Below are 144,179 nucleotides of genomic sequence, written 5' to 3'. Positions count from 1 at the left end.
CTTTATGTCATCTGCAAATTTAGAAATGATGCCCCCTATACCAAAGTCAAGGTCACTAATATATATCAAAAAAATCAGTGGCCCGAATACCGTCCCCTGGAAGACACCACTGTATACTTCCCTCCAGTGTGATAAACAGCCATTCAACACTACTCTCGCTTTCTGTCTTAGTTTCATATCCACGTTGCCACTGCCTCATTAATCCCATGATCTTCAATTTTGCTAACAAGTCTATTATGTGGCAATTTATCAAATGCCTTCTGCAAGTCCATATCTACAATATCCCTCTTATTTCATTAATGAACTCAAATCAAGTTTGTCAGACACGATTTGCCTTTAACAAATCCATGTTGTCTGCGGAGTATGGCGGAGAGACACTATTGGCATGAGTGCATGACCTCATCTCTCTCATTTTGGCTAGAGTAGACTGGCAAACTATACTAAAAGTGTTGATGGTGTATAAGCAATGGCAAGCATTTTAAAATCACATGGATGAACTTCAGCAAATATACATCCCTGTCTGGAGTAAAAATAAAACTGGGAAGGTGGCTCAACCATGGTTAACAGGAAATTAAGGATAGTGTTAAAGCCAAGGAAGAGGCATATAAATTGGCTAGAAAAAGCAACAAACCTGAGGACTGGGAGAAATTTAGAAATCAACAGAGGAGGACTAAGGGTTTAATTAAGAGGGGGAAAATAGAGTACAAGAGGAAGCTTGCAGGGAATATAAAAACTGACTGCAAAAGCTTCTATAAATATGTGAAGAGAAAAAGATTAGTAAAGACAAATGTAGGTCCCTTGCAGTCGGATTCAGGTGAAATTATAATGGGGAACAAAGAAATGGCAGACCAATTGAACCAATACTTCGGTTCTGTCTTCACTAAGGAAGATACAAATAACCTTCCAAAGATACTAGGGGACAGTGGGTCTAGGAGAAGGAGGAACTGAAGGATATCCTTATTAGGTGGGAAATTGTGTTAAGGAAATTGATGGGATTGAAGGCCAATAAATCGCAGGGGCCTGATAGTCTGCATCCCAGAGTGCTCAAGGAAGTGGCCCTAGAAATATCGACTGGATCAGTTCCCATGGACTGGAGGGTAGCTAATGTAACACCACTTTTTTAAAAAGGAGGGAGAGAGAAAACGGGTAATTATAGACCAGTTAGCCTGACATCAGTAGTGGGGAAAATGTTGGAATCGATCATGAAGGACGAAATAGCAGCGCATTTGGAAAACGGTGACAGGATCAGATCAAGTCAGCATGGATTTATGAAAGGGAAATCATGCTTGACTAATCTTCTGGAATTTTTTGAGGATGTAACTAGCAGAGTGGACAAGGGCGAACCAGTGGATGTGGTGTATTTGGACTTTCAAAAGGCTTTTGACAAGGTCCCGCACAAGAGATTGTTGTGCAAAATCAAACACATGGTATTGGGGGTAATATACTGACGTGGATAGGGAACTGGTTGGCAGACAGGAAGCAGAGAGTCGAGATAAACTGATCCTTTTCAGAATGGCAGGCAGTGACTAGTGGAGTGCCGCAGGGCTCAGTGCTGGGACCCCAGCTCTTTATTCCTTCATCCAAATCGTTAATGTATATTGTAGAGTGTAATATCTCCAAGTTTGCAGATGACACTAAACTGGGTGGCGGAATGAGCTGTGAGGAGGATGTTAAGAGGCTGCAGGGTGATTTGGACAGTTAGGTGAGTGGGCAAATGCATGGCAGATGCAGTATAATGTGGATAAATGTGAGGTTATCCATTTTGGGGGCAAAAACACGAAGGCAGAATATTATCTGAATGGTGGCAGACTAGGAAAAGGGGAGGTGCAACGAGACCTGGGTGTCATGGTTCATCAGTCACTGAAAGTGAGCACGCAGGTACAGCAGGCGGTAAAGAAGGCAAATGGTATGTTGGCCTTCATAGCTAGGGGATTTGAGTATAGGAGCAGGGAGGTCTTAATGCAGTTATACAGGGCCTTAGTGAGGCCTCACCTGGAATATTGTGTTCAGTTTTGGTCTCCTAGTCTAAGGAAGGACGTTCTTGCTATTGAGGGAGTGCAGCGAAGGTTCACCAGACTGATTCCAGGGATGGCTGGGCTGTCATATGAGGAGAGACTGGATCAACTGGGCCTTTATTCACTGGAGTTTAGAAGGATGAGAGGGGATCTCGTGGAAACATATAAGATTCTGACAGGACTGGACAGGTTAGATGTGGGAAGAATGTTCCCGATGTTGGGGAAGTCCAGAACCAGGGGACATAGTCGAAGGATAAGGGGTAGGCCATTTAGGACTGAGATGAGGAGAAACTTCTTCACAGAGAGTTGTTAACCTGTGGAATTCCCTGCCGCAGAGAGTTGTTGATGTCAGTTTACTAGATATATTCAAGAGGGAGTTAGATATGGCTCCTACGGTTAAGGAGATCACGGGGTATGGAGAGAAAGCAGGAAAGGGGTACTGAAGGAATGATCAGCCATGATCTTATTGAATGGCGGTGCAGGCTCGAAGGGCCGAATGGCCTACTCCTGCACCTATTTTTCTATGTTTCTATGTTTCTATGTTTCATCTGGAAGGAGGAGAGCATGCCTGGAGATCTCAGATGCAGTAATCGTGACCATCTTTAAAAAGGGGGATAAGTCCGACTGCGGCAACTACAGAGGAATCTCCCTGTTGTCGGCCACTAGGAAAGTCATCGGTAGAATCCTCCTCAACCGTCTTCTCCCCGAGGCTGAGGAGTTCCTCCCAGAGTTACAATGCGGATTCCGTCCACTACGGGGTACAACAGATATGATCTTTACGGCGTGACAATGGCAAGAGAAATTCAGGGAATAACACCAACCCTTGTACGTAGCCTTCTTTGACCTTACAAAGGCCTTTGACACTGTTAACCGAGGGACTATGGAGCGTCTTCCTCTGTTTCAGCTGCCCCCAAAAGTTTGTTGCCATCCTCCGCCTGCTCCACGACGACATGGAAGCCGTGATCCTGACCAACGGATCCACCACAGACCCAATCCACATCCGGAACAGGGTCAAGCAGGGCTGCATCATCGCGCTAACCCTCTTCTCAATCTTCCTCGCTGCAATGCTCCACCTCACACTCAGCAAGCTCCCCGCTGGAGTGGAAATAAACTACAGAACCAATGGGAACCTGTTCAACATTTGTCACCTCCAGACTAGATCCAAGACAGTCCCATCCTCTGTCGTCGAACTACAGTACGCGGACAACTCTTGCATCTGCGCACATTCAGAGGCTGAACTCCAAGCCATCGTCAACGTATTCACCGAGGGTCTGAAGCATAGGCCTTACACTAAACATCCATAAGAAAAAGGTCCTCCACCAACCTGACCCCGCCACACAGCACTGCCCGCCCCCCCATCAAGATCCACAGCTTGGCCTTTGACAACGTGGACCATACCTCAGGAGCCTACTATCAGCAAGGGCAGACATCGATGACTAGGTCCAACACCGCCTCCAGTGCGCCAGCGCAGCCTTCAGTCACCTGAGGAAGAGAGTGTTCGAAGATCAGGACCTCAAATCTGGCACCAAGCTTATGGTCTACAGGGCTGTAGTGATGCCCACCCTCCTGTATGGCTCAGAGACGTGGACCATATACAGTAGACACCTCAAATCGCTGGAAAAATACCACCGATGTCTCCGCAAGGTCCTGCAAATTATCTGGGAGGATAGGCTCACCAACATCAGTGTTCTCGCTCAGGCCAGCATCAAAGCACTGACCACACTCGACCAGCTCCACTGGGCGGGCCACATTGTGCGCATGCCTAACACAAGACTCCCAAAGCAGGCGCTCTACTTGGAATTCCTACATGGCAAGCGAGCCCCAGGTGGGCAGAGGAAACGTTTCAAGGACACCCTCAAAGCCTCTTTGATAAAGTGCAACATCCCCAACGACACCTGGGAGCCCCTGGCCAAAGACCGCCCTAAGTGGAGGAAGACCATCCGGGAGGGCACTAAGCACCTCGAGTCTCGTCGCCAAAAGCATGCAGAAAACAAGCGCAGACAGTGGAAGGAGCGTGCGGCAAACCAGACTCCCCACTCACCCTTTCCTTCAACCACTGTCTGTCCCACCTGTGATAGAGACTGTAATTCCCGTATTGGACTGTTCAGTCACCTGAGAACGCACTTTTAAGAGTGGAAGCAAGTCTTCGATTTTGAGGGGCTGCCTATGATGATGTTGTCTGCCATTTATTGTTCTTCCAAGTGACAATTAATTTTGTCCCGGATTATGGTCTTGAGTTGTCCATTAGTAAAGATGTAAAAACAAAAGGATTTGGGCGTGATGTTTGATTCTTCATTGAAGCTAATATTAACCAAGCTAATTATATACTGGGTTATATCTCCAGGGCGTGTAAGCAGAAGCAAGTTATTCTGGATAATGTTCCCTGTAAACTGCGTTTTGTTCTGCGCAGTCAGTTTCTTTTAGTGTGCAGTCCCTTTAAATTTCTGCGCATGCGCGATATTCGCAATGGAAAAGCCGGTGAGCGGCCCAGGTGGGACCTTTCCCATTTCTGCGTGGCTGCTGAGAGGGAACATTGCTGGTGAGGTTGTGTGGTTCCGAGTAGAGTGACTGGAATGATTCAGGGTCTTCCAGAACTAACTTTTAATCTAGATCTAGGTTTATAAAATGTTCTGAAGAATGGATAATGCAGATACAACCAAATTGTTCAACCTAGTCTGTGATCTGAGAAATAAAGAGCCCAAGTATAAAAAAGCAAGCTGCAGGCAATACTTGAGACTAGAAGAGAGCACAAGAGCCGTGGATATATGATAAAAGTTCCAAATTCCAAACTGGCTGCCTGTAAACTTGGCTGGGCAGATCCGACTAAGCTTAATTCCTGTCTCTCTGTTTACAAAGCCTCTCCTGCTTTGTTTCCCTCCCTCATCCCCCATCTTTCCTCTCCAGTCTCCTCCTTCCTTCCCTAATTCAATCAATCATCTTCCTGTTGCTTTGACGATCCCATGTCCACCACCTGCTCTGACCTGGGCATCTTCTGCCACATCCACGACAACCCACACCTGTGTCTCCGAGATGCATCAATCCACTTTTCCACACACCGTCAACTATGCTTTTTCAACTCCTTTCACTTTCTCCTCCACACCTCCCCAGTAAGTCTCTGGCTGCTCCACCCTTCCATTTCGCCCAGGCCCAACTCTACCGTCCTGCTGCAGGGCTGTTGCTATACTATTCAAAGCCCTGTTAGGCCTTCAAGTCCTGCATAAGTGAAAGTATTAAGCTGTAGGATTATGTCAAGAACTGAAGCCATGTTATTCAGCTCTCAGCAGTACCTGTGCATATAGTAATTAAACTTGGGTGGTAGCAGTCGCAACTGGAACCTTATGCATTCAAGCCTCATTCCAGGACTTGAGTATGTGACCCAGGCTAACACTTCAGCGCTGTGCAAAGAATGACATGGAAATTATGCAATGAAAACAGGCAATTCAGTGTAAAATCAAGGAAAATCCAAAGATGTTTTATAAATATATTAAGAATTAAGATTAACTAAAGAAAAAATAGGGCCTATTGGAGACCAAAAAGGTAATCTGTGTGTGGAGGCAGAAGAAGTGGGTATGGTTCTTATTGACTACTTTTGCATCTGTTTTCACAAAAGAGAGGGGCGATGCAGACGTTGCAGTCAGGGTGGAGGAGTATGAAATATTAGATGAAATAAACATAGTAGTATTAAGGGATTTAAGCATCTTTGAAAGTGGATAAATCCCCTGGCCCAGATGGAATGTATCCCAGGCTATTAAGAGAGGCAATAGCAGAGGCTCTGACCATTATTTTCCAATCCTCTCTGGCTACAGGTGTGCTACCAGAGGACTGGAGCACTGCTAACATTGTACTGTCGTTTAAAAAGGGAGAAAAGGATAGACCGAGTAATTACAGGCCAGTCAGCCTACCTCTGTGGTGGGAAAATTATTGGAAAAAATTCTGAGGGTCAGGATAAATCTTCAGTTAGAAAGACACAGATTAATCAAGGACATTCAGCACGGATTTGTTAAGGGAAGGTCGTGTCTGACTAACTTGATTGAATTTTTTGAGGAGGTAATGAGGAGGGTCGATGAGGGTAGTGCGTTTGATGTAGTTTATATGGATTTTAGCAAGACTTTTGATAAGGTCCACATGCACTCTGGTCACAAAAGTAATAGCCCATAGGATCCAGGGCAAAGTGGCAAGTTGGATCCAAAGTTGGCAGAGGCAGGAAGCAAAGGGTAATGGTTGTTGGGTGTTTTTGTGACTAGAAGGCTGTTTCCATTGGGGTCCCGCAGGGCTCAGTACTGGGTCCCTTGCTTTTTGAGGTATGTAATCAATGATTTAGACTTGAATGTAGGGTTTTGACTTAAAAAGTTTGCGGATGCTACAAAAATTGGCTGTGTGGTTGATGTAATGTATGCACCTGTGAGTATGCTCTCAGGTTTGTAAAGCTGTTGAGGTGAAAGGGCTGTGTTTGGCAAGGTGACCAGGGTCAGCGACCTGCTCGGCGCCGGAGGAGCGGGCTCGATGGCGCCGGAGGAGCGGGCTCGATGGCGCCGGAGGAGCGGGCTCGATGGCGCCGGAGGAGCGGGCTCGATGGTGCCGGAGGAGCTGGCACGGCACCTATCCTGGGCCGACGTCCAACACGCAGCCAATGCCATCGAGTGCTTAAAAACAGCACTCAGCCCTAGCTCTTAGGTATGTCGAGGAGGCTCAAACATGTAGTGCGATCCCCTCCAAACTGACCCCCATCCGAATGGAATTCCTCATCGGCGCCAAGCCCCGAAACCTCCCTCGGGAACCGGCGCCTCACAACTTGAGCCTCCTCCGGGATGTCCCCTCCGTGCTTTTCAGTTCTGCGCGGAGGGGAGCAGTACGGGCTGCTCTTGCACCCTCTCCGCCTTGCCATCCTCGTCTGCTGTCCGGACACGCCATGGCGCACCATCTTGCCGTCTGAAGGAGGCGGGGGTCCCCAATAAAGTACTCTCTATGCAGGAGTCCTCCCTTTATTTATTGGGGACTTGGCCTGGAGAGTGTTGCAGTCCTGTGCAATAAGTTTTTAAGTCGGTTCACGGGCTCCCAGGCCACCTGTAATTTCCGCGGTCTAGAGGAATCCGTGTGCGAGGTTGCAGCCCCTATTCCATTATTTGAAAGGGCTGCTCCTCAAATTCCGGTTACACTTCAGTCCCCCGCTCCTGATCTTTGGGCACCCTGTGCGGAGGGGAACGGGCAGGTTGCAAGGCCTCCTCGTAGGACTGCTCCTGGGCATGGCCAAGGGGGCCATCAGTCGGTCCAGGCAGCGGGCGGTCGAGGGGGTCATTCAGCCCGACAGCCTGCCTCTCTTCCACAGTTACATCCGAGCCAGGGTGTCCTTGGAGATGGAGCACACAGTGTCCGCTGGTACGCTCGCGGCCTTCCGTGAGAGGTGGGCGCCGGAGGGACTGGAGTGCATCATCACCCCCGGCAACCAAATTTTAATTTGAACCACGTGATGTCTAAAGTTTAATTAGTTTAAGTTTGTCGGGTTTAGTGCACACCTCCCCCCCCCCCCCCCCCCCCCCCCCACCTTTAATCAGGGGGCACTTGATTTAACGATTTTTTGGTTTTCAGGTGCAAGTAAAATAGCTGTAGAGCTGTTGAGTTGTGAGTGGCTTAGCCAGTCACGTGATGTTCATGACTCGAATAAAACTCCAGCCAGTTGGATTCGGGGAATCCACGCTGAGGCAGGTGGTTGTGAGCCCAGTGGATGAACTGGTAATGTGTAGTGTAATTGTTAAACCTTTGCTAATAAACCATCTAGTTCTTAATAGCAATGTGTTGCTATGAATTCTTAAGCAAAGAACACACGAAGTAAATACATTACAATTGATAATTAAGAAGAAAGCTGTAGACTGCAGGAAGACATCAATGAACTGGTCAGGTGGAAGAACAGTGGCAAGTGGAATTCAATCCTGAGAAGTGTAGGTTATGCATTTGGGGAGGGCTAGCAAGGCAATGCACAATAAATGGTAAGACATTGAAGTGCAGAGGAACAAAGGAACCTTGGCGTGCATGTCCACAAATCCCTGAAGGTAGCAGGACAGGTAGATAAGGTGGTTAAGAAGGCATACGGAATACTTGCCTTTATTAGCCGAAGCATACAACATAAGAGCAGGGAGGTTATGCTTGAACTGTATAAAACATTATAGTTAGGCCACAGCTAGAGTACTGTGTGCAGTTCTGCAGCACATTGCAAGAAAGATGTGATTGCATTAGAGAGGGTACAGAGGAAATTTACAAGGATGTTGCCTGGACTGGAGAACTTTAGAGGAAAGATTGGATAGGCTGGGGTTATTTTCTTTGGAAAAGAGGAGGCTGAGGGGAGACCTTTATTGAGGTGTATAAAATGATGAGGGGTCTAGATAGAGTGGACAGGAAGGACCTGTTTCCCTTAGCAGAGAGGTCAACAACCAGGGGGCATGGATTTAAAGTAACTGGTCGGAGGTTTTGAGGGGACATTTTTTCACACACAATGTGGTAGGGGTCTGGAACTCACTGCCTGAAAGGGTGGTAGAGGCAGAAACCCTTATCACATTTAAAAAGTACCTGGATATGCACTTAGTGTTGTAACCTACAAGGCTACGGACTGAGAGCTGGAAAATGGGATTCGGCTGCATAGCTCTTCAGCGGCACACACAGACATGATGGGCCGAATTGGCCCCCTTTCATGCTGTAAATTTCTATGATTTGAAGTGTTAAATATGTAAACCTGTAAATAGCTTGTTTAACCACCAGAGGGCTCATCCCCTGGAGTCCCTTGGGAGCACCTGTACATAAGGAGGCCTCACAGGCTTGAGAGGCACTCTGGAGACCTGTAATAAAGGACTACGGTCACACTTTACTTTGAGCTCACAGTATCTGGTCACAATCTTTATTCAATACATAACAACTGGTGACGAGATACAGATGATGAACCCCACCGCAATGATGCAGAGAAAAGTGGGCATCCTGTAGAAATTTTCGGAGGGAGATGATTGGGAAACCTTCGTGGAGTGACTCGACCAATACTTCGTGGCCAACGAGCTGGAAGGAGAAGCGGACGCTGCCTAACGAAGGGCGATCCTCCTCACCGGTTGCGGGGCACCAACACAGAAACAAAGAAAATAGGTGCAGGAGTAGGCCATTCGGCCCTTCGAGCCTGCACTGCCATTCAATAAGATCATGGCTGATCATTCACCTCAGTACCCTTTTCCTGCTTTCACTCCATACCCTGTGATCCCTTTAGCCGTAAGGGCCATATCTAATTCCCTCTTGAATATATCCAATGAACTGGAATCAACAACTCTCTGCGGTAGAGAATTCCACAGGTTAACAACTCTGAGTGAAGAAGTTTCTCCTCGTCTCAGTCCTAAATGGCTTACCCCTTATCCTGAGACTGTCCCCCCTGGTTCTAGACTTCCCCAACATTGGGAACATTCTTCCTGCATCTAACCTGTCCAGTCCCATCAGAATTTTGTATGTTTCTGAGAACCCCTCTCATTCTTCTAAACTCCAGTGAATAGAGGCCCAGTTGATCCAGTCTCTCCTCGTATGACAGCCCAACCATCCCTGGAATCAGTCTGGTGAACCTTCGCTGTACTCAATAGCAAGAATGTCCTTCCTCAGATTAGGAGACCAAAACTGAACACAATATTTCAAGTGAGGCCTCACCAAGGCCCTATACAACTGCAGTAAGACCTCCCTGCTCCTCTACTCAAATCCCCTAGCTATGAAGGCCAACATTTGCTACCTTCACTGCCTGCTGCACCTGCATGACAACTTTCAATAACATGACACCCAGGTTTCGTTGCACCTCCACTTTTCCTAATATGCCACCGTTCAGATAATATACTGCCTTCGTGTTTTTGCCCCCAAAGTGGATAACCTCACATTTATCGACATTCTACTGCATATGCCATGCATTTGCCCACTCACCTAACCTGTCCAATCACCCTACAGACTCTTAACATCCTCCTCACAGCTCACAGTGTCCCCCAGCTTAGTGTCATCTGAAAACTTGGAGATATTGCACTCAATTCCTTCATCTAAATCATTGGTGTATATTGTAAAGAGCTGGGGTCCCAGCACTGAGCCCTGCGGCACCCCAATAGTCACTGCCTGCCATTCTGAAAAGGACCCGTTTAGCTCGACTCGCTGCTTCCTGTCTGCCGACCAGTTCTCTATCCATGTCAGTACATTACCCCCAATACCATGTGCTTTAATTTTGCACAACAATCTCTTGTGTGGGACCTTGTCAAAAGCCTTTTGAAAGTCCAAATACACCACATCCACTGGTTCTCCCTTGTTCTCTCTACTAGTTACATCCTCAAAAAATTCTAGAAGATTTGTCAAGCATGATTTCCCTTTCATAAATCCATGCTGACTTGGACCGATTCTGCCACTGCTTTCCAAGTACGCTGCTTTTTAATCTTTAATAATCGATTCCAACATTTTCCCCACTATTGATGTCAGGCTAACCGGTCTCTAATTACCTGTTTTCTTTCTCCCTCCTTTTTTAACAGTGGTGTTACATTAGCTACCCTCCAGTCCATAGGAACTGATCCAGAGTCGATAGATTGTTGGAAAATGATCACCAATGCATCCATTATTTCTAGGGCCACTTCCTTAAGTACTCTGGGATGCAGACTATCAGGCCCCGGGGATTTATCGGCCTTCAATCCCATCAATTTCCCAAACACAATTTTCCACCTAATAAGGATTTCCTTCAGCTTCTCCTTCTCTCTAGACCCTAGTCCCCTAGTATTTCTGGAAGGTTATTTGTATCTTCCTTCGTGAAGACAGAACCAAAGTATTTGTTCAACTGGTCTGCCATTTCTTTGTTCCCCATTATAAATTCATTTGAATCTGACTGCAAGGACCTACGTTTGTCTTCACTAATCTTTTTCTCTTCACATATTTATAGAAGCTTTTGCAGTCAATTTTTATGTTCCCGGCAAGCTTTCCTTTCATACTCTATTTTCCCCCTCCTAATTAAACCCTTTGTCCTCCTCTGCTGAATTCTAAATTTCTCCCAGTCCTCAGGTTTGCTGCTTTTTCTGGCCAATTTATATGCCTCTTCCTTGGATTTAACACTATCCTTAATTTCCCTTGTTAGCCACGGTTGAGCCACCTTCCCCGTTTTATTTTTACTCCAGACAGGGATGTACAATTGTTGAAGTTCACCCATGTGATCTTTAAATGTTTGCCATTGCTTATCCACCGTCAACCCCTCAAGTATCATTCGCCAGTCTATTCTAGCCAATTCACATCTCATACCATCGAAGTTACCTTTCCTTAAGTTCAGGACCCTAGTCTCTGAATTAACTGTGTCACTCTCCATCTAAAAGAATTCTATCATATTATGGTCACTCTTCCCCAAGGGGCCTCGCACAACAAGATTGCAATTAGTCCTTACTCATTACACATCACCCAGTCTAGGATGGCCAGCCCTCTAGTTGGTTCCTCGACATATTGGTCTAGAAAACCATCCCTAATACACTCCAGCAAATTCTCTTCCACCGTATTGCTAACAGTTTGGTTAGCCCGATCTATATGTAGATTAAAGTCGCCCATGATAACTGCTGTACCTTTATTGCACGCATCCCTAATTTCTTGTTTGATGCTGTCCCCAACCTTACTACTACTATTTGGTGGTCTGTACACAACTCCCACTAGTGTTTTCTGCCCGTTGGTATTCCGCAGCTCCACCCATACAGATTCCACATTATCCAAGCTAATGTCCTTCCTTACTATTGCATTAATTTCCTCTTTAACGAGCAACACTACCCCACCTCCTTTTCCTTTCTGTCTATCCTTCCTGAATTTATGGCCTCATGAAAAATCTGTGAAACTCACAGAGAAGTCGTATGATGGTTTGTGCACACTGGTCCGGGGGCATCTAAACCCGAAGGAAAGCGTTCTGATGGCGAGGTACCGGTTCTACACGTACAAGAGTAGGCCAGGAAGTGGCAAGCTACGTCGCCGAGCTTAGACGCCTTGCACGATATTGCGAATTTGAAGGACATTGAAGCACATGCTCAGGGAGTTCTTTGTAGTTGGCATTGGCCATGAAGTAATACTTCACAAACTTTTGACTGTAGAGAGCTCAACCTTGAGTAAAGCCATAGCGATAGCCCAGGTGTTCATCGCCACCAGTGACAATAAATAAATCTCTCAGCACACGAGTGCTGCCACAAGTACTGTGAACAAAATAATGTTGTTTTCGAATCGTAATGTACAGGGCAGGCCTCACATGCCTGCAGCTGCACGTCTGCAGATGTCTCGGAGTCCACCATCAAGGGTGGTGAATGCAAGGCCATTAACGCCTTGTTGGTGCTGCGGGGGTGATCATCATTTCCATTCATGCAGCTTCAAAGGATACATTTGCAAGGGCTGTGGAACAATGGGACACCTCCAACATACGTGCAGGCGAACTGCTAATCCTGCAAACTGCCATGTTGCAGAGGAGGACAGATCCATGGTGGATCACGATGAACCAGAGCCTCAGACCGAGGAGGCAGAGGTATATGGGGTGCACACTTACCACAAAGTGTCCCCCGATAATGCTGAAGGTTGAATTAAATGGACTCCCGGTGTCAATGGAGCTGGACACAGGCACGAGCCAGTCCATTATGAGCAAAAAGACTTTCGATAAATTGTGGTGCAGTAAGGCCTCAAGGCCAGTCCTGACTCCCATTCGTACTAAACTGAGAACGTGCAAAAAGGAATTGATTCCCGTAATCGGCAGTGCTACTGTAAAGGTCTCCTACGATGGAGCGGTGGACAAGTTACCACTCTGGGTGGTACCGGGCGATGGCCCCATGCTGCTCGGCAGGAGCTGGCTGGGGAATATACGCTGGAACTGGGACGACGTCCGAGCGTCTTGTCCATCGACGACACTTCATGTGCCCAGGTCCTAAACAAGTTCCCCTCGCTGTTCGAACCAGGCATCGGGAAGTTCCAAGGAGAAAAAGTGCAGGTCCACCTGATTCTGGAGGCACGACCCATCCATCACAAGGCGAGAGCGGTACCGTACATGATGAGAGAGAAGGTGGAGATCGAGCTGGACAGGCAGCAACGAGAGGGCATCATTTCGCCGATCGAATTCAACAAGTGGGCCAGTCAGATTGTTCCAGTCTTCAAGGAAGACGCTACCGTTAGAATCTGTGGTGATTACAAAGTAACTATCAATCGTTTCTCCTTGCAGGATCAATAACTGCTACCAAAGGCAGATGACCTATTTGTGACGCTGGTGGGAGGAAAAACATTCACGAAGCTGGACTTGATCTCGGCCTACATGACGCAGGAGCTGGAGGAATCATCGAAGGGCCTCACCTGCATCAACACGCACAAAGGTCTCTTCATTTACAACAGATGCCCATTTGGGATTCGATCAGCCATGCAATATTCCAGAGGAACATGGAAAGCTTATTGAAGTCGGTCCCGCGCACCGTGGTCCTCCAGGATGACATCTTGGTTACAGGTCGGGACATCGTCGAGCATCTGGAAAAGCTGGAGGAGGTTCTTAGTCGGCTTAATCGCGTGGGGCTCACATTAAAACACTCGAAGTGCATTTTCCTGGTGCCTGAATTGGAGTTCCTGGGGAGAAGAATCGCGGTGGATGGCATCAGGCCCACCAATTCGAAAACAGAGGCACTCGAGAACGCACCACGACCACTGAACGTGATGGAGCTGCGGTCGTTTCTAGGACACCTGAACTACTTTGGTAACTTCTTACCAGGTCTTAGCACAGTGTTCGAACCACTGCACTCTTTACTGCGTAAAGGAGATGAGTGGGTATGGGGTAAAAGCCAAGAAAATGCCTTTGTAAAAGCTAGAAAACTGTTATCTCAAACAAATTGCTTGTGTTGTACGATCCATGTAAGCGTTTGGTACTAGCATGTGATGCGTCGTCAGACGGTGTCGGGTGTGTATTGCAACAAGCTAATGAATCTGGGAAATTGCAACCAGTTGCTTATGCATCCAGAAGTTTGTCTAAGGCTGGGAGGGCCTACAGCATGATCGAAAAAGAAGCGTTAGCGTGTGTTTATGGGGTAAAGAAAATGCATCAATATCTGGGCTCAAATTTGAATTGGAAACCAACCATAAGCCACTTATCCCTCTTTTCTGAAAGTAAGGGGATAAATACGAATGCATCGGCCCGCATCCAGAGATGGGCGCTCACGTTGTCCTCATACAACTACGCCATCCGCCATAGGCCAGGCACAGAAAACTGTGCCGATGCTCTCAGTAGGCTGCCATTGCCCACCACGGGTGGAAATGGCACAGCCGCAGATTTAATTATGGTAATGGAAGCATTTGAGAGTGAGCAATCACCTGTTACTGCCTGACAGATTAGAACCTGGATGAGCCAGGACCCCTTACCGTCCTTAGTAAAAAAAACTGTGTGCTCCACTGGAGTTGGTCCAGTGTCCCGTTAGAAATGCAGGAAGAAATAAAGCCATACCAGCAGCGCAAAGATGAAATGTCTATACAGGCAGACTGCCTTCTGTGGGGTAATCGGGTAGTGGTACCAAAAAAGGGCAGGGACACTTTCATCAGTGATCTCCACAGTACCCACCCAGGCATTGTAATGATGAAAGCGATAGCCAGATCCCACGTGTGGTGGTCTGGCATCGATGCGGACTTAGAGTCCTGCGTTCACAAATATAACACATGTTCACAGTTAAGCAATGCACCCAGGGAGGCGCCACTAAGTTTATGGTCTTGGCCCTCCAAACCGTGGTCTAGGGTCTATGTCAACTATGCAGACCTGTTCTTGGAAAAAATTTTCCTACTGGTTGTAGATGCCTACTCCAAATGGATTGAATGTGAGATAATGTCGGAAAGCATTTCTGCTGCCACCATTGAAAGCCTGCGGGCCATGTTTGCCACACATGGCCTGCCTGACGTCCTTGTGAGTGACAATGGGCCGTGCTTCACCAGTGCCGAGTTCAAAGAGCTCATGACCCGTAATGGGATCAAACATGACACATCTGCCCCGTTTAAACCAGCGTCCAATGGTCAGGCAGCGAGAGCAGTGCAACCAACCAAGCAGAGCTTGAAGAGGGTAACTGAAGGCTCACTGCAGACTCGCCTATCCCGAGTCCTGCTTAGTTACCGCACAAGACCCCACTCGCTCACTGGGGATCCCCCTGCTGAACTGCTCATGAAAGACAAGACTCTCGATAGTCCACCCTGATCTACACGAACAGGTAGAGAGCAGGCGGCTTCAACAGAATACTAATCATGATCGTGCAAATGTGTCACACGAACTCGAGATTAATGATCCTGTATTTGTGTTGAATTATGGACAAGGTTCAAGTGGCTTCCCAGCACTATCGTGGCCAAAGAGGGGAGATGGGTTTTTCTGGTCAAACTTTCAAATGGACTCACCTACAGGAAATACTTGGACCAAACCAAACTCAGATTCACGGACTATCCAGAGCAACCCACAATAGACTCTACCTTTTTTGACCCCCCAACACACACACCAGTGGCAACTGACCCAGCGGTTGACCACGAAGCAGAACCCATTACCCGCAGCAGCCCAGCAGGACTCACCACGCCAGGCAGCCCAGCAAGGCCAGCCGCACAGCAGCCCAGCGAGGGCCAACAAATGACTCACCAAAACCAGGATTTTTCACAGAGACGATCAACCAGGGAAAGGAAGGCCCCAGATCGACTCACATTGTAAATAGTTGCTCTATTGACTTTGGGTGGGGGGGGGGGGGAGTTGTTATATATGTAAACCTGTAAATACCATGTTTAATCACCAGAGGGCTCATCCCCTGGAGTCCCAAGGGATCCCACAATCCCTTGGGAGCACCTGTACATAAGGAGGCTCACAGGTTGGAGAGGTACTCTGGAGACCTGTAATAAAGGACTGCGGTCACATCTTACTTTGAGCTCACAGTATCTGGTGAGAATCTTTATTCAATACATAACACTAAGCAACAGTCTTAACCCTAATACTGGAATGTCAGCTAGGACTGAGTATCTCCTTAGTGCTGCACGTCAGAGATACGGTTCTGCAGTTAAGTTGTTAAACTGCCACCCCATCTCATTGTTCAGGTGGGTAGAAAAATCCCAAAGTACTATTTGATGAAGAGCAGTATCCCTGTTGGCTTTCCTCCCTCGGATAACATCACCAAAAGCAGATCACTGATAGATTGAGAGACCTTGCTGTGTGTAAAATGGCTGCAGCATTTTCCCTTATACCAACAAGGACTGCATTTCAAAAATGTTTTTTTTTAATTCAGTGGAGCGTCCTGATATGTAACCGCTTGTTCCTACTTTCTGTCTGACTTCCTAAGACTCTTTGCTGAGGCCAGACCAGGTGGTGTAGACCAAGGAAATGGTATTTTAAAGAAAACAAACGGTTAAGAGATAAATAAGATGCAAAGTCAGGTTGACGGTCTGGAGTTTTATTTAATTTACCCTTGAGTAATTGGAAAAAATCGAAATAACCTTTAATCAGGAAATTTGAACCATGATGGAGCAGATTGTACACTTCCATGAATTGTATGTTCCTTTTGTATTCCACACTTTGTGTGCAACATTTCATTATTTGATTCTGTAATAATGGTGTATAAATTTACAACTTTATTAGTTACTCAACCTCCACTAGTTCTGTTATAGTCAGTGGTGTGGAAGGGTTAAACCTCTTGTGTGAGGTTTAGTAATTAATACAGATCTGCTGCTAATGCCACTTAGGTTATATTTAGCACACCCAAGGAGACCCAGGTTCAGCTCATTCATTCATCTGCTGGCCTACATGAAAACCATTTATCAAATGCTAAACCTGAGGCTGTATTTGCATCCTTGATGAAGAAACAAATTGCTCCAAACGTAAAAATTCTGGACTCCATTCACCCTTTTTATGTCCTTCTGGAAAAAATAAAATAAAATTCTTGTCCAGAATTTTTTTAAAGATTTCCTTTCATTTTTAATATAGCACTTCCATCTTCTCAAAAGTATTTTTTCCCCAGAATGGAATGCGCTCAATAGTAATAATTACAGCTGGAAATCTCCCTTTGTGTTCCGATTTGATGTCCTTTTCACCTATTTCCTTTTTTCTATTTTGTTCCAGTCAGATCCATGGTATTTTACATTGTTTGTAATTGACTGATATTGGTATTTAACACGAGAGATGAAGAATATTTGCTATTAAAATACTGAAGTATTTTAGCTCAAATGGCCTTGTTGCTGAGTTGACTTCATTACAACTAAAACACTTGGGTTAAGTCCAATTGTTGTCTTCACTGCTGGAGTGGTTTTACCATGTCTTTACCATGGAGTAGGTGTACCACCTACTAGAGGGCTGGGTGTGTCGGCTTAGAACTGGATATGGAGGGGCTGAACTACACACACTTGCGAGTCTACCAGTGATGGTTATATATTAGTGGAAAGACAGTTGATAGCACAATGATAAATATAGATGAGGAAAGCCAGATGGAAAACTTGTAGTTCTCCCCCATTACTCTATCTGGCTCGAGGTTTTATCTCTCTTATTCTACCAATAGACTATTTCAAGTGTAGATCATTCTTTATGTGAAGTTCTTCCTGACAACAGGCTTAAGGTTGCCTTTCACCAGTGTAGTCCTATGCATCCTTGTCCTCCAACCATGCCTAATCTTGAAGTAGGGCTCTGGGTTTACTTTATTGTTTAATAATATATACTTCAATGAGGTTCCCACTCTTTGGGGTGTATTAATCTTGAATGAAGACCAGTTTTATTTCCTATTCTTTCCTCATGGCTCAGTCCTCTGACACTGGGGTATTAGTCTTGCGGCTCTTCTCTGCACTGCCTCCCGATCCTGAGTGTTTCTCTTGTTCTCCATGGCCAGAGCTGGGCACAGGACTCGAGATGTAGTCTGACTACAAAAAACATTGTTTGCGCATAGCTTCCTCTGATGTACACTACCGACTTATATACTTAAAGAAAACAGTAAGTCTACAAGTAGATAGTAGATGTTCTCACTCATACTGATTTAGCAAATTAAAAAAAAATCCCAGTCTCACTTTCTTTGGAAATAAAATTCTTGTGCTCCTCAGGATCCTGGATTTGGTGCAGAATTGATTCAATTCTCACTTTTCGATAGTGTTACTGTATCTTAACTTTGCAGGCCATGGCTCCGTTTACATAAGACTAATCACACAGTATGTTTTGTTTTTAACTCTTGAGACGTTAAACTCTTCGGATGAGACGTTAAACCATCTGCTCTCTCAGGTGGACGTAAAAGCTCCCATTGCATTATTTCGAAGAAGAGCAGGGGAGTTATCCCCGGTGTCCTGGCCAATATTTATCCCTCAATCAACATCGCTAAAAAACAGATAATCTCGTCATTATCACATTGCTGTTTGTGGGAGCTTGCTTGTGCGTAAATTGGCTGCCGCGTTTCCCACATTACAACAGTGACTACACTCCAAAAAGTACTTCATTGGCTGTAAAGTGCCTTGAGACATCCGGTGGTTGTGAAAGGAGCTCTATAAATGTAAGTCTGTCTTTCTTCATTGAGTAAATGAAACATTCATTATTGGTGATTAACTACAATAAAGGTAATTCCCTTTACCCTGCAGCGTTCTGGTGTGTGCAATTCAATCATCACTCCACAGCGACTAGTTTCTATAAGCATCTCCGTAAACGACATTGTTTGAAAATGTGGCAATAATATTAAGGAGCCACTCGAGTGATAGCTTAGAATGAACCTCTCCTGTAACAGTATTTGTTTCAGACACTGTTGTGTTATCTCCGCGGCAGCAGCAAGGTATGAACAAAGCTGAGCTGTGTGTGGTGCAAGAGTTGCTGGCTGTGTGAGTCATGTATTGCAGATGTGTCTGTCCCACAGAAATTGAGGTGTTGTGACAACGCAAGTGTAACTGTAAAGCAAGAGCAGGTCATGAGGTATAAGAAAGCTGGAGCACAGATATACCCCAACCAGAGCGATTCATTCTAAATACTGTGCCTGCAAACAATTGAAGGAGTTTGGTACCTGGGCATTAGACAAATGTCTTCACTGTCAAATATTTGAACACCTTGGTAGTGACCTTGTCAAATGCACAAGTGCAGTCTAGTGGAAGAGACTTTCAGAAACAACTCTCTCTACCTATAAAGGTTTGACAGAAGTGTTTCTGCTGCTCTCTTTTGAAGTATTCATTTGATTTCTGTTCCAACCAAAGCTGAGCCTGACTCCACCGGCTGAGTCCAAACTTTAACTCAAATGCTGAGAATGGTGACTGACGCGATAGCGCTGATGTGTAAATATATAAAAATAATTTGTGATTTGAGCTAGTTTCATTCTGAATGCAATTTTTGAGGTGGCTCTGCTCATCAAATTCATTCATGCGCTCATAGTCATTCCATTTAATACTTTCAAATATTGGCCAGGACACCGGGAGAGTTCCACTGCTCTTCGAATAGTGCAATAGTTACATCCACAAGAGAGGGCAGATTGGGCCTCGGTTTAACATCTCATTCTCAAGACACTTCCTCAGCAATGTTCCCCGTAATTTTTTTTTTGAGCCATGTGGTCCGATCAAAAGTCCGTGCGCATTTGCGGTTTCTTCAATGTAAAAGCCGTCTCACCTGCTGCACGGGACCCCGGGAGCACTGCCCGACCACACAGCTTAAAGGCAACATTGTTCCTCAGTACAGCGCTGAAGGGTCAACCTAGATTATGTGCTCAAGTCTCTGGAGTGGGCCTTGAACCCTCTGACTCAAGTGGGAGGGCTGCCCACTGAGCCACGGCTGACCCCATACACATTATAACCCGACACCATACAAGTTATAACCCATCTTTTCTCTTAGCGTTTGGATGGGTTGTACAATGCACATACGCTCGCCCTCCCAACACTGTTTGAAGGCCGCTTGATGCTTGTCCACTGGGATTTGGCTTTGCCTAAACTCTGGGCACAGCAGCACTGCAACTAAAGGAGAAAGTGAGTTTGTTGGCGAAACAACTCAATCATAGCACAAGAGATTGGAGGAGTCTAGAATAGCCTTGACTGGCATTCCCCACGGCAACATGTCTGAGCTAATCTCACAGCAGGAACTCATCCATTCAGTACCTGTATTTCCCAGTGAGGAATTACTGCCATCTCTCTCAGATTTCATTTTTTATTCTTTTTGCCCGAATAAGGATTAAGAAGGTTTAAAATTGAAACCTGAGATGTGTTTATAGAGGTGGGATTATTTCTGCAGTTAAGCTATCTCTGTGTTTAGTTCTGAAGATTCCATGTCCCTATGGGCCAGTGATTAGAATACAATGCCACAAGGTATTGAGGCAACTGCAGAATGTATTACATCCGAGGCCACTCTGAGATCAGGAATTTAAACATAAATCATTATCACTGCCTTGCAATGCTCTCCCACCCTCCACTCTTCCCCTCCCCCTCCCTCCTCTCCCCGTCCCCTCCTTCCTCCCCCCACTCTCCTCTCCTCTCCCCTTCCCCTCCCCCCACTCTCTCTCCCCTTCCCCTCCCCCAACTCTCTCTCCCCTTCCCCTCCTTCCCCTACCCTCCCCCCCCCACTCTCTCTCCCCTTCCCCTCCCCCCCACTCTCCTCTCCCCTTCCCCTCCTCTCCCCTTCCTCTCCTCTCCCCTTCCTCTCCTCCCCCCCTCACTCTCCTCTCCCCTTCCCCTCCCCCCCACTCTCCCCTTCCCGCCACACTCTCTCTTCCCCCCCCCCCCCACTCTCTCTCCCCTCCCCCCAATCTCTTTCCCTTTCCCCCCACCCCCCACTCTCTCTCTCCCCTCCCACCACCACCCAATCTCTCTCCCCACCCAATCTCTCTCCCCACCCCTCACCTGTGTGGCTGGGTTGTTCTGATGCAGATGTGCAGAGAAGATAAATATATTCAAAAAATGTTGCAACACAGAGCCCAGAATAATTGCTCCACCCCCTCGTCCATTGGTTGAAGAAACTGCGAGTGTGGGTATTGCAAATCCAAATCTGTGTGTTTTAACTCCATTGACGATCACCACCGAGTGTCAAGGTCTAAGCTAGTGGGGGTGAGTCAGGGAAGTGCGATCCTCCTCTTTTCTAGACACAGCAGTAAGGGGAAGCAAGTGATGCATCAATGACGTACAGTTCTTAGATGACATTTTCTTTGAATGCTCTTGAAGCTCTTTATCACCAAGGAACTGGTTGTCAGTGCTCTGAAAGGTGATCCCTTGAAGCTGGGAGCAGGTTTTAAATGCCTCACTCAGCTGCCAGTATTGTATCTCTAGCACATTAACCCATTCACTCCCACTGAAGCTAAAAAATGATTCCAGTCATTTCCTGTGTAGAATCAGACTGCTCTCATTCAGTGTACTGGGGTACAGGATCAACTGTCAAAGGAAATCTGCTAACTTCACTGACCTACCACACTGCCAGCTCCCCTCGTCCAGTCTTTGGTCCCTGCCACAAATGCGTTCTCTAGCCACCGACTCCATCCCTCTCCTAGCACCTGTCTGAGGCTGAACCAGACTGTTCGCAACCTAGGTGTCATATTTAATCCTTGGATTAGCTTCCGGCCACATAACTAAAACCGCCTATTTCCGCCTCTGTAACATGGCCCATCTCTGCCCCTGCTTCAGCTCATCTGCTGCTGAAACCCTCATCCATGCCTTTGTTACCTCTAGACTTGACTACTCCAACGCACTCCTGGCTGGCCTCCCACATTTCACCCTACGTAAACTTGAGGTCATCCAAAACTCGGCAGCCCGTGTTCTAACTTGCACCAAGTCCCGCTCACCCATCACCCCTGTGCTCGCTGACCTACATTGCCTCCTGATTAAGCAACACCTCAATTTCAAAATTCTCATCCTTGTTCACAAATCCCTCCATGGCCTCACCCCACCCCCCATCTCTGTAATCTCCTTCAGCCTCACAACCCCCACGAGATGTCTGCGCTCCTCAAATTCTGCCCTCTTGAGCTTCCATAATCACTCAACCATTGGTGGCAATGCCTTCAGCTGCCTGGGCCCCAAGCTTTGGAACTCCCTCCCTAAACCTCTCCGCCTCTCTTTCTTCCTTTAAGACACGCTTTAAGACCTACCTCTTTGACGCTTTTAGTCACCTGTCCTCATTTCTTCTTGTGCGGCTTGGTGTCAAAATGTATTTGTTTTGTCTTAAAATACTCCTGTGAAGTGCCTTGGGATGTTTTACTACGCTAAAGATGCTATAAAAATACAAGTTCTTGTTGTTACAGATTCAGACTGGTTGGTTGCACAGGAGATTTGTGACTGTTTATCTTCAACAGTTTGCTCACGCAGAGTACTGGATGTTAGCGACAAGGCGACTCATGGAGTGCAGCAAGAACAACTTGGCTCATTAGCCCCGAATTCAACCTGCGCACATGTACTGTGGAAAAGATAAATGGTGTTCTCCCAGTGTAGAATCGTCATTTGATGTCTGGAGCACGTCTGTCTATAAAATAATGTGTGGAAGGATAAACGATTCGGACTAGGAATGGGCCGGGTCGCTGGTCTGTGTTTGCTGGTCTCAGCCAGTGAATGGGTCAAGCCTGGCCTGCTGCTCCTGATCATCGGCCAGCCTCCTGTTCATTGTTCACATGGAGTCAGCAGCAGCAGTGTCAGTGCGGAGACCAGGACCGTCGGCCGGCCAACGAATGAGGCAGAAGCCGCGTTGCAGTTCACATCTTCCGGGTTGCATTTTTTTTTACTATCACAGAGGACGCTTGTGTAATTCACCGGACGTTCAATGGACATTTGGGTAAAGTGCCAGCGGAACTAACCCAAGCGGGGGACAACCTGATGAGGATGTGTGGCGAACCCTTCTGGCAAATGTTCTTGCCATATTATGCGAGATTTAGGTGTGCTCGTACCGGAAACACAAAGTTAGTGTGCAGGTACAGCAAGTAATTAGGAAGGCAACTGGCATGTTGGCCTTTATTGCAAGGCAGTTGGAGTACAAGAGTAAGGAAGTCTTCCTACAATTGTACAGGGCTTTGGTGAGACCACACCTAGAGTACTGTGCACAGTTTTGGCCTCCTTATCTGAGGAAGGATATATTTGTCTTCGAGGAGATGCAATGAAGGTTCACTAGATAGATCCCAGGGACGAGAGGGTTGTCCGATGAGGAGATATTGAATAGACTGGACCTATACACTCGAGTTTAGAAGAACGAGAGATGATCTCATTCAAACATGTAAGATTCTAAGGGGAATTGACAGGGTAGATGCTGAGAGGTTGTTTCCCCGGGCTGGAGAGTCTAGAACTAGGGGGCACAGTCTCAGGATAAGTGGTGGGCCATTTAAGACTGAGATGCGGAGGAATGTTTTCACTCTGAAGGTGTGAATCTTTGGAATTCTCTACCTGAAAGGGCTGTGGAGGCTGTCGTTGAGTATAGTCAAGCCTGAGATAGATCTTTGGACTCTAGGGATATGGGGATCGGGCGGGAAAGTGGAGCTGAGGTCGAAAATCAGATCAGCCATGATCTTATTGAATGGCGGAGCAGGCTCGAAGGGCCGTATGGCCTACTCCTGCTCCTAATTATGCTCTTCTGGTTCCCTCTTCCTCCCCTCCCCCCTCCTCCCCATTCCAAGTCCTGGAATTGTTCCTGATGACCCTCTAATTCTTTACCTTGGTTATGCCTCATCTGATCCTGTGCCAATCCTGTCAGTGATGGGCCAGAAAATAAAACTGTACAGAACAAATATGAAGAATGCAGAGCAATGATGTAACAAGTGACTTTACTGTGTGTTGTCACTGTAAAATAAAATGTCCATAATATGTTAACATTTAAATAGAGCAAAAATAACCATTTCTACAAAAAAAGTATTGAATCTGGTAGAATAATACTGCTCGTCATGTTATATACCAGCCGCTCGTCCTTTTAAAACCATGCTCATTGCAAACTCAACCAATTTCTCTTCCATCAAACTGGTACTTTGCAAAAATGCAGCCACTAGTGTTTTAGGCATCTAGGCAACAGATGATGTTAGATTATGCAGCAGAATTTGAACAGTCCAATTTGCAGTTACTTGCCACAATAGTTCCTAAATGTTCCCATGGGCTTTAGTGATGGAATTACTTCCTAGAATGTCTCTTTTTTTTCACCCCCCACCCCCCCCCTCCCCAAACGGATTATGAGCAACGTTCACTGGGATACGGTACAACACGTGTCAACTTGTACAGTCTCGTCATCATCACCTTTCAGGTACACGGAACTTATTAAAGTGGCACTTCCATTGGGTCGCCGTGTGGCGGCACGGTGTCATCCGAAGAGCATAGCGCTCCTGACGCACTTCGGGCAGGTGATCGACCTGGGCCTGGATTTTCTCCCCCGGCTGCCCATCCATTATGCGCACAGGGCCGCCAGCAGCAGTGTCAGTGCGGAGACCAGGGCCGTCCACAGGCCGAGGGCTGAGGTGGATGCCGCATTGCAGGTCCCATCTTCCGAGTCGCATTTGCCGCCTTCACAAAGGACGCCGATGTAACCTTTGGGGCAGATGCAGCGCTGGTTCTGGTGGCAGGCCCCGCCATTCTGACATATCAGAAGTTCGTTGTCACATATGTTAGCTGAGGGGATAGAATCATAGAGTGAAACAGCACAGAAGGGAAAGTCTTAAAATCTAAAAAGGAAACACTGGAATCTGAAATTTAAACAGCAAATGCTGGAATCTCTCGGCATTTCTGACCGACTCACTGTGTTTTACCAGCATTGTTTTAATAGGAGCAGGAGGAGGCCATTCAATCCCTCAAGCCCGTCCCACCATTCAATGAGATCATGGCTGATCTGCGACTTAACTCCATATCCCTTAATAACTTTGGTTAGCAAAAATCTATCAATCACAGATTTAAAATTAACAATTGATCTAGCTTCAATTGCCATTTGCGAAGAGAGTTCCAAACTTTCACCATCCTTTGTAGGTTTGCCTGAAAGGTCTGGCTCTAATATTTAGACGACAGACTCCCCAACCTACGGAAATAATTTCTCTCTATCTGTTCCCCTTACTATCTTGAAAATGTAACTCGTAGAGATCCAATGGGTAGCCGGGGTTCGCAGAACATTCTGTCTTCCCTGCCATCAACAAGATCCCATCCATGGTGTACTGGACATCACTTGCATCTAAAATTTGGCTGGACCTTTAACCAGGAGTTATTAGACTGCGTGGAGAGCTAACATCGCCGTTTTTGCACTACCCAGTCACTGAGTCTGCGGAGCTGATTTACACTGACTCCTTCAAGTTCTGCCTCTGAGTCAGAAGTTGGTTCAAGTCCCACTCCAGGGGCTTGAGCACATTATCTAGACTGGCACTCCAGTGTAATACTGATAGACCATCTTTCAGAGAGACATTTAACCGCGATCCCGTCTACCCTTTCAGGTGGACCTTAAAGAACCCATGGCATTATTGGAAGAAGAGCAGGGGAGTTCTCCCAGGGGTCCCAGACAATATTTATCTCTCGACCAACACTTACAACAAATGGTCTGGTCATTTTTTTGTGAGGCCTTACAGCCTTTCCTGCAATAGTGACTACACTTTATTGGCTGTGAAGCGCTTTGGTCGTGAAAGGCGCTCTAGAAATGCAGTCACTCGGTTCCTCTTTCTGAAGCCTATTTCCAAGACCTGTAATGGTCTGAAATCATGATGTTGGCCACAATATGAGACCAGAGTGTGGACCCAGGGGTGGAGGGCAGGTTCTTGCACAGTTGGGAGTCAGGTTGCTTATCTGAATTTGTGTTTCCACTGCAACTTTACGGAAAACTCCTTTATTGGCTTGTTAAAGTTACACATGTCCTTCCAAGGTCCTAAATACATTTTCTCCGACTTATTTTCTAAGTAATTTTCTTTGGGCATTTTTGACGGTGCAGATGCATCAGATTTATCAAGTTAATGTTAACTCTGTCTCTCTGCGCAGATGCTGCTCGAGTATTTGCAGCATTTTGTTTTTTATTTCCGATTCCAGCATCCGCAGTATATTGCTTTTGCATCAGATTAATTGGCCTGGGTAATTTCTACCCCCCTTCCCTGTTCCACAGCCCTTCTTCAACCCTCATTTCATTATTCACTGACTGGCCAATTACTCAAGCTCCTTGGCTTACCTCACCCTGGGACATTGTTGATGGCGCTTTCAGCATTCTGTCTCGGAATAGCCAGGGGTAAGCTAAACTCTTTACTATAATGAGATTAGCACTAATGGTCTGCTGTCATTCTTCCAGCTCGCTGGTAATGTCCGATATATACTTACGGAAACAGCCCTGTCTCCAATAGTATCCTGGCTTGCAATCCTCGCACTTGGGGCCAGCGGCTCCGTCTTTACACTCACAGTGCCCCGTCTCATTGCAGCGGTCGTGCTTGGACCCCAGTTGGTTACAGTTACATTCTGTAAAAAAATAAAGGCAACCATTTGACATTCTGGCGAGCAATGAGATAGCAGAACCTCTCCGTTCACCTTGTCCCTACATGCCTTGAGCCTAAATTTCACAAATCCTTCCCAGTACATTTTTTTAGTCTATTCTCTCTCTCTAAAGCAGTCCCTCGAAGTTGAGGATGACTTGCTTCCACACTAAATAGTTCTCAGGTGACTGATGAGATCAATGCGGGACCTACAGTCTCTGTCACAGGTGGGGCAGACGGTGGTTGGAGGGACGGGTGGGTGGGGTGCTTGGGTTGTCATGCGCTCCTTCCACTGTTTGCGCTTGGCTTCCGTGTGCTCCCGACAAAGAGACTCGAGGTGTTCGGTGCCTTCCCGGATGCTTCTCCTCCATTTTGAGCGATCTTGGGCCAGGGATTCCCAGGTGTCGGTGGGGATGTTACACTTTTTCAAGGAGGCTTTGAGGATGTCCTTGAAGCGCTTCCTCTGCCCACCTGGGACTTGCTTGCCATGTCTAAGCTCTGAGTAGAGCGGTTGTTTTGGGAGTCTAGTATCGGGCATGCGGACAATGTGGCCCGCCCACCGGAGCTGATCGAGCATGGTCAATGCTTCGATGCTGGGGGTGTTGGCCTGAGCGAGAACACTGACATTGGTGCGTCACAAACTGTTGCCAGTACATTTTTTTTTAGTCTATTACCATTCCGCGAGAGCCTTAGTACACATAGAGCAAGTCTGCTGTGGACTCCTGTGTTCCCAGCACAGTTCTTCACTAGTCTGTGGGAGAGATGGTCTGCCATCCAGCTCATTGTTTGCATCTTGCTGCTATTTTTGCACCCTCCTTTTATTGGCCATTTATCGCCTTGTGCCGTCTGACAGGAGAAGAAGCAGCAAGTCAAGGTCTAGTCCCTCTCCATCAGCCGTACAGAGACAGCCCAAACCCCATTCAACAGAGCGACAGGAAGCCTTGGGATTCCAGCTCTACAACCTTTTAGACAAAGTCAAATGAACGCACCACTCCAACACTTGGCATTAACTATTATAAATGATCAATACACCCTTTAATAAAGCATCTTTTGAAGGAGTAGCCAAGCACTGCATTGCTCACTCCCTACCAGCTGTGTGGGGATCAAGGTCCTGCCTATCGCTCCGAATGCCTGCAAAGGTGAAACCTGTTTTCTCAGCTGGAGCAATCTTGGGAGGATAATCAGATTACGGGCAGGAAAGGCTTTTCTTGCAAACTAAAGCACCGGTTGTGGAGGAATAGTGAAAGACTTTGTGACTCGGCTGAAGGTTAGTGACATGTGGGGATTGAACTAACAGTACCAATCTCAATTATGCATTACCCATAAGCAAAGAACTAAAGAACCCAGTGAGTCCCTAATGGCAGAGTCTCTGCAAGAATCCTGAAGGAATATTTTGCTGTGCGATTGGCCTGATTTAAGGGCATGTGATTTTTTAGAAGCTTCCCCTCTCTGTCTCTTTTCCCTCACCACCACTAAAAAAAAAATGGAACTGTGATGATGGCTTCAGGTGTCACTGAGCCAAGAAAGAGTTGGCCAAATAGGAATCCCAGGAATCTAATATTAAATAGTTCTCCCCTTAGCCAAATTTCAGTGGCATCTCCCGGAGAGGAGTCACTGGAAGGACCTAGTTGAAATCTCTTTTGTTTAAAGTTCGAAAGTGAAATGGAGATATTTAGTCTGGTTGGTAACCTGAGTTCTCCTTGGAGCAGAGAAGATTGAGAAGAGATTTGATAGAGGTGTTCAAAATCATGGGTCTAGACAGAGTAGAGAGAGAGAAACTGTTCCCATTAGGCAGAAGGGTCGAGAACCGGAGGACACAGATTGAAGGTGATCGGCAAAAGAACCAAAGGCGACGTAAGAAAAAACTTTTTTACGCGGCGAGTGGTTGGGATCTGGAATGCACGGCCTGAAAGGGCGGTGGAGGCAGACTCAATCTTGTCTTTCAAAAGGGAGTTGGATAAGTATCTGAAAGAAAAAAAATTGCAGGGCTACAGGGAAAGGGCGGGGGAGTGGGAGTAGCGGAGAGTCGGCATGGGCTCGACGGGCTGAATGGCTGCCTTCCGTGCTGTAACCATTCTATGAGAGCTGGCCTTTGTTAGAGTGAAACATTAAAATAAATCTGTACAACCTGCTTGGAGTTAAGGCTGCTCGTACTGACCAATACAGACATTCTCATCATCCAGTTCGGCTGAGGTGTTGCGGAAGTAGCCAAGTCGGCAGTGCTGGCAGTGCTGCCCCCTAGTGTTGTGTTTGCAGCTGACGCAAGTCACAATCTTGAGATAGTCGATGTAACTGCAGCGATTGGAGTGTCCGTAGCATTCACAATCTGGAGTGTAAGGGAGATGGGGAAAAATTCAGAGTGAGAAACCGGTCAACACAAACTTCAAAATAAAATTTCTTGAAGGGGAGGAAATGATTTCGGGAACAGTAGTGGCAAAATTTATTTTGCTCTTTTAAATTAAACTCAATATATAAATTCAGAACAATATTAATTTCTCAATTAGTAAACTTGCATGCTGTCTTTTAGATATTTGACAAAAAAAATTTCATCAATTTGTGAAAATGCATGAAAAGAAAAGATTGAAATAGAAGGAACAGAAAGATGAGAGAATTGATTCATGAATTTGAAGGAAAAAAAATAAAGTATAAATTTTTCCACAGTGTACTGCTTTAACCCCTTTTGGAATCAGTAAATGTTGAGGTTAAACTCCTACATAGTAAACACCACAATGAGGCTGTAAAAAATAACTTCTTTCACAACTGTAGTACAAAGGGACTTGGATATAAACTGGAATAAAGCAAGTTCAGGACCAATATCAGGAAGCACTGCCTCGAATGGTCTTCTAGATAGCACTGGAGATAAAACTTCGGAATCATTCAGATGGCAATTCCATGCTGTGATGGGGACACTGTCGTTGTCCGTGGATAGATGAGCTAGATTGTTGAGTTGGGACTGTGAGATGGCGGGAGAAGGAGATGGGAAGAAGACAAAATAAATACCTTTCATCAGTTGGGAAAGAGGGTTCTTCAGCATCCATCGAACCTGACTCAGTTAAAAAGTGATCTCTGCATCATTCCATCATATTCCACCGGTCTTTCGGGTGAGGCGTTAAACCGAGGCCCTGTCTGCCCTCTCAGCTGGACATGAAAGATTCCAGGGCACTATTTCAAAGAAGAGCAGGGGAGTTCTGCCTGGTGTCCTGGCCAATATTTATCCCTCAATCGATATCACTAAAACAGATGATCTGGTCATTATCACATTGCTGTTTGTGGGAGCTTGCTGTGCGCAAATTGGCTGCCGTGTTTCCCACATTACAACAGTGACTACACTCCAAAAAGTACTTCATTGGCTGTAAAATGCTTTGAGACGTCCGGTGGTTGTGAAAGACACTATATCTTTCTTTACATTGTCTTTGAGGAAAATGATCCAGAACCAGGTTTAGGATGGAATATGGCGCTAGGGGCAGGGGGTGAAGTACTTATTTTCAATTCCTCATTGAGTGTCTCTGTATGATCCATAACAAAAAAATCCACAACCAGAAGTTCCAACTCTCCCTTCTCTCGAAACTGCCACCGGCATTTTTTAATCTGCAGGCACTTATCTCGTTACTTGATGTACTGGTATATTGTGTATCAAACAAAATAAATGAAAGATTTCTGATGATCAAAAGCTCCTGTGGGCGGAATGTAGCCCGTTGTGTACTCTGGTTTATTGGTTAGCTTGCCAAATTCTGAGAAATTATCATTTTTATATATATTTATGGAATACTTTAAGCTCTCAAGCCTCACCTATATTCTTTAGATAATATTGTTACCGAGAGCCATCGTATAGCTCTACAGCCTGCCCAATAACAAAGGACACTCTAGCCTGAGGTGAGGTTCCCTGTTGGATTGGATTGTACACAGCTAAGCCTCAACCCATTCTATTGTTTTACAAAATTTAAATAAAATACTGGAAATAACTGGGGATGAAATAGTGAAAGTCCCAATGGATCCTTCCAGAGGTCAGCTCTTCAGGATGCAATAGGTAGAAATTGTTTTGTAATACTCCAAATCACGACGGAAGTGCAGGCAGTAACTCTGCAGGTACCAGGCTCACAACAAGTGCCATGTTCAACTGGCAGACCTCAGTTATACCACTGACTGCGTATCATCAGCCATAAAGGCGCACTGCACATGTGCACTGTGATAGATAGGCTATTTCTTAAAATAGAGTCCTGATTCAGAGAGAGGTTCATTTTGTCTTTCATAACTAGCACGAAACCATTGGAAGAAGTAAGAACATAAGAAATAGTAACAGGCCCCTTGAGCCTGCTCCGCCATTCAATAAGATCATCGCTGATCTGATCCTGGCCTCAACTCCACTTCCCTGCCCGCTCACCATAACCATTAACTCCCTTATTGTTCAAAAACCTGTCTATCTCCACCTTAAATATATTCAATGACCCAGCCTCCACAGCTCTCTGGGGCAGAGAATTTCAAAGATTCACGACCCTCTGAGAGAAGAAATTCCTCCTCATTTCCATTTTAAATAGGCGATCCCTTATTCTGAAACTATGCCCCCTAGTTCTAGATTCCCTCTAGTTCTAGATTCCCCACGAGGGGAAACATCCTCTCTGCATCTACCCTGACAAGCCCCCTCAGAATCTTATATGTTTCAGTAAGATCACCTCTCATTCTTCTAAACTCCAATGAGTATAAGCCCCACCTGCTCAACCTATCTTCATAAGACAACCCCTTCATCTCAGGAATCAACCTCATGAATCTTCTCTAAACTGCCTCCAATGCAAGTATATCCTTCCTTAAATAAGGAGCCAAAAATGTACGCAGTACTCTCGGTGTGGTCTCACCAACGCCCTGTACAGTTGTAGCAAGACTTCGCTACTTTTAGTAAGTTGGATTTCGCTTGGTATTTATTTGGTAAGTAAGAGACGGAACAGTTTACGCTGAAAAACTGAAGTCAGGTTTTGTGTCCAATTTCACCGCCATTGAGTCAATGTGTTGAACTGCTGTTCGAAAATAAACAAAATCTAAATGCAGAATAACTCTGAAACACTCTAAATGACATGATCTCAAACACGCATAGACTAGGCGTGCATCATCTATTTCAATTACTTTCCTACCTTTAAAGTTTCTCTGTTTTCCGCCTGGCTTTGACTTTGGCTGTGACTGAGGTGGCTTTGACAATTTTTCTGGTGCTTGGAAAAAGTTAAAAATTCCTTCCATTGATATTACCACATACAAGGTTTTAGCACAATCAGTGATGTGAATAAGCTGAGATATAAACGCAACATCAATCAACCAGCACTAAAGTGGAGCATGACTGATTGCTGTGGGAGCTGTTGAGAGTTGAAATTAGTGGCAATAACGAGAATTGTTTGAACTCGGTTGAATGGTACATCTAAGCTCATGGAAACCTTTAACGATATTAAATGGTCTTTATATAAGAACATAAGAAATAGGAGCAGGAACCTTCGAGCCTGCTCCGCCATTTAATAATCTTCTGATCTTCTGATCTACCTCAACTCCACCTTCCCGCACTATCCCCATAACCTTTGACTACCTTAATATCCAAAAATCTATCGATCTCTGTCTTGAATATACTCAGCGAATGAGCATCCACAGCCCTCTGGGACAGAGAATTCCAAAGATTCCCCCCCTCAGTGGGTATACGTGCAGCGTGATAGGGCATTGAAGCACACGGATCAGGAATGCCTGGTCGGGGGCTGACTTACCTGACCTCAGCCCAGGTAGCAATAGGGATGTTACAATTGGCCTCTGTCTCGCAAAGTCAGGAAGGCAAAAACAGACCAGGCCCGTGCTGCTCAGCGCTATCTAGCAACCCCTGCTCTGAACGCGCAAATCCCAGTGTCAGTTGCAGACTGAGTCGGCTTAGATCAGAGGTGTAACGGGCGTCTGGGAAATGTACAGAAGACCACCGGCAGAAGGCCCGCAGTGTGGGCTAGTGGGTCAAGGCCATAAGTGGATTTGTGACGACTTTTAATTCAATGCAGTGAGGGTTAGGGAGTCACTGGAGGTTGGTTGGCAAGGGGGTGGGGCGATGATAGGGGAGCAGAACTTAATGCTGGCCGAGATTTGGACAAGATGAAATTCATATAATGTGGAGCTTGGGAAACTGGCAAAGAAACCACAGAGAAGTCAAGCCTGAGGGTAACAAGGGCAGGTTAAGGGTTCCAGTGGGGTGAGATCTGGGCAGGGACAGGCATTGTTACAGTCACAAGAACTTGCATTTGCAGAATGTCTTTAATGCCCAAGGTACTTCACAAGCGGAAATTGACTGGGAAACAAACATCCAGCCGTCCAGGGAGACATTAGGAGGGGCACTGAAAAGGTGGGTTTGAGAAGGTGTTTAAATGAGAGAAGTGGGGAAGCAGAGGGGTTCGGGAAAGGGAATTCCAAAGAGTGGTACCAAGGCAGCTGGGGCCACAAGTGGCTTTTGTAGCTGAATCCATCACAACATTTATGAAGGAATAGATGAAATAGTGAAGGATCTGAGGGAAAAGCATGGAAATGGGATTTGGAGGTGATGGGGCAATCTTCAACGTCGTTGCCTGGGCAGTAATCTGATGACTCGCCTGTTGTAGGCAGGCCTTACTGAAATCAATGGGTTGACCAGTGGATGATCAGCTCCTCCAGGTTACTACTCCAGGCAGTGAAGCTGAAAATGACCTCCAATAGCTCCGATGTGCAACGTGTGCTGGCACAGACACAACGAGCTCAATGGCCTTCTCTTGTCCTCATTATTCTATAAATTTGCAGGGTTATGTGGAAAGAGCAGGGCGGTGAGACTAATTGGACAGCTCTTTCAAAGAATCGGCACAGACATGATCACCGGAATGGCTTCCTTCTGTGCCAGCCGTGTCTCCGTGGGTAACACTCTCGCCTCGGGGTCAGAAGGTTGTGGGTTCAAATCCCAGTCCAGTGACTCGAGCACAAAAATCGAGTCTGACACTCCAGTGCAGTGCTGAGGGAGTGCTGCACTGTCGGAGGTGCCGTCTTTCGGATGGGACGTTAAACCCCGCCTGCCCTCTCAGGCGGACGTAAAAGATCCCATGGAAGAGCAGGGGAGTTATCCCCGATTTCCTGGCCAGCATTTATCCCTAAAATCAACATCACTGAAAACAGATTATCTGGTCATTATCACGTTGCTGTTTGTGGGATCTTACTGTGCACAAATTGGCTGCCGCGTTTCCTACATTACAACAGTAACTAAACTTCAGAAGTACTTAATTGACTGTAAAGCGCTTTGGAATGTCCCATGGTCACGAAAGGCGCTATATAAATGCAAGTCTTTCTTCCTTTGTGCTGTAAGATTTCACGATTCTATGAAATGAACAATCTATTGAGGATAAGCAAACTGCTTAGATTTGAAACATTGTGCTAAATTATTCTTTTCTTCTGTACAAATGTTATTTTCTATTAAATAGCTCGACTTCACAATGTATTCTTGGCCTCTGAAGTGACCCAGATCTGAACAGTTTGCTAATTGGCTGCACCGCTTATCTTGGTGTAAAATACCTTTTGGCCTCTTGAATTGTCCTCCACTGGAGGGCGCTCCAGGCCCTGACTTTTGTTTGGGAATATCTGCACACATCAGAAACCAGGTTAGTGACAAGAAATTTTCCGAACTCTGACATTCCTTCCTTCCTAGAAAGGAGCTCCACTCAAGTGTACACCTGATAAATGTGTAGCAATGTTTCGCTGCAAATCGGCTTTCAAAGTCATTGATGTCTGCACATTGCTCCCTTTCATTCGCGTCTGTCGAAATCTGTGTTCAATGTATGTCAAGTCGGTGTTTTTGTGTCATTTCACCCTCTATACATATAACAGGTGGCGTGACCTTTTGCTGACCTTATCCTAGACAGTAGCTGTGATTTTCAATCTGTCCTGTGATCCCTCCCCCCAGAAAGAAGATAGACGAGAGACCTTTAATGTTTGAATTGTTTTGATGTAAATACGAGGAGTGTTGGAAACAAATTATTAGAATGGCAATCATATGTTGTGTTGGGAAAAAAAATATTTTGTGCATTTCGGAGACATGGCTAGATAAAAGTGATGGGACAGAGATTACAAGAGGTAGGTACTGCATCTAATTATCTGGGCCAGAGTGATGATCTGAACTAGATTTGATTGGGGGTGGGAGAGTTGGGTCAGTCAGTAATTTTCCAGATTTCCCCCCTCCCCCAAATTGTTTTTTTTAATCATTTTTTGTCGTTCTCATGAGATCACATGGTTTTGGGGATGGGGGGTGGGGGTGGAGAGTGTGTATATTGTGATACACAATTGTGTGAGACAGAGGGTCTTTTCCCGTCATAGAAAATAGGTGCAGGAGTAGGCCATTCAGCCCTTCGAGCCTGCACCACCTCTTCATTGTTCATATTCATAGCCAAAGGAGGAAAATCCAGTCTCCATCCCAAATCCATTCAGTTCTCCTTCCCCGCTTTCCGTGAGCATTTCCCGATTGTAGCGTGGAGGTGCATTCTCAGAGCTGAAAGCAGGAACATGGATTTCAAAAAGACAATGAACAGGGGGCAGATGAGGAGAACATTATTTAGCGCAGGGAGTGGATGTGATCTGGAACTCACTGCAGGGGAGTGGGACTAATTGGGAATTTCCTTCAAAGAGCCGGCACAGGCACGATGGGCCCCCTCCTGTACTGTGAGAGGGTCAGAAAATAAGACATGAATTTTACAATCTGGAGAAATGTTCCTTTGCAAAAAAAAACCAAACTTTTTAGAACCTTGACTTTGACGGTGGCATTTGAGAATCCAGATCCAGGATTTAACCAGATTACAACATTCTAGTTAATTCCCCAATGATTGTGAATGAATAAATGCCAATTATTTCTGTGTATTGCGCTGAGCATCCTTTGTTAAAATTTGTTAAATATATCTAGATCTTTTTTTATCCTTTGTAGGAAGGGGCCTGTGTTTGGCTAGCAGAAACCAGTCAGCACTGGCAGAGTTAGGCCACAGGTCCGCTTGTCCCCAGCCTCACCTTTCCAAAGGACATAGACCGGCTAAGTGAGTGGGCAAACATTTGGCAGATGGAGTATAATGTTGGAAAGTGTGAGGTCATGCACTTTGGCAGAAAAAAAATCAAAGAGCAAGTTATTATTTAAATGGAGAAAGATTGCAAAGTGCCGCAGTACAGCGAAACCTGGGGGTACTTGTGCATGAAACACAAAAGGATAGTGTGCAGGTACAGCAAGTGATCAGGAAGGCCAATGGTATCTTGGCCTTTATTGCAAAGGAGATGGAGTATAAAAGCAGGGAAGTCTTGCTACCGCTATATAAGGTATTGGTAAGGCCACACCTGGAATACTGCGTGCAGTTTTGGTTTCCATATTTACGAAAGGATATACTTGCTTTGGAGGCAGTTCAGAGAAGGTTCACTAGGTTGATTCCGGGAATGAGGGGGTTGACTTATGAGGAAAGGTTGAGTAGGTTGGGCCTATACTCATTGGAATTCAGAAGAAGGTGATCTTATCGAAACGTATAAGATTATGAGGGGGCTTGACAACGTGGATGCAGAGAGGATGTTTCCACTTGTGGGGGAGACTAGAACTAGAGGGCATGATCTTAGAATAAAGGGCCGCCCATTTAAAACTGAGATGAGGAGAAATGTCTTCTCTGAAGGTTGTAAATCTGTGGAATTCGCTGCCTCAGAGAGCTGTGGAAGCTGGGACATTGAATAAATTTAAGACAAAAATAGATAGTTTCTTAAACGAGAAGGGGATAAGGGGTTATGGGGAGCGGGCAGGGAAGTGGAGCTGAATCCATGATCAGATCAGCCATGATCTTATTGAATGGAGAAGCAGGCTCGAGGGGCCTTGTGGCTTACTCCTGTTCCTATTTCTTATGTTCTTATGATGTATATAATTGGTCGTCTCAACAGCTGTGTTTAATATCTGGCTGGCTGCGGCTTCTGGAGCTCATCCAGCTGAAATGCCAAAAGTCCCTGAGCTTGTGCTCATCTGTCTTACTGGGAATATAAAGCAGAGTGGGGTTTAAAAAATATATATTGTATGTAAGTAAATGAATCCACATGAGCTCACTGATGTTTCAATGAAGGACCCGATATTCCAGTCTTGAACTCGAATTGAGGGGGTGGAAGATGCCTGTGTGTGGATTTTTTTAATGTGGGGTGACCGTTGCACACCAGCCACCACACGGGCTTGACGGAGCTAGGTCTTTATCCAGTGGCTCCTGTTGAGTACAATCCCCAGATAAGTGCACGGCAAAGTATATCAAATCCTTTCTGTACTTGCAAGAGATGTTTAAAAAAGGCAATCTGAAATACAAACAAGAGGTCAGTCAGTATTTCAAGGTTAAGAGGGGAGTTGAGGAGAATTCTTTTTCACTCAGAGGGTGGTGGGGGTCTGGAACTCACTGCCTGAAAGGGTGTTAGAGACAGAAACTCGCATCGCATTTAAAAAGTACTTGGATATGCACTTGAAGTGCCGTAACCTCCAGGGCTACGGACCAGGAGCTGGAAAGTGGGATTAGTCCGAGGGCTCTTTTTTGGCCGGCATGGACGCGGTGGGCTGAGTGGCCACCTGCCGTCTGGTAAATTTCCATGATCCTATAACCCCAACAGGTTATCATAGGCGGTCCCTCGAACGAGGATGACTTGCTTCCACATGAGCTCACTGATGTTTCAATGAAGGACCCGATATTCCAGGTCCTGAACTCAAATTGAGGGGGTGGAAGATGCCTGTGCGTGGATTTTTTTAACGTGTGGTGACCGTTGCACACCAGCCACCACACGGGCTTGACAGAGCTAGGTCTTGGTCCAGTGGCAAGGATTAACCAAGACGACTGGAGACCAGCTGTGCTGCACAGACCTAGTGCGCACACATATCGCAGTGTGGGCTGGGCCCGTGCTGCCCCTGGGCCCTCGGCCCCTCCGACATCCACACGCTGAGCGCAGTTCCCCTTTCGCAGGAGCCTGTGAACATGGTCCACAGGGAACTGCAGTCCGGCCTGGAAGGAGCGAGACTTGATGTCCAGGATGGAATCCTTCATCAGAACTGAAGGGAAAGGTACAACATAATCAGATTCCGGGGAAGGATCTGCTCCCAATGTGTTTTGTCTTTATAGGTTGCTAGTGGGATTGAATCCATTCCTAGTGTTTTCTGTTTTGGTTTCAGATTTATAATGTTTGTGTTTAAAAAAAAAAATTCCAATGAACAAAACCAAGCTGGCTGATCAGTTTACTGTGGAATGTATCCTTGTAATAAAAATCATCATCACTCAAATGTACGAGAAGATCATAAATTTGTTTCAGGTACATAAATGTTTGGCAGAGAGGCTGATGTCTTTATTTACCCTGTAGGCAACACTCCATTTAATATTTAAGATGCAGCTTTTTAAAAATCCTGGATGCTCCCATTTACTTCAATGCAGGCCTGATCTGTTAAATGTATTAATGAGTGTAATTCTCCTTTTAAAATGCGTCGCTACACAGTCAGCTTGCAGAAAATAACCTGAGGAAGCATCCTCTGTCTTCACCTTTCCAAATGTTAATCTGTTGATTAGTTTATCAACATATATCAATTTAATACCTCATTATTCATGATGTACTAGATTTGAGCTGCGCTAAATGTCAGGAGTGCTTTAACCTGCATTGAATGGCCCTATTAGTAGTATAAGTATAAGCCCAATTTTTGTTTTGTTCTCTGCATTTTTGGCTCCAATTTCCTCTCCTTGTCTGCCTTTCCTTCAGCTATACTAGCTGCTCTCTGCTACCTTACCTGGGTGGCCCTTCCTCGACTTTGGACAACAGTGTAAAACGGGCGCTATCGGCTCAGCCGCCCTTTATTCACACCTCCCGATTTCCAGTTCCGTTTTTTTTTCATTTATTCATTCACGGGATATGGGCATCATTGGCACGGCCAGCATTTATCGCCCATCCCTAATTGCCCTTGAGAAGGAGCAACTGAGTGGTTCGCTGGGCCATTTCAGAGGGCAGTCAAGATTTAATCACATTGCTGTGGGTCTGGAGTCACATATAGGCCAGACCAGGTAAGGACGGCAGATTTCCCTCCCTAAAGGTAATTAGAGAATTAGATGGGTTTTTACGACAATCCGGTAGTTACTTGGTCACCATTACTGATACTAGCTTTTTATTCCAGATTTATTTATTGACAATTTAAATTCCTCAGCTGCCATGTTGGGGATTTGAACTCGTGTCTCTGCATTATGAGTCTAGGCCTCTGGATTACTGATCCAGTGATATAACCACTATGCCAATGTACCCTAATTCAGTTGACTTCAGTGAGCCATTTTACACTATCCCCCAAAGTCAAAATGACCCCCTTCATGTGTGAACCCAGACAGTGATCGGTAGTGGGCTGTTCACTGTGGAAGGTATCATAGCTGAGCCCAATCCACACTTTGCCCAATGTCAACATGCACTTAATGGATAGGAGCACTGGTGTAATGTATGCACCTGTGAGGATGCTCATAGGTTTGTAGAGCTGTTGAACTGTTCCTGGGCCCAGCCAAAGTGGCCATCAGCCGGTCCAGGCAGCGGGCGGTCGAGGGGGTCATTCAGCCTGACTGCCTGCCTCTCTTCCGTGCCTACATCCGGGCCAGGGTATCCCTAGAGATGGAGCACGCGGTGTCCACCGACACTTGTGGCCTTCTGCAAGAGGTGGGCACCGGAGGGACTGGAGTGCATCATCACCCCCGGCAACCAAATTTTAATTTGGTTTTAAATGTCTAAAGTTTAATTTGTTTAATTTGCCAGTTTTAGTGCCACCCCCCCCCCCACCTTTTAGCCAGGGGACACTTGTATAATTTGTGTTTCAGTGCCCTCAAAAAAACCACAAATAACCCCCCAAAAAGCAAGGGGGCATTTATTTGAAAATGTTTGGTGTGTTCCCCCCCTTTAATCAGGGGGCACTTGATTTAATTGTTTAATTGATTACAACTAAAATAGTTGTAGAGCTGTTGAACTGTTCCTGGGCCCGGTCAAAGTGGCCATTAACTAGTCCAGGCAACGGGCGGTCGAGGGGGTCGTTCAGCCCGACTGCCTGCCCCTCTTCCATTGTTACATTCGAGCCAGGGTGTCCCTGAAGATGGAGCACGCAGTGTCCACCGGTACGCTCACGGCCTTCCGCGAGAGGTGGGCACCGGAGGGACTGGAGTGCATCATTTCAAACGGGAACAGAATTTTAATTTGATTTGATTTGACAAAGGTTCCCTTTTATGTTCAATTGTTAAGGGGCCACTTAAATGAAAGTTTCTACCAAAATAGTTGTAGGGCTGTTAAGTGGGAGTGGCTTAGCTAGTCACGTGATGTTCACAAGACTCAATAAAACCCCAACCAGTTGGGGTCGGGGATCCACGAGTATCAAGTGGTTGTGAGCCTGGTGGATGAACTGGTAATGTGTAATGTGTAGTGTGATTGTTAAACCTTTGCTAATAAACCAACTAGTTCTTAGTAGCAATGTGTTGCTATGATTTCTTAAGCAAAGAACCCATGAAGCAAATACATTGCAACTGATATGCACCAAACATCGACATCTGTACCTGCATTGGGAGAGAGCAACACCAACGACATCTTGTATTTATATAGCACCTTTAACGTCGTAAAATGTCCCAAGGCGCTTCACAGGAGTGTTATAAGACAAAAAAAATTGTCTTAAGGTTTATTAGATGCTGAAATAATTTGTTTGAAAACAAGAGGATAGGGCAGTTGTTTGGTAAGTTAATTGCAGGCCTACACTGAAACAATATTTAGATTGTTGACAAAAGCCATTACTGCCGTGATCAATCCCCTTTTGCTTTTCTTGCGACGCAGTCTGTACTGTGCCAGGGTTACCATCCCATTTCTGTACATGATTGTTGTTTTACTCCTGGAAATAATTTTAATTTTAGCCTTCATACGAAATGTAATTATAATTTTAATTTAGTTGACAAAAATACAACACCGACTTTTTACATCTTAGTCAATTTAAACAAAGCTGCTTAATATTGTGACTCCTTGTATTCCAGGGCTAGTCGCGCCTGTTAAAATAATTTACAAATTAATTTACATATTTAATTAAAGATATTGCATAAACTTGTCTATTAGATTAAACAAGACCATCTTGAAAATGGCCGCTGCCTGCCCAATATTGCTTTGTGTATCGGGGATTAAAACACAGGATTAGTTCTGGTACCTACCTGAGGAGAATCATTGCTCATTATAAGAGACACCAGTGCTCCTACAAGACATTCATATTGTCAGCGGGGGCTGTAGCCAGGAAAGAGTCTGAGAGGCAATGGATTAATTTGTCAATGAGCCTGTCTCCAGGGACAACGTACAGCCTGTCCTGCATCCACTCCCTTCATTACTCATAGTGTAGGCCCTGACCTTCTCATGTTGCATATCAATGTTGATCATTCAACAAGCCAGAACTACTGTCTCCCTGGGTAGAACCCTGTACAGCAATTGGAGCAAGAGAGGGGGATTTTTTTCTCTCCCAATTATAGACAAGCTGTCTGAATAGACAAGAAATGAGCAAGATTGGTTTATAGAGGTAAATTTGTTTACTGAAGCGAAAGGGGGTGGGGGGCCTCTGAGGTTGTGTGAGTTTTGTTTCTGTATAATGTCTTCATGACCAGACAACCCTGAGCCTGTCGCGATTCCCTGTGGTAGTGTATAGAGTGTCTGTTCAGAATCAGGTCATTAGGTGGGATACTGTGCAGAAGAGAAACATTTCTCTAGGGGAGAGCGAGGCCTTTGGTGTGTTAAAATGTGTGTTCGCACTGTACCGGCTGAATACAAAGTGATTGGAAGTAATGGGAAGTCATGAGATTTATACCCAAAGGAGCAGTATAACATGGTCGGAAACTTGCTGAATGCTGTGATTTGCTGATTAAAACTGCTCACTTAAAGGAATTTCAAAAGGAAATGAATCCATTATTGCAAGTATATCTCCTGTTTCCATTCACTTAATAGGGACATCTGTTATCAGGTGCATTCTTGAGTGGATACGCCTCTACTTTTAGCAGCTACAGGTCTATTAGTGCTCAATGCTTTAGGGATCATTCTGGACTACAAATTAATATTGTGGTTCTGTACAGTAACTAGTGCTATTGTCACCGGTCAGTGCTAATCACTCGTGTTATATACTCACCCTTCTTGATTCCTTGTCTTGAGGTTGAGGCGCGTCCTCCTTGTGAGCAAGCAGGGAACCCATCATGTGTGTACAATTTGTCAGTTAGGAGTCAGATTGAAGACTCTATCAGTAAGATACTTTCATTCTACATGTTGAAGGGCGCTTTTGTTTTCACACTTGTTATCTCATCTTTGCAGCAATATAGTGTGTCCAATCCAGTAATTTACATTAAAGGGTTATGCTTTCTGCCAGTAATTCTACTCAATAACAACTTATACTAGCAGAGTTTCTGATACTATCTTGTCATACGATTGATTATAGCAAAGAAGTCCAATCAACTAATCTGTGGGTGAGTGATTGGGATGCATCTTTTTATTTGGATATGTTAAATGCAAATGGACTGCATTTTGTCAAGTTAATATGTTGCGAGGTACAAGTGTTACAGGAAGTGACCCTTACCACTAACCAGGACTTTTAGTAACTGGTACTGCCCCTGTAACCAACTTACCTGACAGCAAAGCTAATAGCTTGCACTTCCATTACATGGTTCACCCCAGCAATATTAATTGAATATAAGGGGTCAGAGGGCATGTTACAGGAATGTTTACGTGGTATGAAAGGGCCCACTTGTGCAACGCAGGCTAAGCTTAGTCTCGAGTGTGCATGTGTGTGTGTGTGTGTGTGTGCACGCTGATGGCGAACCGTGCAGTAAGCTGGCTCCCTGCTTGGGGTCAGCTCGTTTACAGAATTATTCTGGAGTTGCATTTGCTGCTTTGGCCTTCTGCAGAGAACGAGCCAAATGGGAGAGCCCCAAAGCGATGTTTCAGCTGAAATTTCAAGACAAGCGGCAACTTCAAGGTAGGTAACCATTTAGGAGGCAAAACATTCTCAGAACAGGTCCCAATGCATTTTAGCGATTCGGGTGAGGCTGATGGGGAGCGGGGGGGGGGGGGGGGGAATAGGAATGGCAGGGATAAAAAGATAAAGTGAAATGACAGGAGGCGGAGACACAGACATTGAGCCTTGTGGGGCAGTGATGGGACAATGTTGACTGATCTCCGCTAGGAGAGAGAGGAGTGTGGAGCTGTCCAATGAAGAATTGCAGCGATCCAGCCCGATCATCGTGCAGTGACTGCTGCTGGAATGTGTGCGGATTCACACTCCGGGTGTGGACAGAATTGGGCTCGGCATGGCCATGGTGGAATTGCCTACTGACACTCTCTGTCTGAGCTCCCACACAAAGATTGGACACTCAGCTGAGCTAAGGAGGACTGACGGCACCTGAGGAACCATATGCCATTTCAGGGAGGGGAGGGGAGAAATTGGTAAGAAAATAAATAGCAGTCAATGTAAAGTGAAGTGATCTACACCAGGAACCAGCTCCCCAGGAAGAGGTCCCTCCTAGGCCTTTACCTTAAGCGAACTCCTGCTTGACTGATCACTAATAACTACTGCTCTGGCTTTCACCCTCGATTAGTAGCGCTAACCAGAACTATCGACTCACCCTTCTTAACTTTTCGCTCAGCATTTGATACAGGCCCTTCAACAGGAGACATAAATAAGCACAATGTCTGAGGTTGGTTTAGATTGTACAATCTACTAACATTGCAAACTAATTTGCTTCAATTACTAGTGCTATAGATACAAGGTTGTGTTTATAGAGAATAACTAATGTTAAAGAGCGCAAAGTACCAGTAACTATGGAGAGAAGGAGTGGTCTGTATCAATGTAACTAGTGTTATATATGCAGACTATAGATATACTCTCTGTGTAGTCACTGTATAGTTGCATAAGATGGAAACTTGTTACCCGATGTACTATCAATAAGGTTTACACTGTGTATATACTATGCTGGCACCACTAGAGGGTGCAACTGGTGGAGACCGGGGTTTCCTGCCCCTGTGGCAGAGGCTGTCCACCAGAGGGCACTGCGGTGGGAGACCTGAGGGTCACCTGCATAGGTGTGCAGGGCCCAGTATAAAAGGCTGCCTGCCATGCTTGTGCCTCACTCTGGAGTTACGAATAAAGGACCAAGGTCACAACAGTTTGAATACAACACATTGCCTCGTGGAGTCATTCATAAGTACACTACAGACATAACAACTAGTGCTGAAGGAAGAGACTTATTCTGATGGTTTTGCTTTAATATCAGTTAATATCGAGATAATGGTGACCCCTACTCCCAGTCTGCGCTGGTAACTGCTATACTAGCTATTGGTCTATACTAATACAATTAATTGTTAGTTATTAGTTAACTAATTAGGTATTAATAACTAATGCTAAAGACTTACTGTTCTTGACTTCCTTATCAAGACGTGGAATGGTTTCTCCTTTTAATGAAGCATAAAAAAGGTAGATTGATGAGCAGAATACCTTGAGCAAAATGTAATTGTATAGTCTACCGCTGTTAATTTTCATGCTTGTTTATGCTGGTTGCTAGTTTTACAGGATGTAGATTGTACTGCTAACTAGAATTAGAGGAAATCTGCTTTACTATTTACTACTGGAGTTACACTGAGCACCACCTACAACTAACACTACAGGAAATGGATCAGTTGCAGGAGGTTGCACACTTTGATGAATACTGTTCCGGAAAATTGATCGGAGTAATGATAGTGATCAACTTTAGTGGGAAAAGATCAGTGGTGTTTCTGGTGCTTCTGTCCCGTGTCTAAAGCAGGAATGAGTGTGACGGGCCTTCTCCAGTGTGTCCCTGCTGGGTCATTACACTTCCACTGGCACTGGGCGTCATCCAGTACCCCTTGCTCCCACTCTCCCGCCCTTTCATATTCCTTGATTATTTCTCTCTTTCAACTGTTTATCCACTTTCCTTTATAAAGCTCTTTTGTGGGTTCCACTTCCACCATTGCCCCAGTAGGGCATTCCATGTCCCAACCAGTGGCTCAGCTGGTAGCACTTTCGCTCTGAGTCAGAAGGCTGTGGATTCAAGTCTCACTCCAGGACTTGAGCACAAAAACCTAGGCTGACACTCCAATGCAGTGCTGAGTCAGTGCTGCACTGTCGGAGGTGCCATCTTTCGGATGAGATGTTAAACCGAGGCCCTGTCAGGTGGATGTAAAAGATCCCATGGCACTATTTTGTAAAAGAGCAGGGGAGTTATCCCCAGTGTCCTGGCCAAAATTTATCCCTCAACTAATAACACAAAAGCAGATTATCTGGTCATTAACACGTTGCTGTTTGTAGGAGCTTGCTGTGCACAAATTGGCTGCCGCATTTCCCACATTACAACATAAGAACATAAGAAATAGGAACAGGAGTAGGCTATACGGCCCCTTGAGCCTGCTCCATCATTCAATAAGATCATGGCTGATCTGATCATGGACTCAGCTCCACTTCCCTGCACGCTCCCTATAACCCTTTACTCCTTTATCGCTCAAAAATCTGTCTATCTCTGCCTTAAATATATTCAATGACCCAGCCTCCACAGCTCTCTGGGGCAGAGAATTCCACAGATTTACAACCCTCTGAGAGAAGACAGTTCTCTTCATCTCCATTTTAAATGGGCGGCCCATTATTCTAAGACTGTGTCCCCTAGTTTTAGTTTCCCCTATGAGTGGAAATATCATCTCTGCATCCACTTTGTCGATCCCCCTCATTATCTTATAAGTTTCAATAAGATCACCTCTCATTCTTCTGAACTCCAATGAGTATACACCCAACCTATCCTCATTAGTCAACCCCCTCATCTCCAGAATCAACCAAGTGAACCTTCTCTGAACAGCCTCCAATGCAAGTATATTCTTCCTTAAATACGGAGACCAAAACTGTACGCAGTATTCTAGGTGTGGCCTCACCAATACCTTGTACAGTTGTAGCAGGACTTCTCTACTTTTATACTCTATCTCCCTTGCCATAAAGGCCAACATTCCATTTGCCTTCCTGATCACTTGCTGTACCTGCATACTAACTTTTTGTGTTTCATGCACAAGGACCTCCAGATCCCTCTGTACTGCAGCACTTTGCAATTTTTCTCTCTTTAAATTAAATTTGCTTTTCTATTTTTTCTGCCAAAGTGGATAACCTCACATTTTCCCACATTATGCTCCATCTGCCAAATTTTTGCCCACCCAGCCTGTCTATATCCATTTGCAGATGTTTTGTGTCCTCCTCACAATTTGCTTTTCCACCCATCTTTGTATCAGCAAACTTGGCTACATTATACTCGGTCCCTTCATCCAAGTCATTAATATAGATTACATAGAAACATAGAAAATATGTGCAGGAGCAGGCCATTCAGCCCTTCGAGCCTGTACCGCCATTCAATATGATCATGGCTGATCATGCAACCTTAGTACCTCACTCCTGCCTTCTCTCCATAACCCCTGATCCCTTTAGCCATAAGGGCCACATCTAACTCCCTTTTGAATATGTCCAATGAACTGGACTCAACAACTTTCTGTGGCAGAGAATTCCACAGGTTCACTAAATTTCAAAATGTACTTCATTGGCTGTAAAGCGCTTTGGAACGTCCGATGGTCATGAAAGGTGCTATATAAATGCAAGTCTTTCTTTCTAACAATATTCTCCTGACCTCTTGTTTTGTTTTTTTGGTATTGATCTTAAGTTTATGCCCTCTGGTCATCGACTCATCGACTCACCGACCAATGGAAATTCACCTCCTCAAATCCTCTCATGATTTTCATCATTCAGATCTCCTCGTAACCTTTGCCATTCTAATGAGAAGAACCCTGTTTCTCTAGTCTCCCTTCATAAAGTAAAGCTCCTCAGCCATGGTGTCACCTTAGTGACTTTCATCTCCATGGCTTTGACATCCTTCTTAAAGTAAGCTCGCCCAAAACTGACCCAATATTCTATCTACAGCCTAACCAATGATTTGTATCAGTTTAGCATTGTCTCTAGGCCCCCATTTATAAAACCTAGCATCGCGTATTTAAAAAAAAAATATAGCTTTATCAATTTATCCTCTCATTTTTAAGAGTTATGGACCTGAAACCATCAAATCTCTGCTTGTGTCCTTATAAAACTTTGCCATTCACTGTATGCTTCCTCTGGCTTATTTTTCCTTGTGAAATGTATCACCTCACAGTTCTCTCCAATAAGTTTCATCTGATGTCTGTCTGCCTAATCTATTAACCAATCTGTGTGCTCCTAAAGTCACTTAGTCCTCTTCACAGTTTACCACACTTCCATTTTTTAATACTATCTGCAAATTTTGATATTGTGCTTCAGGTTTATATATACTGAGAACAATGGTCCCAACACTGACCCCTTGTAACTCAAGTCTGAAAAACCTCCATTAACCACGATTCTCTGTTTTCTGTTCTTTATTGCATTCTCGCCTTTTCTGAACTATTTCTTGCGCTTTGTGAAAATACCAGAACAGTTTCATTGTTCCTGTACTTTCCCTGGTGTGTTTCCATTGTGGTGATGAAGCCGGGATAAATCTGCCGATGGTTTGAGACAGAAGCCCCTTGGTTCTGTTGCTCTGAGCCTGTACTAATACAGTTCAGGGAGGTACCACCACTAGCTGGAGGAACGATCAGTACTAGTTACTAGTTCTAGGTGAAAGGAGCTGCACACCATCATTAAAATTTTGGTTCTTTCGGCAGGCTTTGGGCATCAATCTGCATTAAGGAAAACAATTACTTAAGTATTTCTTCAAAAAAAAATCAATGTTATTGTTGGGCTCTTTGCCTAATGTCACTAGGACTGCCACTTTACATTCAAGATTACAATCGCTGCGCTATTCCATTTAGTATAGCACCGCAGTAATCTGGATATTTGTTAAAAATGTATAAAATCACTGGAGAATGAAAGTGTAACCATCCCAGTGATCTCATTCGATTATAAGGTCTCTAGTCTTGTTAACAGGAGATGGCTCCCTGACTTCTTTCTCAGGCATTGAGTTTGTAAACCACCAAGAGATGTGCGTTGGACAGCTGAGCTGGGCTCAAACTGACGCACCTTATCGAGCATTTAGCATGACTGCTGTTTTTGCAGACATTTTTACCAATAATCATTATTATGGGAAGCGATTCTCATCAATTACCAGAATTATAGGAGCTGACATCCACAGCCAACTCTGGCTGCGACAAATGATTAGCCTCAGAAAGTGATCCTTACCAATCACCATACCCAGTTCATATGTATGTCTCATTTAACCTACAGGCATCCACATTCCACATGGGAGGCAACATGCCCAAGGCTAATTCATTTTGGGTTTGAAAATCGTTACTTATTTTGAAATGGGTTTGCAATTTGCCTCGTTCCTTTTGGTCATAAATCTCACTGCTAACATTTTGCTGATTAATTCTCGCTCCACTGGTAACTTTTGGTACAATAAAGCAGAAGTGGTAAGTGCACATCATACTCTGGGCTGTAGTACTGTACGAGCTGATTTAAAGCCAGTCGTTAGCAGTAGGTATCAGTGTCTGTAAATCTCTTGTTTTCAGAATCTGCCTCCCCCTGACTGATTTTATAGCTGACGTTTCTTGTGTTTGGTGAGTGCGGAACTCATTCCTGTCCATTTATAAATTTGATTGCGAAATTGAAATGAGATATTTTGAAATTTAAAACCTTTCAATATTATAATTTGAACAAAGGGTTGAAAATGCCAACCTATTGGCATCTGCTTAAAAATAACTGCTGTATAATTCTATAGCGGGGGTGGGGGATTAATTGGATTGCTCTTTCGAAGAGCCGGCACAGACTCAATGGGCTGAATGGCCGCCTTCTGTGCTGCATGATTCTATGATGCCAACACAAGATGAACTGGCAGTTTTGGTGGTTAATTGTGGATTCTGCTTGTATTTGGAGCCCCTTCTGATTTCAATAGTACAATAATCCACTTGATATAAGCCGTGGAATCTCTGTTGGCATTTTCAGTTCAGTTTCATACTTCAACCATGTGGAGATAATGGATGAAAGCAGAGATTTAGTCAGACCTGTTGTACACAGAGATCTCTACACCAAGGCATCCGCGATGATCACTCACTAAAAACACAAGTGACACGCACTTAAACCATGGGGCAGGGGCACGTTCAGTGCTACAGTGCTCACTATCCTGGTTGTAAAGATGGAAAATGTGTAATAGCATTTGAATTTTGAAAGGGAAGAAGGGCATCTCTGGTGTTAGTAATCTCAAAGTAATAATCTCTGCCCAAAGAATCCATACTGAGCCCTGCTCTCTGATTTATCACTTTAATTATTTCGCTGACTATTTAAATCTTTACAACTCCAGCAGAGTGCCCCATTGCGGCCCCAGTTTGTACGTGAGCCTGGGCGACTGGGACAATGCCTGACCCTTGACCTCAATGATAAGATCTTTCTCTGGTTCTGCGGACCTTATCCTTTAAATGGATTTGATTGTATGGGTTATTGTTACCGATGTATTTTTCTTTAAATAAAATTGAAGAATCACAATTTCACTGGATATTACCTCCATGTTTTTGTAGCTGTAATGTATGCACCTGTGAGTATACTCAGTAGTTGTAGAACTGTTGAAACTGAAATAGTTGTAGAGCTGTTGAGTTGGGAGTGGCTTAGCCAGTCACGTGATGTTCACAAGACTCAATAAAACCCCAGCCAGTTGGGTCCAGGGGGTTCACAATGAGGCAGGTGGTTGTGAGCCTGGTGGATGAACTGGTAATGTGTAATGTGTAATGTGTAATGTGTAATGTGTAATGTGTAATGTGTAATGTGTAATGTGTAATGTGTAATGTGTAATGTGTAATGTGTAGTGTGATTGCTAAACCTTTTGCTAATAAACCAACTAGGTCTTAATAGCAATGTGTTGCTATGAATTCTTAAGCAAAGAACTCATGAAGCAAATACATTACAATTGCATAGTAGGTTATTGTTATCAATGTAGTTTTAAACGAGATTAAAGAATCACAGAGCGGACACAATTTCACTGGATTTTGCCTCCAGGTTTTTGTGACCATTTCTAAACGGCAGCCCTTAGCTCTCGTTCTAGTTTGTTGTGTAACTGATCTGCTGTCTGATGGAAAGCTAGTACTGTAGCAGATGATGGTACCTGACACTTTCTGCGGCTTCTGGGAGGCAGCAGCCAAGGGTGGAATCACCGCCTGTGACTTTTGGATGACTGTATGCGTATAAAAACAAAGGAAAAATTTAAGAACATAAGAATTAGGAGCAGGAGTAGGCCATAACGGCCCCTCGAGGCTGCTCCGCCATTCAATAAGATCACGGCTGATTTTCGACCTCAACTCCACTTTCCCGCCCGATCCCTATATCCCTCGATTCCCCTAAAGTCCAAAGATCTGTCTACATCAGCCTTGAATATACTCAACGACTCAGCATTCTAAGATTCACAACCCTCTGACTGAAGAAATTCCTCCTCATCTCGGTGTTAAATGCCAACCCCTTATCCTGAGTTGCACAGAATCACCTGGACGATACAGGCTGTGACCATAGTAACCGTTTTCTATCGAGGCACCCAGACTTCAATGTGCAATTTAATGGCTGCCCGATGTAGCTGCTTGTTTAAGCTCTGGCCTCCATGTCTCTGTGCTCCACCAGCTCGGTCTTGGCCTCGCACTCCGGAATGCTTTCCCTCAGCCATTGTACGTTGCTAAGCCTCTCCCCCCACTCCTTCAAACACTTCCTCAAAACTCTCCACTCCAGTCACCTCCCTTAACCCTGCTCTCACCACTGCTGTCTGTTATTATCTTTGTGAAGCTCTTTGGGAGGGGGTGTCGCTGTGTTTGTGGGGGGGGGGGGGGGGGATTGTGGCTGTGTTTGGGGTGGGGAGTCTCGCTGTGTATGGGAGGGGGGATGTCGTTGTGTTTTGGAGAGCTGTTGGTGTGTTTGGGAGGGTGTGGCTGCGTTTGGGAGAGGGCTGTGTTTGGGGGTGTGGCTGTGTTTTGGGGGGCTGTGTTTGGTGGGGGGTCGCTGTGTTAGGGGGCAGTGTGGCTGTGTTTGGGGGGGTTTTGTTTGGGGGGGCTGAGTTTTGGGCAGTCGCTGTGTTTGGGGGGCGTGTGGCTGTGTTTGGGGGGCGTGTGGCTGTGTTTGGGGGGGGTGTGGCTGTGTTTGGGGGTGTAGCTGTGTTTGGGGGTGTGGCTGTGTTTGGGGGGTGTGGCTGTGTTTGGGGGGGTCGCTGTGTTTGGGGGGCGTGTGGCTGTGTTTGGGGTGTGTGGCCGTGTTTGGGGGTGTGTGGCCGTGTTTGGGGGTGTGTGGCCATGTTTGGGGGGGGGTGTGGCTGTGTTTGGGGGTGTGTGGCTGTGTTTGGGGGATGTGGCTGTGTTTGGGGGGTGTGGCTGTGTTTGGGGGTGTGTGGCTGTGTTTGGGGGGTGTGTGGCTGTGTTTGGGGGGGTGTGGCTGTGGCTGTGTTTGGAGGGGTGTGGCTGTGTTTGGGGGGGTGTGGCTGTGTTTGGGGGGGTGTGGCTGTGTTTGGGGGGTGTGTGGCTGTGTTTGGGGGGTGTGTGGCTGTGTTTGGGGGGTGTGTGGCTGTGTTTGGGGGAGGTGTGGCTGTGTTTGGGGGAGGTGTGGCTGTGTTTGGGGGAGGTGTGGCTGTGTTTGGGGGTGTGTGGCTGTGTTTGGGGGTGTGTGGCTGTGTTTGGGGGGTGTGTGGCTGTGTTTGGGGGGTGTGTGGCTGTGTTTGGGGGGTGTGTGGTTGTGTTTGGGGGTGTGTGGCTGTGTTTGGGGTGTGTGTGGCTGTGTTTGGGGGGGTGTGGCTGTGTTTGGGGAGTGTGGCTGTGTTTGGGGAGTGTGGCTGTGTTTGGGGGGGTGTGGCTGTGTTTGGGGGGTGGCTGTGTTTGAGGGGGGGTTGTGTTTGGGGTCAATGTGGCTGTGTTTGGAGGTGGGGTTGTGTTTGGGGTCAATGTGGCTGTGTTTGGAGGTGGGGCTGTGTTTGGGGTCAATGTGGCTGTGTTTGGAGGTGGGGCTGTGTTTGAGGGGTGGCTGTGTTTTGGGGGGGGGGGGGCTGTGTTTGGGGTCAATGTGGCTGTGTTTGGAGGTGATGCTGTGTTTGGTGGGGGGGGGGGCGGGAGCTGTGTTTGGGGGGGGCTCTGTTTGAGGCGCTATACTGCAGCAAATTCTCGCTCTGCCGATTGTGCTGGGGTTGCTGGCTCAGGGCTGCACAGGGGGACAAGTGAGTCACAGACTCCCAGCTGATCACACATTTAGAACCAGCAGGTCCAGTCCACAACAACATTATTATCGTGGACAGTTCCAAATAATGGAAGCTACGATTAACAGGGAGTCATGGCAACTAATGCAAGAGCCTGATGCTTTTTTTTTTACTCTTCTCCCACTTCATGCTCAACCAGACCTCATGAAAAAAGAAAATGCTGCAAATCTGGAAATCCAAAGTACACAGCAGTGTCTCAAAGCGATTTGGGCCGAGACCTTCATTCGAATGAAGACAGCGACTCTGACAAAAGGTCTCCACTTGAAATAGTCATGTGTCTCTTCTGTTTTCGGATCTTGACAAACTTGTTGATGTATTTCCAGCATTTTCACTTTTTATTTAAGATTTGCAGCATTTTGCATCCTTTCTTTTTATATTGACGGAGAAAAGTAGGTTAATGATTCAGTTGGGTGGGACCCTTCATTACCATCATAAGAAGACTTGCTTCCACTCTAACAGTGAGTTCTCAGGTGACTGAACAGTCCAATATGGGAATTACAGTCTCTCACAGGTGGGTGAGTCCCACCTAAAACAATGAATGTTTCACTTCAATACCTTCACTCTGTCTTTCCAGCGGCTTCTGTTTTTATTCTTTGTAGTATTGTACAAATCTTTTCCTGACTGGCTGAGGAGGAAGCCACCATACCTTGCAACACAGTACGTGATGGATGGCAAATTCTGATAAAATTCACCACGGAAAAACATTCCACTACTCTTTCGATTTACAAAAATACCCACCTGTTTCCTCCCCTCCCTCCTGCTCTCCCCTCCACCAACCCCCCAGCTCCCCCCCAGCTCCCCCCTCCCTCTTGCTCTTCCCCTCCCCCTCCCTCTCGCTCTCCCCCTTCCTCTCCCTCTCGCTCTCCCCCTTCCTCTCCCTCTGCGCACTTCCCTTCCCCTCCCTCTCCCCCTCCCCTCTCCCTCCCCTCTCCCTCCCTCCCCCTCTCCCCTCTCCCTCCCTCCCGCTCTCCCCTTCCCCTCCCCCTCCCCCTCTGCTCTTTCCCTCCCCAACCTCCTCCCTCTCGCTCTCCACCTCCCTCTCCGCTCTTACCCTCCCGCTCCCTCTCCGCACTTCCCTTCCCCTCCCTCTCCCCCCCCTCCCAGCTCCCCCTCCCTCTCGCTCTCCCCCCCCCAGCTCCCCCTCCCTCTCGCTCTCCCCCCCCCCCCCAGCTCCCCCTCCCTCTCCCTCTCCGCACTTCCTCTCCCTCTCCGCACTTCCTCTCCCTCTCCGCACTTCCTCTCCCTCTCCCCCTCTCCTCTCCCTCCCGCTCCCTCCCGCTCTCCCCTCTCCCTCCCTCCCGCTCTCCCCTCTCCCTCCCTCCCTCCCCTCTCCCTCCCTCCCTCCCGCTCTCCCCTCTCCCTCCCTCCTGCTCTCCCCTCCCTCCCCCTCCCCCTCTGCTCTTTCCCTCCCCCGCCCCCTCCCTCTCCGCTCTTCCCCTCCCGCTCCCTCTCTGCACTTCCCTTCCCCTCCCTCTCCCTCCCCCCTCCCTCACCCATCCCCTCTCCCTCCCTCTCGCTCTTCCCCTCCCGCCCCTCCCTCTTGCTCTCTCCCTTCTGTCCTGTAGTCATCCACACCCTTAACTGGGTTATGGCTCCATGAGGGCAGGTCACCATCTTTGTACCTCGACCTTGTGACCCTTGGCAGTGCGTGGTGGCAGACTGTCCACCAGTGGAGTGTATCAGTGCCCAGCCGGGTCCTCTCCTGCACTCGGCACACCTCACGAATGGGGATCTCTGGATAATGTTCAGCGGCAGAGCCACGAATCTAAATTTCCTTCCCCCAAGCCCCATTGGGCTGTGACTGTTGGAGCGCCCCCTACTTGTTGTCCCCGCTGAGGTCAGCGCCCAATCATGACTTGGGGAGGGTCACTTGCTGTTTCAGATCACTCAGCGATCGCGGGTGGGAAAGCGAGCCAGTCCTGTAACTGCTACATCCTGTAACTCGGCAACCAAGTCTGATTGGAATTGTGGACGCGAGTAGAGCCATGGTCATGTGACTGTCACCCACCTGGAGCTCGTGCTGTGGGAGGCCGCAGAGGCGGGGCTGAAACTAATGAAAATAAATTAAAATATATTTTAACAAAATAAACACACGATGCAAATCAAGAACCTTCTCCAACGTCGACCCACCGGGTGCTGGGACCTGTCAAGTCAGAAGAATTACTTACACATATCCCCCCACTTCCCGCCTGCCTCACCCCCAAAACTCCCCCTCACCCCCAAACCACCCCCCCCTCACACCCACCATCCCCCGCTCCCAAACCACCCCCCCCTCACCCCCAAACCACCCCCCCTCACACCCACCATCCCCCGCTCCCAACCCCCCCCCCCTCACCCCCAAACCACCCCCCCTCACACCCACCATCCCCCGCTCCCAAACACCCCCCCCGCCTCACCCCCAAACCACCCCCCCATCACCCCCAAACCACCCCCACCACTCCCACCACTCCCAAACCCCCCCCCCCGCCTCACCCCCAAACCACCCCCCCCATCACCCCCAAACCAGCCCCCACCACTCCCACCACTCCCACCACTCCCACCACTCCCACCACTCCCACCACTCCCAAACCCCCCCCACCCCCGCCTCACCCCCAAACCCCCTTTTAAAACATTGATTTAGACTAAGAACTGTGGAAAAACTTTTTGTTTAGAAAACAGTGACAAATAAGCAGCATGCAGACTGGGGAACAAACTCGGTTTTTGTTATGTCGTTTTAAAAAAATAAAAATGTTTAAAATAAAAAAGCTAAAAAGCTGTTGACATTTTTTTTTAAATGATGTTTCAAAGTTTTAAATAAACAGAATAAGATGAAAATGGGAAAGAGAAAGGACAGAGGTGGAGGGTGCGTGTCTCTGGGTTGTACTTACTGCCGTACGCGGAACTAGCTGCCACACCTGAAAGGGAATCAGAGGAAGATGTTAAAGAGGCGCACACAGTGACGCCGCTCTCCACACAGGCGCTGTATTGTCCTCCGTCTGCCCATTTCCGCCCGCTCGCCCATATAAAATGGGGACCACGTGTTTCCATCAACAGAGGAGAATACAGGCCAGTCGGTCAACCACATTGCATCTTACACAGCAGAGTTCAGTTTTACACACATTAATAATGGGCACACATTCTGTTGACTTACAAAAAACTGTGTTGGTGCCTTTTAGAAGTCACCCCTGGAAGAAAGAAAGATTTGCATTTCTATAGCGCCTTTCATGACCACCAGACGTCTCAAAGCGCTTTGCAGCCAATGAAGTACTTTTTCAAATGTAGTCACTGTTGTAATGTAGGAAACGAGGCAGCCAACTTGCACACAGCAAGCTCCCACAAACAGCAATGTGATCATGACCAGATAATCTGTTTATGTTATGTTGAGGGATAAATATTGGCCAGGACACTGAGGGTAACTCCCCTGCTCTTCTTTAAAATAGTGTCATGGGATCTTTTACATCCAGCTGAGAGTTTAACATCTCATCCGAAAGACAGAACCTCTGACAGTGCAGCACTCCCTCAGCACTGCACTGGAGTGTAAGCCTAGATTTATGTGCTCAAGTTCCTTGGAGTGGGACTTGAACCCACAACCTTCTGACTTAGAGCTGAGTGTGTTACCCACTGAGTCACAGCTGACACATAGAGGAGTTAGGACAGTTAGAGGAGTGATATTCTACCCTAGATATAGGGAGAGAAATTGATGCCCGTTTTCCCAATCTTGCCCTCTCGCCCGATTGGCGCCTGCATTACCGGCACTGCCATTTTGGTAAAGGTGGCTTTGCTGGCATGCTGGGTAGCCCCCTCCTAAAACAAGCATTGGGTCTCCCTACATGTGTAAATAAGGGACCTGATACCCTGCAGAAATTGTTTTGGATTCTGGTTTAAGCAGCGGCCGCCACCATTTAAATTTCTAGCAAATTTTATTTTAAAATCATTCCTGTGCAGACAGGAGGGTCAGGAGTGTACCCAGACTCCACGACAGGTGCTGCCAAGAAATGTTAATGAGGCCCCCCGGGGACCAATTTTGGGGCTGCAGCTCGGACCTCCTGGTTGGGGCCCGCACGCTGTCGGCACACCGCTGGTTATGGACCCGAGAATAGGCCTTAACCAATTTCCATCCCATAGTCTCCCACTGCTTGGGCATCGCTACTGGTCCATATTTTCACCTTGCACGTCTGAGGCCAGAGGCTGGCATATTACGCTGCTTTTCATTCAGTATTTGAGATATTAAGTGTCATTCTTACTGATATAAGCCACTTAAATGCTGCAAAAAAGGCACCTAAAGGGTGAAACAATCCTGAGCCTCCAGCTTAGCTTTTGATGGAAGAAAAACCCACCGTGTTTGCTCCTCCAGTAACTCTGCAAGTTTGTTCAGTGAGATGTGGAGAACATCCACGGCTTAAGAACATAAGAATTAGGAGCAGCAGTAGGCCATTCGGCCCCTCGAGCCTGCTCCGCCATTCAATAAGATCATGGCTGATCTTCTACTTCAACACCACTTTCCTGCACTGTCCCTGTATCAATTGATTCCCTTAATATCCAAAAATCTATCAATCTCTGCCTTGAATATACTCTGAGTCCTAAATGGCCGACCCCTTATTCTGCAACTGTGACTCCTGGTTCTAGACTCCCCAACCAGAGGAAACATCCTCCCTGCATCTACCCTGTCGAGCCCTGTAAAAATGTTGTATGTTTCAAAGAGATAATCTCTCATTCTTCTAAACTCTAAGGAATATAGGCCTTGTCTACTGAATCTCTCCTCATAGGACAATCCCCCCGTCCCAGGAATCAGTCTGGTAAACCTTCATTGCACTCCCTCTATGGCAAGTATATGCTTCCTTAAGCAAGGAGACCAAAACTACATGATACTCCAGGTGTGGTCTCACCAGGGCCCTATAGAATTGCAGGAAGACATCTTTACTCTTGTTAAGTGTACATGTTATTAGGTGAGATCAGGATCAGCTCTGATATCCCCAGCTTACTGAGACTTGGTCCAGGTTTGCACATGAAAGCAGCTGATTGGATGAAGTGCAGGAGGGCAACTGGTGGAACTGTAGCCCAGCCAAGGGGCGAACCCATTGAGAGTATTGAGGAAATTGGTGACCAGTGAAAAAACAGGTGGGTGAGTTTTTGCAGTGACAGTTGGTGTGGCCAGATCATCTCAATGTTGCTGAAAACACCAAACCCATTCAGCCTGCTCCACTCACAATGGGGGCCGCCCAGCCAGCCGACTGCAGAGTGCTATTGAGGAGACTCCTTATCAGGTTGCAGCACAGAGCCAAGGGGTCTTGTGTTCCCAACTGGAGGAGAGTGTGCTCCATAGAAGGGGCTGCACAAGACGGAAATTACATATCGAAAATTGTGGCATTGGCAAAGTGTGGTGGAGTTCGGCTGCACTCGGTACAAACTGAAACTGGTGTGAGGCTGCCTCCTGGCTGGGACCTCATCGGTTCGGTACACCCAACGTACCCCCGAGCTATACTGCCGCTATTGCACTGGTGTGCACCCTGTCATGTCTGTATATGCTGTTTGTAGCCACCAGATGGCGTCATTGTTGGAGGCCACTGAGCAGCAGCACATGGTGCTGCTCAGGTATAAAAGGCCGGCCATTTTGAGAGTCAGGCACTTTGGGCCGAAATAAACGAGAGCCAAGGTTGTACCTTGCTTAGTTAAACAGTAAACTCAGTTTGAACCTTTATTACATACATAACACACCCAGAAACTGTTCCCTGGTGGGAAATTCAGGAAAAACCTCTTTTCCCCAGAGAGTGGTAAGAATATGTAACTCACTACCACTGGTTGAAGCGAGTAGAATAGATGCATTTACGGGGAGGCTGGATAAGTGTGTGAGGGAGAAGGGAATAGAGGGTCGTGCTGATGGAGTGTCTGGAACTAGGGGGGGGTCACAGTCTCAGGATAAGGGGAAGGCCATTTAAGACAGACATGAGGAGGAATTTCTTCACTCAGAGGGTTATGAATCTTTGGAATTCTCTGCCCCAGAGGGCTGTGGATGCTGAGTCTCTGAATATATTCAAGGCCGAAACTGCCCCTTTCGTTAAGGACTCTCAACACTGGAAAGTGGCAGCCATGCTGCGGAGTGCAATGGCCGCTGGCGTCTCGTGCAATGGTCGCCGTTATCAAAAGTCTGCTCCCGTTTTATCCTGCCGGTGACCCGCCCCCTCCCACCCGCTCGCTCCGCTGCTGCCGATCCATCCTAAGTGTGTCATCATAGTGCGCACTGCCGATCTATGCCCTCCACCCGACAGCGAAATTCCGCGGTGAAAATCTTCGGCCCGCCCGCCGGGTCCAGTGAGGCTGCGGCCTTCTGCAACGGCGGTCCGGCTTCCCTTAAAGGGGAGCACCTACTGCCGCTGCAGCCATGTTTTTTTTTTGTCGGTCAACTACCACGTCAGGCAGACAGTTATGCCCTCGGGTTTCGGCCGGGCCGCCGACAGGCAGCCAGGCACCCCCTCTTGGATGCCAGGCCACTGGCCCGGCCGAAACCCTCCCTTGGTGGCCCAGTGGACCGAAGTTTTAAGATCGCGCAGGCTCTCCCCTTTAAGTGAAGGAGAGAGCCGCGGTGACGCGTTGCCGTGATTACGTCATCGCGGTGGCCACTCCGCTTCGCCCCCTAACCTCCGCCCCTCGGGTGTTGCCACCGCTGCATAACCTCCCCCGTTAAGAGCGACTTCCGGATCTGAATAAAAAAAAACCCAACCAAAAGCCGAATGTCGCTCAAGAGGCAACCTCAACCACCGCAGCGGTAAAAACCATTGAAACCGGGTGCGTGCGCCCCGTTTTGGCCGGGGGGGGGGGGCAATTTCGGCCCCTAGTCTAGGGGGGAATCGAGGGATATGGGGATCGGGCGGGAAAGTGGAGTTGAGGTCGATGATCAGCCGTGATCTTATTGAATGGCGGAGCAGGCTCGAGGGGCCGTAGGGCCTATTCCTGCTCCTACGTGCTTATAAGTAAAGACTGGAGGAGGCTGAAGTGGAGCATAAATGCCGGCATGGACTGGTTGGGATGAATGTGCTGTTTCTGTGATATATGTTCGATGTCATTCTCTTGGCGCCTGCCTCTCTGCCCACTCTGAACTCTGCATATCTGACCTGGGAAATAAAGGGAGCTTCATAGATCTTAACAGCTTGTTTGAGTCTTTGAATCAAAGTTTATCTGAATAAAGGAAGAGCATCGAAGATAGTGCCAGACCACTATATACATGAATGGAGCAAGGTGCAGTATCTGTGTCGAAGACACTTTCTGCGGCCCTGAAGGTCAGTAAATCTTCACTGTGTAACACTTTGATTCAGTCACTGCTGGGTGGCTGACACGGTGAACTCATCACTCAGGCTTTTCTACCAGCATGAGCAAGGAGGAATACTTTTGGATTTGTCCGCTGAATGGTTTGAGAAAAGAATTTCAAACATTGCAACTCTGCAATAAAAGCAGGACATACTGGAATTCCACAGCTGGCCTGTCAGCGCCCGAGGGAAAAAATAAAGGCAGGTTCGTATTTCGGGTAGGATCCCTTCATCAGACCAAGGATCTCCCGAGATAAAACTTCTGCCTGTTCTGTCCTCTCTGTGAATGATCTGAATGACCTGCCATGTATTTTTAGTATTCTCTCTTAATAGGAAAATAAATGATGCTGAGCAGCTAATTTGACAGATTGGCGACCCTTTCAAAGAAAAGGTGCCTTGCCCCTCCTGACAGAAATGTGTCACTGCTTCATATTTCAACACTGGCAACAACTTGCATTTATTAAAGCATCTTTTTTTTTAAAGTCCCAGACGCAAAATCAAAAATGGACACGAGTACTTTTATATTACTGCTTTAAATTAAAGCAGGTTAGGGAGCTGTGGAACTGAAAATGTCCACTATGACAGTGGGGCAAATTCCAACGTTCTGAAGCTAGGCTTTGATCGAAAGGCGATGGGTTGCAGATGTAGCAAAAATGGTTCGGAGAATGTTTTCCTATCCATGGTTTAAAAATGTGCACCCTTCCCTCTCCTATGTAGATTGCAGGGGACAGTCGGTGAGGTGTTGGTCGGACATAACCTCTGCCAAAATTGGGCTGAACACTAGGGTAAATTTAACTTTTTAATTTGAACTAGTGACAGGAAACAGGCCAGCTAACAATCAGCCGCTCATTATACACCCCCCCCCCCCCCCACCTCAGCTTATTTTTCCTTTCCTTTAGATAATTGGGTAGTGTTTTGTGTTGGAGCAGGAATCCCACATAATGTTCAAACAAGCAAGTTGAATTTGATATCTCTGCTCACATTTATTTTTTAATTTTATTTATTCGTTCATGGGATGTGGGCATCGCTGGCAAGGCCAGCATTTATTGGCCATCCCTAGTTGCCCTTCAGGTGGTGGTGAGCCACCTTGTACAACTGAGTGGCTCGCTGGACCATCTCAGAGGGCAGTTAAGAGTCAACCACATTGCTGTGGGTCTGGAGTCACATATAGGCCAGACCGGGTAAGGGCAGCAGATTTCCTTCCCTAAAGGACACTAGTGAATCAGATGGGTTTTTAACAACAATCCAGTACGACATTGGTTAATTAGCTCAACTGTGCCTGGATCTGACTACACAGTATAAGATTTATAAGTGTTTTTGAATTGGTGTACCATGTGTGAGGATGTTCTCGAATACTCCTCGTTGCTAAGGCAAGTGATTTGCCAAATTGTGCCTCGTTTTATACCCGCCCAAACCCGTGATTTTATGTAGGAAGCCCCAAAGGAGGTGAAAATTTCTGAGTGTCAACAAACTGCTCGCTACGAACGAACTTGGCCCAACTCGGCCTCTCCTGAAAGCCAGGGCTTCAAGTTGATACTTTTGACCAGAGCGGTGACATTGTGAGCTGCTGGCAGAAGCTGAATGTGGGGCCTGTGGTGGTTTGGAAATCTCAACAAACCCTGAGCAGGCAGAGGGTTAGAGATGGACCGTCACATAATCGCAGCTTCCAGCTAAGATCTACAGGCTGCTCCGTCACAGTACTGCCTAACTATTATTTGCTCTAATTGAATATTAGGAAGACCGAAGCCATTGCTTTCGATCCCCGCCACAAACTCCGTTCCCTAGCCATTGACTCCACCCCTCTCCCCAACTTCTGTCTGAGGCTGAAGCAGAGTGTTTGCAACCTTGGTGTCATATTGACCCTGAAATTAGCTTTCGACCACATAACTGCAGCATAACTAAGACCGCCTATTTTCACCTCCGTAACATCGCCCCGTCTCCGCTCTTGCCTCAGCTCATCCGCTGCTGAAGCCCTCATCCATGCCTTTGGTACCTCTAAACTTGACTATTCCAACACACTCCTGGCTGGCCTCCCACATTCTACCCTACGTAAACTAGAGGTGATCCAAAACTCGGCTGCCCATGTCCTAACTCGCACTAAGTCCCACCTATCCATCACCCCCTGTGCTCGCTGACCTACATTGACTTCTGGTTAAGCAACGCCTCAATTTCAAAATTCTCATCCTTATTTTCAAATCCCTCCATGGCTTCGCCCCTCCCTATCTCTAATCTCCTCCAGCCCCACAACCCCCTGAGATGTCTGCGCTCCTCTAATTCTTCCCTCCTGAGCATCCCTGATTATAATCGCTCAACCATTAGTGGCCGTGCCTTCTGTTGCCTGAGCCCCAAACTCTGGAACTCCCTCCCTAAACCTCTCTACCTCTCTCGCCTCCTTCAAGATGCTCCTTAAAATCTACCTCTTTGACCAAGCTTTTGGTCACCTGCGCTAATTTAGAAACATAGAAACATAGAAAATAGGTGCAGGAGTAGGCCATTCGGCCCTTCTAGCCTGCACCGCCATTCAATGAGTTCATGGCTGAACATGCAACTTCAGTACCCCATTCCTATAGAATTTCTACTTATGTGGCTCGATGTCAAATTTTTATCGCATAATACTCTTGTGAAGCGCCTTGGGACATTTCACTATGTTAAAGGCGCTATATAAATACAAGTTTATGTTGTTGTTTGGTCCATCATGAATAAACAGGGGCATCGCTGCACTGAGACAGGAACAGTATATACATACAGCTGTTTGCTGTTCCCATCGGGTATGGGCTGTAGCTGCCTGGTCGCCATGACTTGGCTTTATAATTCTTCCTGCACTTTCCACAGTCTTGACCGGTCGTGTTGTGCTCGCACTCGCACATCAGATTTCCTTCCTTGAAATGGCAGCTGTTGGCGTGCATGTTGCACTTGCACCTGGAATGAGAAGGAGAGCGAGTGTGAGAGACCAAGGGAAGAAACGCAGTGGTAACTACCTCCCGACACCAGTGTTATTTGGGGATCGGGAGCACGGCCAGTGTGGAGCCTGATCAATTATTGGATTGGCCGCCTCAGTGCTGTGCGCTGAGCGCTGAGCGCCTGGGGGAATCCAGCACCGTGATCTGCAGCTCCAATTAAAACCACAGCATCTGCCACCATGATTCAGGGCTACCTGCCATTTCCCAGAGTTAAAATATCAGCTGTATCGATGGATTCATCAACAGCTAATTGATGCGCTGCTATTTTTAAAAAGTAAATAATTTAAATAGCAATTTGGATAGACTTCTCACCCCATGCCCCTTCTAGCCCCACACAATCAATCCTTCAGGCAAAGTAGGGGAGGTGGTTCCCCAGACAGTCCATGATCACTTCGGAAGTTCCTACAAACAAACAGGCCACAAAAAGTCAGATTCTTTTAAAATAACAGTCAATTTTTCCCACTTCACCGCCTCCCAAGTTAGAGACAATTCACCGTTCAACTTTTTAATTAGAAAGAAGGAAGGAAGAAAGAGATTACATTTGTCGAACACTTTCACATCCTCAGCACAGCCCAAAGCGATTCACAGCCAATGACGTACCTTTGGAAGGGTAATCGCTGTTGCAATTCATTTTAAGCGTGAACAAATTCAACCTCAGAATTGAAGCCAGAACCCTAACACCTGCCCACCCTATCGCGCACACCTCTTCACTTTTAGACTTAAAAGGTAGTGACCCATGTTTGTTCTAGTCATGTGTATCTCTGTGATGTGCTGTTTTGGGAGATACCAAGACTACCCTGCACTGGAGCCGCTAAATAAACCAGGTGGCGCCCTTGAATTACTTCACCCAGTGGCCACACAAGAACTGATCATACTGGCCAAACCTGGGGCTGGACATTTCTATCGCACCTTTCACAACTTCAGGACATCCCAAAGCTCTTTGCAGCCAATGGAAACGCTTCTGAAGTTCAGTCATTGCAGCCAAACACAGCAGCCAATTATCACACAGCAAGGTCCCACCAACAGCAATGAGATAAATGACCAAATAATCCGAGCTAGTGGTGTTGGTTGAGGGAATATATGTTTAGCACGGCAGGGGAACTCCCCTGTTTTCCAATGATGCCATGGCTAGGTTTCACCGTGGAAGAAATGAGCAACTATTTTCCGAGATTGATGTTGGAAGACAGCATTGCACAGAGAGTTCAGGCCAAATGTGGAGTGCAGGTGAAGAAGGGTTCGAAGATGGGGGATAATTGAACTGTGATATAGGCAAAACTCAGTCCCTATTTTAAAATAATACATTCCGTCCTTGTTTTTATATAATATTTGATTCGGTATTATCTATCTAACTATTATATTAAACACTTTCTGTCAACGTTCCATTATAAATTCCTATGTACATATTTATAATGGAAATTATGTAAACTTGTCTCAATGTGATTACACCTTCCTGTCTATGGTTTACTTAGATATTGGGCAGATACAGGCGCTCTCAGGATTGTAGGGGACATGAGTGGTTCAGGATCATGAACCAGAGTATTGAGTGTAAAACCCAAATATGTAACAGTGATGGAGTCAGTGGCAAGGGAGAGTTAATATGGGGGCCGAAAGCCATGGCTTCAGTGTTCCCCCTGTACAGTTGGACTCACCCATGACTCGATGTCAGATTGACACTGGCCGTGCAGGGGTGGTCTTGGGGTACAGGGATGTGATGGAAAGGGAGAGGTGGATGTCATCAACATGCATATGGAAACTGGCCTTGTACCTGCAGACGATGTCACCAAGGGGAAGCATGTAGATGAAGTAGAGGAAGAGGGTGGGGGGTGAGGGTAGATCTTTGGGGGATTCTGGAGGTGACTGTGTACTGGCATCAAGCGAACACCTTACTCATCAGGGGTATTTAGGAACATGTAACAGGAGGAGGCCATTCAGCCCCTCGAGCCTCTTCTGCCATTCAACGAGATCATGGCTGATCTGCGATCTAACTCCACATACCCGCCTTTGCCCCTTATCCCTCAGAATTTCTCAGCAAATCAGATGCAGGCCCCCCCCTCCCCCACCCCTGTAAATCCTGTGGACATCTTGTTCTCAAACTTACAAAAGGACATGGTTTGTGACCCCTGTGTCCTCTAGCAGTGAGGGTTCTAATTCTACAGTCATATATCTGCAGGAGTGTCCTATAAAACTACAGCAGGGCTTTACAATCAGTCCATCATTTTAATGCGCAGTAAGTTGTGGGAGGGGGGCATGGGCCCAGTTTCCCCGATATACATTCCCAGTAGGTGAGGCACACACTCCCAGAATTACCCCTCTGGAGCTATCCAGATTGACTGCAGGAGCTGCCGTTCTTCAGCACGTAAATTACCATTTTGAGGTTGAGCAGAGACTGTGTGCGCGAATAGTGTACACAACTCTTGCTGTTGCACACAAAGAATACCAATAGGCCGGCACAGTGGGGGAAGAGGTTGAGCTAAAATGCTATACGTGCATGTCAGTCAAATCTCAGAGAACTGAATTTGACAAGTCTGCTCAATGGCATTGCTGCATACGACACGCTTCAGGGACACCCTCAAAGCCTCCTTGAAAAAGTGCAACATCCCCACCGGCACCTGGGAATCCCTGGCACAAGACCGCCCAAAGTGGTGAAGAAGCATCCGGGAAGGCGCCGAACACCTCGAGTATCTTCGCCGGGGGGCACGCCAAAGCCAAGCGCAAACAGCGGAAGGAGTGCATCCCACCCACCCGTCCCTCCAACCTCCGTCTGCCCCACCTGTGACAGAGACTGTAGGTCACGCATTGGACTCCTCAGTCACCTGAGAACTCCGGTGTGAAAGCAAGTCATCCTCGACTCCGAGAGACTGCCCAAGAGGAGAAGGTTGCTCCACACACTTGTACATTTACCACCCTAGAATTTTACAGATTAGAAGGAGGCAGGTTGGCCCATCGTGTCTGGCCTGGCTCTCTGAAAGTCCCGCTTAGTCCCATTCCATGCCCTTTCACCATGCTCTTTGTCCTGAGGGGGGGGGGGGGGGGGGGGCGCTCCATGTCCTGATGGCCCTTTGTCTAAAATCACTTTCTCCTAACCTCTGCCCTCGTTCTGTTGTTGATGATCTTAAATGTATGCCCTCTGGCTGACAATTATCAGCAGAAATATGTTTTCCTTATTTACCTTATCAAAACTCTTCATCATTTTGAGCAGCACTATCAGACGTGAGCACAATGGTAAATATCAATAGATGGTATCAGGCTGGTAACTACCGTTTCTAGTTTCCTGGTGGCTTAGTTGGTAAATACTCTTATCGAGTGTGGTACTGAGCCAAATAGTTCAGGAAGGCCCCGAGTTTGAACTCCATTCGGTGTTAAGTTAGCTGAAGCCAACCTGGTTTGTAGCAAGGATGCTCCAGTGGATCTCCGCACCCCTGTACTGATCAGTAGACCCATGCTGGAGAATGTAGAGACTGTCTGAGAATGAGATCAGTCTTTGTCTCACAATTAAATAGCCTGTCAACATCTCCTGTCTCGGCTTGCTGGTGAAAAGTGACCAGTTGGTTGCGGTTCTGAAGGGCAGTCTGCACATATGGAACGAACCCGCCACGAGTCAGGGACCTTGGGCTGGGATCGGGGGTGGAAAAAAAAACGGAAAAATAAAAATAACATCTCTAATCTGGACAGCTTTTGATGCCAGCAGGTACTCACTAAGTTTTCGTAGTTGTAATGTGCACATCTGGCACAGTAATATTCCCAATTATGCAAAACTGCCTCACAGGCATCAAATTAGTTTACACATTGTGTAAACAGATTGTTCTTTTCAAGATCTTTTTATGGAAACATACCTCACAAGATATTTAAATTCTGCACCCGAGCCAGACGTCTTCCTATTTACCATTTTTGCCATCTGCACAATTAGAGTAACGCCATTTGGCATCTCCTGGGAGTGTTGGGTCTTTTGAGTCGAGATGCCATCTGCCGACTTCGTGATCAATCTCTGCAGCCGGTGGTGTGTTGCTGTGGTGACAGTTTGATATTTGATGAGATTGTGTCTGGAGACTGGTCACAGGCTTTGTTGCCCGATAGTGGAATCAGACTGAGTCGGTGGGTGTAATGTATGCACCAGTGAGTATGCTCACAGGTTTGTAGAGCTGTGGCATTGAGAGTGGCTTAGCCAATCACATGATGTTCACAAGACTCAATAAAACCCCAGCCAGTTGGGTCTAGGTCATCCACGATGAGGTATGCAGTTGTGAGCCCGGTGGATGAACTGGTAATGTGTAGTGTGCTTGTTCAACCTTTGATAATAAACCAACTAGTTCTTAATAGCAATGTACTGCTATGAATTCTTAAGCAAAGAACCCATGAAGCAAATACATTACAGTGGGGTTGGTGGAAGAGGGTGTCCAACCTGATAGCAGAGTGAATTCCACATGAACCCATTTGCCTCCATGAAGTCCACCTCTTGCGTCCCCCAACCTCATCAGCGAAGGAGAAACTTCTTTCAGGAGTGACAAGGATGAATCTTGCGTGTGAAGTTCAAACTTCACAAGTTGTAATTTGGTGTAGAGCGGGATCCCTCAGAACTTGGACATGTGTGGCTGACCTCATTCACAGCTCGTGAATGTGCAACGCACCATCGTTTGTGATCGTCTGCTCAATCTTATCCTCTGTTGCTGGTCTTCCAGCCTTTGGCAGGCCATACCTACGGACCAAGCAGTGAATGAGGTGGAATCCATCCCCAGCAATGATCTCTTTCATTGGAAACATGAGGCACGTGTTGACAAAGCCACACCAGATCCCTGGGCTTCTTGCCACCTTCTTGAACCACTGGAAGAGGCAGGCAGAGCCTTGGATTCGTATCTTAACATAAAGGCAGCACCTCAGTACTGCGCTGGATTGTCAGCCAAGATTATGTACTTCAATCCTGCAGCGTGGATCAAGCCCACAACATTCTGACTCCGAGGCAAGATTGCAACCAATTGAGCTGACACCCAGTGTAGTTGTGAGTTGTGCCTGCAGTTTATACTGCCGTGTAGTTCATTATCTGGACACTTAGCTTCTGTCTCTGGTCGGTCCTGTTAAAGCAGATCCAAATTGGCATGTGCAATTCACCTCGAGCTTAGATGCCAGTCAAACGTTAGATGCTATCTGATTCCAAATGCCAAAACCAACTGGATACAAGCAATGGGATATGTTGAAGCATGTTAAAATGGTTTGGGAGATTACTTCGCAAAAAGTGACTCTGTCCAATGGCCGCTTTTGTGGAAAGGTCTTTCATTGAAACAGCATTAGTGGAAAATTAATTTGAAACAGAGCTTCTATCACTTGTCTTTACTCAAAGGGTGATAAGTGTTTGGGCTCGGCTGCAAGGTAATGGAATGGAATCACATTAGAGACAATGAAAATGCAGCTGATGATGTGAGGCTGGTGAGTTACGGGAAGAATTGAGCCTAAGTGGCCTGAAAGGCCTTTATTTGTCCTTGATTTTTTTCTAATGCTCTTATTTAAAGCAAATCTTGGCAGCTGACAGTCCATAGATACTCCATTAGGAAGATCCTATGTGCTGTCAATCTGGCACATTCGCACATTTGCTCCTTTTATACCTAGTCTATTAATGCACTCTGAGTTTTTGGTTACATGAATATGGGTTATTAATTGATTATAGGGGCATGCAACAGGACAACGGGTGTGAGCTCTCCAATTTACAGGGATGCAGTACATCAGAGGAAACAATTTAGCTCATGTTATTTTCTATTTAATCCGGAAGTTAGTGCCATTCAGGGAGACCGAGTCCACATATTGATCAGACATCGCTCAAGGCTGCTGTGTCCCACACAGTGTTGTGTCTAAGACTATATTTCTGGAAAAGCCATTCACAAAACTCCATCATGTTGGTTTTAATTTCATACTGGAATAGACACACGTCTGGTGCAGCAGATTTTTTAAAAATTCATTCAGGGGATGTGGGCGTCGCTGGCAAGGCCAGCATTTATTGCCCGTCCCTTATTGCTCTTCTGAAAGTGGTGGTGAGCCGCCACCTTGAACCGCTGTAGTCCGTGTGGTGAAACCACCAGCGGCTGGTCGGGGCCATAAAAGGAGCGGAGGTGCGGCGGCCTGGGAGCAGTGGAGGCCACTTCAGGGAACAGCGCGAGCTGGTGCAGGAGGGCGATGACTTGGAGAAGGGCGACTGCATTGGACAGCACCAAAATCCAGGTCGGTGATTGGAGCGTGGGCAGGTACAGCAGGAGCGGCGAGGTCGGAGCGAAGGAGCGGCGAGAGATTGTAGAACAATGTGATCGGGGCCCGGGAGAGGCGCGAGTTCAGGGCCCAGAAGAGGCGAGGGCCCGGGGCAGCACGGGCCCAGCCCACACTGCGATATGTGTGTGCGCACTGGGTCCGTGCAGCAGAGCTGGTCTCCAGTCGTCCTGTTTAATCTTTGCCACTGGACCAAGTCCTAGCTCTGTCAAGCCCGTGTGGTGGCTGGTGTGCAACGGCCACCCCACGTTTAAAAAATCCACCCACAGGCATCTTCCACCCTTCAAGATGCAGTTCGGGATCTGGAATGTCAGGTCCTTCATTGAAACACCTGTGAACTCATAGAAACATAGAAAATAGGTGCAGGAGTAGGCCATTCGTCCCCTCTAGCCCGCACCGCCATTCAACAAGATCATGGCTGATCACCCACCCCAGCACCTCCCCCCCACTCCCCCCCCGACCCCCCCAGCCGCAAGGACCACATCCAACTCCCTCCTGAACACATCCAATGAACTGGCATCAACAACTCTCCGCGGCAGGGAACCCCACAGGCCAACAACTCCCCGAGTGAAGAAGTCTCTGCCAGTCCCAGCCCCAAACAGCCCCCCCATCCCAAGAACGTGCCCCTCCTCCCCCCCCCCCCCCACCCCCCGGCTCCAGACCCACCCAACACCGGGAACACTCCCCCCACACCCAACCCGCCCCGTCCCATCAGAATCCTTCCCAAATGCCGAACCCCCCCGGATGTCGAGCACCCAGCCCCGGCCACCCGGAGCCACGCCCCCGCGACGCCAACCGCACCACATCCACCAATCGCCATCTGCGCAGTCAACCCGTCCACCCCACTCTGAACACTCCCCGCACCGAGACACAGAGCCCCCAGACCTGCCCCTCCAACACACTTCGCCCCCACAGACCTCCGCTGCAATGTGGCCCCTCCTGTCCCCCGCCCTGGGTTTCTCCACCCCCCCCCCCCACCTCCGCCACTCTCCCCTCCATCTCCCGCCCCCATCTCCCCTCATCTTCCCTCTGCCTCCCCGCACAGGCTCCCATCTTGGGGGGGGGGCAACCTTCTGGGGCAGGGAATTTTAGCCCCCAGCGTGGAAGTTCTGCTCCCGCCGCAGAATTGGCCTTACCCCCCCTCAATGGAAGCGGAGTGCAATTTCCCACACTCCACTTCCTTTGGGGGCACGACTGGATGCTCCTGTGACAGTGGGAACTGGTGCTCTCCACTCTCTGTCCTGTGACAGTGGGAACTGGTGCTCTCCACTCTCCCGTCCTGTGACAGTGGGAACGGGTGCTCTCCACTCTCTGTCCTGTGACAGTGGGAACTGGTGCTCTCCACTCTCTGTCCTGTGACAGTTGGAACTCATCTCTTTTTGGTGTGGAAGCAAGTCATCCTCGATATGAGGGATCGCCTAAAAAGAGAAGGTACTCTCTCAGTGCTGTTGGGAGAGAGTTCCAGGATATTGACCCAGAGACAATGAAGGAATGGCCGATATATTTCCAAGTCAGGACGGTGTGTGATTTGGAGGGGAACGTGGTGTTCCCCTTTGCCTGCTGCCCTTGTACTTCTAGGTGGTCAAGGTCGCGGGTTTGGGAGGTGCTGTCGAAGAAGCCTTGGCGAGTTGCTGCAGTGCATCTTGTAGATGGTACACACTGCAGCCACGGTGCGCTGGTGGTGGAGGGAGTGAATGTTTAAGGTGGTGGATGGGGTGCCAATCAAGCGGGCTGCTTTGTCCTGGATGGTGTTGAGCATCTTGAGTGTAGCTGGAGCTGTGCTCTGTTGTGTAAGCAATAACTGTTAGACTGAGTACTGTTTAACTCCAAGAGGTATAACCTTGGCTCTGCTTTATTAAGGCCCAAAGTGACTACTATACAAAATGGCTGGCCTTTTATACCTGTGTGTGCAGCCCAATGGCCTCCAACAGTGATGCCATCTAGTGGCTATTGATCCCAAAAGTACATATATGACACACTCATCCAGGCAAATGGAGAATATTCCATCACACTCCTGACTTGTGTCTTGTAGGTGGTGGAAAGCCTTTGGGGAATCAGGAGGTGAGACACTCACCACAGAATACCCAGCCTCTGACTGCTCTTGTAGCCACACTATTTATGTGGCTGGTCCAGTTAAGTTTCTGGTCAATGGTGACCCCAGGATGTTGATGGTGGGGGTTTCGGCAATGGTAATGCTGTTGACTATCAAGGGGAGGTGACTAGACTCTCTCTTGTTGGAGATGGACATTGACCCTGAGCAGAACTGATAACCTCCATTTGAGGCAACACAGTCCTGCTCGGGGTCAAAGAGTTTGAAGCAGAGAATCGAGGGGTATAACTGCATCAAACTAGGGATCACACACCATCAGTGGCATTAACTTTATTAAACCAGTAATTACACAAAATCAATTTAAAATTGCATGAAATTAATGCACTACACACACCAGGGCTGGTTTCTGAGTGAAAGGTTGTGGCCTCATGCACCTCTGCTGTGTACAAATGCTATTCATATTTACGTTTCTCTGTCTCTTGCTTTTCCCTCTGAAAACACTTGGCTTTACGTAAAAAGAGAAAGAACGAACTCACATTTATACAGCGCTTTTCACGATCTCAGGACTTCCCGAAGCATTTCCTGGCCAATGAAATACTTTTGAAGTGTAGTCACTGTTGTAATGTAGGAAAACAGAGCAGCCAATTTGCGCACAGCAAGCTCCCATATCCAGCAATGAGATAACCTGCTTTAGAGATGTTGGTTGAGGGATAAGTGGCCAGGCTAGCAGGAGAACTCCTTTGCTCTTGTTCGGAATACCGACGTATGATCTTTAATGTCCACCTGACAGAGCCTCACTTTAACATTTTACCCAAAAGACACCTCCGGCAGTGCAGCACTCCCTCAGTATTGCACTGAAGTGTCAGTCTAGATTATGTGCTCAAGTTCCTGGTGTTGGGGCCTGAACCCACGACCTTTTGAGTCAGTGAGCCAATAATGGTGAAACTTCTCAAGGCATTCGCACAATGATTACATTGAAGTGCAGTGACCATTGCTATGAAGACAAACACAGCGATCATTCTGTGCTGGCAACATCGCACAGACAGCAATAGTATGAATAATGAGATTCTTGATACAAACAGTGAGTTCCTATATAGTCAAACTGTGACTCAGTGACGCTGACCTGAAATAAACTGCCGAGTGATACCAATCATCCCTCTTCTGCACAACTCAGAACATTGCTAAAACCAACACGTGCATTTAAAAAGAAAAATGATGCAGTGGAACATGTATCTCAGAGAATGAGGTCATGAGTTTGTGTCTGTGAAACTATTCTCACTGGCGGAAGGGTCGAGAACCAGAGGACACCAATTTAAGGACCAATGGCGACATGAGGGAAAACTTGTTGACGCAGCGAGTGGCTAGGATCTGGAATGCACGGCCTGAAAGGGTGGTGGAGGCAGAGTCAATCACAGCTTTCAAAAGGGAGTTGGATAAGCGGCTGAAGGGGGAAAAAAATTGCAGGTGTACGGGGAAAGGGCGGGGGAGTGGGACTGGCTGAGGTGCTCTTGTAGAGAGCCGGCATGGGCTCGACGGGCCGAATGGCCTCCTTCTGTGCTGTAACCATTCTGTGATTCCCTACATTTTGACAGCAGGTTCTCGGTTGAATCAACAGGGAGGCACTGAGAGAAGCCAGTCACTTCCAGCAGCAGCAGGGGGAGGTCAGCGGATAGAGCCACACCTGTGGGATAGCTGGAAAACTGGGAGCAGGTTGTCTGCTCATCCTCTTTTCTGGGCAATGGTGCACAACCTGGGAGGGCCAGAGGGGAACCTAAAGAGGAGCATTTATTTTTGTCCGGGGTTAAATTATTTAAAAAAAAACCAGATAACAGTTGCTAGCCATGGAATTCACACCTAACTCGCACCAAGTGCCGCTCACCCATCACCCCCTGTGCTCGCTGACCTACACTGGCTCCTGGTTAAGCAACGCCTCAATTTCAAAATTCTCATCCTTGTTTTCAAATCCCTCCATGGCCTCGCCCCTCCCTATCTCTGTAATCCCCTCCAGCCCCACAACAACTCGAGATGTCTGCGTTCCTCTAATTCTGCCCTTTTGAGCATCCCTGATTATAATCGCTCAACCTTTGGTGGCCGTGCCTTCTGTTGCTTAGGCCCCAAGCTCTGGAACTCCCTCCCTAAACCTCTCCACCTCTCTACCTCTCTTTCCTCCTTTAAGACGCTCCTCAAAACCTGCCGTTTTGGTCACCTGCCCTAATTTCTCCTTATGTGGCTCGGTGTCAAATTTTTTGTCTCATGATACACCTGTGAAGCGCCTTGGGATGTGTCACTACATTAAAGGTGCTATATAAATACAAGTTGTTGTTGTTGAAATGCAGGAAATAAAGCACTTAGGATTTAGCTAATACAACTCATTCACTTCATAGTGCTGGCAAGTTATCTGGTTCACTGCACTTGATGCTCTGTTTTCAGTAACCAGTTGTTTTCGAGCAGTGAGCATTATGTATATATCCATCAGATCATATTGTCCTTCCCTGCTGGAGTTGCATGTTGAATGTGGACGCCATTGTGATTCTGAAATTGTCTGTGTGTAATCCAACCTTGAAAGGAATCTCCTTAACTAGGAGTCTAGGCGGTGCTGCAGACTCTCTGCTTGTTCCTACAGCTGGGATGTGGACCAAGGCCATTGTTGTTGCCCCTATTTGTGCACTGATAATTATTTAGAGGTGTTTGCTCTCTTTCCTAACCCTTGGTCTCTCCATGTCCCTTGTGGATTTTGTTTTTCTAATGTCGCTGCTTCAATGTGGACTTGATCTGTTTAAAGTGATGCAATTCTTCATAATCGAATCAAATCCCATTGGCACAAGAGTATTCAGAAATGGCCCAATTCAGGAAAACGCAAACTTTCCAACCGGACTGGGCCATTGGGTGTGACAAGGGCAGTGCCATCTAATGTGGCTGCGGAAACTGTGTTAACTCGAATGGTGCAAGGCCAAGGATTGCAGCACCATACCCCTCTCCCAGTCCAAACAAAAGCCCAAGGGTCCTGATATTACAAGAGGATTTGAGTGTAAGAGTAAAGATGTCTTACTGCATTTATATCTTCTTCTTAGGCGATTCCTCGGATCGAGGGCGACATGTTTCCACGCCAAAAAAGGGATGAGTTCAATGAGTTCACAGGTCTTTCAATGAAGGACCTTATATTCCAACCCGAACTGCATACTGAAGGGTGGAAGATGCCTGTGCGTGGATTTTTTGCACACCAGCCACCACACGGGTTTGACCGAGCTTGGTCTTGGTCCAGCGGCAAGGTTTAACCAAGACGACCGGAGACCAGCTCTGCTGCATGGACCTAGTGCGCACACATATCGCAGTGTGGGCTGGCCTGTGCTGCCCATTTATATATGGCTCTGGTGAGACCACACCTGGAATATTGTGTACCGTTTTGGTGTCCTTATCTAAGGATGGATAGACTTGCCAAAGAGGGAGTGCAACAAAGGTTCACCAGACTGATTCCTGGGATGCGGGATTGTCCTATGAGGAGAGATTGAGCAGACTAGGTCTATATTCGCTAGAGTTTAGAAGAATGAGAGGTGATCTGATTGAAACATATAAAATTCTTACAAGGCTTGACAGGATAGATGCAGGGTGAATGTTTCCCTTAGCTGGGCAGCCTGGGACCAGGGGTCACAGTCTCTAAATAAGGGTCGGCCATTTAGGAATGTGATGAGGAGAAATTTCTTCACTCAGAGGGTGGTGAATCTTTGGAATTCTCTACCCCAGAAGTGGTAGATTTCACAGTTCCAGTAATTGAGAATAAGAGGGCTGTGGAGACTCAGTCTAGTATATTCAAGACAGAGACCAATAGATTTTTGGATATTAAGGGAATCAAGGGATTATGGGGATCGGGCAGGAAAGTGGAGTTGAGGTAGAATATCAGCCATGATCTCATTGAATGGTGGTGCAGGCTCGAGGGGCCGTATGGCCTACTCTTGCTCCTAATTCTTATGTTCTGGTATCCCATTGCTCCCAACAGCCAGAACTTTGCAATGACCAATTGCAAAGAAGGAAAAAAAAGTGCTTTCTCCTCTAAGAGCTTAGTGTGTAAATGCATCACCTGATGTACTGAGCCAGGAAGTCCAGGGTTGGAGTTCTGACCATCGTCGAATGACCTGATCTCGGGTAGGGTGCCAATAGGGACACTAGAATCGGCCTTCATGCCTAAAGCTAGGGGGGAGAGGTAATTGTGGAACATAACCATGGCTGAAGACTGGTTGGAGAGACAGGATTGCAGTTGGCTGTGATGTCACTAGTTGTTCAGACTCTCTCACGAAGAATACCGCCGGGCTGCCAGGATCTGCAGTCATGCCCCAGGAAAAAGAGGAGAGAAAGTTGGGGGAGAAATGTTTTCAGAAAAGGTCTGCCAATAGTCAGAACTCTTCTGAAGGAGCCGGCCACTACATTTTAAATGTAAATAGAGAGTCGAAGTCAAAAAACTGATTAGCTTTAGATGGGTTTTCCTGAGCCTGGTTAATTATTCTGGTATTGAAACGGACTCTTGATATTCCCAATTACTGGAACTGTGTAAGCTACCACTTCTAATTATAGGGGACATCTTTCTGTCGGTCCACGTTTTGAAGTTGGGTTCAGGAGATCAATTTTGCTGGGAATTGCTTTATGGTCTCAGCTTTTGAGGCCCATCAATCTGCAGCAAAAATATTAGCTGAGTGTCTGGACCCTATAACACACACACTCTTCAGAATGCTAAGCAAATCAATGGGGATGCATTATTTAGCAATGAATATTGGATCTTAAAACTGCATTTCTGAGTAACAAGAAGAGAAATGGGTTCTGCGGAGCGGGGCGATTCAAGGCACTGTCTGTACTCAAGTTAAAATGATCTTTAATTATTCTCTGGAAATGAACATTACTTGCACCGTGCAGGCAAGTGAGAAATTAAACTCCGGTCCACTGGAGTGAATTCTGGTGGAATGGTTACCAGCTGTCCCCAGAGCAAAATGAAATCTCCAGTCTAGACGTGGCTCCTGACGGAGCTGCCTCCGAGAGGTGGGAGCGATTCAGTGAACTGGGATCAGTGTGCGTTCCATCCCACTTTGCCCAGTTACCAATTGGAATTGTAAACCGTGGCTTCTGCCTGCAAGAGGGAGAGGGGGGAATCAGAAGGACCCAACGACCACGGAGCATTAGCGAAGGCCGAGGCGAATACTGCGGGCCTGGGGCACCTACTGAGCAGCAGAAGCATGAATGAACGGTAACTGACAAGTGGAGAAAAAAAAACATAGATTCATAGAAATTTACAGCACGGAAGGAGGCCATTTCGGCCCATCGTGTCCGCGCCGGCCAACAAAGAGCTATCCAGCCTAATCCCACTTTCCAGCTCTAGGTTCGTAGCCTTGTAGGTGTATGAAGCAAAGTTTAAGGAGAAGCATACATCTGAACTTACTTCCAAATGGGCAGCTCCATTCATAGGATATATGGCACAGAAACAGGCCATTCGGCCCAACCAGGCCATGCCAGCGTTTATGCTCCACTCCAGCCTCCTCCCGTCTTTCCTCGTCTTACTCTATCAGCATAACCGCCTATTCCCTTCTCCCTCATACACTTGTCTAGCCTCCCCTGAAATGCAGCGATACTATTCGCGTTAACCTGTGGTAGCGAGTTCCACATTCTCACCGCTCTCTGGGTAAAGAAGTTTCTTCTTAATTCCCTATTTGTTTTCTTGACTGGGGCCATGGGCAATTGGACTGTAGCAATGAATCATTGAATGGTTACAGAAGGAGGCCATTCAGCCAGCCGAGTCCATGCCAGCTCTCTGCAACAGCATTTTAGCTAGTCCCACTCCCCCGCCAGTTCCTCGTAACCCTGTTTTTCCTTCAGGTACTTAAATGTTTTACGCCTGTGACACTAAAGGAAATCGTATGGGACCGGATCCAAGTCTGCTTGGCTGAAAGTTTCTCCACTGCCATTGCCAACTTCAAGCGTTCCAAGCAGCACAGCGATGGTTAACTGCTGGCACGGCAAAGCAACAGGGAGCTTGCTTGCATGCTGGTACACCCGCTCACCGCCCGACGCTAATGCAATGGGTAACAAAACAACGGATTTGAGGTCATTCGCACCTGGAAACCCAGATCTATACACCAGCCACAATCCAAACACCGCCCTTATTCAGACTGGCAACTGGGACACAGCCAAACAATATGATGGAATCACTTCGAGGGACCAGTGAAGGAGCATTCGCATCTAATGCCAACCTAGATGCTTTATTCTAAACTGCATCCACCAGCTCAATTTGGATGTTCACTTACTTCGGACCTCCGACGTCGCATAGGGTGGAGAAAATCAATAATGTCATTCGGTTGTGAGAAAGACCTTTTATAATTCATGAACACAATTGAAATATGCAACATTATTAGCTGCAGTTGTAAAATATTGAGCGACTTGGTGGGTAAATACTCCACCCCAGAGTGGCACGAAACTGTGCGGACCAAGAGGTGCCCAACTTCGATTCCCGGTTAGTGTTGTGTTAACAGGGACACTGCACTTGGCCGCAGTCTCACTGAGCCAGAGAAGGGGTAAAGAATTGGGCCAAGGTTACCACTCCGACCTTGATGGAAAGTGCGTATGTTTGGCTGTTCAGTGAGGACATGATTAGGTAAAGCTGGGTGCTCCCCCACCCCTCAAAGTTAAATAGCCTGCCGACTCACTGGCAGCATTCACCCGTGACCAACGGCTAAAGGGACAAGATACAGGAGGGTGCCCCTGCCCCCACTGGAACTGTACCCCAGCATGAGTCAGCACCTTCAGGAAAGGAGAGAAAGGCCTTTGTCAGCCAACCAGCATCCTGGAGTTGTGTTGAAGAAAAGCAGGAAGCTCTCTCAATGGCTCAGCGGGCTTCCCCAGTGGGTAATGGAGCCATGTGGACCAGGGAGGTTCTGCATTTCATAGAGTCATAAATGTTTGCGGCACAGAAAGAACCATTCGGCCCATCACCACTCTCTGGGTGAAAAGATTCCTCCTCAACTCCCCGCTAATCCTTCTACCAATTAATTTAAATCTATGCACCCTGATTATTGACCTCACTACTAAGGGAAATAGGTCCTTCCTAGCCACTCTATCTAGGCCCCTCATAATTTTATACACCTCAATTAAATCTCCCGTCAGCCTCCTCCGTTCCAAAGAAAACAACCCCAGCCTTTCCAGTCTTTCCTCATACAGGAGACGTTAAAACGAGATCCCATCTGCTCTCTCAGGTGGACATAAAACATCCCATGACACTATTTTGAAGAGTAGGAGAGTTATCCCCGGTGTCCTGGCCAATATTCATCCCTCAATCAACATAACAAAAACAGATTATCTGGTCATTATCACTTTGCTGTTTGTGGGAGCTTGCTGTGCGCAAATTGGCTGCTGCATTTCCTACATTACAACAGTGATTACACTTCAAAAGTACTTCATTGGCTGTAAAGCGCTTTGGGGCGCCTGGTGGTCGTGAAAGGTGCTACATAAATGCAAGTCTTTCTTTCATAGCTAAAATTATCCAGTACTGGCAACATCCTCGTAAATCTCCTCTGCACCCTCTCTAGTGCAATCACATCTTTCCTGTAATGTGTTGACCAGATCTGCACGCAATACTCTAGCTGTGGCCTAACTATTGTTTTATACAGTTCTAGCATAACCTCCCTGCTATTATATTCTATGCCTCAGCTAGTAAAGGAAATTATCCCACATGCCTCCTTAACCACGTTATCTACCTGTCCTGCTACCTTCACAAGAACACAAGAAATAGGAGCAGGAGTAGGCCATTTAATTCCCCGAGCCTGCTCCGCCATTCAATAAGATCATGGCTGATCTGATCGTAGACTCAGTTCCACTTCCCTGCCCATTCCTCATAACCCTTTATTCCCTTATCACTCAAAAATCTGTCTATCTCTGCCTTAAATATATTCAATGACCCAGCCTACACAGCTCTCTAGGGCAGAGAAATCCACAGATATGAAAGAAATTCCTCCTCATCTCAGTTTTAAATGGGCGACCCCTTATTCTGAGACTATGCCCCCTAGTTTTAGTTTCCCCTATGAGTGGAAATATCCTCTCTGCATCCACCTTGTCGAGCCCCCTCATTATCTTGTATGTTTCGATGAGATCACCTCTCATTCTTCTGAACTCCAATGTGTATTGGCCCAACCTACTCAACCTATCTTCATAAGTCAACCCCCTCATCTCCAAAACCTAATGAACCTTCTCTGAACAGCCTCCGACGCAAGTATATCTTTCTTTAAATACGGAGACCAAAACTGTACACAGTACTCCAGGTGTGGTCTCACCAATACCCTGTACAGTTGTAGCAGAACTTCTCTGCATTTATACTCTATCCCCCTTGCAATAAAGGCCCATGTTCCATTTGCCTTCCTGATCACTTGCTGTACCTGCCTACTAACTTTTTGTGTTTCATGCACGAGGACCCCCAGGTCCCTCTGTACTGCAGCACTTTGCAATTTTTCTCCATTTTAAATTATAATTTGCTTTTCTATTTTTTTCTGCCAATGGGATCCTCAGACTGTGTCGAGTTAGCTTATCCCAGCTAGTACAGCAGTAGGAGCACTGGAGTGGTCCCCAGCCCCCTCAGCCCCCTGGTCAGGGTTCTCACCCTTACACAATGATCGGTGGGACTGTATGGACACTAAATGAGGACAGGGTTGGGCTCAATGATGATTCAGCGGGAACGTCCTTGGAGCTGCTTCCATGCTGCCGCCGTAGGTTCACCGCAAGAGCGGTGGGAACCCTGTTTTACGCATGTAAACAGGATTTCTGTCACTCTTCCGGTGAAGTTATGTTGACGGAGGGGGAGCAGCTCTGGGGGCATGCCTGCCCATAGTCTGGGCTCGGATATGAATAATGGCGCATGGACAAGATACCAGAGGGCAACTGGTGCCCGGGGAGTGGCACCCCGGCAAGGAGTCAATACTTTCAGGAGGAAAAAAAATTGGCAAGAAAAAAAAGCGGTGGGGAAAAGAAAGGTAAGCAAAGCATTGATCCTACAGGGTGATAGACCTGTCTTTACTCACATAGCATTTACAGCACAGAAACCAAACCCTAGTTTTGGATTCCCCCACAAGTGGAAACATCTTCTCGAAGCCTAGCCTGTCAAACCCCTTCATAATTTTGCAGACCTCCATTAGGTCATCCCTCAGCCTTCTCTTTTCCAGATTCTTCATGTTTGACAATGAACAGTGGATCTTGGTAGACCGTTCAACCATAAGAGGGCATCCAGCTAACGTCTGCCCCTTGTCCTCGTCCATCACCCACACAAATGCACTGTCCCGGATTGTGCGGGAGCAGGGCCCCCGACAAATTTATATTCCCCCCCCCCCCCACGCCTCCCACAGGCCCCCAGCCCTGGGTCACTGAAACTAATTACTAATTATCGCATCCTGGCTGGCTCGTAGTCTTTCTGCAATATTGTATTGCTGTATAAGCTGCAATCCAATTTATTGATAGAGTGCTAGTCATTCCCCTGAGGGCAGAAAAAACATTTCTCTGTTAAGCTGCTAAATATATAACAAGGTTACTTTTTTTTTTATCAATGGAACAATACCATTACCAAGAAACTTCCATGCACTCAACATACCCAGAGATATCATTTTCCATTTTATTGACTCAACGGCATTAACCTTTTTGAGTAATGGTTGCATTTTTACATTGAGCAAAAATTGAATTGACAATATGTTATTTGCATCTAGAGGATGGTGGCCCAGACTGGTCAACTGATAGTCATCATCATAGTCCCTCAAAATCGAGGAAGACTTGCTTCCACTCTAAAAGTGATAGTGTGCTGCGAACAAAGTGATGCCCCAACTGACTTCATTACCCACTGAGCAGCAAAAGAGAGGCTCATGCCTTGTGCCAGGATCACAGGGAGACAGTCGCTGCATTGGGGAGCGCAGAAGATCTTGTAACACTCATTTTATTTTTATTTATTTTAAAAAATTTGTTCATGGGATGTGGGCGTTACTGGCAAGGCCAGCATTTGCTAATTGCTCTTGAGAAAGTGTAAAGTGTGCACCTAGAACATAAGAACATAAGAAATAGGAGCAGGAGTAGGCCATATGGCCCTCGAGCCTGCTCCACCATTTAATACAATCATGGCTGATCCGATCATGGACTCGGGTCCACTTCCCTGCCTGCTCTCCATAAACCCCTTATCGTTTAAGAAACTGTCTATCTCTGTCTTAAATTTATTCAATGACCCAGCTTCCACAGCTCTCTGAGGCAGCGAATTCCACAGATGCTCACAGGTTGGTAGAGAGCTGTTGCGTCGCGAGTGACTTAGCCAGTCATGTGATGTTCACAAGACTCAATAAAACCCCAGCCTGTTGGTTCAGAGAATCCACGATATAGAAGGTGGTTGTGAGCCTGGTGGATGAACTGGTAATGTGTAGTGTGATTGTTAAACCTTTTGCTAATAAACCAACTAGTTCTTAATAGCAATGTGTTGCTATGAATTCTTAAGCAAAGAGCCCATGAAGCAAATACATTACACTGGTGAGCCGCCTTCTTGAATTGTTGCAGTCCATGTGGTGAAGGTACTCCCACAATGCTGTTAGGGAGGGAGTTCCAGGATTTTGACCCAGCGACGATGAAGGAATGGCAATATACTTCCAAGTCAGGATGGTGTGTGACTTGGAGGGGAACTTGGGAGGTGGTGGTGTTCCCATGCACCTGCTGCTCTCGTCCTTCTAGGCGGTCAAGGTCACGGATTTGGGAGGTGCTGCCGAAGAAGCCTTGGTGAGTTGCTGCAGTGCATCTTGTAGATGGTACACACTGCAGCCACAATACACCGGTGGTGGAGGGAATTAATGTTTAAGGCGGTGGATGGGGTGCCAATCAAGCGGGTTGCTTTGTCCTGGATGGTGTCGAGCTTCTTGAGTGTTGTTGGAGCTGCACTCATCCAGGCAAGTGGAGACTATTCCATCACACTCCTGACTTGTGCCTTGTAGATGGTGGAAAGGCTTTGGGGAGTCAGGAGGTGAGACACTCGCTGCAGAATACCCAGCCTCTGACCTGCTCTTGTTGCCACATTGCTTCATTATCTAAGGAGTTACGAATGGCACTGAACACTGTGCAATCATCAGCGAACATCCCCACTTCTGACCTTATGATGGAGGGAAAGTCATTGATGAAGCAGCTGATGATGGTTGGACCGAGAACGCTGCCCTGAGGAACTCCTGCAGCAATGTCTTGGGACTGTGATTATTGACCTCCAACCACCACAACCATCTTCCTTTGTGCTCGGTATGACTCCAGCCAATGGAGAGTTTTCCCCCTGATTCCCATTGACTTCAGTTTTACTCGGGCTCCTTTTTGCCACATGGTCAAACGCTGCCTTGATGTCAAGGGCAGTCACTCTCACCTCATCTCTGGAATTCAGCTCTTTTGCCCAGATTTGGACCAAGGCTGTAATGAAGTCTGGCAGAACCCAAACTGAGCATCATTGAGCAGGTTATTGGTGAGTAAGTGTCCCTTGATAGCACTGTCGACAACATCTTCCATCACTTTGCCGATGATTGAGAGTAGACTGATGTGACGGTATTTGGTTGGATTGGATTTGTCCTGCTTTTTGTGGACAGGACATGTCTGGGCAGTTTTCCACATTGTCGGATAGATGTCTGCGCTGTAGCTGTACTGGAACACCTTGGCTAGAGGCACGGCTAGTTCTGGATCACAAGTCTTCAGCACGACAGCCTGAATGTTGTAGGGGTCCATAGCCTTTGCTGTGTCCAGTGCGCATAGCCATTTCTTGATATCACGTGGAGTGAATCTAATTGGCTGAAGAGTGGTTTCTGTGACGGTGAGGAGCTCAGGAAGAGGCTGATATGGATTATCCACTCGGCTCTTCTGGCTGAAGATGGATGCAAACGCTTCAGCTTTGTCTTTTGCACTCACGTGCTGGACTCCGCCATCATTGAGGATGGGGATGTTCATGGAGCCTCCTCCTCCCGTTAGTTGTTTAATGGTCCACCACCATTCACACTTGAAAAGAGCAAAGGACTTTTGAGTGTTGATGTTTTTATAATGTGTTTCAACCGAAGTGCGATGAGAATTTCTACAATGATAGATTTAAAGTAGACAAAGTCCCACCTTTTCAATACTGGCCACTGCCATGCATGTTGGCACCACCAGAGCCATTTCTCCATGCCAACTGATGAGGGGAAAATAATGAAATGCTGAGAAGGGCAGTAAGCCTGGATTAGGTGGCCATTGGCTGTTGTGCTGGAGCATTTGTCCAAGGTCAAGACACTTGGGTTTGAAACAAATCTTTGCTCTCTTGTTCATTTGGGTAATTGAAATATAAAAGAGAACCACGACATAATAGAAACAGCTGTAATATGACTGCAGCAAGGTCAGGATTGACAATTAAATAAACCTGGGTATAAACATTTCGAGAATGAAGAAACAGATGAGGGGGCGAATCTGTTAAGAAACAATCATGTCAGGACAATATCATTGTGCTACAGCGTAAAGATTTTAAATGGAGACGTGATTCAATCAGAATCTGATTGGATTGAGATAAGGAACAGCAATGGGAGTATATTGGACTGCTGTACAGTGGAAATTAAGGATGAAATTTACATTGGCCTCTTTCTGAGCCGCAAATTCAATCAGCTTGCAGGTCCTTGCCGATGTTTATACTTCACATTAGCCTCCTCCCACTCTAAGTACTTTGCACTGTTTATGGCCGTATCAACTTGTGTTGCTACTTGTAGCAAATTATGTATCTATATTCCCAGATCTTTTTGCTCCTCTACCCCTTTTAGTTTCTTACCTTCCAAGGAATAAATGGCTTCTTTATTTCCCTTACCAAAATGAACCACCTCACACTTTGCTATATTGAATTTAATTTGCCATTTATCCACCCCCACCCCCACCCGACCCCACTCTGCAAGCCTGCTTCGGTCCTCCTGTATTTTTGAATAATAATCATACCTTCCACATTATTGGTATCGTCTTCAAATTTCAACACCATGCTTCCCATTCATGAGTGTTACATTCAGAATAACTCCACAAGACTGTACACCTTCAGCTCAAACTGTGGTGACCTTGGTCTCTTTATTGTAACTCCAGAGTGCGGAGGCAGCATGGTAGTCTGCCTTTTATACCTGCTTGCCCAGGGTGTGCAGGTGACCCTTGGGTCTCCCACAGGTGTGCCCCCTGGTGGTAAGTCTTACACATTGATTCTGTTTACATACATAACATCATTCACCCCCCCCCCCCCCCTCCCCAAAGTCTTATGTACAAGTTATTTACAAGTTGAGGTGATCCGGGGCTCTGCGTTCCCAGGTCGATCGCCTGAGTTGAAGTCCTGGCATTGGTGAGTCGGTTGGATCATTGCTGCACGGCCGCGTGGCTGGTCTGATCGGACTGATGGGCATGGTGGGTTCATCCTCGTGGTTGACGGCGAGGTCGATTGTGTTAGTGGGTCGCTGGGGGCCAGGTCCTTTCCAATAGTTCCTGGTTATCTATAGTTCGCAGTTTGGTCTGGTCCAAATGCTTTCTGCGTATGCCCATTATATGGTCTCACAACAAACACTCCATTTTCATCACAAACTCTCCATTCCCCTCTTTGGCTAATACAGTGCTCGCAGCCCATCTGGGGCCATGATCATGGTCTACATCATTTATTCTGATGTCGCGTTGAGGAGCCATATGATCATGGTGCATTCTCCGCTGATAGCATATGGAAGGCCCGGTTCTGAGTGATTCAGCCTGGTGACTGTGTAGCACCTGGGATAGCTGGGTCTGTGGGGAGTCTACCGTGACACGTGTGGTGTTCGGCTTTATGACTTGGGCTGCCTGCTCCGGACTATTGTCGCTGACCCTAAGGTCCGGCAAGCCAAGAATGGCAGATATGGCCTTGAGACTTTCAGTAGTGGCGGGAGGCCGCGTGATCCCCGTGGATCCTGGGCCATGGTATGGAGGCCCCGGACCATCGACTGTGTGTAGCCTCCCTGCCTTACTTTGTAACGCTGCAGGGTTTCCCCATAGGGGCCAATCTGATGGGATGAGCATTACGTCTTTGCAACGGGTGAACTGCAACATCCCGTCTAGTAGTTCGCCGTTAGCAGGCGATAACGTGGGATCCTGGCTGGTCCAGGTCCTAGTCTGGGGGGCCGTTACGGTTGACCCCTCGCTTTCTAGCACTTCCATAACAATGAGCAGGTCTGCAGGCTGCACCATTTCCACCCCGGTGGTGGGCAACGGTAGCCAACTGAGGGCATCAGCGCCGTTCTCAGTGCCTGGCCTGTGGCGGATCATGTTACAGTGCACAGATGGTGTTAGACCTATTCGAGACAAAGCATTGATAATGATGCCTCTGCTCTCCAAAAACTGTGAGATTGGCAGCTTGTGTGACTCGAGCAAATATTGGGACACACTTTGGTACATCTCTTTTGTCCTGTGAATGCAGGCTACAGCCTTGGTTAACTTATTGGATACATGTACAACCAGTTGGAGTTCGCCTGCTACTTTGGCTTGCTGTACAACACGCCCGACCCCATATGATAGCACATCATTTGCCACGAATAGGCGCTCACATGGGTTACACAGTGCAAACAACGTATTGGAACGTGGTAGGTTCCTGGCCTTCTCAGCGGCCGCCCCTTTACCTTTGCCCCAAGCTCAGTCATCTTCCTTGCTGGGCAACACATGCCTCTGTTTCGTTGCGGCGACATCCCGTGGTCTGAATGCACTCTCGTCCCGTGGTCCGGACGCACTCTCGTCTGTGTCTGTGATACCGACTGCCGTGATCTTCCTCCCCAGGGATTTTGCCTCTGGCATTGGGAAGACTCATTCGGAACGTTTCGGCCGAAGTCCCACTCTGTTTGGTCGACCTGGAACCTCTTCCATCGTCGCGAAGAGGTCATTGGCTTTGGGTGGTAGGTACCGTGCCTGTACCACTGCTTGGTTGATCTTTACCTCCTCGTGGTCGTGATGAGCGGCCTGTGCCTTGGGGATCTGCAATTAGATCTGCACTTCGATGCCTGGTTCAGCTGAAGGTGGGGCTTGCTCAGTCTTTGAGAAAGGGAGACATCGTTAACTGGAGGAGAAGGTACACAGAGGTCTGCCCAGTTCCATCGAATCTTCCCCATCCACCTTCTGCCAAGCAGCATTGGCCCATCAACTAAAACAATCCACAGTGGTAAATCATGCACTGCTCCCTCATGGGATACTCTTATGTCCGCACTACCAATAACTGGTATCAATTCCTTGGTGTAGGTGTGCAGCTTTGCCTGAATCGGGATCAGCTTGGGTCATTGTGCTCTGTCGCCCCACAGCCTCTCAAATGCCTTCTGGCTCATAATTGATTGACTCGCCCCCGTGTCCCATTCCATGGAGACTGGAGTGCCGTTAAGTTTCACTTTTAATATTATCGGAGGGCTTTTGGTGGTGAAGGTGTATATCCCATACACTTCCTCTTCATCCTCAGGTTGAGTTGCCTCTCCTGCTTGTTCAGCGTGGTCCACGCCGGATCGGTCATCTTCTGCCGACTCTGCCACATGGTGATTCGCAGCACATTTGCACATTCGCTGGAGGTGCCCCATTGTTCCACAGCCCTTGCGCACGTAGTGCTTGAATTGATATTGATGGGCTCGATGATTACCCCCGCAGCGCCAACACGGTGCTAATGGATTCGCATTCACGCCCCACGGCGGGCTCTGAGTCATCCTAGGTCTGGCCTCTGCAGGCGTGTAGGCCCTGCCATGTACAATTCTGCTTGCTGAAGGCGTTATTTTATGCACAGTACTTGCCGGTGAGTTCCGATGCTGCAATGATATCTGTTTAGTGTTATTGTTCGTGGACATAAAAGCCTGGGCTGTCATGATGGCCTTGCTCAGATCTAGGGATTTGGCAGACAGCAGTTTGCGAAAAATGACCTCGTGGCCGATTCCCAGCATGAAAAAGTCCCGCAACACTTCCCCCAAAAATCCAGCAAATACACACGGTCCCGCAAGGCGTCTTAGGTCGGCGACATAGCTCGTCACGTTCTGGCCCTCGGAGCGGTCGTGCGTATAAAAGCGATACCTGGCTATCAAGATGCTCTCCTTCGGCTTGAGGTGTTCCCAAACCAGCGTGCACAGCTCTTCATATGTCTTCTCCGTTGGTTTTGTCGGTGCTAGCAAATTTTTGATGAGGCCATATATCGTGGACCCGCAAACGGTGAGGAGAATCGCCCTGCGCTTCACCGCGGTTTCTTCCTTTTCCAGTTCGTTGGCCACGAAGTACTGGTCAAGATGCTAAACGAAGGCTTCCCAATCATCACCCGCAACAAATCTCTCAAGAATACCAATGGCAGCCATAACTGCGTGAAAGTTTGTGATCTGTTACTCGTCGCTAATTGTTACGTTTAAAATAACTCCACAAGACTGTACATCTTCAGCTCAAACTGTTGTGACCTTGGTCTCTTTATTGTAACTCCAGAGTGAGGAGGCAGCGTGGTAGTCTGCCTTTTATATCTGCTTGCCCAGGGTGTGCAGGTGATCTTTGGGTCCGCCACAGGTGCGGCCCCTGGTGGCAAGCCTTACACATTGGTAGTGTTTACATACATAACAATGAGACCAAATCATTTGTGTGTATGGTAAACACAGTGGTGCCAGCACATCCCACTTCCTGCCAGTCCGAGAAACAATGTGTCGACAAATTAGAAAAGTGTGTATTAACAATAAAATTATATCAGTCGGAGACTTTACTTGTCCAACAGTAGACGGGGCTGGAGAAAATGTTTGTTGTGAGAAAGGGGAGGGTTTTTTTTTGCAATGTGTTTAGGACTGTTTTCTCAGTCGAAATGTTGCTTCTTCGAGGGAAGAAGGGCCACTTGACCTGGTTCTGGTTATGTGGGCAACCTATATGTAGCAGAACATTTGATAAACAGCCAGGAATTTATTTAAACGGGGGATGAAAAAGGTGCAAATCATGCACATTCCAGCAAGTAAAAAAATATGCGCAACTATGGCTGAGATTCTGTGGATGATTATAAAGATCAGATCAAAATTGAAAGTTTATAAAAAGTGGCATTTAGTGCTTACGGGACAGGTAATGATGAACATCAAGAAAAAATATACAGCAAATCATAAAGGCCAATAAAAAGCTCTTTCTGGGCACATTAGGAGAAAGAGGATAATCACGATGGTGCTCGAGGCACTGAGAAATGAAGACAGTAAGCTTGTAATGGAATGTGAGGGATAAGTTTAAATAACGCACTCGGGAGCAAGAAGTTCAAGTTGAGGAAATCTTAAAACTTCTGAAAGAATGAAGAAAGATTGAGTGCCAGATGAGCTTCCGGCTTTAATCATAGAAGGATAGAGCAAAGAAGGAGACCATCATGCCTATGCCGATTTAAGTAGTGATTGAACTGGCCAATAGCCACCCTGTACCGTCTATGATTCGTGGGCAGGTTTAAGAAGTAGCAGAGGCAGTGCTGATGCACACGAAATTGACATCAAGGTTCCAAACATGACACAAAGCCCTTATTTAAATATATACATTAGGCGCTTACCTGTTTCCAGTGGGAGCGGTAACCGACTAAATTGAGGCCTACTCAAAAATCACAACAGGTGGGCCTTGGGCGATAAGTCAGTGATTTTGTTCATTCCTTTCAGGTTTTTTTCCCCCATTCACACTGAAAAATGGGACGGCAGGAAGACGAAAATTGCATGGCGGCAAACATAATGGGAAGTGGAATTAAAAGGGATATGGATAGAGAGATGGTTGGAAGGCAGAAAGCAAGGACTAGGGAGTAAATGGAATTTCCTCAGACTGGAGAGATGTGGTGAATGGTGCTCCACATGGATCTGTGTTGGGGCTGCCCTTATTTACATAATACATAAACAAACAATCTGGACTTAGGAATTGAGGGAACAGTATCAAAGTTTGCTGAGGAGACCAAAGCGGGGTTGTGGCGAATTGCAAAAGACTGCAGGGGGACTTAGCTATCATAGCAGGATGGGAAGAGGTATGGCAAACTCCTTGCAATGTAGCAAATTGAGAAAGAAATACATTTTAGAAATAAGAATAGGGAAAAGGAGGTATACCTTAAATGGCAAGATTTTAAATAGAATAGAAGATCAGAGGGACTTTGGTGTACAAATATACGGGTGATTAATATAGAAGATCAAGGGGTGATCTAATGGAGGTGCTTAACTTGATTAAAGGAGTTGATAGGGTAGATAGAGAGAAACTGTTTCCTCTGGTGGGGGAGTCCAAAACAAGGGGGCATAATCGTAAAATTAGAGCTCGGCCGTTGAGGGATGATGTCAGGAAGCACTTCCTCACACAAAGGGTAGTGGAAATCTGGAACTCTCACCCCCAAAAATCTGTTGCGGCTGGGTCATTGCATGTAGATAAATCCATAATAAGGTAAATAGAATCCTTGGTTTTGTATCTAGAGGCATAAAAATATTAGTTGAAATAAACATAGTGAGAGAGGAAGTATTAAGGGATTTAGCAGCTTTGAAAGTGGATAAGTCCCCAGGCCCAGATGAAATGTATCCCAGGCTGTTACGTGAAGCAAAAGAGGAAATAGCAGAGACTTTGATCATCATTTTCCAATCCTCTCTGGCTTCAGGTGTGGTGCCAGAGGACTGGAGGACTGCTGAGGTTGTACCTTTGTTTAAGAAGGGAGAAAGGGATAGACCGAGTAATTGCAGGCCAGTCAGCCTAACCTCAGTAGTGGGAAAATTATTGGAAAAAATCCTGAAGGACAGGATAAATCTTTACTTAGAAAGACACAAATTAATCAAGGACAGTCAGCACGGAGTTGTTAGGGGAAGGTCGTGTCTGACTTACTTGATTCAATTTTTTGAGGAGGTAACCAGGAGGGTCGATGAAGGCAAAGCGTTTGATGTATTATATATGGATTTTAGCAAAGCTTTTGACAAGGTCCCACATGGAAGACTGGTCACAAAAGTAAAAGTCCATGGGATCCAGGGCAAAGTGGCAATTTGGATCCAAAATTGGCTCAGAGGCAGGAAGCAAAGGGTAATGGTTGATGGGTGTTTTTGCGACTGGAAGGCTGTTTCCAGTGGAGTCCCACAGGGCTCAGTACTGGGTCCTTTGCTTTTTGTGATATACATCAATGATCTAGACTTGAATATAGGGGGTATGATTAAGAAGTTTGTAGATGACACTAAAATCGATTGTGTGGTTGATAATGAAGAAGAAAGCTGCAGACTGCAGGAAGATATCAATGAACTGGTCAGGTGGGCAGAACAGTGGCAAATGGAATTCAATCCAGAGAAGTGTGAGGTAATGCATTTGGGGAGGGCTAACAAGGAAAGGGAATACACATTAAATGGTAGGACGCTGAGAAGTGTAGAGGAACAAAGGGATCTTGTCCACAGATCCCTGAAAGTAGCAGGCCAGGTAGATAAGATGGTTAAGAAGGCATATGGAATGCTTGCCTTTATTAGTCGAGGCATAGAATACAAGAGCAGGGTTTTTATGCTTGAACTGTATAAAACACTGGTTAGGCCACAGCTGGAGTACTGCGTACAGTTCTGGTTACCGCATTACAGGAAGGACGTGATTGCACTGGAGAGGGTACAGAGGAGATTTACAAGGATATTGCCGGGAGTGGAGAATCTAAGCTATGAGGACAGATTAGATAGGCTGGGTTTGTTTTCATTGGAACAGAGAAGGCTGAGGAGAGACCTCATTGAAGTGCATAAATTATGAGGGGCCTAGATATATGGATAGAAAGGGCCTATTTTCCTTAGTAGAGGGGTCAACAACTAGGGGGCATAAATTTAAAGTAATTGGTAGAAGGTTCAGAGGGGATTTAAGGGGAGATTTCTTCATGCAGAGGGTGGTGGGATCTGGAACTCACTGCCTGAAAAGGGTGGTAGAGGCAGAAACCGTTACCACATTTAAAAAGTACTTGGATGCATACTTGAAATGCCGTAACCTGCAGGGCTACAGACCTAGAGCTGGAAAGTGGGATTAGGCTGGATAGACCGGCACGGACATGATGGGCCGAAATGGCCCCCTTCCGTGCTGTAACCTTCTACGTTTCTATGATTGTATGAAAAATGCAAGCAGATAACGCTGACCGTGCACAAGACACAGTTCAATGGCAATTAGAGTATTGTGTACAGTTTTGTCTCCCTGTGATAGGAAGGGTACAAAAGGAAATGGAAAAGATGCGGCACAATTCCAGTATGACGTTACCAGGCACAAAGAGATTTGAGAAGTTATGTTTTTTTGTCACTAAAGCTGAGAAGGTTAAGTGGTGACCTAACAGAGTTGTTCAAGGTTCTGTCGGGTTGTGGTGTGGTAAATAGTGATAATGTTTCCAGTGGTCAGTGAAATGATAATGAGAAGGCACAAATTGAAGAAACACAGGAACAGGAGTCGGCCATTCAGCCCCTTGAGCCTGTTCTGCCATTCAATTAAATCATGGCTGATCTGTATGCTAACTCCATCTACCTACCTTGGTTCTGTAACCCTTGATGCCCTAGCCTGACAAAAATCTATCATTCTCAGTTTTTACATTTTCAATTTGCCATATTCCTGGCCTCAAAAGCTTTTTGGGGAGAGAGTTCCAGATTTCCACTGCCCTTTGTGTGAAGATGTCCTTCCTGACATCACCCTGGAACAGCCGAGCTCTAATTGTAAGGTTCTGGACTTTCCCACCAGAGGCAATAGTTTCTACCCGGTCAACTCCTTTAATCATCTTAAACCCCTCCATTAGATCACCCCTTAATCTTCTATATTCAAGGGAATGCCAGTTTAGTCTGTGCAACCTGTCTCATAATTTAACCCTTTTAGTCCTGCTCCTGAGCACAAAGAATTTAAAAGTTAGGAAAAAATTCTTTACGCAATCAGAATTTGGAATTCTCGAGCAAACAAATGTTGAATCAGAGTCCATACGTTCCTTTAAAAGGGAATTCGCTAGTTGCTTGAAAAGAGGAAAACTAAAGCGTGTGAGGACTGGGCAGGAGAGCGGGATTAGACCACACGATTTGCAGTGTGACGCATCCAAAGCCAGCGAACACAGTGTAATATAGCTCCACCTAGTGGAATACTGCTCCACTTAGTGGGCTACTGTGGCAATGCAACTGCTGATGTATATACAATAAAAAGGGTCACAGAAACATAGAAAATAGGTGCAGGAGTAGGCCATTCGGCCCTTCGAGCCTGCACCACCATTCAATATGATCATGGCTGATCATGCAGCTTCAGTACCCCATTCCTGCTTTCTCTCCATATCCCTTGATCCCTTTAGCTGTAAGGGTCACATCTAACTTCATTTTGAATATATCTAACGAACTGGCCTCAACAACTTTCTGTGGTAGAGAATTCCACAGGTTCACAATTCTCTGAGTGAAGATGTTTCTCCTCTTTTCGGTCCTAAATGACTTACCCCTTATTCTTAGACTGTGACCTCTGGTTCTGGACTTCCCCAACATCGGGAACATTCTTCCTGCATCTAACCTGTCCAATCCCGTCAGAATTTTATATGCTTTTATGAGATCCCCTCTCATTCTTCTAAACGCCAGTGAATATAAGCCTAGTCAATCCAGTCTTTTTTCATATGTCAGTCCTGCCATTCCAGGAATCAGTCTGGTGAACCTTCGCTGCACTCCCTCAATAGCAAGAATGTCCTTCCTCAGATTAGAAGACAAAACTGCACACAATATTCAAGGTGAGGCCTCACCAAGCCCCTGTACAACTGTAGTAAGACTCCCCTGCTCCTACACTCAAATCCTCTTGCTATGAAGGCTAACATGCCATTTGCCTTCTTCACCGCCTGCTGTACCTACATGCCAACTTTCAATGACTGATGTACCATGACACCCAGGTCTCATTGCACCTCCCCTTTTCTTAATCTGTCACCGTTCAGATAATATTCTGCCTTCCTGTTTTTGCCACCAAAGTGGATAACCTCACATTTATCGACATTATACTGCATCTGCCATGCATTTGCCCACTCACCTAACCTGTCCAAGTCACCCTGCAGCCTCTTAGCATCCTCCTCACAGCTCACACTGCCACCCAGCTTAGTATCATCTGCAAACTTGGAGATATTACATTCAACTCCTTCGTCCAAATCATTAATGTATATTGTAAATAGCTGGGGTCCCAGCAATGAACCTTGCGATACCCCACTAGTCACTGCCTGCCATTCTGAAAAGGACCCGTTTATTCCTACTCTTTGCTTCCTGTCTGCCAACCAGTTCTCTAGCCACGTCAATACATTACCCCCAATACCATGTGCTTTAATTTTGCACACTAATCTCTTGTGTGGGTACTTGTCAAAAGCCTTTTGAAAGTCCAAATACACCACATCCACTGGTTCTCCCTTATCCACTCTACGAGTTACATCCTCAAAAAATTCTGGAAATTTTGTCAAGCATGATTTCCCTTTCATAAATCCATGCTGACTTTGATTGATCCTGTCACTGCTTTCTAAGTGCGCTGCTATTACATCTTTAATAATTGATTCCAACATTTTCCCCACGACCGATGTCAGGCTAACCGGTCTATAATTCCCTGTTTTCTCTCTCCCTCCTTTTTTAAAAAGTGGGGTTACATTAGCTACCCTCCAATCCATAGAAACTGATCCAGAGTCTATAGAATGTTGGAAAATGATCACCAATGCATCCACTATTTCTAGGGCCACTTCCTTAAGTACTCTGGGATGCAGACTATCAGGCCCTGGGGATTTATCGGCCTTCAATCCCATCAATTTCCCTAACACAATTTCTTGACTAATAAGGATTTCCTTCTGTTCCCCCTTCTCACTAGACCCTCAGTCCCCTAGTATTTCCGGAAGGTTATTTGTGTCTTCCTTAGTGAAGACAGAACCAAAGTATTTGTTTTGCAATTGGTCTGCCATTTCTTTGTTCCCCATTATAAATTTAGCTGATTCTGACTGCAAGGGACCCACATTTGTCTTCACTAATCTTTTTCTCATCACATATCTATAGCAGCTTTTGCAGTCAGTTTTTATGTTCCCTGCAAGCTTCCTCTCATACTCTATTTCCCCCCTCCTAATTAAACCCTTTGTCCTCTGCTGAATTCTAAATTTCTCCCAGTCCTCAGGTTTGCTGCTTTTTCTGGCCAATTTATAGGCCTCTTCCTTAGTTTTAACACTATCGCTAATTTCCCTTGTTAGCCATGGTTGAGCCACCTTCCCCGTTTTATTTTTACGCCAGACAAGAATGTACAATTGTTGAAGTTCATCCATGTGATCTTTAAATGTCTGCCATTGCCTATCCACCGTCAACCCTTTAAGTATCATTCACCAGTCTATCCTAGCCAATTCACGTCTCATACCATCAAAGTTACCTTTCCTTAAGTTCAGGACCCTAGTCTCTGAGTTAACTGTGTCACTCTCCATCTTAATGAAGAATTCTACCATAGTATGGTCACTCTTCCCCAAGGAGCTTTGCACAACAAGATTGCTAATTAATCCTCTCATTACACAACACCGAATCTAGGATGGCTAGCTCTCTAGTTGGTTCCTTGATATATTGGTCTAGAAAACCATCCCTTCTTCACTCCAGGATATCCTCCTCCACCGTATTGTTACCAGTTTGGTTAACCCAATCTATATGTAGATTAAAGTCACCCATGATACCTGCTGTACATTTATTGCATGCATCCCTAATTTCCTGTTTGATGCCATCCCCAACCTCTACTACTGTTTTGTGGTCTGTACACAACTCCCAGTAGCGTTTTCTGCCCTTTGGTGTTCCACAGCTCTACCCATACAGATTCCACATCATCTGTATGATGACGAGTTACTGGCGAGCCATCTTTTAGTAGATATCACACACTGAGATACCCTTTTTTGACCCCCCACTGACTGAAGGTCAAGACAGTCACTAGTTACTCGACTGCAACTTCCAATCAATCACAATGTGAAACAGCTTGAATTCTTGCTCATTTTAAATTTCATTTGTGTATTGGCAGTTACATTTTTAATAGTTTTGTTAAAATATTTATAAATTGCATCTGCTGCATGTGCTCCCGAGCACAGAACCAGCCACCGAGTTACAAAGCTGGATACAAAATTATCAAGGTGACAGCACTGGGACTGTGGGGAGGAGCAGAAAATTAGCGAAAGTGACTGGGACACCTCTGGAGAGCTGCTTCTTCGGCACTGAGAGAAGATCTCACAATCAGAGCAAAGTTAGTCATCTAGATGTTTTTTGAAAATACTGTGAATAGAGAAACACAGTGCTTTCCCAGACACTCTCTTTAAATGTTAAGCACCACAGTGGACAAAAAAATAATTGTGGAGAACATCATGTTCTGGTCAGATGTCAGACTGTCCATCCCAATCATCGCAGGTAAAACTCTTTGTTTTGCTGTACCAGGTGCTGCCTGGCTAATGTCAGGCACATCGTGCCACCGGGTGTTTGCAAATACATTTTTATTTCTTTGTTTTAAACAGATACAAACATTCGAAGTGCAACATTCATTATGTGGCAGTTTGATCTTCCATTAAGTCTTTTCTCCCACAGTGATTCAATGGCACTGAATTACATCGGACTGCTTAATATGCAGTACAGAAACAGGCCATTTGGCCCAACTAGTCCATGCCAGCGTTTATGCTCCACTCGAGCCTCCTCCCGTCTTTCCTCATCTAAATCTATCAGCACAACCTTCTATTCCCTTCTCCCTCTTAGCCTCCCCTTAAATGCATCGATACTATTCGCTTCAACCACTCCCTGTGGTAGCGAGTTCCGCATTCTCACCATTCTTTGGGTAAAGGCGTTTCTTCTGAATTCCCTATTGGATATCTTGGTGACTATCTTATATTGATGGCCTCTAGTTATACTCTTCCCCACAAGTGGAAACATTCTCTCTGCATCCACTCTATCAAAACCTTTCATAATTTTAAAAACCTCTATTAGGTCACACCTTAGCCTTTTTTCAAGAGAAGAGAGACCCAGCCTGTTCATCCTTTCCTGATATGTATACCCTCGCATTTCTGGTATCATCTTTGTAAATTTTCTCTGCACCCTCTACAGTGCCTCTATATCCTTTTTAGAATATGGTGACCAGAACTGTACGCAGTGCTCCAAGTGTGGTCTAACCACGGTTCGATACAGGTTTAGCATAACTTCTCTACTTTTCAATTCTGTATCTCTGGAAATAAACCCTAGTGCTTGGATTGCTTTTATAATGACCTTGCTGTGTGATGCTGAGTCATAAGGAGCTGGAAGGTCCCAGCTTCAATCCCTGGGATAGTTCTTAGCGTATTACAACTAGCCTCGGTACATAAGAACATAAGAACATAAGAATTAGGAACAGGAGTAGGCCATCTAGCCCCTCGAGCCTGCTCCGCCATTCAACAAGATCATGGCTGATCTGGCCGTGGACTCAGCTCCACTTACCCGCCCGCTCCCCGTAACCTTTAATTCCCTTAATGGTTAAAAATCTATCTGTGATTTGAATACATTCAATGAGCTAGCCTCAACTGCTTCCTTGGGCAGAGAATTCCACAGATTCACAACCCTCTGGGAGAAGAAATTCCTTCTCAACTCGGTTTTAAATTGGCTCCCCCGTATTTTGAGGCTGTGCCCCCTAGTTCTAGTCTCCCTGACCAGTGGAAACAAACTCTCTGCCTCTATCTTGTCTATCCCTTTCATTATTTTAAATGTTTCTATAAGATCACCCCTCATCCTTCTGAACTCCAACGAGAAAAGACCCAGCCTGCTCAATCCATCATCATAAGGTAACCCCCTCATCTCCGGAATCAGCCCAGTGAATCGTCTCTGTACCCCTTCCAAAGCTAGTATATCCTTCCTTAAGTAAGGTGACCAAAACTGCACGCAGTACTCCAGGTGCGGCCTCACCAATACCCTATACATTTGCAGCAGAACCTCCCTGCTTTTGTACTCCATCCCTCTTGCAATGAAGGCCAACATTCCATTCGCCTTCCTGATTACCTGCTGCACCTGCAAACTAACTTTTTGGGATTCATGCACAAGGACCCCCAGGTCCCTTTGCACCGCAACATGTTGTAATTTCTCCCCATTCAAATAATATTCCCTTTTACTGTTTTTTTTCCCAAGGTGGATGACCTCACATTTTCCGACATTGTATTCCATCTGCCAAACCTTAGCCCATTCGCTTAACCTATCTAAATCTCTTTGCAGCCTCTCTGTGTCCTCTACACAACCTGCTTTCCCACTAATCTTTGGGTTTGGGGGTGGGGGCGCAGAAATCAGCCTTGGTTGATTGTCCTGATCGCCGCCCAGTGAACCTTTCGGTATGCTGCTGCTGGATGAGGGTTTGATTATGATGCTCCCCATGATAGAATAGTCTATCTGCTTTCACTCTCTCTCAGCTTTTGCTTGAAAGGTGGCCACTAGGATGCGTCTGTGGAGCCGTACCTGGCAAGAGCCAGCATCCGCAGGAGAAGAGGGCAGAAATCAGGGAGGGAAAAAAATAATTTTTGTGAAAATGTTCTTTTGTTTTGTTTCCTTCTTTCTTCTGTTCTATAATTTCCGCCCTTGAAGCTGTAACCCTAGCCACGTTCTGAATGGAGAGGCAAACCTTCAGTAGGACACCTGAAATTGTAAATGTGGACTGCACAGTGGCACTGGTGACTTCTTCGTTGTTACCTCTAGACTTGACTATTCCAACGCACTCCTGGCTGGCCTCTCACATTCTACCCTACGTAAACTAGAGGTGATCAAAAACTCGGCTGCCCGTGTCCTAATTCGCACCAAGTCCCGCTCACCCATCACCCCTGTACTCGCTGACATACATTGGCTCCCCGGTTAAGCACCGCCTCGATTTGATAATTCTTATCCTTGTTTTCAAATCCCTCCATGGCCTCGCCCCTCCCTATCTCTGTAATCTCCTCCAGCAACCTCCCCCCCCAGATAACTGCGCTCCTCTAATTCTGTCCTCTTGAGCACCCCTGATTATAATCGCTCAACCATTGATGGCCGTGCCTTCTGTTGCCTAGGCCCTAAGCTCTGGAACTCCCTGCCTGAACCTCTCCACCTCCCTGCCTCTCTTTCCTCCTTCAAAACGCTCCGTAAAACCTGCCTCCGTGACCTCACCGCATTCTACTTATGCGGCTCAGTGTCAAATTTTTTATCTCATAATACTTCTGTGAAGCACCTTGGGATGGTTCACTACGTTAAAGGTGCTATATAAATACAAGTTGTTGTTGTATTGTGTCATTCTCTGCTCAGCTGAATAAAATAAGTGGTGGTTACGGGCAAAATCCACCGAGTAGACCAATATTGTTCCTGTGCCCAATAGGTCAGTAATGTCTTGTTCCTGAGTAGTGCCCACATGTCTAAGTGTGCATGCAGGTGATACTTTCAAGTCTGGGTAGTGCCTCAAGTCTGGATCGGTTAGGATCCCACCTCCAGCTGTGGGAACTGGTCAGTAATACTCCTGTGTCCAGACACTTGTGTGCTAGATCAGAGGAAAACTGATCGTTCTTGCTGCTGTGGCTCAGTGGGTAGAACCCTCGTCTCTGAGTCAGAAGGTTGTGGGTTCAAGTCCCACTTCAGAGACTTGAGCACCAAAATCTAGGCTGACACTCCAGTGCAGAGCTGAGAGAGTGCTGCACTGCCGGAGGTTCTGTCTTTTGGATGAGACATTAAACCAAGGTCCCGTCTGCCCTCTCAGGTGGACGTAAAAGATGCCATAGCACTATTTTGAAGAAGAGTAGGGGAGTTATCCCCAGTGTCCCGGCCAATATTTATTGCTCAATCGACATCACAAACAGATTATCTGGTCATTATCACATTGCTGTTTGTGGGAGCTTGCTGTGCGCAACTTGGTTGCTGCATTTCCCACATTACAACAGTGACTACACTTCAAAAAGTCTTAATTGGCTGTAAAGCATCTTTGCGACGCCCGGTCATGAAAGGCACTATATAAATGCAAGAGTTTCTTTTACATGCGCACTTGCACCTTCGGTTAGATAGTTACAAAGCAGAATTGACAGTGATCCTAGTTAGTCTCCAGGCAGATTGACAATCTGCTCCCCTAATCCCTTTATACTGCAGGAGAATTTTATAAGGGAAGGACAGGGGAGGTGGGAATAAATTTATACGTTTTTTTCCCGAAAAAATATTTTTTATCCTTGACCCCGCTGCGACTTTAGAACCAGCAGCTCATTCAATCATTATGTCTGCAATATGATCCCACTCAATTATCAGCATTCTGTCACCAGATAGTAGCAGCATCCTGAGCTCAAGTTATTATTTGTCTTCCTCCCAGGAGAGTGGGGGCAGGCATATTGTTTCTATGAGCAGATAGTACATGTTACACCAGAGTGAGAGTCCAGCTATCTCCTGGACCGGCTATCGATTGGGCGTTATATTACAAAGGACATGGAAAAACCAATTGCATCTACTTTTACTGAGTTTAAATTTGTCTTGTTACTAAAATCGGGTGAAAATATAGCTCTGGATTTAAACGTCAGCGGAAAGGCCATGCCCTTTCATTTTTGTGCTGGGCCTCCTCTTCTAATAAGTTCCATCTGTCTCCTCTTACACATTAGATCAATAGTAACAGGACGTTTATTGAAGAGAAAATCTGCTGTCCGTGGTCCGGAACCCAGCCAGCTCGGAAACTGCAGTCTCAGCACAGCCGTAACCCTGTGGGGAGTCATTCTTGCAGAGTTTGTTCTGCATATATAATGCAGTCTTATAAAAGATTCAAGATTTAGTTCATGTCCAAGGGTATGTCAAGACATCAACTACCGTTAGATTTAACCCAAGGAAAAAGAACCACCCCACCCACCTCCCAATCTCAATTTTTCTCAAACCTTCCTCTCCCATCCTCTTTCTAAGGGTTCTGAGGTGAGGTTCCACAGGTGGCCCATGCCCCTGGCCATGTTTTCATTGGTGAGCAAGAACAGCCAGTGCTCCCGGGCTATTTGACCACGGAGGGCATCGCACCGAAGTTTGACCTCACCAATTGTCCACTTTCCAGCAGGTGTCCCCGAGTCACTCTCGGTTGCATTCAGTTTGCAAGCAACAAGTGCCAGAGTAAACAATGTAGGGGGCATGATTAAGATGCTTGAAGATGATACAAAAATTGGCTGTGTGGTTGATAGCGAGGAAGAAAGCTACAGTAAGATATCGATCGACTGATTAGGTGGGCAGAAAAGTGGCTAATGGAATTTAATCCGGAGAAGTGTGGTGATGTTTTTGGGAAGGGCTAACAAGGTAGAGAAATACACAATAAATGGTAGGATACTGAAGAACAGAGAGACCTTGGAGTGCATGTCCACAGGTCCCTGAATGTAGCAGAGCAAGTAGATAAGTAAATTAAGGAGGCATACGGCATACTTAGCCGAGGCACAGATTGGATAGGCTGGGGTTGTTTTCTTTGGAAGAGAGGAGGCTGAGGGGAGACTTAATTGAGGTGTATAAAATTGTGAGGGGCCTAGATAGAGTGGATAGGAAGGACCTATTTCCCTTAGCAGAGAAGTTAATAACCAGGGAGCATAGATTTAAAGTAATTGGTAAAAGGATTAGAGGGAAGTTGAGGAGAACTTTTTTTCCACCTAGAGGGTAGTGGGGATCTGGAACTCACTGTGTGAAAGGGTGGTAGAGGCAGAAACCCTCACCACATTTAAAAAGTGCTTGGATATGCACTTGAAGTGCTGTAACCTCCAGGGCTATGGACTAAGAGCTGGAGAGTGGCATTAGGCTGGCCGGCACAGACACGATGGGCCCAATGGCCCACTCCTGTGCAGTACATTTCTATGAATCCTGCAGTCGAATCCCATGACATGGTCACAGTGATTGGTGCAGTGTTGATGTTCAGTTTTGTTTTATGGTGTGTTACAGGGAAATAACAGCCCTGCTGAGGAATAGAAGTCAAGAAATTCAGAAGAGTGTGCAAACGTGATGTGAGGGGTCAAAAATCCTGGTTCTAAGCTTTTACCAGGATTTAGAATTTGCATCTATCGCCACTAAGAACGAGAGCTGCTTTCATCAAGCATGCAGACCACACGTTATAAATAATCTTGTCAAATCGATGGCTACATAGTCATACCTGCTTGTTATCACACACATTGGCAGAAAAAATTATTATCTTAATTGGCCCTGACACATGAGGCTGCAGCAGCAAATCTGGAATTACAAGTGTAATATGTCAATTAAGATGAGCCCTGGACAGAGCAAATTAGTTTGCAGACCCAGTATTCGTAAATGAACACAGGAAAAGGCCATTCGGCCCACAAGTATTCTTCTAGTCCCCAATTCTCCCAGCTGGGCATTCAATGCCTATTAAGCAACCCTAACATTGCCATCTGGGTACGGAAGTTGCATGATCAACCATGATCACATTGAATGGAGGTGCAGACTCAAAGGGCCGAATGGCCTGCTCCTGCACATATTTTCTATGTTTCTATCCTCTATTCCCCTACTTGGTAGATTATTCCAAACATTTATCCCTTTTGGGCGTAGAAGTTCTTCTTGATATTTGATCATTTATTTTCACTGGTTTATACTTATGATAGCCTTATTTAAATGCCATTTAAACATCTAGAAGGCCCCACCTTAACTGTTTTCTATCTAAGATATAGAGACGGTTTAAAAACATTTTTTTCCCCATAGCTGCACTCCCCTTCCCGCGTCCTCCTCCCCCCCTCCCCCTTGCATTTGGAATAATTCTTGTTGTTCCAAGAAGAGGTCTGACCCAATCATTGTACAGCCTCAACAATAATCTCAGTATACTGGTTATATATCTCAGCATTTTTATTATTTTGCTGCATTGTCTAAATGTTTATCTCGAGAGTCTACTATTCCTCCCATTCTGGGTCTCCCTTTGTTTATTCCATTCCATTCATTGTGTCACCATCTTGTCCAATGTTCAATACTTTACATTTGTGAGCATTTTTTTCTCTCCATCTGTCTGGCCGTTTGAACAAATGATCCAAATCCTTCTGCCTCAATTTCAAAAGCTTTGTTTTCAAATCCGTCCTATCTCTGTAATCTCCTCCAGCCCCACAAGCCCCTGAGATATCTGCTCTCCTCTAATTCTGCCCTCTTGAGCATCCCTGATTTATAAACACTCAAGCATTGGTGGCCGTGCCTTCTGTTGCCTAGGCCCTTAGCTAAATCTCTCTGCCTCTCTACCTCTCTTTCCTCCTTTAAGACGCTCTTTGACCAAGCTTTTGGTCACCTGCCCTAATTTCTTCTTATTTGCCTCAGATCAAATTTTTTTGTCTTGTAATACTCCTGTGAAGTGCCTTTGGACATTTTACTACTTTAAAGGCACTATATAAATGCAAGTTGTTGTTGTTGCCAGTCCTTGGCTGTATCCTCAGTTTCTATTGCACTGCCTATTCTAGTGCCATCTACAGACTTCACAACCTTGGGTTAGTATTCAGGTCACTTGTGTATATGACAAATAACAGGTATCCAAGCATTAGCCCCTGTGGGATTCCACTCTCTCCAGTTCCTCGTCACATTTCTCACTGATGTTCTCTCCATTTCCTACTCTTCAACCAACTTCATCTCTAATGGTATACTCTGCCCTGGAATCCCTTACAAGTCATCTTTTATGTAGAACCTTGTCAGATGCCTTCTGAAAATCCAAATAAACTGAAGTAAAACTGTAATTCAAATCAATTGAAATTCATAGGGTACAGAAAGGTTGAAGAGGATTCACAAAAAGGTTCCAGTCTAAGAATAGTAATTGTTTGGGCAATCACAATAAAGACCAGCATTCACAACTTCCACCGCTAAATGGGAGAAAGATGCTGATTTTTGATTAACATAATCTAACTTGTGTCTATTAGATGCCCCAAATGAAGTAGAAAGTATTAGTGTGTTTATAATTGGGACAATAGCCAGCTTTGATGAACCGGAGCTGAATTGTACACAAAATAAGAAATGTTTTGAAGTTTTAAAGCTCTGTACGAAACTGTCAGGGAGGATTGGGCAGTGCATGAAAGTTAGAATACTTTCCTTTCAATTCTGGGACCTCAGGCTGAATCTAACGGTATGAAAAACAAGAAGACACAGATTTAAGGTGATTAGCAAAAGAATCGGAAGTGACATGAAAAATAACTTATTTACGTAACGAGTGGTTAGGATTTGGAATGCACTGCCTGATAAGGTGGTGGAAAAAGTAGACTTTGAACGAGAATTGGATAAATGCTAGAACAAGAAAAAAATTGCAGGGATATGGGGAAAAGGGGGAGTGGATTGAGCCGGCACAGACTCGATGAGCTGAATGGCCTCCTTCTGTGCCGTACTATTCTATGATTCTATGAAAGTGTCTATGCTCACTGTATGGGTTCTACATGGTTTTAATGGTTTCCATTGAGCTCCTCATGAAGGCAAGTCTGCGACATTGAGTGGCCCACAATTTACACTGCTTGCTGTCTCCAGCCAGCTACAACAGGTATAACAAGCTAGTTTACCAATTACATTCACTTTTGTTTGATTAAATTAATATTTCTCTGCAAATCTGTCCAATGAGGAGCAAGCGTGGCTGCATTATTCAAATATGTAAACTGCAAAAAAGAAATGCTGATTTATTTTTCACTCCAACTTTTTTTCATTTACCCCTCCCCATCTGAAGGCAGCGAGTTACTCGTGCTGGAGTATGGTTCCATGGGGGGCAGCTTCCCAGTACCTTGTCCAAGTGACCTTCCCTTGTGTGCGAACCTGGACGGCGATCCTGTTCAACTGTGAAGGCATCACAGCTCAGTGTGACACTGTCCTTGCTAGGGAAAGATTGTTTTTCAGCTATTGTTTGTTTGTGATGAAAGCACCTTGATTCTATATAGTGGTATCATAGTGATAATGTAAATTATTAATCCCGGAAGGTCGTAACCAGTTTCTTTGCTTTTGTTTCTCTCTCTGGTAATTTGTTTTGACATGGACACAGTCTTAACCTAGCAACTTCCTAGTAACAAAAGTACGAAATGAGAAAAGGCCATTTCCTTCCAAAAAACAGTTAGAATCATGGGCATTCACCTCCAATTTAATCTCCCGAGGGATCTCTGCGTATATATACTCCCTGATCCCCAAAGGATTATTGGACGTGTGGAATTTTTATACCGTGTCCACTTGAACTGGGGAAAAATGCCCAACAGTATAGTTATAGATTCTGATCTCCCGAACATGGGATTGTTCCTCAAGGGACCTGTATAACACGAGGGTGAAGTATAAGTGGTTACAGGTCAAAAGGTCAGAACGAATTTGTGGTGATGAATTGAGCACCATAATCCATCAAAGTGTATTAGCAATTGTTTCTATAGTATATTGATATCAGTACATAAAATAAACCTGGTAACAACACTGGGATTATATCTTTATTAGAAAGATCTTGCATTTATATTGGACCTTAGCATTGCCCAAAATGCCTCACAAGCAACACATTATTCTTGAATTGCACTTACACTTATATGATGCCTGGTTCCTCTGTTCCACTAATTCCATTGCTTAGTACAGTTTGAACCTCCCTTATCCGGAACCCTCGGAACCAGGCCTGTTCTGGATAAGGGATTTTTCTGGATAAGGGGTGGTCATGTTAAATTAGATGGTACAGGTACTGAGCAAGGGGATATTGTGGCTGGCTGGCTTGGGGCTGGGAGTGCAACAGAGAGATCATGGGGGTTGGGGGGCGGGGTGCGTGGTGGATCATGGGGTCAGGCCAGCGATTGTGGGAGTCGGCAGCAAGGAAGGACTTCAATTTGTTCATGTCGGAGTTCTGCGCATGCGCCACCTGGTGGCCGGGAATGGTTCTGGATGAGGGATGGTTCTGGATAACGGAGTTCTGGATAAGGGAGGTAATATTGGGAATTTGCTAAGGATGGTCCAGGGTTTGCTACTCTTTTCGTATTCTTTTTCTATCAGATATTCTGGAATTTTTTCTGTGTGTGGATTTCAGTACCATCAGCTCAGGTGACCCCAGCTCCATAATGCTGTCTGTCAGTGAATGCTGCGGTACAGAGGGATCTGGGGGTTCTCGTACATGAAACACAAAAAGTTAGTATGCAGGTATAGCAAGAAATTAGGAAGGCAAATGGAATGTTGGCCTTTATTACAAGGGGGATGGAGTATAAAAGTAGGGCAATCTTGCTATAACTATAACAGGGCATTTGGTGAGATCACACCTGGAGTACTGCATACAGTTTTTGGTCTCCTTATTTAAGGAGGGATATACTTGCATTGGAGGTAGTTCGGAGACAGTTCACTAGGTTGATTCCTGAGCTGAAGCGGTTGTCTTATGAGAAAAGGTTGAGCAAGTTGGGCCTATGCTCATTGGGGTTTAGAAGAATGAGAGGTGTTCTAATTGAAACATACAAGATTCTGAGGGGGATTGACAGGGTAGATGCTTAGAAAGTGTTTCCTCTCGTGGGAGAATCTAGAAGTAGGTGGCATAGTTTCAGAGTAAGAGGTCGCCCATTTAAGACAGCGATGAGGAGGAATTTCTTCTCTCAGAGGGTCATGAATCTTTGAAATTCTCTACCCCAGAGAGCTGTGGAGGCTGGGTCATTGAGTATATTTAAGGCAGAGATAGACAGATTCTTGAACTACAGGGGAGTCAAAGGTTATGGGAAAAAAAGCAGGAAAGTGGAGTTGAGTCCAAGATCAGATCAGCCATGATCTTATTGAATGGCAGAGCAGACTCGAGGGGCCGCATGGCCTACTCCTGTTCCTATTTCTCATGTTCTTATGTTGCTAAGATTCCTTCGTTGTAGCTGCATCAAAATCCTGGAACTCGCTACCTAACAGCATTCTGGGAGTACCTTCATCACATGGCAGCAGCGGTTCAAGAAGGCGGCTCAGCACCCTCTTCTCAAGAGAAACTAAGGATGATCAGTACATGGCAGCTTTGCCTGGAATGCCCGCATCCCGAAGAATGCTAAATATTCAACGTCTGTTACCTAATGCAGGGCCACAATGGGGAAGTGTTACAAACGTACCAGGGTGGGTGATGAATTAGTCCTTGCCTTGTGTAGGTACCTCTTTCTTCCATTGTGTAACAACCCCACCGGTACTTGGGAATCCCTGGCCCAAGACCGCCCTAAGTGAAGAGCATCCGGGAGGCCATTGAGCACCTCGAGTCTCGTCGCCGAGAGCAAGCAGAAAACAAGCACACGCAGTGGAAGGAGCGTGCGGCAAACCAGACTCCCCACCCACCCTTTCCTTCAACCACTGTCTGTCCCACCTGTGACAGAGACTGTAAATCTCGTATTGGACTGTACAGTCACCTGAGAACTCACTTTTAGTGAGTCTTCCTCGATTTCAAGGGACTGCCGATGATAATGGAGTCCACAGGTGTTGGATTGATCAGATAAAGTGTGCGAGATGATCTGCAGCCCTTATTAGTCCGTGGCCGCCTTGCAGTGCGTCAGGCTGGATGGCCATATTCCAGGATTGGGAATATTTCTGCCAGTACAGTTTTTGGTTTATAAATACAAGGCTAGTAGATTGAAAAATGTTGCTTTCTGATTGGTGGGAAAAGGGTAGTAGACAGACTATTTTCTCAATGGTGGAAACCCACCAGTCTTTCCATTGCCATTTTCCACCAATCAGAAAGTGACATTTTCCTGTACAGAGGACAGCCCCTACCAACTATATTTGCAACACTGCACAGCAGACAGCGGCAAGATCCAAACAAATGTCTTTGCAAGGGCCAGTTTAGATAATGGCACTGAAATCCACACACCTCTCAGAACAGCCGGTTACAAATACCAGTGTTCAATATGAAATGGCAAGAATAAAAAACAATCCTTAGCAAGCTCCCAATGTTAGTAGCTTAAACCAGAGGCTGAATGGGCCTCCTCTTGTTCCTGTGTAACATGCTCGAGGGGCAGAATGGCCTCCTCCTGTTCCTGTATAACATGCTCGAGGGGCTCAATGGCCTCCTCCTGTTCCTGTATAACATGCTCGAGGGGCTCAATGGCCTCCTCCTGTTCCTGTGTAACATGCTCGAGGGACTCAATGGCCTCCTCTTGCTGCTAACAGCCTCATGAGGCTAAATGGTCTTTTCCTGTTCCTTATGTATTGATAGATTTTTTGATATTGAGGGAATCAAGGGATATGGGGATAGTGCAGGCAAGTGGAGTTGAGGTAGAAGATCAGCCATGATATAATTGAACGGTGGAGCAGGCTCGAGGGGCAAAATGGCCTACTCCTGCTCCTATTTCTTATGTTCTTATGAAATCCCAGCCAATAGAGAGGTTGGGGTGGGTCAGTAACCTTCAGCCTTTAACTGGAAGAGGAAAACAAACAAACAAACCAGATCAAAAGGATGTGATAAAGGTATTAAAGCCTCAGCCAGTTCCCAGGACTCGACAGCATTTATACAAGATGATGAGCGAAGGAGTAGCACATGAAAGGTAAAGGTTTGGACACCTCTACGTTGCACACACACACACACAGTCTGCAGGATTGCTCAACCACCTTCAACCCCCTCATATGTCAGATATGATCTTACTCAATTCACACACCATAAATATATCCATCGAACTCAGACAAGGAATTTTCGCTCAGTTGCGCTCAGTGCAATTCCCCTGATATCGGCTAAACCAGCACAAAAGGTTGCAGAATCTTTAGGCAAATTACACTCGGCACAACTTGAGTTTCCGCGATCTTTGGCATTAGTTTAAAAAACATTGCTCTAGAATCCGGCCCCGCCCACAATATTGGCCACGTTCCCAGGATGAATTAATCACAAGTTTCCGCTAATTGCGTTCATTTGCAGGCCTTCGAGAAGGCTTTGAAAATTAAGCTGGTTCTTTTGGGCACAAGGACATCAATAGGCACAATTTAAAAGCTTTTGAATATATATTTTTTTAATTTACTACTAAGACACTGACTATCTGTACTAGCAAATGGCTATGTATATTTTTTTTTAAGTCATTTTCAGTCATTTAAAATCGGGTTACTCACAAGTGGTACATTGAAACTGTGATTAAAAATGCTTATTTTTTGTGATAAACCCCAATTTCAGTTGCGTTAGTCAAACTGCACCAAGTTACCATTCATAAATCTCTTAAGAAATGTCTTTTAAAGCAATTTTTAAAAACATTCTGTGTTTTTCATGGCAGAGTTTGCGTTCGGTGATATGCAAATGAGTTTGTGGAAACTTGAGAGGAAAAAACACTTTTCAAAACTAGCGCAATTTTGGACGCAATTCACTCCCGGATCGCTGATTGTGTCCAAAGTGGAAACTAGACCTCTAGATAGCCTTTAATTGGTCCTTTTAAATTAACAAACCTACACAAAAAAATCTTGATATCCATCCTTTTACCAAGAGTTAAATCAGGACTATAGAAATGTTACTTAAGTAGCAGGTGATTTTATGGAGTGCCGAGTCTGTCAGAATATAATGAATTAGATGGAGTCTGTCTTTCTAATGGTCACTTTTTGCTGATTTGAGTTGGGATAAGTGAGTTAGTTGCTCTTTAAATTTGAGCCACGAATTCTTCACCCTTGGAAGCAAAACAAAACTTCACTCTGCTCCAAGTTGCTATGTCAGTGTTTCTTTTAATTACATCCCTGCAAACCCAGGCCACCCCATCGCTCTTCACCCCCCTCCCTCCCCCAATGTTCTCTCTTTCCTTTCCTGAAAAAGAAGACCCCTGCAAGCTTACATAAGAACATAAGAATTAGGAACAGGAGTAGGCCATCTACCCCCTCGAGCCTGCTCCGCCATTCAACAAGATCATGGCTGATCTGGCCATGGACTCAGCTCCACTTACCCGCCTGCTCCCCATAACCATTAATTCCCTTATTGGTTAAAAATCTATCTATCTGTGATTTGAATACATTCAATGAGCTAGCCTCAACTGCTTCCTTGGGCAGAGAATTCCACAGATTCACAACCCTCTGGGAGAAGAAATTCCTTCTCAACTCGGTTTTAAATTGGCTCCCCCGTATTTTGAGGCTGTGCCCCCTAGTTCTAGTCTCCCCGACCAGTGGAAACAACCTATCTGCCTCTATCTTGTCTATCCCTTTCATTATTTTAAATGTTTCTATAAGATCACCCCTCATCATTCTGAACTCCAACGAGTAAAGACCCAGTCTACTCAATCTATCATCATAAGGTAACCCCCTCATCTCCGGAATCAGCCCAGTGAATCGTCTCTGTACCCCCTCTAAAGCTAGTATATCCTTCCTTAAGTAAGGTGACCAAAACTGCAGCAGGACCTCCCTGCTTTTGTATTCCTTCCCTCTCGCAATGAAGGCCAACATTCCATTCGCCTTCCTGATTACCTGCTGCACCTGCAAACTAACTTTTTGGGATTCATACACAAGGACCCCCAGGTCCCTCTGCACCGCAGCCTGTTGTAATTTCTCCCCATTCAAATAATATTCCCTTTTACTGTTTTTTTACCCAAGGTGGATGACCTCACATTTTCCGATATTGTACTCCATCTGCCAAACCTTAGCCCATTCGCTTAACCTATCTAAATCTCTTTGCAGCCTCTCTGTGTCCTCTACACAACCCGCTTTCTCACTAATCTTTGTGTCATCTGCAAATTGTGTTACACTACACTCTGTCCCCTCTTCCAGGTCATCTATGTATATTGTAAACAGTTGTGGTTCCAGCACCAATCCCTGTGGCACACCACTAACCACCGATTTCCAACCCGAAAAGGACCCATTTATCCCGACTCTCTGCTTTCTGTTAGCCAGCCAATTCTCGATCCATGCTAATACATTTCCTCCGACTCCACGTACCTTTATCTTCGTGGGGCACCTTATCGAATGCCTTTTGGAAATCTAAATACACCAAATCCATCGGTACATCTCTATCCACCATGCTCGTTATATCCTCAAAGAATTCCAGTAAATTAGTTAAACATGATTTCCCCTTCATGAATCCATGTTGCGTCTGCTTGATTGTACTATTCCTATCTAGATGTCCCGATATTTCTTCCTTAATGATAGATTCAAGCATTTTCCCCACTACAGATGTTAAACTAACCGGCCTATAGTTACCTGCCTTTTGTCTGCCCCCTTTTTTAAACAGAGGCATTACATTAGCTGCTTTCCAATCCGCTGGTACCTCCCCAGAGTCCAGAGAATTTTGGTCGATTATAACGAATGCATCTGCTATAACTTCCGCCATCTCTTTTAATACCCTAGGATGCATTTCATCAGGACCAGGGGACTTGTCTACCTTGAGTCCCATTAGCCTGTCCAGCACTACCCCCCTAGTGATAGTGATTATCTCAAGGTCCTCCCTTCCCACATTCCTGTAACGAGCAATTTTTGGCATGGTTTTTGTGTCTTCCACTGTGAAGACCGAAGCAAAATAATTGTTTAAGGTCTCAGCCATTTCCACATTTCCCATTATTAAATCCCCCTTCTCATCTTCTAAGGGACCAACATTTACTTTAGTCACTCTTTTCCGTTTTATATATCGATAAAAGCTTTTACTATCTGTTTTTATGTTTTGCGCAAGTTTACTTTCGTAATCTATCTTTCCTTTCTTTATTGCTTCCTTTCTTTATTGCTTTCTTAGTCATTCTTTGCTGTCGTTTAAAATTTTCCCAATCTGCTAGTTTCCCACAACCTTGGCCACCTCATACGCATTGGTTTTTAATTTGATACTCTCCTTTATTTCCTTGGTTATCCACGGCTGGTTATCCCTTCTCTTACCGCCCTTCTTTTTCACTGGAATATATTTTTATTAAGCACTATGAAAGAGCTCCTTAAAAGTCCTCCACTGTTCCTCAATTGTGCCACCGTTTAGTCTGTGTTTCCAGTCTACTTTAGCCAACTCTGCCCTCATCCCACTGTAGTCCCCTTTGTTTAAGCATAGTACGCTCGTTTAAGTCACTACTTCCTCAGCCTCAATCTGTGTTACAAATTAAACCATACTGTGATCACTCATTCCGAGAGGATCTTTTACTAGGAGATCGTTTATTATTCCTGTCTCATTACACAGGACCAGATCTAAGATAGCTTGCTCCCTCGTAGGTTCTGTAACATACTGTTCTAAGAAACAATCCCGTATGCATTCTATGAATTCCTCCTCAAGGCTACCCCGTGCGATTTGATTTGACCAATCGATATGTAGGTTAAAATCTCCCATGAATACTGCCATTCCTTTTTCACATACCTCCATTATTCCCTTGATTATTGCCCGCCTCACCGTGATGTTATTATTTGGGGGCCTATAAACTACGCCCACAAGTGACTTTTTCCCCTTACTTTCTCTAATCTCCACCCACAATGATTCAACATTTTGTTCATTAGAGCCAATATCATCTCTCACAACTGTCCTGATATCATCCTTTATTAACAGAGCTACCCCACCTCCTTTCCCTTCTTGTCTATCTTTCCGAATTGTCAGATACCCCTGTATGTTTAATTCCCAGTCTTGGCCACCCTGCAACCACGTTTCTGTAATGGCCACCAAATCATACCCATTTGTAATGATTTGTGCCGTCTACTCATTTACTTTATTTCAAATGCTGCGTACGTTTAGGTAGAGTGTTTTAATACTAGTTTAATACTAGTTTTAATACTAGTTTTTAAACCATGATTTTTAGTTTCACAGCCTCCCTCTTGTATCTCAATCAAGTGGGCATGCCATATGCAAAGGGCGATAAGTGCAAAAAAGGATAGGTTCCCCTTCTCTTAACCGGCCTGCTCTTCCGTTGCCGAGGCCCCAAGCTCTAGAATTCCCTGCCTAAACCTCTCCGTCTCTCTTTCCTCCTTTAAGACGCTCTTCAAACCTACCTCTTTGACCAAGCTTTTGGTCACCCGCCCTAATTTTTCCTTGTGTGGCTCGGTGTCAAATTTTTTGTCTTATAATACTCCTGTGAAGCACCTTGGGACGTTTTACAACATTAAAGGCGCTATATAAATACAAGTTGTTGTTGCTGCTGCTCTCTCCCAATGCTGGTACAGATGGCAATTTCCATCACAGCCTACATAATCTCTCCATCTGCACCAGTCCCACGTCTGAAAATATTTTGTTTGCTGGCACACACTGTGCTTACAGCAAATACTGGAGGTGCAAATTTTACCCAAGGACAGAGGCAATGACAAGATGATGGGTGTAATTATTGTAGATACCAGATCAATGTTTTATAAACATGACACCTACTAGACTCAGACTTGTATTAACATAAGGGTCACTGATAGAGGTCCATTAGAAAGTCATTGCAGTCTTGTGTTACATATTTTAAAAGAAGCACAGACTTTATCACAGGAATGGAGAACAGTCATGTGTCTTTTTCACTGTGGTAATGTCAGGAATAAGTGATGTGATGCATTTTGACATGAATTGCATTACCCAATTACAATGACTTGTAAACAAGAAATACCTTTTTTTTTTTGCGAAGTACATGATTATCAAGGTGAGGAACATTAGCGCTGGGAACAAAATGGTCCATTTTGGTCATCAGTGTCAGCATTGAGCACTCATAGCTCAGATACAGCACAATGGAAACGTCCTCTTCCCCAACAACAGGCATGGCCACAACCACAACTTGTATTTAATGTATAAATATAGTCAAGGTGCTTAAACAACCTCAGGATAGCAGCCCCCCCACCACTGTGTTATTTTTCCATGCCCAACACTAGCCATCCTGTGGTTGCTCTTGAGTAAGGTTACCAATTTAACATTAATTACTGCCAGCCTGGTCCTGTGGGTCCATACAAATTAGAAACTAGATTGATTACCCAGACGCAATTTGCATAGGATCCTTATGTGACGACAAGAGATTTTTGTGTTTGGTTTTAAATAGTTAGGGTAACTCAGTAACTGTGTCCATGGGCTGTCTTTATGTAACCTCCTTTGTTCTGTGGTAACGTTTGATCTGTGGAAGATTAATCCATATAACTGGTTGCAATGTAGATAGTCTTCATCACTGTTGGATTGATTAAGAATATGTTGTGGTAAATATTCATTTGAGCCCTCTGGCAGTTGAACTCATCCAACTGTTAATCTAGTCATGTTAATCTGTGGATATGTGTGTCAGTAGTGCTTGTGAAGCTCTTATAGATTGTGGTTTAAGATTGGTTAGTGCCGTGAGGTGGGATACCATGGTTTCTTTGTTCGATATAATCAAGCTTGATGGACAACCCCATCTTCAAAAAAAAATGGCTTGAATTTGAAAAGGGAAAATATCCCTGTAACCAAAACTATTCCAATGCTCATGAGTTTCTGTCCATTGTAGTGTAGTTGTTGTATGTACTGAAGGTACCTCCTCAACCCACAACCTCTACCACCTAGAAGGACAAGGGCAGCAGGTGCATGGGAACACCACCACCTCCACGTTCCCCTCCAAGTCACACACCATCCTGACTTGGAAGTATATCGCCACTGGGTCACAATCCTGGAACTCCTTCCCTAACAGCACTGTGGAAGTACCTTCACCTCACAGACCTAATGGTTCAAGAAGGCAGCTCACCACTACCTTCTTGAGGGCAATTAGGGATGGGCAATAAATGCTGGCCTTGCTGGCGACACCCACATCCATGAATTAATTAATTAAAGAAAGGTAGAGCTTTGTGAGCAACTCTTATGTAGGTGTAACCAGAGACTGTGTCTTTCTAAGAGTTTGCCAGAGGGACTGGGTGATCAATGGACACATTTAACCAGTGAACATGACTGTATGTAGGGCATGTTACTGATTGTGCTGTGTAGTATCATGCCTATGTCTCTGATTCGGTAAATCATTTTACTTGGAAATAAATCTGGACAGCAATAGCCTGTACTAAGAGTTTTAGTTTTGTGATACTTTCCATCTTCCAAATTGACAGAAGTGGTGTCCATCCAATGCGTTCTCTGGTGAACAACGTACTATGACTGGTACAAGTTGTTAGACCTGTATTACAACTAATTCACTCGGCTGGATGGAAGCTGATTTGCACAAGGGGAGCTGTGTTGGAGAAAGCCCAAACTGCAACACCCACCCAGCAGACAGCGGAGACTCTCATCCTATCAGTCTAGGCTGGATTTTAACCCCGGCCCTAGTGGTGAAAGGCCAGTACCACTGCACCCCAGCTTGTTTTAATGAAGACAGTACCTCTTCAAAAGGAGTTTCCTGCCAGCTGATCTTTGCATTGATGCCAGCTGTGGTCAAGACAGTCCAGCTCTTGAATCGGAGGATAACATGGACACTAAAGGCACATAATGAGCAGAGAGGGAAAGTGGCAGAGGATTTATTTTTAAATAATGGTTGCGGGCCAAAAATAATCTTTGAAGTAGATTCTGTTCACTTCCTCACCTGTTCAACCATTGTTGAAGATTATTGTGGATTTATTACCCTTGAGAAATTGATCTGCTTGTTATCGGAAATTCACCCATCACAGCTCCTCTAAACAAGGAGAAAAATTAACCTTAAACCCTTTGGGTAAAGAATTGGGAAAATTCTTTACCCAAAGAATGGTGTGAATGTGGAACTCACTACCACAGGGAGTGGTTGAAGCCAATAGGAGCGATGCATTCAAGGGGAGGCTAAACAAGCATCTGAGGGAGAAGGGAATAGAGGGTTATCCGGATAGATTTAGATGAGGAAAGACGGGAGGAGGCTCGAGTGGAGCATAAACACTGGCATGGACTGGTTGGGCCGAATGGCCTGTTTCTGTGCCGTATATCCTGTGTAACCCAGGAGTTGATCGATCCTTTCTGTTAACCTGGATTGAACTGTATTAAGGCAGTCCAGTCCCAATTTCTGCATAAATCAGCGGATTGGTTGACTTACTTCAAATGGTTGAGGCCAGTAAGCTTTAGCAGTGCTGCTTTGCTTTTGCCTCAGAGCTGGACAACTGCAATGTCCCCGAGTTTGGTTGAGGAGTTCGTAACATCGCTTTCAATAATATAGAAACATAGAAACATAGAAAATAGGTGCAGGAATAGGCCATTCTGCCCTTCGAGCCTGCACCGCCATTCAACAAGATCATGGCTGATCACCCACCCCAGCACCACCCCCCCATTCCCCCTCCGACCCCCCCAGCCGCAAGGACCACATCCAACTCCCTCCCGAACACATCCAATGAACTGGCATCAACAACTCTCCGCGGCAGGGAACCCCACAGGCCAACAACTCCCCGAGTGAAGAAGTCTCTCCCAGTCCCAGCCCCAAACAGCCCACCTCCCATCCCAAGAGCGTGCCCCCCCCCCGGGCTCCGGACCCACCCAACACCGGGAACACTCCCCCCCGCACCCAACCCGACCCGTCCCGTACAAAACCAGTTTGGCAAAAAAGCAAAATTAAATTTAAAAATGACTATTCCATAACAATATGATCCCTTACCTGCCCGTGACTTCGACATTAGAAATAGCGTAGAAGTATTTATTTAGGTATTTCCTCTGCACAAACGTCCCTCCGGTTGCAGGTTTTATCAGCCGAATTCGAAGGTCTGTTAACGTGAAAAAGTCCCTTAGCCCCTTGTTAATGTCCATCCTCTTGTACAGAGCCTCCATGTTCTGGAGGAGTGAGCCTGCAAAAATGGCAAAACGTTCCTTGACCTCAAAGTGCAAGTTCTTCTCATTTTCAAAGCCCACCCACTTGGAGTAGTCTTCTGTGCAGATGATCTGGAGGGCAGTCATGGGTGACAGATCTCGGACATTTTTGGCCTCCATTCTGAAAGCCTCCATGCAATCCTCTGCGTAGTACTGATAAGGCTGCCATGTCCTGCCATAGTTTAGCGACTTCTCCAGTATCATGGTGGTGGGTCGGCCTGCTTCAAAGGTAATGATAATATTCTCAGTGAGCTGTATTGTCTTGTTCCAGGAGAGCGTGATGTTGGCCAGGAGAGGCTCGGGGTATTTTCCCCATGTGACACTTTGCCAGTAGGTTACAGGTCCATTATCCTCCTGGTCAAACATCAGTTTGGGGGGATGGGCCAGGTCTCGATTTGAAGCATCACATTCACTAAAACACATGTAGGGATTGCCCTGAAATGAGAACATGTAAAAAGTTGTTTTAGTTCTGGTTAAGCTATTTAGTAGTTAATTAAAAAAAAAGGCAATAAAGCATGCTTGCAAAAATATAGAAACATAGAAAGTAGGTGCAGGAGTTGGCCATTCGGCCCTTCGAACCTGCACTACCATTCAATATGATCCTGGCTGATCATGCAACTTTAGTACCCCTTTCCTGCTTTCTCTCCATACACCTTGATCCCTTTAGCCGTAAGGGCCACATCTAAATCCCTTTTGAATATATCTAACAAACTGGCCTCAACAACTTTCTGTGGTAGAGAATTCCACAGGTTCACAATTCTCTGAGTGAAGAGGTTTCTCCTCATCTCGGTCCTATATGGCTTACCCCTTATCCTTAGACTGTGACTCCTGGTTCTGGACTTCCCCAACATCGGGAACATTCTTCCTGCATCTAACCTGTCCAATCCCATCAGAATTTTATATGTTTCTATGAGATCCCCTCTCATCCTTCTAAATTCCAGTGAATACAAGCCCAATCGATCCAGTCTTTCTTCATATGTCAGTCCTGTCATCCCAGGAATTAGTCTGGTGAACCTTTGCTGCACTCCCTCAATAGCAAGAACATCCTTCCTCAGATTAGGAGATCAAAACTGCACACAATAGTCAAGGTGTGGCCTCACCAAGATCCTGTACAACTGCAGTAAGACCTCCCTGCTCCTATACTCTGAGTGAACATAAGAACATAAGAATTAGGAACAGAAGTAGGCCATCTAGCCCCTCGAGCCTGCTCCGCCATTCAAAAAGATCATGGCTGATCTGGCCGTGGACTCAGCTCCACTTACCCACCCGCTCCCCATAGCCCTTAATTCCCTTATTGGTTAAAAATCTATTTATCTGTGATTTGAATACATTCAATGAGCTAGCCTCAACTGCTTCCTTGGGCAGAAAATTCCACAGATTCACAACCCTCTGGGAGAAGAAATTCCTTCTCAACTCGATTTTAAATTGGTTCCCCCATATTTTGAGGCTGTGCCCCCTAGTTCTAGTCTCCCCGACCAGTGGAAACAACCTCTCTGCCTCTATCTTGTCTATCCCTTTCATTATTTTAAATGTTTCTATAAGATCACCCCTCATCCTTCTGAACTCCAACGAGTAAAGACCCAGTCTACTCAATCTATCATCATAAGGTAACCCCCTCATCTCCGGAATCAGCCTAGTGAATCGTCTCTGTACCACCTCCAAAGCTAGTATATCCTTCCTTAAGTAAGGTGACCAAAACTGCACGCAGTACTCCAGGTGCGGCCTCACCAATACCCTATACATTTGCAGCAGAACCTCCCTGCTTTTGTACTCCATCCCTCTCGCAATGAAGGGCAACATTCCATTCGCCTTCTTGATTACCTGCTGCACCTGCAAACTAACTTTTTGGGATTCATGCACAAGGACCCCCAGGTCCCTCTGCACCGCAGCATGTTGTAATTTCTCCCCATTCAAATAATATTCCCTTTTACTGTTTTTTTTCCCAAGGTGGATGACCTCACATTTTCCGACATTGTATTCCATCTGCCAAACCTTAGCCCATTCGCTTAACCTATCTAAATCTCTTTGCAGCCTCTCTGTGTCCTCAACACAACCTGTTTTCCCACTAATCTTTGTGTCATCTGCAAATTTTGTTACACTACACTCTGTCCCCTCTTCCAGGTCATCTATGTATATTGTAAACAGTTGTGGTCCCAGCACCGATCCCTGTGGCTCACCACAATCCACCGATTTCCAACCCGAAAAGGACCCATTTATCCCGACTCTCTGCTTTCTGTTAGCCAGCCAATTCTCGATCCATGCTAATACATTTCCTCCGACTCCGCGTACCTTTATCTTCTGCAGTAACCTTTTGTGGGGCACCTTATCGAATGCCTTTTGGAAATCTAAATACACCACATCCATCGGTACACCTCTATCCACCATGCTCGTTATATCCTCAAAGAATTCCAGTAAATTAGTTAAACATGATTTCCCCTTCATGAATCCATATTGCGTCTGCTTAATTGCACTATTCCTATCTAGATGTCCCGCTATTTCTTCCTTAATGATAGCTTCAAGCATTTTCCCCACTACAGATGTTAAACTAACCAGCCTATAGTTACCTGCCTTTTGTCTGCCCCCTTTTTTAAACAGAGGCGTTACATTAGCTGCTTTCCAATCCGCTGGTACCTCCCCAGAGTCCAGAGAATTTTGGTAGATTATAACGAATGCATCTGCTATAACTTCCGCCATCTCTTTTAATACCCTGGGATGCATTTCATTAGGACTAGGGGACTTGTCTACCTTGAGTCCCATTAGCCTGTCCAGCACTACTCCCCTAGTGATAGTGATTACCTCAAGGTCCTCCCTTCCCACATTTCGTAATCTATCTTTCCTTTCTTTATTGCTTTCTTAGTCATTCTTTGCTGTCGTTTAAAATGTTCCCAATCTTCTAGTTTCCCAGTAACCTTGCCCACCTTATATGCATTGGTTTTTAATTTGATACTCTCCTTTATTTCCTTGGTTATCCATGGCTGGTTATCCCTTCTCTTACCGCCCTTCTTTTTCACTGGAATATATTTTTGTTGAGCACTATGAAAGAGCTCCTTGAAAATCCTCCACTGTTCCTCAATTGTGCCACCGTTTAGTCTGTGTTTCCAGTCTTTTAGCCAACTCTGCCCTCATCCCACTGTAGACCCCTTTGTTTAAGCATAGTACGCTCGTTTGCGACACTACTTCCTCACCCCCAATCTGTATTACAAATTCAACCATACTGTGATCACTCATTCCAAGAGGATCTTTTATTATTTCTGTCTCATTACACAGGACCAGATCTAAGATAGCTTGCTCCCTTGTAGGTTCTGTAACATACTGTTCTAAGAAACAATCCTGTATGCATTCTTTGATTTCCTCCTCAAGAAGAGTGAAAAGTACCAATGATATTGCTGTAAATAGAAGAGAAACTTCATAACATAAGCAGTATATTGCCATAAGAACATAAGAATTAGGAGCAGGTGAGGCAATTTGGCCCTTTGAGCCTGCTCCGCCATTCAGTAAGATCATGGCTGATCTTTGACCTCAACTCAATTTTCTCACTTGATCCCCATATCCCTTGATGCACCAAGAGTGCAAAAATCTATCTATCTCAGCCTTGACTATACTCAACGACTTAGCATCCACAGCTCTCTCGGGTAGAGAATTCCAAAGATTCACCACCCTCAGTGAAGAAATTCCTCCTCATCTCAGTCCTAAATGGCCAACCCCTTATCCTGAGACTATGCCCCCTAAATCTAGACTCTCCAGGCTTGGGAAACAATCTCAGCATCTACCCTATCAATCCCACTCAGGCCTGACAATATGATTTTTTATTTCCAAATGTTTTGCAGTCTGGTTAAGATTCCTATGGTAACTCTGCAGCTGCCCTTAGTCTCAACTAGGATGGTCAAACAAGCCCAGCTCCCCTTCCCGATATTCAACCTCCAATGTGGCATTTGCATTTCCCACACTCTGCACCATTCGGAGCATGACCTCTGAATGAGATTCCCCAACTATTGCCAAATATAATAGGTGCTGGCATTCAGCTTAATTTATTGCTGAAACGGCAGCATCTTTTTTCATGATAATAGTCGGTAACCTTTGTCGACTGCATCATGTTGCAATCGTACACTAGTTGGTGTATTTGATTCGCCGCAGCGACTGTGCCTGACTAACCACGTTGTTAAGGGAGATGCAGAGTGCAGGTCGGTATAGAGTGGTGGTCGGGCTGTTTTAAACAAACTTTGGGAGGAAACCAGCGCACACATGTCTGTCAGTAGCAAACTCATGTGCTGCCTGATTGTCTCTGGCTTGGTGAGGAAGGGAGGTCCGGGGATAGGAAAAAAATCAGTCCGATTGCTATGTGTGGGAACATAGAGTGATAACAAGCATAACAGTGATGCCCTCCACAGTGGAATATCCATCCAGCATTCACTGTTTGGGCTTATACATGAAGAATGGGTGAGGTACTGGATCGACTGGGCTTGTATTCACTGGAGTTTAGAAGAATGAGAGGGGATCTCATAGAAACATATAAAATTCTGACGGGACTGGGCAGGTTAGATGCAGGAAGAATGTTCCCGATGTTGGGGAAGTCCAGAATCAGGGTCACAGTCTAAGGATAAGCGGTAAACCATTTAGGTCTGAGATGAGGAGAAACTTCTTCACTCAGAGTTGTTAACCTGTGAAATTCTCTACCGCAGAGAGTTGTTGATGCCAGTTCATTAGATATATTCAAAAGGGAGTTAGCTATGGCCCTGATGGCTAAAGGGATCAAGGAGTATGGAGAGAAAGCAGGAAAGGGGTACTGAGGTGAATGATCAGCCATGATCACATTGAATGGTGGTGCAGGCTCGAAGGGCTGAATGGCCTACTCCTGCACTTATTTTCTATGTTTCTATGTTTCTACTGGAGGACTGCGGGTGTCCATGTAACTGCACTCCTGCAAGATTCAGGGCTTTCAAAAATAACAAGAGAATAAACAGGGAAGGGAATAAAAGTACATTGAATCAGATTTCTTCGATTAAAATTGAATGCTGATAAATGTATAAATAATTTATACTTCAATCAGCTCTCCCATACAGCAAGAGTCACTGACAATGTTGCATGCAATTCCATGCTTGGATCAGGGTTTATTTGCATTAGGCACGTTTATCCAGACCATTATTGCTAAACTCCTTCTCCAGATTAAGATATGAACCAAATGCTTCCCTGACCACTTTAGCTCATTGGATGCATCAGCTTCGCTCAGTGGTTACAATTTACCCGAGTCAGAAAGTTGTGGGTTTAACTCTTCAGAACCTGAGCACATTTCAGTGCAGTACCGAGGGAGTGCTGCGCTGTTCAAGGTGCCATCTTTGAGATGAAACATTAAACCAAAGTACTGTCTGCCTATTCAGGTGGATGTTAAACATCCCAGGATAATATCTGAAGAGCAAAGAAGTTATCCTGGTGTCGAAGGCAACATTTATCTTACAACTTTAAAAAACCCCAGCTTACCTGGTCATTTATCTCATTGCCGTTTGTGGGACTTTGCTACATAATAAGCAGTCATTGTACTTCAGAAGCAATTCATTGACTGTAAAGCACTTTTGGACATCCAGAGGATGTGAAAGGTGCTATATAAATGCAAATTCATTCTTTCGAAGTGCATTAGTGTCACCATTTCTGCTGCAGTTTCCTGCATTGGCCTGATGTCAGGTGCAGAGTGTGCAAATCTTCATATTTTTTAAGAATGATCAGCTGAAAGAAATGTGTACAAGCCAAAGAAATCAGTAAACAGCAGTGCAGGTATAGGAAATATTTATTAGATGGTCTATTGACAAAAAAACATACTTCCTATGCTTAAATCTGTATAACTGTTGCAGAGGAATTCCTAGTAGCTCAGGAACTATGCTGCGAGCCTAAGCTGTAGGAGGTGATGACATTGTGCAGTGTATTTGGATTTCCAGAAGGCATTCGATAAGGTGCCACATAAAAGGTTACTGCACAAGATAAAAGTTCATGGGGTTGAGGGTAATATATTAGCATGGATAGAGGATTAGCTAACTAACAGAAAACAGAGAGTCGGGATAAATGGGTCATTTGCCGGTTGGCAAACAGTAACTAGTGGGGTGCCGCAGGGATCGGTGCTGGGGCCTCAACTATTTACAATCTATATTAATGACTTGGATGAAGGGACCGAGTGTAAGTTTGCTGATGATACAAAGATGGGTGGGAAAGCAAATTGTGAGGAGGACACACATAATCTGCAAAGAGACATAGACAGGCTAAGTGAGTGGGCAAATATTTGGCAGATGAAGTATAATGTGGGAAAATGTGAGGTTATCCACTTTGGCAGAAATAATAGAAAAACAAATTTTAATTTAAATGTAGAAAAATTGCAAAGTGCTGCAGTACAGTGGGACCTGGGGGTCCTTGTGCATGAAACTCAAAAAATTAGTATGCAGGTACAGCAAGTAATCAGGAAGGCAAATGGAATATTGGCCTTTATTGCAAGGGGATGGAGTGTAAAAGCAGAGAAGTCCTGCAACAACTGTACAAGGTATTGGTGAGGCCACACCTATAGTACAGCCAAAGGGGTAAGTGATTGGCTGGTGATTGGTGTGTAGCTTTTCTTTTTCTTTTTTATATCAGTAAGTAATCTGTTAACATTGTTGTCGCCAAATTATGTGTATCTAAGGGTTAAGTCATGGCAGGAGAGCTCGGTCATGTGATATGCTCCTCCTGTACCATGTGGGAACTCAGGGACACTTCCGGTGTCCCTGACGACTACGTGTGCGGGAAGTGTATCCGCCTCCAGCTCCTGACGGTCCGCGTTGCGGAATTGGAGCTGAGGGTGGATTTACTCTGGAGCATCCACGATGCTGAGAATGACGTGAGTAGCATGTGTAGCGAGTTGGTCTTACCGCAGGTGAAGGGTCCACAGCCAGCTAGGGAATGGAAGACCAGCAGGAAGAGCAGTGCAAGGAAGGTAGTGCAGGGGTCCCCTGCGGTCATCCCCCTGCAAAACAGATACACTGCTTTGAGTACTGTTTAGGGGGATGACTCATCAGGGGAGGGCAGCAGCAGCCAAGTTCATGGCACCGTGGCTGGCTCTGTTGCACAGGAGGGCAGGAAAAAGAGTGGGAGAGCAATAGTGATAGGGGATTCAATTGTAAGGGGAATAGAAAGGCGTTTCTGCGGCCGCAACCGAGACTCCAGGATGGTATGTTGCCTCCCTGGTGCAAGGGTCAAGGCTGTCTCGGAGTAGGTGCAGGACATTCTGAAAAGTGAGCAAGAACAGCCAGTTGTCATGGTGCACATTGGTACCAAAGACTTAGATAAAAAAAGGGATGAGGTCCTACTAGACGAATTTAAGGAGCTGGGAGCAAAATTAAAAAGTAGGACCTCAAAAGTAGTAATCTCGGTATTGCTACCAGTGCCAAGTGCTAGTCAGAGTAGGAATCGCAGGATAGCGCAGATGAATACGTGGCTTGAGCAGTTGTACACCAGGGAGGGATTCAAGTTCCTGGGGCATTGGAACCGGTTCTGGGGGAGGTGGGACCAGTATAAACCGGACGGTCTGCACCTGGGCAGGACCGGAACCAATGTCCTAGGGGGAGTGTTTGCTAATGCTGTTGGGGAGGATTTAAACTAATATGGCAGGGGGATGGGAACCAATGCAGGGAGACAGAGGGAAACAAAATAGAGACAGAAGCAAAAGACAGAAAGGAGATGAGTAAAAGTGGAGGGCAGAGAAACCCAAGGCAAAAAACAAAAAGGGCCACTGTACAGCAAAATTCTAAAGGGTCAAAGTGTAATAAAAAGGCAAGCCTGAAAGCTCAGTGCCTCAATGCGAGGAGTATTCGGAATCCAGGAGTGGGCTCTGAGCTAGTTAGAGTGGGTGAGAGCGCAGATGAACAGGACCCCAAGAAAGACTGCAAAAGGCAGGAGGCAACAGAGCAGAGTAGCACTGGGGTAAGTGTAAACCACAAGGTGATAGGAAGGGATAATATGTATGAATAAAAAGGGGCTGCAGGAGGGGTCAAAGCTAAAAATCATGGTTTAAAAGCTAGTAATAAAACACTACCTAAACGCACGCAGCATTCGAAATAAAGTAAATGAGTTAATGGCACAAATCATTACAAATGGGTATGATTTGGTGGCCATTACAGAAACGTGGTTGCAGGGTGGCCAAGACTGGGAATTAAACTTACAGGGGTATCTGACAATTCGGAAAGATAGACAAGAAGGGAAAGGATGTGGGGTAGCTCTGTTAATAAAGGATGATATCAGGGCAGTTGTGAGAGATGATATTGGCTCTAATGAACAAAATGTTGAATCATTGTGGGTGGAGATTAGAGATAGTAATGGGAAAAAGTCACTGGTGGGCGTAGTTTATAGGCCCCCAAATAATAACTTCACGGTGGGGCGGACAATAATAAAGGGAATAATAGGCATGTGAAAAAGGAATGGCAGTAATCATGGGGGATTTTAACCTACATATCGATTGGTCAAATCAAATCGCATGGGGTAGCCTGGAGGAGGAATTCATAGAATGCATACGGGATTGTTTCTTAGAACAGTATGTTACAGAACCTACAAGGGAGCAAGCTATCTTAGATCTGGTCCTGTGTAATGAGACAGGAATAATAAACGATCTCCTAGTAAAAGATCCTCTCGGAATGAGTGATCACAGTATGGTTGAATTTGTAATACAGATTGAGGGTGAGGAAGTAGTGTCTCAAATGAGTGTACTATGCTTAAACAAAGGGGACTACAGTGGGATGAGGGCAGAGTTAGCTAAAGTAGACTGGGAACACAGACTAAACGGTGGCACAATTGAGGAACATGGAGGACTTTTAAGGAGCTCTTTCATAGTGCTCAACAAAAATATATTCCAGTGAAAAAGAAGGGCGGTAAGAGAAGGGATAACCAGCTGTGGATAACCAAGGAAATAAAGGAGAGTATCAAATTAAAAACCAATGCGTATAAGGTGGCCAAGGTTAGTGGGAAATTAGAAGATTGGGAAAATTTTAAACGACAGCAAAGAATGACTAAGAAAGCAATAAAGAAAGGAAAGATAGATTACGAAAGTAAACTTGCGCAAAACATAAAAACAGATAGTAAAAACTTTTACCGATATATAAAACAGAAGAGAGTGACTAAAGTAAATGTTGGTCCCTTAGAAGATGAGAAGGGGATTTAATAATGGGAAATGTGGGAATGGCTGAGACCTTAAACAATTATTTTGCTTCGGTCTTCACAAAAACCATGCCAAAAATTGCTGGTCACGGGAATGTGGGAAGGGAGGTCCTTGAGATAATCACTATCACTAGGGAAGTAGTGCTGGACAGGCAAATGGGACTCAAGGTAGACAAGTCCCCTGGTCCTGATGAAATGTATCCCAGGGTATTAAAAGAGATGGCGGAAGTTATAGCAGATGCATTCGTTATAATCTACCAAAATTCTCTGGACTCTGGGGAGGTACCAGCGGATTGGAAAGCAGCTAATGTAACGCCTCTGTTTAAAAAAGGGGGCAGACAAAAGGCAGGTAACTATAGGCCAGTTAGTTTAACATCTGTAGTCGGGAAAATGCTTGAAGCTATCATTAAGGAAGAAATAGCGGGACATCTAGATAGGAATAGTACAATCAAGCAGACGCAACATGGATTCATGAAAGAGGAAATCATGTTTAACTAATTTACTGGAATTCTTTGAGGATATAACGAGCATGGTGGATAGAGGTGTACCGATGGATGTGTATTTAGATTTCCAAAAGGCATTCGATAAGGTGCCACACAAAAGGTTACTGCAGAAGATAAAGGTACGCGGAGTCGGAGGAAATGTATTAGCATGGATAGAGAATTAGCTGGCGAACAGAAAGCAGAGAGTCGGGATAAGTGGGTCCTTTTCAGGTTGGAAATCGGTGGTTAGTGGTGTGCCACAGGGATCGGTGCTGGGACCTGGAAGAGGAGACAGAGTGTAGTGTAACAAAATTTGCAGATGACACAAAGATTAGTGGGAAAACGGGTTGTGTTGAGGACACAGAGAGGCTGCAAAGAGATTTAGATAGATTAAGTGAATGGGCTAAGGTTTGGCAGATGGAATACAATGTCGGAAAATGTGAGGTCATCCATCTTGGAAAAAAAAACAGTAAAAGGGAATATTATTTGAATGGGGAGAAATTACAACATGCTGCGGTGCAGAGGGACCTGGGGGTCCTTTGCAGGTGCAGCAGGTAATCAGGAAGGCGAATGGAATGTTGGCCTTCATTGCGAGAGGAATGGCGTACAAAAGCAGGGAGGTCCTGCTGCAACTGTATAGGTTATTGGTGAGGACGCACCTGGAGTACTGCATGCAGTTTTGGTCACCTTACTTAAGGAAGGATATACTAGCCTGGGAGAGGGTACAGAGTCGATTCACTAGGCTGATTCCGGAGGTGAGGGGGTTACCTTATGATGATAGATTGAGTAGACTGGGTCTTTACTCGTTGGAGTTCAGAATGATGAGGGGTGATCTTATAGAAACATTTAAAATAATGAAAGGGATAGACAAGATAGAGGCAGAGAGGTTGTTTCCACTGGTCAGGGAGACTAGAACTCGGAGGCACAGCCTCAAAATACGGGGGAGTCAATTTAAAACCGAGTTGAGAAGGAATTTCTTCTCCCAGAGGGTTGTGAATCTGTGGAATTCTCTGCCCAAGGAAGCAGTTGAGGCTAGCTCATTGAATGTATTCAAATCACAGATAGATAGATTTTTAACCAATAAGGGAATTAAGGGTTATGGGGAGTGGGCGAGTAAGTGGAGCTGAGTCCACGGCCAGATCAGCCATGATCTTTTTGAATGGCGGAGCAGGCTCGAGGGGGTAGATGGCCTACTCCTGTTTCTAATTTTTATGTTCTTCTGTACTGTGTATAATTTTGGTCTCAGTATTTAAGGAAAGATATACTTGCACTGGAGGCTGTTCAGAGAAGGTTCACTAGGTTGATTCTGGAGTTGAGGTGGTTGACTTATGAAGATAGGTTGAGTAGGTTGGGCCTATACTCATTCGAGTTCAGAAAAATGAGAGGCGATCTCATCAAAACATATAAGATAATGAGGGGGCTCAACAAGGTGGACGTAGAGAGGATATTTCCATTCATAGGGGAAATTAAAACTAGGGGACATAGTCTACGAATAAGGGGCTGCCCATTTAAAACTGAGATGAGGAGGAATTTCTTCTCTCCGAGGGTTGTAAATCTGTGGAATTCTCTGCCCCAGAGAGCTATGGAGGCTGGGTCATTGAATATATTTAAGATGGAGATAGACAGATTTTTGATTGATAAGGGAATAAAGGGTTATGGGGAGTGGGCAGGGAAATGGAGCCGAGTCCATGATCAGATCAGCCATGATCTTATTAAATTGTGGAGCAGGCTTGAGGGGCCAAATGGCCTACTCCTGCTCCTATTTCTTATGTTCTGTTACTACAAACCTACAATTAGAGTTGCGCTCTTTTCCTTTTCATCCCATCAATGAAACACACTCACTCCGGCACCACAAAATTGGAAATTATATTCATGGGGCAGCTACTGACTTTCACACTCAGCTTTCCACTTGGGGTGAGTTTTCTGATATTCGGTGACCAGCCCATGGCGGAAGGAAATCCAGTTCAAGAGGGGTCACTTCACTTGCACTCCAACTACATCTCTTCGTGGGTCAACCAGGGGGAGCCACTGATGTCCAAGTTTAAAACTAGGATCACTGGATGAAAGTGGGAGAATTGTGAAATGGAGGGTTCCTCCAATTTTTTCTTCTCCTCTCCTAAAGACAGCAACTCACACCGGGTACTGTTCCATGGGCACCAGCAGCCCTCCAGTACCCCATACAACTTCAACTCAAAAAATAACCATTACACATGGCTGCCTCTAAGGTGAAGCTAGACCACAGTTGTTGCAAGGTATTCATTCACAAAAGGCCGTGCAGTTGAGTTTGATTTTTTCCTTATTCAATGTTTACATAGAAGCACTTTCCAGTAGCAGTCACTGGATATCGGGAGTGAGAACCATGGCTGAATTTATTCTTCTTCTATGTCTGAAAAGACTGAAGGCAGTTGGAAGTCCTGACTGCTGTGTGAACAGATCAGCTAACTCAATGCGGACCAGGGATCACACTTGGAACTTCCAACTCTGTATGGCTCAATACCTCACCACATGTTGGGTTTACACGCTGGGCCATCAGTGTGGTGGTTGAGGAAGCCATGTGCATGTTTGAGGGTGTTGAGGAGGAGATTCAGCGTGTGACTTAAGCAGTGAAAAGGAAAAGAACCAATTCTGGGTATTCAAACCTAAAACATTTTTTTGAAGAGTATAACTAGTTTTCACTCAAATCGCAGCATACAAAAATAAAAGTGAATGAAGTGTTTGTTGAATGAGGATAGCTATTCATATTTCAAATTATATAGAAGTCTGATGATACTTTAAAATCCTATAACTGCTGTCCTTTATACCAAATGCAGTAATCAATGCAAATTCAAAAGCGGAGTCTGTCTGACATTGGTAGCAACAATGAATGCTTTGTAAGGATAATACATTTGATAGTCCCATTTTAGCAACAGGCATTATTATAGATTGGCATTAGACCAGCTTGCTACTTTATCTAAATACCACAGCTAAGAGGAAACCCAATAGTATAAAGCTAAGTATGGAATACACAAGCCATTATTCTTGCATGAGTATGATTTTGTTGGAACTAGGCCTCAATATGAACGGACTAGCTCCAGAGGGAAGTTAGTCAGCTTGAGTGGGATGAGTGGAGAGTGGTTGGAGAAGCAATTCCCTCAATGGGTGGTTAACTCATGCATTTAACTTCACTATAGAGCTTTTCCATCACATCATGGACTAATGGAACTCCAGGAGAAGTAGAAAGCAAGAAATTATCATACAGCTACTGTGGTAACCTGAAAAAGCTCGGCTAATATCATAGCGGTTAAATTAAACTGTGCTCGTAGGGCGTGCATTTACTAAATGCCCCGAAAAGGATGGATTTGCATTTATTGAATGCACCTACAGGCAAAGTTTGTACATTTTGGGTCTAAACTCCTTTAAAAGGCTCGAGATATTCTACGCCCTCGAAGGACAAGGGCAGCAGGCGCATGGGAACACGATCACCGCCAATTCCCCTCCAAGTCACACACCATCCTGACTTGGAAATATATCGGCATTCCTTCATCGTCACTGGGTAAAATCCTGGAACTCCCTCCCTAACAGCACCATGGAAGCACCTTCACCACACGGACTGCAACGGTTCAAGGCGGTAGCTCACCATCACCTTCTCAAGGTCAATTAGGAATGGGCAATAAATGCTGGGCCTTGCCAGCGACACCCACACCCCGTGAAATAATTTTTTAAAATCCCGAGCACAGATTCGGAATAATTTCCAGTCGTAAAAAATGTTTAAAATTTTAATTTTTTTTGGGTTGTTTTTAAATTGTTGACCTGCTTCCTCCCCTCCTTGGCCACAACGGTCACTCCTGGTGTGCTGTGTGCAGATTAAGCGATTGTCATTGTGGTGCATTAAAGGGTTAGGGATGTCAGGAATATCTGCATATTAAGGAGAGTTTGTTTGGCAGGAATATTAGAATGGCAACAGATGCTGAAATCTCTCTATGGTCACAGGGATTATGTTGTTTTGAGAGAGAAGCTGATGCTTTTTGTGAAATTGTCAAATCGATGACAGACTTATATAACTGCCATTATTTCTACTGTCCTCTATTCTGTTCCCATACCCATATTAGAATTTCCAATATGCAAGCCAAATATTTCTAAGAGTGCCTCTCAACATATGCACATGTACTGGGGGAAATTTTATTTTAATTTATAGATGTGCCAAAGCAAAAAATTGATATTTTAACTGGATGCTAACTAAAATGAAAGTGGATTTTTTTTTAATGAACTTCAAAGAAAAAGGAAATTCTCTTGGGAAATTGGCAGTGTGGCGATTAGCATAACTTACTCTTTCAGATCTCACAACTTTGAAGTTTAGAAATGGTATACGGGATGCATTTTTAACACCATTTTATTCTCATTAAAAAAAATCCCAAATCTGAAAGCATATGGAAGGATGCAATGTGCTAAAAGAAGCAGATTGATTTGAAGAACACAGGAAAATATATTTATGTACAGGAACACAGCCATTTCTTTTCATTTGACACAACTTTACAGTATTTAACTATCTGTGATCTAAAATCTCTGCGGACTACCAGCTGGCATTCACGTTGTAAGGAAGTTTGCACGGATATAGTAATTAAGCATGGGCCCTGTCGAATGAGTGGTTTTAAAAGGAGGAGGGGTGGTGGGGGGAGCTTTGCAATAAGAGAACATGGAGCTAGAAGGGAAGGTTGGGCGGGCAGACCACAGGTTGGAAGGTAAAGGGGGCAGGATGTGGGCATGGAGGAGATGAGTCTGGTGGAGAATGGCGAGGGGAAGAACTCTGGAGTGGAATGGGTGATGCTGGGGTGAGAGGGAGAAGGGGGAGGCCAAAATAAATGGAAACAAATGACTTCAATTTTGGAACTAAGAAGCCAATGAACTCCTCGTGAGAATCAGAGGTGAGAATGGAAGACATGGGGAGGGAGGTGATAGGAACGGTGGTGACTGAGAGTTTTGGAGTTGTATCTGGACTTATGGGAAACTAAGGCTCCATCATTGAGTTAAAACTGAGGGAGTGAAAGACCCACTTTGAAGAGGATGGAGGTTGAAAACCTAGAACAATAATTGTTGCTTCTACAGTCTTTATGTACCAGAAACGCGTACAGTGTTTGTATGCTGTGATTTGAGTGAAAATTAGATATTTTTTAAAAATAGGTTTTAACACACACAACTGGTTAGTTTCCTTTTCACTGCTTAAGTCACGGGCTGAATCTCCTCCTCAACACCTTCAAATATGCACATGGCTTCCTCAACCTCCACACTGAAGGCCCAGCGCGTATACCCAACATGTGGTGCGGTATTAAGACATACTGAGTTGCAATTTTCCAGGTGTAATCCCTGGTCCGCGTTGAGTTAGCTGATCGACTCAGCCAGCAGTGGGGACGACCAATTGGCGTCAGCCTTTTCAGGCGCAGAAGAAGAATAAATTCAACCATGGTTCTCACTCCCGATATCCGGTGGTGCTACGAGGAAACGAATACTGGGCTAATGAGCTGAATTTAAATTGTATGCAAAGTTTCACGCTGTTGACCATCTAGAAAAGATACCTACTTGTAAACGGTTTGTTCTGGAACTGGTAAAAAGAATGAATGCCCGTTGGGTCTGAAGCCCCGTCATTGCTTCTTGTACTGTTTGCACTAAACCAAACCAAGCGTTATTCTGGATCATTCACCCTCCGATCGAGACAGAGATTTGGGGGGGATTTGATCAATGTCATTCCCGGTTCCTGTGGATTTTGCTAATCTGTTCCCGATTGCCTGTTTTAACGATTTGGTTTTGCATTGGGGTTGGAATGTAATTAAATATTTTTATGTCAAATAGTAGCTCAATTATTACGAATACATGTTTGGGCGATTTCAACGAGTAAATGACTCAGACAGTAATGGATCGGCTGTGCTTTCTTCAGTTGTGAAAGTGCTGAGTGGCCTGCCTGTCTCTGAACCATTGATAAAACTGAACTCCTGGGAGGATTGATGTTGGAGGCAGAATGAAGCTATAATGCAGGCAGATTCACTTCAATACCTCCTGAGTAAGCGTTCGGGTTTAACCAGCGAGATGGCATACTCGGCCTTCGCTGAGGAAAGTTTCCCAACCAGTTTATAGCCCGGGTCACTTTTCACACCATCATTCCATATTTAACTCGAATCTATTCGTCTAAAAGTTTTGAAGCAATTTCTCATCTTCCTGCTTAACTGATTAGACCCCACGCGCCTGGACAACTTAAACAAAAGCAAAATACTGGAATCTGAAATGTAAAACAGAAAATGCTGGAAATACTCAGCAGGTCAGACAGCATCTGTGGAGAGAGAGAAACAGAATTAGTGTGGGTGACCTTTCGTCCGAGAAATACTTCCTGCTATATCGTTAATCATTATAAACTCGATTGCATATTATTTACTAGAATAATTATCCTTTAAAAGGCGCTACATGAATGAAATGTGTAGAAAATAAAAGTACGAGTAAGTTGGTAACTGTTTTCCCGGAGTTGAGTGCAGTGCACATGGTCTCACTGAGTGTGTTTCTCTGGTAGAATCCATTGCGTCTCTTTATCTCCGACCATCCTCACTGAGCATTTCCTTCGGGTAAAGAAGAACGCTCCGAACTTTGATTAAATATTAATATCCCGGAACCGCCTCCTTTAAAGAAAGGAGAGTTACTAATTCAGGCGCTGCTCAGCCACTCTCGCTCAAGTTTCATCGATTTTTTCTTTAAGAAAGGTCATTTGAAAGCAAGGTCGCCACTCAACTGAAAATTGTCAAAATGTTCCTCACGGAGGATAATGTGAATCTGCACCGATTCTTAAAGGTGCTTTTCTCGGCTACTCAAGCGGGGGGAGGGGGGGAGGATCGAGTTTACAAGGGCGAACGTCGAAGCATCGAAAAATATAAATTTATTGAAATGTTAGCAGGGGAACAAACTGGGTTTATAACTCGTGATCTTAAAGTACCAGACTATCTGTCCTTTCCATCCATTCTCATGTATATCTATATCTGAGCAAGATATACAGAGATAAGGGGGGCTGGAGAGTAGGTGGCAAAGAGGGGTAATGATGAGAGAGAAATTGGGAAGGAGAGAGAAATGGAACTTTACAGAGAGAATGAACCCTCTGGGAGGGTCGAGCCGGAACTCAGAGCCAGGCAACCCCTCCCAGGCTCTCTGTCAGCGGCAGAATGTGACCCTGTCCGTTTGCCCGGATTAAACCGGACCAGTAGGTTTCACTTGGATACAATGCAAAGCATTCTTGCTGTGAATAACCAGGGTATCTGAACATGACATTCGTCAATGGGCGGTAGGGGTCCCACCAGGGCGGGGCTCCACGCACATGGGTGGATTCTTCTGCCGACTCGGAGGTTGGGAGATCAGGTGTAGCTGTCTAGACCCAGGACTGTCCCAAAACGCGCGTCAGCACTTGACTGAATCAACAGGGAATAGACAGCCATATATATATCTAGTAACTTTCTGTGTGCTTACCGCTGTGTGTTGTATGCTTAAAACTAAATGCAAACTGCAGCCAGCCCAAAATAACCCCACACTGGTCTAATCACTGAGCAGGGGAGTTCTGTGGTGAACAGATTGACACACAGACACAGACACCGTCTGCATCGCTGCTGCTAATCGAGGGATGGGCTTGTTGGCGCTGGCTCGGGAGCGTGTCTCCGCACAACTACCCTCACAGAACTCAACTACTTCTCTCCCATCTCCCACCCTCAGCATTGCATTGATTAAAGATGTAGACCGGTGCATTTCCTGCTCATCTTAAAAAAAAATTCAAGCAGATTAAAAAATATAAAAAGACTTGCATTTATATAGTACCTTTCACCACCACCAGACTCCCCAAAGCGATTTACAGCCAATGAAGGAGGGCAGTCACTGTTGTTATGTGGGAAACGTGGCAGCTAATTTGCGCACAGCAAGCTCCCACAAACAGCAGTGTGATAATGACCAGATAATCTGTTTTTGGTCTGCTGATTGAGGGATGAATAGTGGCCAGGACACTGGGGATAACTACCCTGCTCTTCAAATCCATGGGATCTGTTACGTCCACCCGAGAGGAGAGGGGGGTCTTGGTTTAATGTCTCATCCGAAAGATGGCACCTCCGACAGTGCAGCACTCCCTCAGTATTGCACTGGCAATGTCAGCCTAGATTTTTGTGCTCAAGTTTCTAGAGCGGGACTTGAACACAACCTTCTAAACTCAGAGGCGAGAGAGCTACCCACTGAACCAGGGCTGACAATAAGGAGGAAATACTTCTTCCCCGTTCGAAGAACATGGGAAACAATGAACTATTCCGGCAGTTTTACAGTGAGACAGTACACCACCACCCCCCCCCCCCCTCCCTCACACCCTCACACACACACAAACACACGTTAATCTAATGGGGACGATTTCAACAGTTAACTTTCGAAATTGACTTTCCCATTCCCTATCCCAGCAGAACGGCCCCGGTCAGTATCACTCACTCCCATTAGCGTGCTTCAATTCAATTAGAATGGACAGTTGAAATAATATATATTAACGCTAAGCTGATCCAGTCCCCGCTGATCCCATCTGTCTACACTGGAGAGACACTCCAAGTGCGTGCCCGAAATAGCCCGGGTGGCTCCGGGAGTACCCGGGTCTGTACCCACTGTAAGTGGTCTGTTGGAGGGGAGGGCAACCCAGGATGTTTCTCTCTCTTTCCTACAGACAATATTGAAAGTTTGGAATTTTAACGTGGCAAAAAAAAAACTTTTGAAATGCCCCTGATAATGGAATTTAAAAAGAACAAAATAAAACACACACACACACACAATGGCCCCTTGAGCAGAGCCTCTGGGTTACCGGGTGTAGGGGGCTTCCATCCCCGCCAGTTTACCTTAGTGTCAAATGGATGGAGCATTGACCATCTCACCGAGATCTGTTACCAGGTAAACGGGGCTCTGCTGCCAGCCGTCTGGGCAGGTGAGATAAAAAAGGGTTTCAGGTGAGACAAGCCCCGGGGACTCCTTACATAAAGTCCTGCTCATTATTATAAATAAGAACACTAATAATTCGGGAAAGTCAGAACGAGACGGATTCTCTCTTGGAGAATAGCAAACTACTGGAAATCTGAAATAAAAGCAGAAAATGCTGGAAATACTCAGCAAGTCTGACAGCATCTGTGGAGAGGCAGAAACAGAGTTTCAGGTCTGTGACCCTTGGTCAGAACTGAAACGCTAACTCGGTTTCTCTCTCCAGAGATGCGGACTAACCTGCTGAATATTTCCCGCATTTTGTGTTATTAATTCTCTCTTGAAGAGTCTCAGCCGACCATTGACCCTTTTGACCGAACCCCACCAGCTGCCTTTCCGGTTTTTATTGCAGTAGTTTGGTTTCAGATGCTAGTTAGTGTACCCTTGTGTGCCCTCCCGTTAAACAGCTGCCTGACACCCGTCGAACTGTCAGTCGGGTTCCGAGGCATCTGTTGCCAGTGCACTGCCAATGTTGTGACCCTACCCCAACTGGGGCCCTCGCCCAGTGACACCGAGAGAAGCAGACATAACTGATTGTGTGTTGTGTTCTCTTTGGGGTCGGGGGAATAGACCACATCAGCCAACTATCCAGCCCTTGTTCCCGAGAGCTGAGATACGACAGGACGGTCACTATTTAAACCTTGCTGCATTTTATTTTGTTGCCAATGGATTCTATGAGGCCGCTCTGGTGCAACGTGCTGTAATGGGATGGGGGGGGAGGGGGGGGGTTCCAACTGTAAGGGGGGTTTGTGGAGTTGGCAATGGTCTAGCCAGTGGCAGCCTTGTTGTGTCTGGTCGCACACTGCCTCAGTCAGTGTCTGTGTGGGTCACACCCCACTCCGGGATTTGAGCACCCCAGGGTGGGCGATGCCCTCACTTGGCTGAGAGTTAAGCTGAGGCCTAAACCTGTGTGGATGCTGAAAGTCCGTTTGCAGGCAGCTCTGCCAGTGGCCCTGCCAACAACGCCTCTCACACACACACACACACAACTGGTCATTGCGGTGCACCGAATAGCGGCACCCATGGCCGACACTGCATCCAATCTAGCACGTTCTGAAAGGTTTATGAGAGCCCTGATATGGCGATACATGAATGGGAATCTTTGCAGCCAACAACAACTTATATTTATATAGCGCCGTTAACGTAATTAAACGCCCCAAGGCGCTCCCCTGGAGCGTTATCAGAAAGTGGTCTAAAGGCGTTCGAATGGGTGGGAAAAGCTGTCCTGCCGCCACTGGCGCTCATGTATATTGATATTACTAATCTGCAAGTATGATTGCATTATATAGCGCCTTTCACGACCTCGGGTCATTCTAAAACACATTACAGCCAATGAAGTGTAGGAGACTAGTTACTTAAAGATTGTATTATTGAATCCCAGATGACCTACAATTGCTGTCCTTGGTTTCCCCCAAATATGTTTTGACCTCAAGCCTTTCGAGTTTGAGGGGGGTGAGTACACGAAGCAGCCTGGGTGCCAGCCTGAAATAACCCCGCGGCGGCAGGGGAGGAGGCCTTTGAACAGGGAGCCCCTCACAGCTGGGACACGGATGGCAGCTCAGTGGGGTGCGAGCAGCAGGTTAAGGACAACCTGGGACACTCTGTGCCGGGGGCAACCTGTCGGTTCCGCCTGCAGCGGGCACACTTGTGCCCTGGGGAGGGGGGAAAACAAGGAATGGCGAACAAAAATAAACCCATTCACAAAAAACGGTGGCCCACGTCGTCCTTTCCACTGAGCATTTGTGCTGAGCGCGGATCTGCGGGGAGTGACCGCTTTATGGCCTCAGATATTCACATTGAAAATATGTGTCTTATTCTGCCGTGGCTGCTGAATTATTTAAATACACCAACGACTTTATTTTTTTTTAATGGTAGTTATTTTTAATTTGCAGCAATTTAATGGAAGGGGATTGGTTGGAGCTGTGTGGACACTAAGCAGATAGCCCGGGAGTTTCATTTCCCCGTCTATATGGTGCCCGGGGGCTCGTATTTATTTCCTGTAGTTGGCCAACTAACTATAGTCAGCGGCTGCCCATTAATAAATATCATGGTTTAAAATCTGCGCCCTCTGGGGACCGTCCCGGGCTGGTTACCATTTGAACTCAGTCCCATCCGTCATCTCCACCACACTTTCGACTGACCACACCACTGGTTTACGCTACAATCCTCGCCCCGTCAGCCCAGCCCGACTAAAAGCGATATTTTTCGTTGGTGTTAAATTATATTGTCCATTTTCTTGAGTTTCCGAAACATTCTCGGAGCAAATTCGACTAAAAACGAGGCTCTCCTTGCATTCATCACCCCGAGTTTAATTCTCATTTACAGGAATCAATATAATAGTCCCATTTCCTAAACCAGCCTCTGCAGAGAGAGAGAGAGAGAGAGAAAAAGAGAAGACAGATTGGTTTCTGAATGTATTAAAATTGGTTTAACCTTGACATTATGTGTCGGTGAGGCGGGGGAGAGACTATATTGCTCCCATCCACAAAGTTCAGCATCAATCACACACAAATCCCCACTGTAGGATCGATAATTTCTATCGGTGAGACTCGATAGTTTAGTGCGAGTGGAAAATCTCTTGAATCTCGGATTTTTCAGACCCTCACTTTCATACGTATTGATGCGTCCCGGCGTCTCTAGAGCTATGAGATCCAACGATGTTATTTTTTTTTAAACTAAGATAGTACAAACTTTAGCAACCGCTATCTCTGTGGTTGAAGGGAGGGAGATGGGGTGAGGAGTGGGGCTAAGGGTTGAGCCAATGTGAAAGATAGACTTGCCTTTATATAGCGCCTTTCACAACCACTGGACGCCTCAAAGCGCGTTACAGCCAATAAAGTACTTTTTGGAGTGTGGTCACTGTTGTAATATAGGAACAGGGAAGTCAAAATTGCGCACAGCAAGCTCCCACAAACAGCAATGTGATAATGACCAGATAATCCGTTTTTGTTAGTCACACAGATATTCGCTAACAGGCAGTTGTCACACACGCCTGATTTAAAATTCTCAAAAAATAAAAAGTCAGCCCAGCCATTAAATCTTTCTTCTGTTCTTCAATGTCTTTTCAATCGATTCCTCGGGTTTTAAAACGAGACGGAGGGGGTTAAAATCAAATTAAGATACATTCAGGTTTCTGTTGCTTATCCAATTTAAAACAAGTTGTTGCGGGACTTAAATAAAATAAGACTTGCATTTATATAGCGCCTTTCACAACCACCGGACGTCTCAAAGCGTTTTACAGCCAATGAAGTACTTTTTGAAGTGTAGTCACTGTTGTAATGTGGGAACCGCGGCAGCCAAATTGCGCACAGCAAGCTCCCACATACAGCAATGTGATAATGACCAGATCATCTGTGATAATGATCACAAAGGCGGTGATCGAGAGAGGCAAAGAATTGAATTGTTTAGGGGGGGACCTTTCAAGGACGCATATTGGTTCATGTTCACCACTGCCGTCTCCATCCTAACTTTGGAAGATTTTATTTAACGAAATTGAAGAACAAAGTTGAGTGGCAGCACTGGCTGTTCCCGGATCTACATGTGCAGTTTGGAGACTAACTCCAGTTTCCATTTCCCTTCCAGCGCCTCGCATTAAAGTACACGAAGATCATGTGTGTAAATCTGGGTTGATCATGTAAAAAATACCATTTGGGGCATTTTAAACAAGCTGCTGGGTCACTCATCCGGTTGCAGTGTGTCGGGCAGATCCACGATGGAAATGCATTTGCCTATTTTAATCCCGCATTAGTCGCTCATCGCCCGCTCCCAGCAAACTGCAGCTCTGTCAGTCAAGTGTGCATTAAACTAAAGCGGCGGCATTCGTTGTAGGCTGAATTATTGATGTCGCAGAGTGCATTCATTTCGACTCCTGGGCAACCCACTGAATCCGAGTTTAGCAAACCCCCGACAGCTTTCCAGACTGCGGTGACATTGGGCAGGGCTGATACTTTCCAGACTGGAGTCAGCTCCTTGGGCTGTGTCTGCGCTCAGTGCAGGATCGCAGCCACCGAGACCCCGCGGAAAATCCTGAAGCGGGAAGTGGATGCGAGGAGCTGCCGATGTAATCTCCCAACCCCCGTGTGTGCAGCGGACAGTAATTGTCCGGGGAGTGGATTCATCTCCCGGATAACCAGGGAGAAAATTACAGACAGACAGACAGACAATTCAACCGTTAGGAGTTTCTCTGGGCTTGTTTTTTTTTAATTAGTGTATTCTTGGCAACTTTTACATCTTTTGAAGCTGCCGGAACCCGGAGAGAAGCTGCACTTATATAAACGATCTCAAACTCTGAATGATTTCTGTCGAGCGGGTTGTCAGTACGGCAGCAGAGACGGGGAGGAGAGGACACCCCACAGAATGGAATCATCTCCTGGAATCGCAACTCTGATGTTTCCAGCATCAAAAATAAAGCAGCGAAGTAGCCAGCACGGCTCCCCTCTCTGCTCAACTCAATACCACTAGAGATTTCCCAGTATCTGTTCTCTTCTCAGACCCCCACCGTTGCCAATGTGATCGCTCCGGAGAAGCAGCACTATTTCGGATCACTATCCCTTGCTCATGTAATAGGCAGTGACATCTTTATTAAAAGTTTACCCCGAGTCGGATCAGTGAATGTTTCTTTTTTTTTAGAATACTTGCATTTATATAGCGCCGTTCGTGACCACCGGACGTCCCAAATAAGACTTGCATTTGTATAGCGCCTTTCACAGCCACCGGACGTCACAAAGCGCTTTATAGGCAATGAAGTACTTTTGGAGTGTAGTCACTATTGTAATGTGGGAAACCCGGCAGCCACTTTGCGCACAGCAAGCTCCCATAAACAGCAATGTGATAATGACCAGATCATCTGTTTTTTGAAGTTGATAGGAGGGATAAATATTGGCGAGGACACCGGGGATAATTCCCCTGCTCTTCGAAATAGTGCCATGGGATCTTTGATATCCACCTGGGAGAACAGACGGGGCCTCGGTTTAGTGTCTCATCCGAAAGACGGCACCTCCAACAGTGCGGCGCTCATCAGCACTGAATTTAGAAAGCACTGGGCTGACAGATCTAAAGTGGAAATGTATCCCCGGCCCCTGTCACCCCTCCCTCCCCACCCCACACACAGACACACACATCACCCGAGGTTCTTACCAGTTGACAGAAGCGCTCGGGAGGGTCCCCACAGGTTACTCCCGCCGGCTCCACCTTCACTTTCAGGTACTGCTTCATGGACATGGGTCTGGGCTGACAGGCGTAAAACTCCCAGGAAGGGCCGGCGTCATCGGTGTTGACCAGCGACTTGCAGCTGTCGTACTGGGTCTTGGCCGGCAGTAGCGAGTAGATGAGGGCGGCCAGCTGCAGCATAGGCATGGGGCCGGGGCGCATGGTCCCCCGGGCGGAGCGCACACGCACAGGGCTCGGGGCGGAGGGCGAGGGCGCACCGAGCGCAGCGCCAGGCTCAGCATGGGCACCAGTCACACATCACAGGCAGGCGTGGGGAGGGGCTGGCAGCATCTCTTTCCCCCTGCCGGGCAAACTCCAGGATACCCCCACGCCGTCTCAGAGCCAGCACAGACCCTCGTAGATCCAAGCACTTTCATTCAACATGCAGGCGGAGCTGGCCGCTCTCCAAATTCAAAGGGAGCCGCTTCGAAAGTCTTCCCAAATCCAACGGCGGAGGGGAATCATTGGCGGCGCAGCTGGAAGCGTAGAGTCCCACTCCTCTCCAGTCCTCTCCAAATTGGCTTGTGCATTGTCGAGAACTAATCGAAAGAGAAACATAGGGGGGTGGAATTTAAAAGATAAAAGGTGTGAAATGATGTGGGCACTTAACAGACACGCTGGAAAAGTGGCGCTCTCCCGCTCTCTCTCCTGTCTACAAGGTTTTATCTACCTCACGGCAGCCCACATGCACACACACACACACACACACCTCCCCCCCGGCCCAGTTTGGACGCCAGGTCCAGGGGCAAGGTTTGGAGCATAGCCGGAGTTGAGTGTGCACACTCTACTGCGGGTGTGCGGGCAGTTCGGGGTCATAAGTAGAGAGAGAGAGAGAGAGGGGGGAGAAAGAAGAGGGGAGGGAGGGAGAGAGAGAGAGATTGGAAACAAACCTGCTGGAAGGACGTGATCCGGGCTTTGCAAGCTAACAGGGCTGGAGTTTGACAGGCTGACTTGCAGCTTCTGGCCTCGCCTCCCGGCTTCAAGGGCAGATGGCCGGGACTTTGCGCTAATGCTCTGGGTTCAACTTAATGCGGAGGCGAAATCCCTTTAACATCACTTTCAATCACTATCTGTGCTTTTATGTCAGAGCTGCCTCAAGTCTGCGTAACTTCCTCCTGCACAGCCCCGGGCTCTGCTCGCCCCAATCAGCTTAAAGGGGAAAGCGACCAGCCCAGTCTACTCTTAAAGGGACAGACCTGCCGGAGAGCCTGGCATGGGACGCGCGCGAGAGTCGAAATCCGCAGGGAATTCCTTCTCAGCGATTTCAAGGAGACGGGAAGTTCATTCTAAATGTCAGCTTTATTTCAAGGGGGAAATGGGAGAGAGAGAGAGAGTCGATCACAATTGATGCACCCTTTAAGGGCGGGCGGATCAGCTTCAGGGGAAACAGGAGACATGTACAACAAATGCACTATTAAAAACGTGAAGGAACAATTTAGATAGATCGACTCCTAATCACAGGCAGGCAGCTGGAGCAAGCACGCTCTAAAAGGGGCATATTCTTAAAGACGAGCAGTTAGAAATGTCAAGGCCATTAAATGTGTCCCTACAATCTTTATTTTCCACTGACACTGCCAGTGCTCGCACCGACAGCTCGGCCATCGCCGGTCAGGTGAATCCCACAGGTAGGGCTCCAGGAGGAGTCGATACAATGTCACAGTAATCTCTCGGACCCTGTCGGTGCCAACTGGGCCGCCGAGTGAGGGGACATCCAATCAGAAGGAGATTAGAGCAGTTTATACTGTCCTTAATGGAATCAAATCCAGCAGACAGATGGGCGAACGATAAATTCCACGGAGCCTAAGCCCACGAGTCACAGAAGCAATCTGCCCACAGGACTGTCGCAATTGGTTTTTTTTGTTGTTTAAGGAGAAAACAGTGCAAAAATGCAATATTTAGTGTTATAGTAGTAAGTTCCAAATGCGCTTGTTTGACCTTTAACCAAGTCTAACTGAGCTTGTTTGACCTTTAACCTAGTCCAATTTGAACTCTTCTGAATTGTTACCAAGTCTTTTGCGCTTTGAAAATGGAATCAAATACACAGAACAATAGATTACTTGTTAGGGTTGTTATTACTGTGACTACCAACAGAGAAATAAATAGGTGAGGGCAAACGGGACACTTTTTGATATTTTAAATGTTTGAAGTAGTTCTGGGGGTAAAATGAAAACATTGATAGTTTCACGGTTAGGTCTGGCCTACTACCCACGTCTGATGCCAGCTTATTAAATCAGAATGTTTGATACAAATCAAACATACTACCTGTTTCTCCCTCTCCCCGTCGCTCTCAGTGTCAGCTGTGGCTCAGTGGGTAGCACTCTCGCCTCTGAATCAGAAAGTTGTGGGTTCAAGGAGTTGAGCATAAAAAAATCAAAGCTGACACTCCAGTGCACTGTCAGAGGTGCCTCTTTCGGATGAGACGTTAAACCGAGGCCCCGTCTGTTCTCTCAAATTGACGTAAACGATCCCACGGCACTATTTCGAAGAAGTGCAGGGGAGTTATCTCTGATGTCCTGGCCAATATTTATCCCTCAATCAAAAAAACAGATTAGCTGGTCATTATCACATCACTGTGTGGGAGCTTGCTGTGCGCAATTTGGCTGCCGTGTTTCCCACATTATAACAGTGACTACACTCCAAAAGTACTTCATTGGCTGTAAAGGGCTTTGAGACGTCCAGTGGTCGTGAAAGACGCTATATAAATCCAAGTCTTTCTTTCTTTCCCAATTTGTGCCTGTAATCCTAAAGATGGGTTGCTCCAGCCCATGTGTCATTTTTGAAAAAGGTTCCGATTCAAAGCCTTAATTGTCTTTCCATTAACTTGCTGCTAATTTCCAACATTTTGTATTTTGATACCAAATTTCCAGCATTTAGGATTTATTATTCCGAGAAAGGAGTCAGGTTAAAATTAAGATTTTAAGATTTATTTGGGGTGGGAGGGGGTGGTGGGGAGGAGACACAGGGAGCTGGCCTCCATGTTAAATTTACCATCACCTTGTTAAAGTTTGCTGGCATTAAGTTACACTGAATGGGTAGAGGTTGAGGGACTAATTTTCAAAGCACATACAATCTTTTTCACAGTCTGCCAAATATTATAAAATTGTTACATTTGTGGATCATATTAAAACAGGGAGATTCTAATAAAATAAGGATTTGGATCATTTATACAACTAGGCAGAGAGATGGCAAATGAAGATTAATTTTTTTTTTAATTGTAAAGTGCTGCACATGGGGCAAAATAATGTATGGCATAAGCAAAAACGAATAGAATAGAATGATCACCAGAAGTCTCTGAAAGGGAACTCAGTGATGCAAATGTGAGGCCAATTCATTGGTATAATTTACTGGTCGGTATAGGTGTCTCGTTATATACGCAGATTACCAGGGCTGCATCATCAGGCACTACTCACCAGTGATGGGCTGATGGCTGCTTGTGTCATGGTTAGGTGCCCAGTGTAGGGGCAGTGGAGGCATGGGGGCTGAGGGAGGCAAAGAGAAACAGTGACAGAGATTTATAGTGGCGTCCCCTTCAGTACTATGTGACCGCTTTGCTGATCAGATGCTATAGTCGTATTATGGACTGGCCATTTAGTTAATATAGGAGTTGCACATTGAAGCACTGACCACACTCGACCGGCTCCACTGGACAGGCCACATTGTTCGCATGCCTGACACAAGACTCGCAAAGCAAGCGCTCTACCCGGAACTCCTACACAGCAAGCGAGCCTAAGGTGGGCAGAGGAAACGTTTCAAGGACACCCTCAAAGCCTCCTTGATGAAATGCAACATCCCCACTGATATCTGGGAATCCCTGGCCAAAGACCTCCCTAAGTGGAGGAAGTGCATCTGGGAGGGTGCTGAGCACCTCGAGTCTCATCGCTGAGAGCATGCAGAAATCAAGCGCAGGCAGCGGAAGGAGCGTGCGGCAAACCAGTCCCACCCATCCTTTCCCTCAACCACTGTCTGTCCCACCTGTGACAGAGACTGTAATTCCGTATTGGACTGTTCAGTCACCTAAGAACTAATGTTTAGAGAGGAAGCAAGTCTTCCTCGATTTGGAGGGAATGATGATGATGGGAGCTGAGTGAGCTTCAGTGCTCAGCTTGGGCTCAGGCTCCTGGCCTCCTTTGCATTTGTCGCCTACATTGGGGCGTGCTGGCCACATTGCACAAACAATTCAAAAAGTTAACAAAGTATTCCCTCACACTCCTGACTTGTGTCTTGTAGGTGGTAGAAAGGCTTGATTTTTTAGATTATTGTTGTGTGCAGCTCTGGTCACCACTCAAAAAAACCAGTGTGCGAGGATTAGAGAAGGTGCAGAGTGGAGCAGTAAGAATTCAAATTGTGACATGGATGAGCTATGACAAAAGTCTTTTTTTAAATCTCAGTCTTTATACCTTAGAGAGAAGAGAGTTAGAATGGAGTTTCTTTGAATATATCAAATATTAAATGGCTTAGATAAATTAAGCTCCAAATCTTGCTTTAAAATAAGGCTGCCTAGGTTTCTGGTGTCAGAAATATAAAGGACGGAAAAGAATTAAAATTATATCAGGAGAATTTCTATTCCCAAAAGAGGGATGATAATTTAAACAAACCTAAAGTTCATATCTCTATTACTCTGCTATGAACGTTAAGGGTGTTTCAAAACATTGAATGCTGGTCTCGAAGAGTCAGAGACCGAAGGAAGAACGTTTGATGGTCTGAATGGTCTTTTATCTTACTTGACTTTCTTATGCTCTTATAAAAATGTATCTAGAAGCTATATGTTGAGACATTTATTAGTCATATTACAACCCAGAAGGAAATGAGATGGGTTATTCTCTCTTTAAATCATGTTATGGAATATCTTTCATCCTTGGTGTTTGTTTCACTGATACTGTCTGCCAGCCTGTCTATCTAATCCACAGTATCTATCTATTTATCTATTTATCGAGCTTTCCATCTGCCTGTATATTTGACTTGACTGTCACTCAAACCAGTCTACCTGACCTGCCTCTACATTGTAATCTGTGGGAGGTCCCTACATAGTTTTGATTATATTAGGGACATACATAAACTGGATGTAGTTCTATTTTTTCTCAAACAAAAACTGCAGTGAACTTTTTCACTGTCCTTACACTACCGCCGTCAGGAGGGTCACTGGCGTGTTCTAACTTTCCGCTGTAGTTTCTCGTGCTGTGTTTGAGACAGCATTTGAAAGATCACTGACTCTAAAAATTCTCTCAATACCTTTTTTTCTGCAATAACATATTGCAGCTGATATTGATATGTAATTCTGATTGTTGCTGCTGCTTATCAACATTGTAATGATTATTTTTCTTGCCATGTGTTTTTTCTGGATGAGTGTACCAGTTGCGATTGGAATTTCAAGTAATTATCATGACATGGCGGGGGTGGGTTGGGGGAGCGGGCAGGTGAGATGGCCTCTTCATTGGACTGCTCCTGGGCCTGGCCAAGGTGGCCATTAACAGGTCCAGGCACCGTTAGTCAAGGGGGTCGTTCGGCCTGACTGCCTGCCTCTCTTCCGTGGCTACGTTCACGCCTGGGTGTCTTTGGAGATGGAGCACACGGTGTCCACCGGCACGCTCAAGGACTTCTGCGACCAGTGGGAACAGGGGGCGGAGACTGGAGTGCATCATCACAAATGGGAACAGTTTTGATTTGATTTATTGGGGTTCCTTTTGACGATTTTTTGTTAATGTGCAGGTTCTAGTGATTGTGCCCCTTTAAGAAGGAGGCACATGATTGA

The 144,179-nt window shown here is 45.9% G+C and overlaps 1 protein-coding gene across 1 annotated transcript; it reads right to left on the bottom strand.

Moving 5' to 3' along the window:
* Positions 1-23,724: 23,724 nt before the first annotated feature.
* ntng2a (netrin g2a) lies at positions 23,725-139,486 on the bottom strand. The gene is made up of 8 exons (XM_070863849.1): positions 139,321-139,486; positions 138,359-138,969; positions 114,376-115,019; positions 61,648-61,820; positions 54,489-54,515; positions 28,515-28,682; positions 26,208-26,342; positions 23,725-24,536 (listed from the first exon to the last, which is right to left on the bottom strand). Exons 2-8 carry the CDS (start codon positions 138,590-138,592, stop codon positions 24,316-24,318), a joined length of 1,602 nt encoding a protein of 533 aa, XP_070719950.1. The 5' UTR covers positions 138,593-138,969; positions 139,321-139,486; the 3' UTR covers positions 23,725-24,315.
* Between the last annotated feature and the right edge of the window lie 4,693 nt (positions 139,487-144,179).

Source organism: Pristiophorus japonicus, chromosome 20 (genome assembly GCF_044704955.1).
Source record: "Pristiophorus japonicus isolate sPriJap1 chromosome 20, sPriJap1.hap1, whole genome shotgun sequence".
Classification (NCBI taxonomy): domain Eukaryota; kingdom Metazoa; phylum Chordata; class Chondrichthyes; family Pristiophoridae; genus Pristiophorus; species Pristiophorus japonicus.
The sequence above is the reverse complement of the archived record's forward strand: the minus strand, read 5'-3'. Positions and strand labels throughout refer to the sequence as shown.

Bases quoted from the DNA above. Each gene is read 5' to 3' on its own strand.
- ntng2a (XM_070863849.1), bottom strand. From the start codon at position 138,592: ATGCGCCCCGGCCCCATGCCTATGCTGCAGCTGGCCGCCCTCATCTAC. The intron at 61,821-114,375 runs GTAAGGGATCAT...TTCTCATTCCAG, and splicing joins AATGTCGAAGTCACGGGCAG to GTGCAAGTGCAACATGCACG. The intron at 28,683-54,488 runs GTAAGTACAACC...CTTACACTCCAG, and splicing joins AGCTAGTTCCGCGTACGGCA to ATTGTGAATGCTACGGACAC.